The 142,270-nt window shown below is 39.3% G+C and overlaps 14 protein-coding genes and 3 pseudogenes across 19 annotated transcripts in view; 15 read left to right on the top strand and 2 right to left on the bottom strand.

The window, feature by feature from the left end:
- atrip (ATR interacting protein) overlaps positions 1 to 5,655 on the bottom strand; it is a 12,795-nt gene extending 7,140 nt beyond the window's left edge. The window contains exons 1-7 of one of the 3 annotated variants that reach the window (XM_084542124.1): positions 4,974 to 5,655; positions 3,274 to 3,620; positions 2,059 to 2,141; positions 1,424 to 1,594; positions 1,235 to 1,347; positions 526 to 671; positions 315 to 407 (exon numbers count right to left, since the gene is read on the bottom strand). In XM_084542124.1, coding sequence (XP_084398250.1) covers positions 315 to 407; positions 526 to 671; positions 1,235 to 1,347; positions 1,424 to 1,594; positions 2,059 to 2,141; positions 3,274 to 3,619 — 952 coding nt within the window. In that variant the 5' untranslated portion in view covers position 3,620; positions 4,974 to 5,655. The remainder of the gene's footprint in view (positions 1 to 314; positions 408 to 525; positions 672 to 1,234; positions 1,348 to 1,423; positions 1,595 to 2,058; positions 2,142 to 3,273; positions 3,621 to 4,973) is intronic. The other 2 variants (XM_084542123.1, XM_084542122.1) reach the window with 2 other exon arrangements.
- A 16,223-nt stretch (positions 5,656 to 21,878) lies between these two features.
- Positions 21,879 to 22,826, top strand: LOC311486513 (annotated as a pseudogene). Its single transcript has 2 exons — positions 21,879 to 22,100; positions 22,214 to 22,826. The product of its transcript is annotated as an uncharacterized misc_RNA (transcript).
- Positions 22,827 to 26,578: 3,752 nt separating this feature from the next.
- LOC311487148 (transcription factor HES-5-like) lies at positions 26,579 to 27,957 on the top strand. Its single transcript, XM_084543302.1, has 2 exons — positions 26,579 to 26,984; positions 27,098 to 27,957. Exons 1-2 carry the CDS (start codon positions 26,862 to 26,864, stop codon positions 27,515 to 27,517), a joined length of 543 nt encoding a protein of 180 aa, XP_084399428.1. The 5' UTR covers positions 26,579 to 26,861; the 3' UTR covers positions 27,518 to 27,957.
- A 3,408-nt stretch (positions 27,958 to 31,365) lies between these two features.
- Positions 31,366 to 32,613, top strand: LOC311487147 (transcription factor HES-5-like). The gene is made up of 2 exons (XM_084543301.1): positions 31,366 to 31,933; positions 32,047 to 32,613. The coding sequence occupies exons 1-2, from the start codon at positions 31,811 to 31,813 to the stop codon at positions 32,482 to 32,484; spliced, it is 561 nt and encodes a 186-aa protein (XP_084399427.1). The 5' UTR covers positions 31,366 to 31,810; the 3' UTR covers positions 32,485 to 32,613.
- An 18,793-nt stretch (positions 32,614 to 51,406) lies between these two features.
- LOC311486804 (transcription factor HES-5-like) lies at positions 51,407 to 52,343 on the top strand (annotated as a pseudogene). Its single transcript has 2 exons — positions 51,407 to 51,520; positions 51,634 to 52,343. The product of its transcript is annotated as a transcription factor HES-5-like (transcript).
- A 10,364-nt stretch (positions 52,344 to 62,707) lies between these two features.
- On the top strand, positions 62,708 to 64,059 carry LOC311486512 (transcription factor HES-5-like). The gene is made up of 2 exons (XM_084542385.1): positions 62,708 to 63,113; positions 63,227 to 64,059. The coding sequence occupies exons 1-2, from the start codon at positions 62,991 to 62,993 to the stop codon at positions 63,668 to 63,670; spliced, it is 567 nt and encodes a 188-aa protein (XP_084398511.1). The 5' UTR covers positions 62,708 to 62,990; the 3' UTR covers positions 63,671 to 64,059.
- A 3,019-nt stretch (positions 64,060 to 67,078) lies between these two features.
- Positions 67,079 to 68,804, top strand: LOC311487257 (annotated as a pseudogene). The gene is made up of 2 exons: positions 67,079 to 68,120; positions 68,234 to 68,804. The product of its transcript is annotated as an uncharacterized misc_RNA (transcript).
- Positions 68,805 to 71,219: 2,415 nt separating this feature from the next.
- Positions 71,220 to 72,509, top strand: LOC311487258 (transcription factor HES-5-like). The gene is made up of 2 exons (XM_084543461.1): positions 71,220 to 71,793; positions 71,907 to 72,509. Exons 1-2 carry the CDS (start codon positions 71,671 to 71,673, stop codon positions 72,333 to 72,335), a joined length of 552 nt encoding a protein of 183 aa, XP_084399587.1. The 5' UTR covers positions 71,220 to 71,670; the 3' UTR covers positions 72,336 to 72,509.
- Positions 72,510 to 77,337: 4,828 nt separating this feature from the next.
- On the top strand, positions 77,338 to 78,753 carry LOC311487142 (transcription factor HES-5-like). The gene is made up of 2 exons (XM_084543296.1): positions 77,338 to 77,900; positions 78,014 to 78,753. The coding sequence occupies exons 1-2, from the start codon at positions 77,778 to 77,780 to the stop codon at positions 78,440 to 78,442; spliced, it is 552 nt and encodes a 183-aa protein (XP_084399422.1). The 5' UTR covers positions 77,338 to 77,777; the 3' UTR covers positions 78,443 to 78,753.
- A 2,033-nt stretch (positions 78,754 to 80,786) lies between these two features.
- Positions 80,787 to 82,606, top strand: LOC311487143 (transcription factor HES-5-like). Its single transcript, XM_084543297.1, has 2 exons — positions 80,787 to 81,671; positions 81,785 to 82,606. Exons 1-2 carry the CDS (start codon positions 81,549 to 81,551, stop codon positions 82,208 to 82,210), a joined length of 549 nt encoding a protein of 182 aa, XP_084399423.1. The 5' UTR covers positions 80,787 to 81,548; the 3' UTR covers positions 82,211 to 82,606.
- Positions 82,607 to 87,701: 5,095 nt separating this feature from the next.
- LOC311487144 (uncharacterized protein) lies at positions 87,702 to 90,313 on the top strand. Its single transcript, XM_084543298.1, has 2 exons — positions 87,702 to 88,279; positions 88,393 to 90,313. Exons 1-2 carry the CDS (start codon positions 88,157 to 88,159, stop codon positions 88,723 to 88,725), a joined length of 456 nt encoding a protein of 151 aa, XP_084399424.1. The 5' UTR covers positions 87,702 to 88,156; the 3' UTR covers positions 88,726 to 90,313.
- A 2,491-nt stretch (positions 90,314 to 92,804) lies between these two features.
- On the top strand, positions 92,805 to 93,711 carry LOC311487145 (transcription factor HES-1-like). Its single transcript, XM_084543299.1, has 2 exons — positions 92,805 to 92,992; positions 93,106 to 93,711. Exons 1-2 carry the CDS (start codon positions 92,870 to 92,872, stop codon positions 93,436 to 93,438), a joined length of 456 nt encoding a protein of 151 aa, XP_084399425.1. The 5' UTR covers positions 92,805 to 92,869; the 3' UTR covers positions 93,439 to 93,711.
- A 3,632-nt stretch (positions 93,712 to 97,343) lies between these two features.
- LOC311487146 (transcription factor HES-1-like) lies at positions 97,344 to 98,684 on the top strand. The gene is made up of 2 exons (XM_084543300.1): positions 97,344 to 97,850; positions 97,964 to 98,684. Exons 1-2 carry the CDS (start codon positions 97,728 to 97,730, stop codon positions 98,294 to 98,296), a joined length of 456 nt encoding a protein of 151 aa, XP_084399426.1. The 5' UTR covers positions 97,344 to 97,727; the 3' UTR covers positions 98,297 to 98,684.
- A 3,620-nt stretch (positions 98,685 to 102,304) lies between these two features.
- Positions 102,305 to 103,690, top strand: LOC311487105 (transcription factor HES-4-like). The gene is made up of 2 exons (XM_084543224.1): positions 102,305 to 102,745; positions 103,076 to 103,690. The coding sequence occupies exons 1-2, from the start codon at positions 102,623 to 102,625 to the stop codon at positions 103,403 to 103,405; spliced, it is 453 nt and encodes a 150-aa protein (XP_084399350.1). The 5' UTR covers positions 102,305 to 102,622; the 3' UTR covers positions 103,406 to 103,690.
- Positions 103,691 to 108,937: 5,247 nt separating this feature from the next.
- Positions 108,938 to 110,103, bottom strand: LOC311486369 (transcription factor HES-5-like). Its single transcript, XM_084542182.1, has 2 exons — positions 109,801 to 110,103; positions 108,938 to 109,689 (listed from the first exon to the last, which is right to left on the bottom strand). The coding sequence occupies exons 1-2, from the start codon at positions 109,855 to 109,857 to the stop codon at positions 109,273 to 109,275; spliced, it is 474 nt and encodes a 157-aa protein (XP_084398308.1). The 5' UTR covers positions 109,858 to 110,103; the 3' UTR covers positions 108,938 to 109,272.
- A 2,919-nt stretch (positions 110,104 to 113,022) lies between these two features.
- On the top strand, positions 113,023 to 115,339 carry LOC311487395 (transcription factor HES-5-like). The gene is made up of 2 exons (XM_084543652.1): positions 113,023 to 113,480; positions 113,594 to 115,339. Exons 1-2 carry the CDS (start codon positions 113,358 to 113,360, stop codon positions 114,005 to 114,007), a joined length of 537 nt encoding a protein of 178 aa, XP_084399778.1. The 5' UTR covers positions 113,023 to 113,357; the 3' UTR covers positions 114,008 to 115,339.
- Positions 115,340 to 116,047: 708 nt separating this feature from the next.
- pank4 (pantothenate kinase 4 (inactive)) lies at positions 116,048 to 130,427 on the top strand. Its single transcript, XM_084542121.1, has 19 exons — positions 116,048 to 116,248; positions 116,690 to 116,772; positions 116,899 to 117,107; positions 118,036 to 118,219; positions 118,963 to 119,055; positions 119,162 to 119,315; positions 119,995 to 120,176; positions 120,326 to 120,407; positions 121,350 to 121,450; positions 122,542 to 122,697; positions 123,281 to 123,393; positions 123,855 to 123,942; positions 124,208 to 124,359; positions 124,781 to 124,836; positions 125,323 to 125,372; positions 127,195 to 127,299; positions 127,382 to 127,482; positions 127,829 to 127,897; positions 129,074 to 130,427. Exons 1-19 carry the CDS (start codon positions 116,125 to 116,127, stop codon positions 129,294 to 129,296), a joined length of 2,325 nt encoding a protein of 774 aa, XP_084398247.1. The 5' UTR covers positions 116,048 to 116,124; the 3' UTR covers positions 129,297 to 130,427.
- Positions 130,428 to 142,270: the final 11,843 nt, after the last annotated feature.

Genomic DNA, 142,270 nt, shown 5'->3' with positions numbered 1-142,270 from the left:
GTGCATGAGAAACAAAACAGAGCTACAGGAATATATATATATATATATATATATAAAAAGTTGGTTAATGAGTAATAAGAGAAGTGAGCTAGAAATTTAAAGGTGTGTTGTGTAGGTCCAAATAGTATGCTGAGGTTACAATGTCTAATGTAATATGACTAAAATCAGGACCAGGCGATCAGTACAGAATCACAGACTTTCCTTTGAGGACTCCATATGAACAATGCTTGGTTTACAAATGTACGTAAAGGTTTATGTTTCCCCATCATCTCATTATATAATTCAAAGCAGGATAAGACCCAACAGTGACTGACCTCTATGACGCAGATGACAAGGTCTGACTGACATGAATGGGTCTGGACGAGACACTTCCTGTCTGTCACCGGATGTGGATGCCCCTCTTTCTGCTGCAGCAGACATTAAAAATGTTTCACTGTGAGCAGATTTAGAGGAACTCGATGTCCTCATACACAGAATAAGGACATCTGTAGCACCACAGCCACCATCACCATTATCCTGACCCACCATCTTTCCGTGACTGCACTGGTGTTTTTGTGGATGATAACTTGGCCCCAAACATCTCCTTGGTGATGAAGCCATTTCCGACTGGTGAAGAAGAGCTGCTGCCGCTCCCATGATGCATCTGAGCGAGACAGCTCTGAACTTTAGGACTGAGAGGAGAGAGTCGAGAGAGAGAACAGTTGATCTGATTAGAGATATGAAGATGCCAATCATTCTGACAAAAACGATTGATTTTAACAAGTTGGAACATTCATGTCAATTAATTTATGTTAGTACGATCTGTGACAGTGTGACAACTACCATGTTGCTAAATGTGAACGAAAAATACAGGTAGTTGCATCATAGCTCACAAAAGTAATTTGGCTTATTTTGGAAAATGCGGATCATAACTTACCAACCATTACATGGCTTAATTACTAAAAGTCCAAATGTTTGTATGATTTCAAAGATTAGATAAATCAGTTATATATAAGTAAAGGCAAGGAAGGGATGAGAAGGATGAACAGAAGTACATTTCCTTTAGCAAATGTTTAATCAGTTAACTAGATCGTATCTGACATATCTGACAAGCTTAGGTCTAATTCTTTACAAACAAACCCAAAGATTTAGTTAATTATGGCACAATTCAATAAGGGAATGGATGGAGTATGTAGTCATACACAAAAAAACGCTTAACCGAAAATACGTCTATTGTTAGTAATGTGTGGCTGACCTGTTTCTAGGCAGCGGAGATGCTGTCTTGTTTTTGTCTGAACTGTGTAGTTTGGTCTTCATGTCATTGATCTCTGCGTCTTTAAACTGCAGCTCAGACTGAAGAGACTGAACCTGTGCACAGAAAACATGTAGGTGTTATTCTGAGGAATGTACATACCGTACATGTGTATGTTCTTTAGCTCCTCACCTTCCTGTTGAGCTCCTTTTCCCTGTCGCTCTGTTCCTTCTGTTTCTGAGTCTCCAGCAGGATCTGGTTCTGTCTCTGAGCCTCCTTCTCCTGCTGAGCTGCTTTCAGAGAGTCCCTCAGGATCCGGATCTCCCCGCTCTTCAACACAATCTCCTCCTCCATTTCCTTCAGCTAATAACACACAAGACGTCACCTAAATTTGACATTGAGTTGCACTGAAAAGAAAACCTCATCATCAACATTTGAAAAGGTTTCGGTCTCAGTGCCATCATTACCGATGTCCGTCCCTCTGTTTGTGTCTCTCTTCACATATTTGAACAAGGTGCAATGAATAACAAGAGACTTATCAATTAGACTTGACGTTAATTTTTCAGATAAAATGATATGACAAAATGATAAAATAATGATAAAAGTTATTTTTCTAGTCAATCTGTCAACAAACAATGGTGTATTTTGATCTCATGGAGGATATTAATAAAGGTCTCCCAGTCTAATTAAATGGAAACAAAAGGGGAAACGCTGTATGTGGACTTAGATAAAACACTGCCAAGCTTTATGAAATTTTGCTAATCACAAATTGCAGATGGAAAAAGTTGGTTTCTGAAACCCTAGACAGATGCTGTAGTGAGTGTCACCTTCTTCTTCAACTCTGCTTGCTGGGCCTCCAGGGAACTGTAGGAGTCTTCTTTGTTTGACTGAATCTGCTGCTGCCTGTTACCTAAACACAGAAGATAACAGAGCTTCGTCATCATATTTAAAACAAAAACTATCACTGACGATATTTTTTTTGTTGTTGTTGCAGGTTTTAACACAGTGAAGGTTGCCTCCCTTTACTGTGTTTTTCTTAGTTTCCTGAAACCCTTCAGATCCTGACTTAATGTTTTATTAACTGATTCAGGTGTCACGTTAAATGCCTCATCCACATCTCAACTGTGCTCTTTGTTACCCTTAACACTGGCGATGATTCACACTGATGTAATACAAAAGCAGAATATCAACATTGCCACACAATCCTGTTAACAATCCAATACTCCTGTAAAATTATTAATTACAGATAAGTATCTGGTTGTTAATGGACGCGAGTCAGGTGAGTTTCTGGTGGGCGCCACCCACAGATGTTCAAAATAATAACCTTAACTTCCTACCACTCATTTAGAACTGAAGAATGAGTGGTGAAGCATCTTCAAGAAAACTCAAACAAGTCCAGTTGCCTGTGTTTTAGCTTTGGTTTTTAAATATATATCATGACCATCATGAAATAACATCTACATCTGCAGCAAGTTAAGGTATTCAGTTAATTAGTGATTAGTGAATTTAGATAATGAAACACATTTTTGTTTTGTAAATCTTTTTGGAGACACTGAACATCTCTGTATTTGTCAACACTGTTATCTGCACCTACTAAATTTGGCAGATTTCAAAGCCAGTTTGGCTCTTGATCACACACAGAGGAACAAATTTTGTGCAAGGTTAACAACCAGAACACTGTGCTTTTCTTAATGTGACAAAGAGAAAAATTAACAGTAACAGATTAAACAGAAGGCGCTTTTTTTGTGCAATTTGGTAGATTAATCCGCATGTTTTTTCTAAGTGACTAATTAAATTGAGGCCTAAAGAAACAAGCAGTCTTCTCTTATATTAAAGCAGTCTCGAAAGAAGCAAATCTTTCTAAACAATGACTGTAATATCTATGCTCTGCAGACAGAAAAATCAAGTCAAACCAATAGTAGCCTACAAACATTAAATAAAATAGTCAGTAAACTGATGTAAATAAGCCAAGTTTAGGTGTTCAAATATGACCATATTTTGACATATAAAAACAGAGTTTTAGAGTTTCTTCCCTGACTCACCAAGATGCTCCCTGCTTGGCATCCCAGCATTCCCTCTGTTGCTACTGTTGAACCCAAACGTGTTCTCTCTGCTCTGATTGGTTGTGGCTCTGCTCGGAGGTTTGCTCGGCCCTGTCGACAATGGCCAGGTTGACCCACGGGCTGGCTCCATCTGTTTGTTCCCTGTTTTAGAGCCCATCCATGCCCCTGCAGCCGTCGAGGTGATGGCCTGAGAGGCGATGGTGTCAATTTCCTCCAAGTCATCCTGTGTGAAGTCTTCATCATCTCCAAAAGGGTCATCAAAGGCCACTGCCGTCACTACGTCCTGATTCAGGCCTCGGAGGCGCTTTGTGGGAGGACAGTTCATGCTGTGTGGGAAGAAGAGCAGAAAAAAAACTTTGTTCTTCTTACAAATTTAGACAACGATAGTTGCCCTTTTTAGGAGGAGGCATAAATGATTGTTATAAAGAATGTTTAGGAGAACCAGGACCCATTGCTCTGTTTTACTCTTTTTACTGTGTTTTATATATGTCCTGATAGTGTGTTTTATATATGTCTTGAAATGTTTATTTATTGTATGTATGCACCCAGTGGAGTAGCGCTCCTAATTTCGTTGTATTGCAATGTACAATGACAATAAAGGCAAAAAAAAAAGAACTTAAATCCATGTGTATCTGCATCTAGCAAGTTTCACGAGTGCAGCTTGTTCTCCACGATTTCACGTGGGGGTAGCATCTGAAGTTACCTGATTGTTTTTAACAGATAAAAACAATCAGTGATTGCTTTATGACTACAGAAGTTACTGGTTGTAACAAATCATCACAAACGCCTTTAATGTGTCAAAATTGTAGAAATTGCACAACTGTGCTTGTATTTAGAGTTATGCATAAGTGCCGTGCATGAACATTTACAAATGTTGAGACTTCCCACATACCATGGAGCATAGTCGAAGTTTCACTTACCCTTAGTTCATTTTAAAATGACTAGCAGATGCCATCCCTAATGTACTATATTAAAAAGATTAAAACCAATTCATATTATGATGCATTTAGCATGAATACCAAAACTAAATCTAAAACTCACGTTTTTGTTAAAGGACATTGAATGGGGAGATAACTAACAAAATGTTTAAGCAAATGCATAGATTGAGTCTGACGTCTGCATCAAGGTAAAACATTTTATATTACTTCAACACATGGTCACCCCCTAAATAATTTATTCATTTAAACTTGAGACAAAGAACAGGTTAATGCATAGCTCTGCAGGCCTACAGTCTGATTAATCATTTATTAAATTAAATTAAAGGACCATCCTCTTCAGACCAGTATGGACAATATCAACTTCCAGCTGATTACCGATCAGCAACAAGAAGCTAAAATATTCATTCATTCATTTATTCATCTTCTATACCCGCTTATTCCTGTTAAGGGTCGCGGGGGTCTGCTGGAGCCTATCCCAGCTGTCAAGCTAAAATATAATAAACATTTCTTTAAGGCAGGGATTTTGACTTCCTAGGGAAAACACAGGTGAAATTAATGAAGGCTCAGTTCTATTGAGCGAGTAAAAACAGGAAAACCTTAATATGGTATGCAGGGGTTGGTAATACACCGGTGTATTTACGGTTTCTTTCAAACTTTTGGCGTTGAAAACGTTTTTTAGCAGCTTATTAGGTTGCTAAATTTGAGTTCAACCGCTGCGTGGTTCCTTTATATTTGTCTTACCTTGTTTATAGTGCTGCTGCAGTCGTTCCCGATAGTCCTTAGCTAAGCTAGCGCTAACTAGCTGTGATTCCAATAGGAGTTAGCATGCTAAGCTAAAATAAAAGCTCTTCCGTCACTGCATCTTAACGTCTTGCAACATTTAATTAAAATGACGTTTTGTATGCTAACAGAGTTATTTGACATTGAGTCCCGATAATAAACAAACGGTGAAATACGTTATCAAACGGTTAACTAGTATAAAGTATAAATAACATAAAGTTTAAGATGTCAAAAGTGTGTGTTGTTCAGCCCGCTTCCACATCGCTGATAATTTGACCAATCAAAACACGACTCTCACAGTTTGACCAATCACAGACGCCTATTCGCTCAACTGGGTCCTGTACAGGTGCCGTGAGAGACAAACAGTACTAAACGCGCAACTGAAAAGAAACTAAAGGAACAGTTCCTCATTTTGAGTTGTTCTTAGGAGCATGCACTCACTTGCCCAAGCTCAATTTAAATTTTTAAATTCAAATTTTAATTTCACGACTCACTTTACATTTTATATAAACTCACGTGCCACAACATTAGGAAAACGAGTAGTGAAAACAAATGCAGTCCTGCACCAAATCCCCTTTAACGATTGGTAGAATTTTCAATATGTTGAAACAACATAACAAAGGCGGTAATGCAACGGTATGATCATCGTGGAGGATGTAGTTTGTGTTGCTGTTAAACTGGATTGAATTAAATAGAATTAAATAATAAAGTGTTTCTGTTATTTAGCCTAGCACACTGACTACAATGAGTATGTCAAAATAATGGGAACATATTTCTGTACAATTCAAAGCAATTCAATGATACTACAATCCACAGCCTCCAAAATGAAAACACAGTTGAATCAAGAGCTCTCTCGGTTATTTTAAACGAATGTTGAATATTGTAGCGCTGATGAAGATGAGATTTAGTACAAGACTATTATATTAAAATGCATTCATTTTCACTGACGCACCTAATGAACTGGCAAGTGAGTGAGTATATAACATAACTGAAATGGCTGTACCTTACAATGGTTGAAAATAATAGGACAACCTTTGGACAGAGCCCGGTCAGCAGACAAAACCTCAGTCAGCCGAAACTCTAAGGCTCAGCAGTTAACAAATTATATCTTACCCGTTTTGTCCACTCAAAAATGTAAATATGACAAGTTGCTGAACTGACCCTAGAATGCCAAGTGTAAATAATAAAATCAAGAAATATTTGAATTAAATACTGGATCATAAAACACAGTCAGGGCAACTCTAAGAACACTATTAATACCACCTGCTTCTCGATATATAAATGACAGGTTGTGATGTGGAGGCATCAAAGACACTCCTACACAGATGAACACTAACCTGGATAATGTTAGATTCAAACAGGAACACCAAGAATCGAGATCATGTTCTATATTATATCCCGAGCCTGATTAAAGCCATGTAGAAGTGCCAATGTAACTGAGAAATGACACTGGTGACATGACCCAGAATAAATGGGTTGGGTAAGTAAAGACTTATAAAATATTCTAGTGGAGGCAGGCAAGCAGGATGTACCGCTGGACGCCCTGAGGGAATCGAGGGGATGTCCATAAATGGAGCTCACTGTAATAAAATGAAATGAGTGTGTGAAGACCATCTTCTCTTGGATTTAGGCAGCTGGAGGGTCAGACTTCACTGCTAAGAGAGATTTTAACAAGAAAATCAAACTTTAATTGTAAATGTGTGGTGGCCAGACAAAAATAAACAGTGTAAATTTAAACTGATTCATAAAATCAATAAATTAAATACCCTTGTAACACATACAGTGTTTGAATGTAATTTTACACATTAGCTGCCACATCATTGTATTTGAAGTGTGCTGGATGTTAATGTGAACCCCTGCATGTACATACATTCCCTTCATATAGCAGCTTCTTGCAGCTTCACAGCAACAGCAAGTGTGCTTTCCATTTTTAGATATAGACAGGTCTATGTGTCGCAGCTGAGGCTCTACAGTGTGTGCTTGACTCTGACACATGCTCTCTCTCTCTCTCTCTCTCTCTCTCTCTCTCTCTCCGCCTCCGTACTTCTGTACTGAAATGGCAGCGACAGGCATCCAGATGCACCCGTCATTATCAACAGCAGCGGCAGCGGTGCAATCATCACGAACATCTGCACCGCCATAGTATCACCAGTAGCACTAGTATTCACCACTGATGCAGGTCTCCGCTGCACACATCCATCTCTCCGCATCTGAAAAAGATAAGCCAGGGAATTAACAAAGTAGCACACACACGTACAGTATTTGGCAAGGCAAGCTGGTTACCATGACAACCAAACAGACAATGCAGGGTCACTGAGTGTGAATCAGATGAAATGAAGCCTACATACATGTTGCTGCAGAGGAGTAATTCTGTCACGGATGACGGTTTTCTGATTCTCTGTGTATATGAGACATTTTTCATTGTCCTCTCAAGAGACACTGTAGCGGGAGCCGTGCTCACATTAAGGGGAAACAACAACACTGATATTTACTGAAAAAGACAAACCTCTCACAGCTGGAAACCATCAAGTTCAGACTTTGCAGCTTCAACTTATGGGTTCATCTTCTGAGACTGGGATAACGCAAGAAGCTTGACCATTTGCTAAGTCACACCCCCTTTACTTGCTGTTGCTAAGCTTTCGGTTCTGCCACTGCATGTATGTAGCCATGCAATATTTAGCCCTGTTAGGTCCATCCACCTGTTTTTGGCTTTTAGACATGATGGAGATAGCATTGGGCACATTAATAAAGGAAACGGTATACAGTGAGCAGCGATGAGTGCTTTCTTTCACACATCGCTGATGGATTTTACATTTCCATTGAAGACATTTTCCATTTTGCAGACATTCTGTAGGTGTAGTGTTTTGCTGGATATTAATTTATTCGTCCAACTGTCATAAAAATAAAGGAAGAGAGTCTTCTTCTTGACTTAAAAATATTGGTTTGTTAAGCAGACGACTGAGATAATACACTGTCTGGCCAAAAAAAAAAAGTCGCCACCAAAAAAAACCAAAAAAAAACCCCACACACACTGTAATATTTTGTGGGACCGCATTTAGCTTTGATTACAGCATGTATTCGCTGTGGCATCCATCCAGTGTTGCATTCATTTTTCACCAAGATCTTGTACTGATGATGGGCGAGTTTAGTCTGACCACTGCACAAAGCCTTCTCCAGCACATCCCAAAAATTCCCAAGGTCTGGACTCTGTGGTGGTCAATCCGTGTGTGACAATGATGTCTCATGCTCCCTGAACCACTCTTTCACAATTTGAGCCTCATGAATCCTGACATTGTCATCTCGGAATATGCCCGTGCCATCAGGGAAGAAAAACTCCATTGATGTAATAACCTGGTCATTCAGTATATTCAGGTAGTCAGCTGACCTCATTCTTTGGACACATAATGTTGCTGAACCTAGACCTGACCAACTGCAGCAACCCCAGATCATAGCACTGCCCCCACAGGCTTGTACAGTAGACACTAGGCATGATGGGTGCATCCCTTCATCTGCCTCTCTTCTTACCCTGATGCCCCCATCACTCTGGAACAGGGTAAATCTGGACTCATCAGACCACATGATCTTCTTCCATTGCTCCAGAGTCCAATCTTTATGCTCTCCAGCAAACTGAAGCCTTTTTTTCCAGGTTAGCCTCACTGATTAGTGGTTTTCTTAAGGCTACACAGCTGTTCAGTTTACTTTCACTATTAAACATAGCCCTGAGTTCTACTGTTGTTTTTCTTTGATTTGATTTCACCAAACGTTAAAGTGATCACTGATCACGATCAATCAGGAATTTTTTCCGACCACATTTCATCCTTGAAGACAATGGTTCCCCACTATCCTTCCAGTTTTTAATAATACGTCGGACAGTTCTTAACCCAATTTTAGTAGTTTTGTACAATCTCCTTAGATGTTTTCTCTGCTTGATGCATGCCAATGATTTGACCCTAGACTACAGACTAACGTATTTTCCACGACCACGGGATGTGTCTTTAGACATGGTTGTTTAAGAAATGAGAAGCTACTCATTACATCAGTTGGGGTTAAATAACTTGTTACCAGCTGAAAGATAATTATCCATGCAGTAATTATCCAAAAGGAGGCTTGTACCTATTTGCTTAGTTAAATCCAGGTGGCGACTTTTTGGCAAGGCAGTGTACAGTGTATTAAGATGATCTTTCAAGGTGTCTTTATTTGTCTCCCTTGGGAGAAATTTGTCTTGGGCAGAGTCGTCTGCTGTACAGACAACACATTAAACACATTCCACTCATGCATCCATATTTAATTCATTCATTCATTTTATGTGACCGCTTGTCCTCTTGAGAATTGTGGGGGGACTGGAGCCTATTCCAACTGTCCTTCGGCGAGGGGTGGGTTACAGCCTGGACAGGTCGCCAGTCTAACCCAGGGTTAACAGACAAACCTGATATATATACAGTATGTAATGGTTGACAATTTAGCATTGAACAATGGGGCCTTGACTTCCAGAGAACAGCTGATAAAATCAGGTTTATATTTATAGGCATCTGCTATATTTGTTGTCGGAAACGACAGCTGAAGTTTTGACCTGATTCCTAAAAATATATTTTAATGGATATGACTTTCTAGTAACACTACATTTTCAATTTAACGTCAACAGACACAGCTGATGCGAAGGTTATTTCTTTCAAGCATGCTATGCAATACGGAGATAGTGAATCAGTTCCAGTTAGCGTTTTAAAACAAACAGCCTCAAAGTTTCACAAGGTTTTATTTGCCCTGAACAGACCCTGATTCACTCTTTTTGAACATAAATAATTTATGTAATTTATAAATTAGTATTTGTGGGATATCCTATGTGCACAGCTGACCATGATGACACTACAAGAGTTTCCATTTTTAATCCATATCACATGTCACCAAACTTTATGACAGCTGACTTCTCAGTCCACCTTAGAGTGTTTCTAATTGGATCAGGTACACATAAACACCTTTAATTAACAGAAAATGTTAAAGACCAGTTCTGATGGAGTGTAATTTAGTCCTTTAGTTGGATCTGCCTGTACAAATAAAATTAACTTTCAGTCATGTACTAGATATGTACAACTACAAGGAATATGTTCTCTTAACCCACTGAAGTGAGCATACTTGGAGCAGTAGGCAGCCATGAAAGGCGCCCGGATAGTATTTCTCAAAAATTAAAACATGATTATTCATTCACTAATAAATGTTTGAATGAAAAATAATTGCATATTGGGTTTAGATAGATTCTGAAGTGGATCTGAAATGGGAAATCTCTAGTACATGCCTTTTCTGGACTACATCTACCAGCATGCATCTGCAAGGGGGGATCCTAGATGAGCAGCTTGAAGATGGACGACTGGATAGTGTGTTTCCACTGCGACTGTGTGTACTGCTGCAGTGGAGGCTGCCTCCTGCATGAGGCTTTGCTAAGGAGTTTCAGTCACGGAGGAAGACGTCCACCGGGAGAACACTGTGTCTGATTGGCTGATGAAACTTTAAAGGCCACCAATCAGCCAGCATCCTTACTGAGTGACTCCGTGTTTCCCTCGCCATCTCTGAATGCACTGTGTCAGCCTGCGCATATTTTTATGTTTGCAGCGCTGTATGCATGTGAGTGTGTCTGTGTGCAGGATGCTCAAATCTGGAGGCGTGAAAGAAGGGGAGGGGCAAGGATGGGGATGCTGAAGAAACAGATTTAAAAAAAAGAGAAGAGCGATTATATAGAATAGAAAAAACCTGAGGACAGTGGACAGAGAACAGATGCTCAGGAGACAGTGATAGCGAAAGGCATAGCGAGGAGAGAGAAACGGAGTGTGAGGAGGAGGTGGAGGGGGAGGAAGAGACGATCTGCTGAAGGAAGCAGCAGCGTCGTTGATTTTCACAGGAACCAAGGCAGCTGCCCTCCTCTGTTGCCGTGACGATGGGCTGCTGGCTATCTGGACCATGGATGGGAGACCAAACGGTAAGCCAACAAAAACCTGCCTCAGTCTTATGGATGTTGTTGTGTATGTATGTATGTGTGTGTTTTATGGCCTTTTCATCTGCAGAAGGTAGGAATTAGCTCTGTTCACATTTAGGTTTGTGAGTGTGTGTTCATGCGTGTGTGTGTGTGCATGTGTGTGTCTGTGTATGCAAATGCAAAATGGCATCTTGATTTCTGCAGGGCTCTGCATTTGTGTATGTGTGTGTGTGATAAACCTCATTTGTTTGCGTCTGTATCTCAAACAGTCTGTGTCTTTTATGGCGAAAATATGTCTGATTTTTGTGTTGTGTGCAAGAACGTGGTTCATATTTGTCATCTCCATCTCCTGAAGGCTTACACTCTGCTGCCATCCTCTGTCTCCACGCACAGGTGCCATTTTGTGCTTCTTGGCTCATGCTATGTATGTGTGTGTATCTGGCTGAATGTAGCGGAGGGTGACTCATGGTTGTGATGTGCTGGAGTTAACAATACTGTTGATGCGTCTAATTCGGTAGCTGCTGAGCTGCGTGTGTGCGGGTGTGTGTGTGTGTGTGTGTGTGTGTGTGTGTGCGTGTGTGAAGCAGGATGATGTTGATGTTGCTTGTAGGTGTTAACCCTTTAGTGCACCAACTATGGACACCATGTCCACATTTGTCATATTTGATTTAAATTGCCAAAATTCAACTCTCTGTGTGCCATACTGGAATAAATCCACCATCTGTCTGCAGGCAGAGCATCTTGTGACCCAGTTACGTAATAATCAACTAACTGAGTCAGTTTGCAGTCTGCATTGTGTTATACATACTAAAATTTGATTGCGGTTTTGATGTATGCTGTTTTTCCATAAATCATGGCTGGATTCAGCCAGTGCTCCAGTGACTCGATCTGTCTGTTCTATGAAGTTGTTAATATGTGCAGCAGATGCTGAGATGTTTTGACTTTTAGTTACTTTTCCAATAATGAAACTGAATAACATCCTGTTATTTGGTAAACAGATACTTCTTTAAAAATCCACACCCAAGCCGTGTAACATCATGTCCTCTCTCTGTCTACTCGTCTCAGATGAGTGGGCGGAGTCTAGCACACCTAAGCCAGCGGGATGCTCTGCGGATCCTGGCAGCCAGTCAGCGTCCAATCACCATGCAGATCAAGAGTCAGAGGGGGCGTGGCAGTGAGGCCGACAGGGGATCCTGGGAACCCCTTCCGCTCAACCTGCAGCACCTTAACCTGCCCCTCCCACTCATGGGAGCGGGGCTTAACGCATCTAGCCCCTCCTACCAAGACAGGTAGACACACATGAACAGTATACTGATAATCTGTATCATCTAGGAGCAGCCCCATTTCTGTGGAGAGCTACGTATTTATTATTAAGCAATGATTTAGTTTGATAAATGCAGACATAATGAAAAACATTCGAATGCAAAATTTGCAGATGCAAATTGCAGTGTCTTCAAAGGGTTTCACTTCCCCGTATCAGCAAATCTGCACATTTTTGCAGCACAAAAGTCATCAATGAATGGACTCTACATGCTGACTGTATATATATTTACTTCTGCTTAGTGTAAGGATGAAAATGCTGTTTTCAAAATGTCTGAATTCCATGTTCAAATTCCATGTTCTTGTCATCTGTCTCAGGCATTATTACAACCATCTGTCACTGCCGCAAGATCATTGTGATGGAGGACGCTACAGCTACTTGTCTAGCTCCCCACGGGACACTGTGGACATTAGCCACCAGGTGACACTAAGAAACACCCAAACGGTAGTCTGAATTAAAATATTCTAACGGAACAGTATCCACCAACTTGTCGAAATTAGTTTCAGGTTGCTGCAGAGTGATTACAGCCTTTGGCCTTATGTTTGTTCTGGGAATCAGCAGACTGGATACAAACATTATCCACACTGTATTTAACAAACATGACTGACAAAAAAAAACGCTACACCAAATACCAAGTAATTTTAATTTAAATTTTAATTAGAAATTAATGAATTGAGCTTCCTACTATTTCTCATTTTGTTTATTTCATATCTGAATCCCTCAGGATCTAGAAATGACTGGTCGTCGGCCAAAGGGACAGAACTGCCTGATGAGATGCTGCAATGCCAACTTAGATGAACATAACGCCTGCCACAGTCAGGTATTAAATATGGTCTTTTCTACAGAGGCCTTGATTTAGGAGGTTAAAACATGAATCTGTTCATATGCTACATGCTTTCTGTAAATGTCAGAAGACCCAATCCTCAACCATTTCCTCCTGTTTGAATAATGTTTGTTGTGATTTACCAAGGTGCCATACACATAAAATATAAAGCATGCAGTTATTCATAGTTTTCGTTGTATGTATTTGTGCAATGACCTTGAGACTAAGGAATGCCTGTCGTTTTAGACTGATGACGAGGACTTTATGATGGAGAAGCCGCTGGGCTTCCTGCCCCTTCACCATGAGCTGGACAGTGGTCTGGGATGGACTGATGGCTCCCTCCACCAAGGTGACCTTTCAGGGCTGGAGACAGAGGAGGGAGGCTTGGAGGACTGTCATTCACATGGCGCCCTTGCCCCGGGAGGATGTGGGGGTTTCGGAGGTGGCGGTTCACCGTCCTCTGAGTCCTTCATCTCCTCAGAGCTCAGCGACTCAGGCTTCTACAGCGTGAGCACCGGAGAGTTCAGACACTTCCAGAGGCTGCTGGAGAAGCGAATGCGTCTTTACAATGCCAGGCTGCAACACCAGGGTGAACCATGCGAAAGGCGCGAGCGGCGTGACAGCTGCCCCAAGAGCCACCGTGAGCTGCTGGAGGCCATACCTGAGGCACTGACAATGCAGCCTCAGTGTCAGCACCTGCAGCTCGAGATGGAGGATGGTGCTGGGCCTGCCATGGACATCCCAACCCGTGGACTTTTCAGGTAATTTCATAGTCTCTGGGGCTGGTTTCACAAAAATCTGCCAGACATGTGTACATGATTAAGGCAATTTCACACAAATACATGATCTTCATCTGACAACCTTCAAATCCAGACTCAAAACTCATACTTTTTTAAATTACCATACTCTATTTAACCTAATTTCCCTTTGATCTCATTTCTATAAACTTTTTGTTGCATTGTTTGTTTTATTCTTATGTTCTTTTATGCATTGCTATTTTTGTAAGGTGACCTTGAGTCCTCTGCAATGTATTCTTAGTTCTTAGTTCTTCAAGGTAGCCATGAGACTATAAAGCATTTTTACAGTCATTTACAAGGCATTATGTCACATCCCAACACTCACCAAACCCACATTAATATAAAATTGGAAGAGGCCTGTTACAGTAATTCCATGATAAATAAAATGGTTAGATCAGTGGGTCTCTAGTTAAAGGCTGCTGAAAATCAATATCGACTAAACCAGTTTATTATCACTGTGAACCTATAAATTAATTAATGTAATTAGAAACATAATGTGGTGATTTTAGTTGACATAACTGTTTGTATTTCAGGGTATCGTCAGTCCAGTTCCATAAAGCCGACCGGCCCTGTCTGAACCGCCACAGCTCCAGCAGTGGAGCACTCTTCAACCCCTCCCACGCTCATGCTGCAGTCTCACGAATGACTGGGCCGGTCCTTTCCACCTGCAGCACTCCATCCAGCCACCGGAGACCACTAGTATCCATGCAGCAGCAGCAGCAGCAGCAGCACCTCCAGGGCTCAAGCTCAGTGGGCATGCTGAGGAGAAGCCGAACATTGCACCATCGCCCTCCCCCACAGGAGTACCGGCGCCGGGCCAGCCACCCAGCCTCCCCCTCCTACTGTGCAGCAACCCTGCATCACTGTGGAGGTACTGTACCCTGTAATGTCCTGCCACCAGGCCTACCAGAGGAAAGTGAGCTAGTTGAAGGTGTGATGGCTCCCCATCCAGCAGGCATGACCCTCTCACCACAACAACCCCCTGCCACTCTGGGCCATGTCAGGGGTACCAACAGCCATGAGCGACGCATTGACCACTCTAATGGGCAGATCACTCACCATGACTGGTGGCACTCGCAAGAAAGAAGCTTGATGCCTGAGCCAATGATGACAGAAAGGGACAGAGAGCTGGAGATAGAACTGCAACAAAAAAGACAAATGCAAAAAGAGATGGAGAGAGAAAAGCAGATACAAGAGGAGATGGAAAGAGAGAGGCAACAGGAGCTAGAGAGGAGCCGAGCAAGAGAGCAGCAGCACCTCCACAGTTTGGTCCAACCTCCTCATGCCGGAGACGTCAATGACACCTGGCCAAAGCCTGCCAGTCGTCAGTCCCATGGAAATGGGGGAGGCCGAGGACTCTATAGCACCCTGGAAGGTCATATGGGGGCTGGGGCAGCTGTTGGACGGGATGCAAATAAAGGAGAAATGATTGCAAGTTTAAGCCCTAATCCCACTTCCGGTCTGCAGCCAAAATTTAACCCAAGCTCTAAACCCAACACAACCTCACGGATATCCAGGAACCAACTGCTTAGAGATCGTGCTTCTCAGCTAGCGGATGAACGCAGTGGAATGAGCACTGACGAGGAGACTAACACTGACATGCTGATGGGCCGATACTGGAGTCGAACGGAGAGGAGGGAACACTTCCTGTTAGCCCGTGAGCAAAGGATGCAGCAACTACAGGCCAGAGCAGGGACGGTGCGAGATGCTATCTGCAGGGGAGGACACATGGGAGGAGGAGGAGGAGGCTCTATTGGAGATGGAGGTGTACTGGACAGCAGAGGAGTCGGAGCTTTTGCAGAGGGGCGGTGCAACACGGTCCTGGAGCTTAGTCAGAGGAAGCTGAGTCGTCTGAGGAACAGAAAGCTGTTGGATGACTGGACGACAGTAGAGGAGCTACTGACTCATGGGACCAGGCTGGACAATCAGGAGGACATGCTGTGTTCCAGCTCCCTGCTGACTGTCACCACTGTCTAACTGCATGGACACTATGTCTAACTATAACTCTGTGTGAGTGAGTGTGTGACATTAAGCTAACAATACAATACTTTCGTATATTTTCTTATTCTGTCTTTTCCAGAGTCAGATGACAAACATCTTGCAAAGACAAATTTGATCCATTTTATCTATGCGCTCAGTACAGACAAAGGGCCTGGATTTAACCTAGCTTTGCACAAAGATTGGAAGCAGGTGGCCGATTTTAAGAGATTTAAAGAGAAAAAACCCAACAACTCAGAACTGCTTAATTTAAACGCTTTGGTCGATCCCTCCTGTAACCAAGGTTCTTTGAAAGAAACTAAACATACATATTTATTGTGCATAATACCATAATTAAAAGGTGCAACATGAAAATTAGACAGTTCTGGACTTCTACCAAGACATTTTTTTTTCTCTTTTAAAATGTAGATAGGTTAGTGGTTTCCCTTGCTTCCAGTCCTTGTGCAAAGCCAGTCTAAACTCGGGGAAGGCCCTGTTCTTCATAAAAGTTTTGATTAATCAGAATAACATTATTAAATAGGATGAGTCCTATTAATTCCAGCTAACTTGTGTGTGTCACAGTTGGAGCTCATTTGTTAATTCATTATTCTTTATTAGTAAAACATAAACATTATCATTAAGCTCTCTCCAGCCCAAGTTGGGCTCTGTGCATCGGCATAACCGGGTTATGAAGCCTATGAAGAACAGGTTCCATGTTTTCTCTGTACTTGAAGCACAAAGATCCAACTGTTATCCATTATATCTGGGGAAGACAGAGCAAGAGGATGCACAGAAATGTTGGATTGTTCCTTAAACCAATGCGTGCGAGAGACTCGCGAGAGAAGCTCACTGTCATTACTGTACATCACCTCAACTGATAGCTTTATGTGTGGGTGTGTGATCACTGTACAGCACTCTGGACAAAAAGTGTGTGTCAGTGCATGATGCTTGTAATGACAACTGAATAAGGTCAGTGAGCGCGTGTTTGTTTGCACCCTGTGTTTCATGCTACATCCGATGCTACATTTATTTCACAGAATCCAAAAAAGAAAAAAAAAAATTGGGCTTGGACTCAAATCCTCAAACAGAGCATGAGATGTCGGGGAGCAATACTGTTCTGCGTGATGTACCTGGCTGTGCACTAATGCTAAATCTCATACAACTGCTTTTACATCAGCGCCACAGAACACATCGACTGTAGCAATGCAGACAATGACAACTGAGATTTGATGCCAAATCCTGAGTGTTTTTTATAGAAACTGTTTACAATTAAAATATCAGTTGGTGGGAGCTTTTCTAACTAAAAGGCTGAAAGACGCTTGTGCAACACTTCTAAAACTGTGTTGATCAGTGATGGTGAATGATTGGCTATGGAGGTTTGAAAAGGTGTTTGACCACAGCGTTGATCTGTAAAATCAGCTGCTGTAGTGTCTGGGGTGGATTTTATGCTGCATTCATGCCTTATTGTTCATACGCTTATCGTTTGCAGCCGAATGGAAAACAAGTTCCCACAACAGAAAAATCCCAAAAAACAGCGGGGCAAAATAGTTGGCTTTACAGACAGTTATATCTGAATAAAATTAAGAGATAAAATTAATTCAGACAATAGAAAAAGAGCTAAGAAGTATTAATAGTCTCTATGTGTGTGTTACTAACTATTCAGATAAACTTCTGATGTTAATGTGGTAGTGTTTCTTACACTCTCAGTGTTTTCATCTGTAGCCTGTTCATATGATAGCAACAACTTGCCGTTTCTTAATGGCACCTTAATGTGTGAACGTCGTATTAGCAAGAAGCTTTCCACTTTCAAACTGTTTTCGTAACATGACGTGAATGCAGCATAAGAGCCCTTTGTGCCTCCTAGCTCTCTGTTCCTGCTGGTGTCTTCACCAATGGCAGGATGTTTACAGATCTATGTACACAGGACACGGTTTATGCATGTTTACTCAACTCTACAGAGATGCGTTGACAGTGGTGTGACAGTTTTCAAGTAAAGAAGATGCACCTTAAGTCAACTTAAAGTTAGGTGGTGCAGACGGCTGCAGCCTCTGTACGGTCAGGACAGACAGAGCTCGAGTCAGCGTTTGACATTCCACTAAAAACTTGGACGATGTGCGAACATCTGAAATCTACTGATTCCAGGTCCACAGTTCAGGAAAATGTGCAATAATACCTCAAGATAGTTTTAATATGACAATGACGGTGTTGTGTGCGCTACCTGCCAGGTTTCCATCGAATGCAGTAACTTGTTTTAAATCAAACAGATGCACAAAGTGACAAGTCACCCCAAGTGCACAGTAATCCTGGAATCCACAACGGCAAACAGCAAAAGTTATGTAGATATTTACATTATTTCTTTACCTTGTTTTCCACAAGAGGGACCTAAGAGAACAACTTTTTGCACATCATTTTTATACGCAATGTTTTCCCTATCTTTCCGTACCAGGGACCGAGGCCAGTGGAACGACTGTAGATAGAACGACAGTGTGTGTTGATGTTTTCTTTATAAATTATCATAGTGATTTATGGAGGAAAAAAAATAGTTTATTGTGACTGTGTTGGACATATTTCAATATTTTTCTTGTGCTGGTTTCAAAACCCATGTGAACACTTTTTATGATCTTTAAAATATTTTAAAGCTACTTAATTTGCTTAAAAGCTGGTGAAACTCTGATTTACCATTTTCAAAGAGTGAACAGAAAATGTGAATATTATTGTCTCTTTAAATGGCTAAATTGAATTTTACTGTTGTTTTGTGTCATTTACGACATGTATATATTGATTTTGTCAGACGGTGCAGTTGCGGATGGAGCTAGTTTCGGGACATGGTGATGCCATCAGACGCCTCCAGTGGTTTATCATGTGATTCTGTAGGTTTATAGCTGTGTTATGGAGGCTGTACATACAGCACAGAGATGAACATTGTAGTATTAGTACATTTAAAACTCACAATATTGTCAACAATCATGGGTAGTGGCTCAGTTTGAATGTTAAATGTGGCATCCATGAATTATGAGTAGGATCACTGACACCATTGCTTAAAAAGGACACCACAGCATTTTAGATATTTTGAGTGTTCTGCGTCTCCTCTTGAGTCAGACGTTTTAGATGGATATTAGTTTTATCTCTGCTTGTGTCCAATGCGGAGAGAAGTGCAGATTTAAAGTTACTTAGCATTAAGACTGGAAGCAAAAGAAAAAACAATATGTTTCAACACCTCAAAAGCTGCAGGAAAATGAAATAAAAAAGGAGAAATGTGCTAAAACACTTAAATAGTGTAGGGATGCAGAGATCTTAGAGTAAAGCATCAGTGTCATATTTAGAACAAACTTGTCTGCTGTGTGGGATAATGTAAAGAAATTAATGTGCAAGTAACATAAATGAAATAACCCGCAACACTGTTTAAAGAACAACAGAATGCAAAACATAGTATTCCAAATGGTCAAAAACAGACAAACAAGAAAAGAAAAAGAAAACAGATTATTATTTTCAAAAGCCATCAAGTCTGATTTGTAAGATCTAGCCCTGCAAATTCAGACTCCAAGTTGGCCCTAAATTTCATATTATATGTGTGTTCTGACATTAATTTATTGTAAATCTGACAGCTTCTAGCTTTAACACATTTAGCTTTAAAGCCAAAATAGTTTGACTTTCCATTCTGCTTGTTTGTTGTAAAATGCGTTTTTACCAAATTGCTTCTATTTTTTTATGTTTGTCAAATAATTAACACGAAAAACCTCAGAAAAGGTAGTATTATTCTGCCATGCTGTAGATGTAGTGTGTAAGGCTACGACCAACAATTGTTTTGTTTATTAACTGTTTGTTCAGTGTATAATGTAGATTGTCAGAAAATAGTGAAAAACACATAAAAAGGTATTCATTCAGTTTGCTTTTTTATATGACCAATACTGAAAAACCAAAAGGTGTACAAGCTGGACAAATCAGAGATGTGATTCAGAGGTGGAACCAGATTAGTTTAGACAAGGGGTAGTGACTAGATGCTAAAATTTAACAGCTGCCGAGTTACTTTCTGTTTGACTGAACCAGGCCAGCAGTTCCCCACTGCTTCCAGTCTTTGTCCAAAGCTAGGAACATCCTGGATATCTCTCTCGCTATGGATGACCGCACATAACTAACATCCATCTTTGCGTCTGACTCGAAACAATTTAGAGAACAGAAAGGTTTCAGAGAAGTGGCACACTTATTTTAAACCACATTTAGCACTCTTTAGAGGAAAGACGTGGGATCAAACCTCCACCATGTTTATTTCCACGATTTCCCTCTCTCTGTGTTGGTTGTGACTCAAACAGCCTGAATAATGGATGACGAAGAGAGAAATTTTTGTTCTCACCCACCCCCCTTTCACCCTCTTTGCTTACGTTACACAAGGACACAGAGGGCTGAAAATAGCGCTGCTGTCCTCATGTGATGTGAAATTAAAAGCACACTGGAGCGGAGATACTTGCTGCTGGGGAACTTGACACTCGTTTTACTCCATCTGACAATCCCTCCATCCAGCCTACAACACCACCTCCATCTGTCTGTGCAAGGGTACTTTTCACTACAGCAAGACTTTTGGAATATGATGATGTACATGTGATTGTAATAAAGAGATTTTAATTAGCTATGACACTGTGGTTTTGTGTTTTTATTAGGTCTGGTGGTCAGATATAAGCAACAAACTTCAGTCCTTCAGAATTAGTTTAAACAGATGATTCAAGATATTTTACCCGTATGAGCTCATCAAATGTCATACATTAACATTTACATTAAGAAATGTACGTCCATTACTTATTATCACTTTAGAAAAATAAAACCTGACTTGATCAATTACGACTATGATTTGGAAAAATTTGGGTGCTTTCAATAATCGGTTTTAAGTAATGTATGTCTTCTTTCCGAAAAAACACTTTAAATACCTGCTGGCAATATTTGGTAAAATTATATGCAGTACATGGAAGAAAACATTTACTACCACGATAGGATTTGTGTTTAATTAATCTATTTATTTACATACCTTTATGCTACATAATCCCAACATAGCCACCAAGACACGAGCCAACTCCATCTAGCCATGAAGATCAGGAAATAGTGTCAGTAACAACACAAATTGTCTCACTACGCTTTACAAAACCGGCATGAAACCCCCGGAGTAAGAACAAAGGTGACGATGGCAAGAAAAACTCCCTTTTAACAGGAAGAAATGTTATGCAGAACCCAGCCCATATGGGGGGACCCAAATGCTTGAGGCCAGCCGGGAAGAAGAAGAAAAAGTAAATGCAATAACATTATGTCATTATGCATCTAGGTTTGATTTGACATCTAATATGGACATACGGATTGGGGGATAAATAAATCTCTGACATTACCTTGATCAGAGGTTTTATATCCACAATCAGTGGAGTCAAAAATCATTTTGGTGCAGTCATCAGCTGAAGGTGTCGTAACAGAGAGGTTTTTAACATCTGTCGGCTAACACGACACACAATGAGACACACTTGCACTGATTCTTCAGCAAAGGCACAGAAAGGACGGAGTGTGTGAAACCAGGGAAAAGTGACTCACAGAGTCCCACTGGGACATAAGACCAAGACCTCTGGAGACCCTGCAGGGACAGGGGTGAAGAAGGAATCACAATGAAAACCTGCATTGCTAAAACTGCATCTGTATGGCATTAACTTACATTTCATACTCAGACGTCAAGTTAGACATGTTTTGGTTATACAGCTCTTCATAGTATGAATGAAAACATTTGTTAATTGTCTGAATGTTTATCATCACAAGAAGCTCGGATAATAGGATAACAAGACCCTCTTATATTGTAGCTTACAAGGACAAATGACTGTTTCATCAATATTCCTGATGGGTTGATGAGTGTTTGTTCAATTGAAGTTACTGACCCTGTCCTCCACCTATTCCTATGAGAATTAACAATGCATTGTCACCACTGCAATAACACTATTGAGAGTTTTACACGGTTTATGGTCTCAAAAAGCTCTCTGATTGGTTCACACTGTGGGAAACATCAACCAGACCAAGACCCACGCATTCATATGGAGATGTGGGAGTATAAATAGGAGGGATGAAGCCAGCAGAGATCAGATTCTCTCTACAGAGACCTCTACAACACACAGATCCAGACATGGCACCTACAATCACTGCAGCAATGACCAACTCTCAGGAACAACTCACTCTGACCCACAAGGTAAATTGAAGATTCATAGAGACTCAAACATCATTGATGAAGCTTTGTACTTGTTGATACCAACTCTACACTCCAGAACAAGTTGATTAATGACTTTCTTCTTCTTCCTGCAGCCCAGAAAGCCTGGAGAAGTTACGCAGAGAGCGAATCAACAGCAGTATTGAACAGCTCAAGTCTCTCCTGGGTCCAGAGATTCTCAAACAGCAGCCAGACTCCAAGCTGGAGAAAGCAGACATCCTGGAGATGACAGTCTGTCTCCTGACACAGCTGTAGCAGCAGCATCAACAACAGAGAAGACTGATGAACCACTTCAACAAGCTGCAGTCTTTCTCTGAGAAGAACCTGAGAGAGGGTGACTTCTCTCCTCTGAGCTCCACAGTCCAGACCAGCATCACCAAAGACAAGAGTCCAGTCAACAGCTCCCTCTGGAGGCCGTGGTAGACACCTACAGACTGGAGTTACTACCAGACTAAATTTAAATGACCACATTGGTCAAAGATTACTGGACTGAATGCTTTGAAATATTATGGACTTGTTCTTCTATGTACAGAAGGTTTATATTAGTGCTTTTCATCTTTCTGCAAGATGACATTTCCTGAGGAAATCACAGCAACAATATCTTTCATGTTAAGAAAGGAAACATCTTGTCATGCAACAGACGAGATGAAAAGACCATGTTGGTCCAAGATTACAGGAACTGAATTCCATGAAATTTAAGGATTTGTTCTTTTGTAGGAACAGAAGGTTGATTATTAAAAAAAAATAAAAAATAAAAACATTTCCTATGGAAACAGTGAAACAAGAAAACATTATCTTTCATATTAAGAAAGAACCTTTGTCATTTACTAGGTTTAAATGAATGTAAAGCTAATGATCATTTGCTGTGATTGTATTCCATCATCACTTTGTGGTGATACATGATGAAATGAAGTTTATTACTTCCTGAGTTTTATTATTTTGATAAAAAAAAAAAAACTAATTGTCCCTTTTCTGGACATTCTTGAAACTGACTTAATTTTAATCTCTTTGATTATTTAGCACTGATCTGTTTTAAGATCTGAATGCATTTGTTTCCTTTTCTTTAAAAGGATATCTAATAACATGAAACTGTGTGGATTATAAAGACAGTGAGCTTTTCTTTTTAGAAAATGTATTGACTTCACTTGGTTTTAACCTGCTTACATCATTTTGTGATGATTTTAATTTGATCTATTCTAAGATCAGTTTTCTCTCTGTCTTTGTTATAAAGTGCAGATTGTGTTTATTTTGAAATATGTTTTATGTCAAATTGAATGATGATTCTTCTCATGATGTTTGTGTCTTTTGTAAAGACGACTGTTCCTCCACTCATTTTGAGTACAGAGTCTTGGAGATGCCACCAAGTTATAGTTGTGATGTATCATCACGTCCATCTGACTCCAGTTGGAGTTTTCATGAACTAACACTGAGTTCATGTGAATAATAAAATCACTGAAATCTAATGAATGTCTGTGTTTACATATAATTTCTTCTAAAGCCTAGTTGTCTCACTATGATTAAGGATCATTTCTTCATGTGTCTATTTTAACATTCTTCAAACATAACTAACAGAGTGCTGCAATATCAGTCTATAATTCACTGTCCAACATCAGGATTCACATCTGGAAGATAAGTGTGTTCTCATAAATACACCTGCAGCCTCGTTTTAGTTTAAATCTAAGAATATTATGTGTTGAGATGGACTGATGGAGAAATCTGATGAAGTCTTATTATCTATGTCGCTCTATTTATATGCAGAAGGTGAATGTAAGTGATCACAGCTAGTGGAGATATTTTCATTGCACCTCTTCTTAAGAATCAAGATGAACAAATAGCTGAGTCATCATTTTAGAGCAGTCCTCAGTTCCGGGTGGTGGAATGCCTAAACTTTAAAATAACTATTGTCTCCTGATGTGATGGGTAAGGAGACACACTTCTATTGTTCCTCCAGTGAAAGCAGTCAAAAGACAGAGTGTGGGAAACCAGAGGAAACCCACTCACAGAGCCATTGGAGGACAATTGATCCAGACCTCTGCCCTGAAGAGACAAAGGTCAACAGGGAGCCTGAAGTTCCAAATGGAAACTTCCTGATATGTCCCAAATCAAATAATCAATTTTTTCTTGCTTTTATTTGCTAAAGGTAGAGATAAGTTATCTAATTACATATATATAAATTTCTGTTTGTGAGTTTCATTTTTGAAAGGATAGAGACACACTAAGGATTTCTCCAGTCATTTCAGTGACATACTTGACTCTGTTTACATTCCATCCAATTTTAACTTCACACATTGATATCAAATATTGAGGAGCTGTAAAAAGTACAAACAAACAAACTAAATCACCACCAAGTACTGTACTAAAATTAGCCTAAATCAAAATATTGGCTGTCGGAATGACAAAGTTTTCATCGTCGTTTCAAACTTTCCAGACGCTCACAGTCAGTCAGTGGTGTTCTTTCCCTCCAGATGGTTGGTGACGTCAGGCTCCTTTTCTACTACAACACACGTCCAGTTTCAAAAGCTTCATTCAAAGTCTTTTAGTGGTTCATTGGTCACAGAAATGAATGAGTCAGTGTGGGAAACTGAATTCACTTTTCTCCTCACACTGACAACAGGGCGAAAGTCTTAAGATCGTGCTACATAACAACAATTCAATACTTCATGGGGATCACAGTCTAAAGATCATATTTTATCAAATGAAATTATGATATCATGTGGGTTAGGTACTAGATATAGATTGTAGTGCGACAGAGGCACTTGAAACAAAAGTCGATTTTCAGTAACTTTTTACTTTAGTTCCATGACGTTATACAAAACATCTCATCCTGGAGGAAATCTGTTGTGATTCTGCCACATATGTGATGGGATGATGAGTGTGTGCTCAGTCAAAGTCATTGATCCCATCGTCAGGCATCGGATCTGATCTGCTCTGATCTGATCAGATATAGATATAGTTAATGATCAGTGGCTGATTAATTGGAGCACCCTTACTCATAAATGATCAAACCTTAGTCAAGACAAACTTATCATAATTTTGATGAAACCACCAGTTTGACGTGTTGGAATGACAAAAATGTAAGGTTGTTCAAGTGTTGTGTCCTAAAAGAGGACACACACTGCAGCTAATGTGATGAATAATGAGACACACTGAGACACACTTGTATTGATCCTCCAGCAAAAGCAGTAAAGTGTCAGATTGTGGGAAACCAGAGAAAACTCACTCACAGAGCCCCAGTGGGACAATAGAGGCAGACCTCTGCCCTGAAGAGACATTAGAAGACAATATGACTGAAGTGAAAGAAACTGTTATCTGTTTCATGTCAGTGTTGCAAATGTGAAACTATCTACAGAGAATCACCACTGAGACAATGTGCCAAATGACCAAGAGGACATGTTTTGGATTTAGAATATTTTGTTATCACATGTCAGTCACATTACATGTTAGGCCGAACTATAATTTAATCTGTATGCTGAAGATGATGTTTAAAAAACATTCCTTCTCACAAAGCTGACTCTTAATACCAACAGGATGATCCTGGACATATGTTATGATTCTGTATATCGTTCTAAAAATGAATTTTATTCTTGTTCAACCTTCCTTGTAACTCATTAACTTTTACATAATGAGACTCATTCCTCTGCTGGTCTCTTGTATTAACTGCTTGTGTATTTATTTCATGCACGGAAAGAGTGTGAGAAAGGTCTGAAGACCAGAGTCACAGTTCAAGTTGATTTGCATCTTTATCAACACCAGCACCCGACTTATTGTCCACAGGGATTTGGCACACTTCATGAAACAGCTGCGTCGATCACCCCTTCATGTAGAGACATATTAAACTAGTTGATGACAGAAAGGTTTCATGTTGAGCTGAAGTTAAAACTTTCTGCGACTACTAATTAAAGCAATGTCAGAGAAAATGTTACATGACTATTTTTAACTGTATATCAAGATTTGAATGAAAATGGCTGAGGTAATCAATCACGTTGTTTCCCTCCAGATGGTTGGTGACGTCAGGCTCTGTCTCTGTTACAGCACACGACCAGCAAACATCACAAAAGCTCCTTTCAAAGTCCTTTTGTAGTGCACTGACCACATCATTCAAAGACCGACTGTGGGAAACTGAGAGAAACTTTCTGCTCACACCAACGACAAACCACAAGACAGAAAACACACCTGTTACATCTGGACAACATGACTTTGTCTCAGTTAAAACACAGCACTGATAAAATACTGATTTGTTTTACTTTTTAAATAGAAGAATTTGGAAATTACACAACTGAAAGTGTATAATTCATAGACTATATACAAAAGACCGTCATGGTATTATAACTGATTCTAAATATTAGGATATCTAAACATAAAACCACCAAATGGTGGATGAATATTTTTATAGAGACAATGATAGAGATTCTCCAGAAAATCAACAGAACTCCCTCTGAAGAGTGATTTTATAGGTGTAATGAGATGATGAGCGTGTGCTCAGTCAAAGTCATTGATCCCAGCATCAGGCATCAGATCAGCTCTCTCTACAGGGTCACCACTTTCCCAGATCTACACAGACCTCCTCCACCTGTTCCCCTGAGATCTCACTATTGTCACCCACTAATATGACCACTGAGCATGTGTCAGGCCAGATTTCCTTTTTCTTTTCTCCAGCTCTCTGATTGGTTCACACTGTGGGAAACATCAACCAGACCAAGACCCACACATTCATATGGAGATGTGGGAGTATAAATAGGAGGGATGAAGCCAGCAGAGATCAGATTCTCTCTACAGAGACCTCTACAACACACAGATCCAGACATGGCACCTACAATCACTGCAGCAATGACCAACTCTCAGGAACATCTCACTCTGACCCACAAGGTAAATTGAAGATTCATAGAGACTCAAACATCATTGATGAAGCTTTGTACTTGTTGATACCAACTATACACTCCAGAACAAGTTGATTAATGACTTTCCTCTTCTTCCTGTAGCTCAGAAAGCCTCTGGTGGAGAAGTTACAAAGAGATCGAATCAACAGCAGCATTGAGCAGCTCAAGTCTCTCCTGGGTCCAGAGTTCCTCAAACAGCAGCCAGACTCCAAGATGAAGAAAGCAGACATCCTGGAGATGACAGTTTACTTCCTGAGACTACTGCAGCAGCAGCAGCATCAAACTGTGGACTCTGTTGATCAGGGCTACTCCAGGTGTGTCCAACAGGTGGTGCACTTCTTGTCCAAGGAGGAGGTGAACACTCAGTCCCAGAGAAGACTGATGAACCACTTCAACAAGCTGCAGTCTTCCTCTGAGAAGAACCTGAGAGAGGGTGACTTCTCTGCTTTGAGCTCCACAGTCCAGACCAGCATCACCAAAGACAAGAGTCCAGTCAACAGCTCCCTCTGGAGGCCGTGGTAGACACCTACAGACTGGAGTTACTACCAGACTAAATTTAAACGACCACATTGGTCAAATATTACTGGACTGAATGCTTTGAAATATTATGGACTTGTTCTTCTGTATGTACAGAAGGTTTATATTAGTGCTTTTCATCTTTCTGCAAGATGACATTTCCTGAGGAAATCACAGCAACAATATCTTTCATGTTAAGAAAGAAAACATCTTGTCATGCAACAGACGAGATGAAAAGACCATGTTGGTCCAAGATTACAGGAACTGAATTCCATGAAATTTAAAGACTTGTTCTTCTGTAGGAACAGAAGGTTCATATTAGTGCTTGAAGAAACGACAGCAACAATATCTTTCATGTTAAGAAAGAAAACATCTCGTCATTTAACAGACGAAATGAAAAGACCATGTTGGTCAAAGACGACAGGAACTGAATTCTATGAAATTTAAGGACTTGTTCTTCTGTAGAAACAGAAGGCTGATTATTTAAAAAAACAAACATTTCCTATGGAAACAGTGAAACAAGAAAACATTATCTTTCATATTAAGAAAGAACCTTTGTCATTTATTAGGTTTAAATGAAAGTAAAGCTAATGACAAAGGTTCCATCATCACTTTGTGGTGATACATGATGAAATGAAGTTTATTACTTCCTGAATTATATTATTTTGATGAAAACATTTAATTGTCCCTTTTCTGGACATTCTTGAAACTGACTTAATTTTAATCTCTTTGATTATTTAGCACTGATCTGTTTTAAGATCTAAATGTATTTGTTTCCTTTTCTTTAAAAGGATATCTAATAACATGAAACTGTGTGGATTATAAAGACAGTGAACTTTTCTTTTCAGAAAATGTATTGACTTCACTTGGTTTTAACCTGCTTACATCACTTTGTGATGATTTTAACATGATCTGTTCTAAGATCAGTTTTCTCTCTGTCTTTGTTATAAAGTGCAGATTGTGTTTATTTTGAAATATGTTTTATGTCAAACTGAATGATGATTCTTCTCATGATGTTCGCGTCTTTTATAAAGACGACTGTTCCTCCACTCATTTTGAGTACAGAGTCTTGGAGATGTCACCAAGTTATTGTTGTGATGTATCATCACGTCCATCTGACTCCAGTTGGAGTTTTCATGAACTAACACTGAGTTCATGTGAATAATAAAATCACTGAAATCTAATGAATGTCTATGTTTACACATCATTTCTTCTAAAGCCTAGTTGTCTCACTATGATTAAGGATAATTTCTTCATGTGTCTATTTTAACATTCTTCAAACATAACTAACAGAGTGCTGCAATATCAGTCTATAATTCACTGTCCAACATCAGGATTCACATCTGGAAGATAAGTGTGTTCTCATAAATACACCTGCAGCCTCGTTTTAGTTTAAATCTAAGAATATTATGTGTTGAGATGGACTGATGGAGAAATCTGATGAAGTCTTATCATCTATGTCACTCTATTTATATGCAGAAGGTGAATGTAAGTGGTCACAGCTAGTTGAGATATTTTCATTGCACCTCTTCTTAAGAATCAAGATGAACAAATAGCTGAGTCATCATTTTAGAGCAGTCCTCAGTTCCGGGTGGTGGAATGCCTAAACTTTAAAATAACTATTGTCTCCTGATGTGATTGGTAAGGAGACACACTTCTATTGTTCCTCCAGTGAAAGCAGTCAAAAGACAGAGTGTGGGAAACCAGAGGAAACCCACTCACAGAGCCATTGGAGGACAATAGATCCAGACCTCTGCCCTGAAGAAACAAAGGTCAACAGGGAGTCTGAAGTTCCAAATGGAAACTTCCTGATATGTCCCAAAACAAATATTCATTTTTTACTTGCTTTTATTTGCTAAAGATAGAGATAAGTTGTCTAATTACATATATATAAATTTCTGTTTGTGAGTTTCATTTGTGAAAGGACAGAGACACACTAAGGATTTCTCCAGTCATTTCAGTGACATACTTGACTCTGTTTACATTCCATCCAATTTTAACTTCACACATTGATATCAAATATTGAGGAGCTGTAAAAAGTACAAACAAACAAACTAAATCACCACCAAGTACTGTACTAAAATTAGCCTAAATCAAAATATTGGCTGTCAGAATGACAAAGTTTTCATCGTCGTTTCAAACTTTCCAGACGCTCACAGTCAGTCAGTAGTGTTCTTTCCCTCCAGATGGTTGGTGACGTCAGGTTCCTTTTTTACTACAACACACGTCCAGTTTCAAAAGCTTCATTCAAAGTCTTTTAGTGGTTCATTGGTCACAGAAATGAATGAGTCAGTGTGGGAAACTCAATTTACTTTTCTACTCACACTGACAACAGGGCGAAAGTCTTAAGATCGTGCTACATAACAACAACTCAATACTTCATGGGGATCACAGTCTAAAGATCATATTTTATCAAATGAAATTATGATATCATGTGGGTTAGGTACTAGATATAGATTGTAGTGCGACAGAGGCACTTGAAACAAAAGTCGATTTTCAGTAACTTTTTACTTTAGTTTCATGACGTTATACAAAATATCTCATCCTGGAGGAAATCTGTTGTGATTCTGCCACATATGTGATGGGATGATGAGTGTGTGCTCAGTCAAAGTCATTGATCCCATCGTCAGGAATCGGATCTGATCTAGGACAGTGTGTGTCCTTTTAGGACACTGCAGCTAATGTGATGAATAATGAGACACACTGAGACACACTTGTATTGATCCTCCAGCAAAAGCAGTAAAGTGTCAGATTGTGGGAAACCAGAGAAAACTCACTCACAGAGCCCCAGTGGGACAATAGAGGCAGACCTCTGCCCTGAAGAGACATTAGAAGACAATATGACTGAAGTGAAAGAAACTGTTATCTGTTTCATGTCAGTGTTGCAAATGTGAAACTATCTACAGAGAATCACCACTGAGACAATGTGCCAAATGACCAAGAGGACATGTTTTGGATTTAGAATATTTTGTTATCACATGTCAGGCCGAACTATAATTTAATCTGTATGCTGAAGATGATGTTTAAAAAACATTCCTTCTCACAAAGCTGACTCTTAATACCAACAGGATGATCCTGGACATATGTTATGATTCTGTATATCGTTCTAAAAATGAATTTCATTCTTGTTCAACCTTCCTTGTAACTCATTAACTTTTACATAATGAGACTCATTCCTCTGCTGGTCTGTTGTATTAACTGCTTGTGTATTTATTTCATGCACGGAAAGAGTGTGAGAAAGGTCTGAAGACCAGAGTCACAGTTCAAGTTGATTTGCATCTTTAACAACACCAGCACCCGACTTATTGTCCACAGGGATTTGGCACACTTCATGAAACAGCTGCGTCGATCACCCCTTCATGTAGAGACATATTAAACTAGTTGATGACAGAAAGGTTTCATGTTGAGCTGAAGTTAAAACTTTCTGCGACTACTAATTAAAGCAATGTCAGAGGAAATGTTACGTAACTGTTGATAATTGTTCTATTTTTAACTGTATCTCAAGATTTGAATGAAAATGGCCGAGGTAACCAATCACGTTGTTTCCCTCCAGATGGTTGGTGACGTCAGGCTCTGTCTCTGTTACAGCACACGACCAGCAAACATCACAAAAGCTCCTTTCAAAGTCCTTTTGTAGTGCACTGACCACATCATTCACAGACCGACTGTGGGAAACTGAGAGAAACTTTCTGCTCACACCAACGACAAACCACAAGACAGAAAACACACCTGCTACATCTGGACAACATAACTTTGTCTCAGTTAAAACACAGCACTGATAAAATACTGATTTGTTTTTCTTCTTAAATAGAAGAATTTGGAAATTACACAACTGAAAGTGTATAATTCATAGACTATATACAAAAGACGGTTTTGGTATTAAAAAATATTCTAAATATTAGGATATCTAAACATAAAAACACCAAGTGGTGGATGAATGTTTTGGTAGCGACAATGATAGAGATTCTCCAGAAAATAAACAGAACTCTCTCTAAAGAGTGATTTCATAGGTGTAATGAGATGATGAGCGTGTGCTCAGTCAAAGTCATTGATCCCAGCATCAGACATCAGATCAGCTCTCTCTACAGGGTCACCACTTTCCCAGATCTACACAGACCTCCTCCACCTGTTCCCCTGAGATCTCACTATTGTCACCCACTAATATGACCACTGAGCATGTGTCAGGCCAGATTTCCTTTTTCTTTTCTCCAGCTCTCTGATTGGTTCACACTGTGGGAAACATCAACCAGACCAAGACCCACGCATTCATATGGAGATGTGGGAGTATAAATAGGAGGGATGAAGCCAGCAGAGATCAGATTCTCTCTACAGAGACCTCTACAACACATAGATCCAGACATGGCACCTACAATCACTGCAGCAATGACCAACTATCAGGAACAACTCACTCTGACCCACAAGGTAAATTGAAGATTCATAGAGACTCAAACATCATTGATGAAGCTTTGTACTTGTTGATACCAACTCTACACTCCAGAACAAGTTGATTAATGACTTTCTACTTCTTCCTGTAGCTCAGAAAGCCTCTGGTGGAGAAGTTACGCAGAGAGCGAATCAACAGCAGCATTGAGCAGCTCAAGTCTCTCCTGGGTCCAGAGTTCCTCAAACAGCAGCCAGACTCCAAGATGGAGAAAGCAGACATCCTGAAGATGACAGTTTACTTCCTGAGACTACTGCAGCAGCAGCAGCAGCAGAAGCAGCAGCAGCATCAAACTGTGGACTCTGTTGATCAGGGCTACTCCATGTGTGTCCAACAGGTGGTGCACTTCCTGTCCAGGGAGGAAGTGAACAGTCAGTCCCAGAGAAGACTGATGAACCACATCAACAAGCTGCAGTCTTCCTCTGAGAAGAACCTGAGAGAGGCTGACTTCTCTCCTCTGAGCTCCACAGTCCAGACCAGCATCACCAAAGACAAGAGACCAGTCAACACCTCCCTCTGGAGGCCGTGGTAGACACCTACAGACTTGTTCTTCTGTATGGACAGAAGGTTTATATTAGTGCTTTTCATCTTTCTGCAAGATGGCATTTCCTGAGGAAATCACAGCAACAATATCTTTCATGTTAAGAAAGAAAAGATCGGGACAACAGATGAGATTAAAAGACCATGTTGGTCAAAGATTACAGGAACTGAAATCTATGAAATTTAAGAACTTGTTCTTCTGTAGGAACAGGAGGTTGATTACTAAAAAAACAAACATTTCCTATGGAAACAGTGAAACAAAAAAAACATTATCTTTCATATTAAGAAAGAACCTTTGTCATTTATTTGGTTTAAATGAAAGTAAAGCTAATGATCATTTGCTGTGATTGTATTCCATCATCACTTTGTGGTGATACATGATGAAATGAAGTTTATTACTTCCTGAGTTTTATTATTTTGATAAAAACATTTAATTGTCCCTTTTCTGGACATTCTTGAAACTGACTTAATTTAAGCTCTTTGATTATTTAGCACTGATCTGTTTTAAGATCTGATGTATTTGTTTCCTTTTCTTTAAAAGGATATCTAATAACATGAAACTGTGTGGATTATAAAGACAGTGAATTTTTCTTTTCAGAAAATGTATTGACTTCACTTGGTTTTAACCTGCTCACATCACTTTGTGATGATTTTAACATGATCTGTTCTAAGATCAGTTTTCTCTCTGTCTTTGTTATAAAGTGCAGATTGTGTTTATTTTGAAATATGTTTTATGTCAAACTGAATGATGATTCTTCTCATGATGTTTGTGTCTTTTGTAAAGACGACTGTTCCTCCACTCATTTTGAGTACAGAGTCTTGGAGATGCCACCAAGTTATAGTTGTGATGTATCATCACGTCCATCTGACTCCAGTTGGAGTTTTCATGAACTAACACTGAGTTCATGTGAATAATAAAATCACTGAAATCTAATGAATGTCTATGTTTACATATCATTTCTTCTAAAGCCTAGTTGTCTCACTATGATTAAGGATCATTTCTTCATGTGTCTTTTTTAACATTCTTCAAACATAACTAACAGAGTGCTGCAATATCAGTCTACAATTCACTGTCCAACATCAGGATTCACATCTGGAAGATAAGTGTGTTCTCATAAATACACCTGCAGCCTCGTTTTAGTTTAAATCTAAGAATATTATGTGTTGAGATGGACTGATGGAGAAATCTGATGAAGTCTTATTATCTATGTCACTCTATTTATATGCAGAAGGTGGATGTAAGTGATCACAGGTAGTGGAGATATTTTCATTGCACCTCTACTTGAGAATCAAGATGAACGAATAGCTCAGTCATCATTTTAGAGCAGTCCTCAGTTCCAGGTGGTGGAATGCCTTAACTTTAAAATAACTATTGTCTCCTGATGTGATGGGTAAGGAGACACACTTCTATTGTTCCTCCAGTGAAAGCAGTCAAAAGACAGAGTGTGGGAAACCAGAGGAAACTCACTCACACATCCCCAATGGGACAATAAATGCTGACCTCTGTCCTGAACAGATAGAGGGTTAGGGGGAGTATGGTGGGATCAAAAGGAAAGCCTGCTTGTTGCTAAAGTTAGTACTCTATTGAAGAAATATCAACCAACACCAACAGTTATGAAAGTAGTTAAAAGTGATCATGTACAACAGATGGGTATTGAGATACTGATAATAGGTCATGAGATTTGGTGTGATTTAAAATCTCCTGTTACCATGGAAACTAAACTAACAAGTTTCTAAAAATACAGCATTATCAGTCTGAGTCGTTCTAAATAAAGCAAAAGATTGTTCATTAGAAATATCAGAAAGAAAAGTGTGAGGTTTGTGGAAATATTGTGCCTCCTTGTTAATCTCCTGTTTTGTTTTTTTTTTTAGCCTAGATGGCGGCGCGTATGGATGCAGTGGCCCCTCTCTCTCCTCGTTTTATATTTATACAGAATGTTTACATCGTAACTGTTTCACTGCCACTTCATCCACTTCAGGTCTATTTAGGTTTTTCTTTTTTTTATTGTGTGAGAAGAGAGAGAAACGTTTTTTCGATTTTTCTGTATGTTGTGAACATATTGAAAAATTGACAATAAAGAAATTTTGAATCTTGAATCTTGAATCTCAGTGAGTCAATGCTGATGGTGTAAAAATAATGGATTATTGAAGAAGGTGAATTATTACACTTATACATATGTGTATAAGGTAAATTCTCAGTTACATTGTTTAAAGAGTCTAAAACGAAGAAGTAGAATTAAAACACAGAGTCCTGCTTTGCCAAAGACAATCCCATTTTACATTTTTTTTACAATCGCTAACAAGCGCTTACCCATACTTCAGATCTTTTTTCTAAACTCTTAACACAGACTCACACAATTGGCCAAATGGATAATTTTCTTCTCAAAAACACATTTTGTTAAATATATACTAACTCTTCATTTCAAAATAGAACACATCTTTCTCTGCACACACTAACTTTACCAAAGCACTGGAAATCTGACTCAAAATGAAATTCTGTCAAAGAATAACACTTGTTTTCACTTCACAAGGTCAATCAAAATACACCAGGTTTTAAAATACTGGCTATTGTTGACATTACAAAAACTGCATAGACTTTTATGTTTCAGTTTTACAGGTATATTTGCATGCAAAACATGCAATCCACCATTTTTACACTAAATTTCTTGGTTGGGAACTGTATGTCCACATGTAATGTTCACATTCAAAAGCATTCCAGTAAAAAGCAAATCATTTTTTTTATCCTTTACTGTTTACTACAGGAGGTACAGTAAAAATACTGTTTACAGTATGATAGAACAGAAAAAGTTTTACAGTATTACTTACAGTGAACAAACACAAGAGCATTCTGAACAAAATAACAACAGCAAAAAGCCCAGAACTGAAAAAAGGGTGAACTAAAAAAAGCACAAAATTGCTGTATCTAATCTCTGCGATCTTCAGGGTTAGGCCACATGTTTTCATCAACATCGCATCTGATATTATCCAAGGCAATGCACCTGGGATAAAACCGCTTGCTATGTCGGCTCCACCCTTGGCAATCATCAACTGTGATGTCCCTGCAGCCAGCATCCATGGCTTCAAGGAGGGACATTTGGTCATGTGGCTGATGGTCATAAACCTTCCACCTCCATGCAGAAAAGAACTCCTCTATGGGGTTGAGGAAAGGTGAATAGGGTGGAAGGAAGAGACGTACCAGTCTTGGGTGGACTTCAAACCATGTTGTTGTTGCTTGCGAATGATGGAAAGCCACACTGTCCCAGGTGATTACAAAAGTCCTCATGTTTTCACCCTCCTGACCCTGCTCTGAAACCAGGCGCTGGTGGAGATCATTGAGAAAAGCAAGGAGGTGCTCGGTATTGTAGGGTCCAACCTGACATCTGTGAAGGAGTAAGCCTGCATTTGCAATTGCTGCACACATGGTAATGTTTGCCTCTCTCTGTCCTGGCACATCAACTGTGGCCCTTTTTCCAATTACATTTCTTCCACGTCGACGCCTTTTGGCCAGATTGAATCCTGCCTCATCTACGTATATGAATTCATGAGGGTTCTGGTTGGCCTCCAATTCCATAACTGTCTGAAACAAAGTTTATGTACATCATGTCATTATCATCATACCATACTGTACTGTAACCTATTACTGTGTAGGTGCAAAGCTTATAGAACTGGACATTGAATTGAATATACACTATACCTGGACATATTGTCGTCGTAGCTCCTTGACTCTCTCACTGATCCTCTCAAAGGGAACAGTATAGAGCTGCTTCATCCGCACTCTGTGTTTGCACAATGTCCGCGTAATGGTTGTGAGGCTGATGCTATTGATATTGTCAAATATCTCATGGTCCTCCACAATTCTAGTTTGAATTTCATGCAGTTTTATTTCATTATTTGCAACAACCATTTCTATAATGGCAAGCTCTTGATCATTATTGAGGAGCTTTCCTCTTCCCCCAGAGGGAGGAAGAAGTTGCATTCTTTAGAGGGACAAAAAAATCAACATATGCATTACTGTATGGTGTTATTGACATGTCAAGTGAGAAAAGAAACAACCCATGTAAAATGCAATACTTACCTGTTGGTTTGTTGAAAGATGCGTATAATGGAGGCAACCGTTGAGCGCCTCAAATTGGGCTGCACTCTTTCACCAGCCTCTCTTACTGAAAGACCGTGGTTGATTACATGGTCAATGATAGTGGCACGAATTTCATCACTGACTACTGTTCTTGCAGCCCTTGGAATGCCACCACAATGCATTCTACACCTCTACCTTGCCCTCTCCTTGGGCCTGCTCTTCTCCCTGGCCCTGCTCTTCTCACTGCATCTCTCACTGGGCCTGCCCTTCTCCCTGGCCCTGCTCCTCTCACTGCTCCTGCACCTCTCACTGCATCTCTCACTGGGCCTGCTCTTCTCCCTGGGCCCCGTGCTCTTACTCTTCCTCGTCCAGACATTACAGTGTTTGTCTTTTTCTGTTTCCAAAAACATCACTCCTCAAAGTTCTCTATATAACCCCTGCCACTGAGTCTAAGCCAGACTGGAATCAGCTGTGGTTGGCCCAATTTACCCAACATAAATCAGCTGTGTGTCAGTTATTCAATTTTCTGTGTTAAGAGTTTAGAAAAAGTATCTGAAGTATGGGTAAGCGCTTTTTAGCGATTGAAAAAAAATGAGCTGAGATATATTGTTTTTGAACTGATATCATTGCAGAAGCAGAGGTTTTTATACTGTATCTCAGGTTTGGAATATTGTTTTTGCTATTGTGGGATGTTGTGTTTTAACATTCGTAAATACAGTTTTTTCTGATAGCTTAGATGCAATTTTTTAAACTTTTGGCTTTTTTTGCAAAACTCTACACACAAATCACAAAACCTTTCACCCAAATAGCAAAACACATTAGATTACTTGCAAAAGCACGTTTTTGCACTAATTGCATAAACACTTTTTGCTAAACTGTTCACACTCTTTCAAAAATAGTATTTTTGTATCCGATGGTGCACACAAGCCATAATATCAGTAAGCACACAAAGCAGCCACTGCACACTGGCAGTAACAATGAAAAACTCATTTGGCTTTTGCTTATCCTGTGTGCAGGGCATATCGGTTTTCAGTACCTTGTACAGTAACACACAGGGGTCAAAGTGTATGGATATTTATTTACACACATCAAAATACGTAAACATAAAGTGTGTTTTTCAAGTCAAGGCACAAAAAAAAAACATATAATGGAGAATATCACTGAGGAAAAAAAAAATCAGTCTTGTCTTCTTACGGGGTCTGGCCACAAAATTTCATCAACATCACATGCAATGTCTTCCATTGCTAGGCAGCGGGGATAATATCTCCTCGAGTGTCGTATCCAGGCCTGACATGATACCTGGTCAATGTCTACGCATGCCTCCTCCATTGCCTCTAGAAGGGCTATGCGCTGATGGGGGCGACGGTCATAGACCTTCCAGCGCCAAGAAGAGAAGAACTCTTCAATTGGATTCAGGAATGGAGAGTAAGGGGGGAGGTAGACCGCAATGAAGAGCGGGTGATCGATAAACCAGTTGCGGACCAGAACAGCGTGATGGAAACTAACATTGTCCCATATGACGACATACCTGGTCTGCTCTGGTCTCTGAATGAGAGTGAATATTTCATGCAGGGTGTCCAGGAATGTAAGAATGTGTGCAGTGTTGTATGGGCCCAGATTTGCATGATGGTGAACAACACCGTTTTGGCTGATGGCTGCACACATGGTAATGTTTCCACCACGCTGTCCTGGGACATTGATTATGGCACGTTGTCCAATAATGTTCCTTCCCCGTCTTCTTGTTTTGCTGAGGTTAAAGCCTGCCTCATCCACAAAAATCAGCTCATGACCCATGGCATCTGCCTCTAGCTCCATCACTCTCTGGAAAAGACAAAACAAATGCAGCACAGCAGGCCCATGCACAGCACACAGTATGCACTTCCAGATTCAGTACCAATGATAAGCTTACCTGCACAAATTCATACCGCAGTTGTTTTACACGTTCACTGTTTCTTTGAAATGGGACCCTATAGATCTGCTTCATCTTTATTTGGTTGCGTGCCAGTAAGCGAGATAATGCAGAGATGCTCACATTATTTATGTCCTCGAATGTTGTGTCATCCTCTAGTATGTGCTGCTGTATTTCTCGTAGCCTTATTGAGTTGTTTGCCAACACCATATTCACTATGTAGGTCTCTTGTTCAGCCGTGAATAGTCTTCTTCTGCCCCCAGCTACAGGTCGTCTAACAATTCTACAAAGTAACAATATCAGTATTTTTACAGTAAATGTACAGTATTGTTTCTCAAAAGAATATGACACTACTGTATTACAGTATACATAATGTAAAACTTAGTATGAAGAAGATACTGTACTAACCGATTCTCATTTCGAAATGTTCTTATGATGCCTGCTACAGTGTAGCGGCTCAGGTTGGGTTGAACCCGTTGGCCAGCTTCCCTTAGGCTCATGCCATGGTTTATGACATGGTCCACTATTGTAGCTCTGATGACATCAGTGATTCTATTTCTTACTCGTACTCCTTGCCCTTCCTCTCCTCTTTCTCCTTGTGCTTCTGCACCTCCTCGTCCTCTTCCTCTAAGCACACCTCGTTGTCCTCTTCCTCTAAGTGCTCCTCCGCGTCCTTGCTGTCCTCCTCTCCCTCTTGCTTCTGCACCTCCTCCTCCTCTTCCTCCAAATTCATTTCCTTGTCCACGTCCTCGTCCTCCTGCTTCTTCACCTCCACGTCCTCTTCCTCGCCCTCCTCTTACTCTCACTCCTCTTACTCTTCTTTCTCCTTCCATTGTTCTCCACACAAAAGGCTTACCTGTGGCTTATTTATAGTGCTCAGGCTGATTGCAAAGTCAAATAATTATAGATAATAGTTTTCACATGTGACAATGTGGCCTGACAGTTGGCAAAATTGCGTAAATAATAGCCATAAATATGTATAGTTTTGACAGGAGTGTGTAGATCATCTGGAAATTGAGTGTAAAGCAGTGAGCAGTGTTTACAGTTTTGCAAAAAGAGTGCTGTGCAGTAAATTGTATTTACACATACACAAAGTGTTTGTTACGAAATTGCAAACTAAGTGCAAAGCAGCGTTTGTGCTTTCAGTTTTGCAAACTCGGTGAAAGGTTTTGTGATAAATATTAATAGTTTTAGAAATTGTGCTATAAGAATCAATGTAAGTGTTTAAGCCATCAGAAAAAACTGTAATACAAAAACAATCCATAATTTTGTTGGGAGGTATAGCTTGTCTGTTACAGTTTTTTCCAGTTGCTAACACACTAAAATGACATGGATAGCACAAATATTTAAACTGACACATAGGGAGCAAAACCTCATCTCAAATCTCCAAAACTTTAAACACATTTTCTGTTTTACACACATTTTGCAATTCAAAATGGCACTTTTTACAGTTTGTTTCAATTGCTTAAACACAATTTTGCAAACTAGGTTGGTTTTATCAAAATACTAACACAATTCACCAAACCACACACCCAAACTGCAAAATACCTCATATATCCTGCAAAATGAAGCACTGCAACCAAAATCAAACTTTTGCACCTGATGGCACATACTTCATTCATATTACAGATTTTTGTCTAACCAACTACACACTGTTGGGCATAATGAAAAGCACTCTCATCTTTAGTATGCTTTGCCATAATGCTAACATAGTTCAAACTGTAGAGAATTCTTCAGATTGTTCACATACACAGAAATATTTGCAGATACACACACGTGCTAATGAAATATTTATTTTTTTATTTTTCACCAAACAAGTCAGTGCAACATATGCACAGCAGATATATTTACATTGGAATGAACTAAAATATGCTCACAAAACAGTAAGCTAAAAAATACAATTGCAGAAAAAATTTAAAAAAAGAATAAAGAGGAAAGCAAAATAATCAGACAGTTAGGTCTGGCCACAACGCCCCGTCAACATCGCACTCTCACCCTCCCTCTTCCTCTTCCTCTCTCAGCAATGTCTTCCATTGTTGTTGTAAAAGAAAAAAAGATGCTCACCTGTGGTCTTTTATTGCTTACTTCCTGATTGAAGTGTTACAGTTTTTCTCAGTTGCTAAAACACTAAAATCCATTGGCTGAAGAAAGTTCTCAGTTGCTTGAACTCATTAAGCTAACTGTTCAGTCTGTTGTCAATACCTTAAACCATTTCACATGGTTTAGCAAAACTCTAAACACATTCTCATTCTTAAAACACATTCTGCACTCTAATGCACATGTCATCCATACTGGTAAACACAAGTGGCAACAATTACATATAAAGAGAGCAGAAATGTCATTGATTGAACACAATCAGTCAAAATTGATTTCACTTCTTTCAAATGATGTGACAACCAGTATAAGCCAGTTCAGAGAGCAAACAGGTTGTTGAAGGTGGGAATGAGAAAGTGTGAGAATGGATAGAAGAATTTACAGTTTTTCTCAGTTGCTAAAACACTAAAATCCATTGGCTGAAGAAAGTTCTCAGTTGCTTGAACTCATTAAGCTAACTGTTCAGTCTGTTGTCAATACCTTAAACCATTTCACATGGTTTAGCAAAACTCTAAACACATTCTCATTCTTACAGTTTTTTACAACCGCTATGACCCGTTTGTCAGAACCTTAAACACTTTTTCAAAACTGTTAACGCACATCACACCTGAAACACACAATTCCCCAAACAGTTAATTTCATGCTCAAAATCACGCAGTGTAACTAAACACAGACACACACTTCCAAAATACAATAATACACTAACACAATTCACCAAATCTACCAAAGCACTGACAAATGTTGTCTTCCAACAGAAACATTTAGTCAGTCACAGCACAGTGTCATAAAAAACACTGACAACTGATGGAATAACACAAACTGAATCACTTTGCATGTGTCAAATCTACTTTTTTCCTTTTTATTTTACAATCAACAGATTATTGTATTGATCATACATGTAAATTAATGTTTGTGATGATGTTCTTAATTTTTCAGTTTTGGGCATGAATTTTGTTCCTTTTTTTGTACAACACTCAGTACAAAAAGTGAACGACCCATGTCCAAGCAGCTTTGCAGAATGTTTATGAAAGAAGAAGACAGTATATGACAGTATTTGCGGTAAACACTTTACTGTATTGCAAATGAAAATGACTTACAGTAAAGAGGAAAAAAATAAATCAGCATTTAGCTGTCATTCATTACTGTATTGTCAAATACACAAAAAGAAAAAGGAGCAGAAGAAATCACTGTAAAAGAAAAGCTAATCTGCTCGGTCGTCAGCATTGGGCCACATATTTTCATCGACATCACACCTGATGTCTTCTCTGGCCAGGCATCTTGGGAAGTATCTTTTTGCATGCCTTTTCCAGCCCTGGCAGTCGTCAGCTGTGATCAATGTAATCTTCAATCCATTAGTTTTGAACATGAGGTTTTCTGTTTTGACAAACCGTGTGAAAGCAATTGAAAATTCACCAGTTAACATCTACTGTTTTGGTCTTGATTGAGCTTGTGTGTAAAAGGAGTTAAAACAAATTTTAAACGTGTAAAATGTGTGTATTTTGTGTCAAAAGAATAAGAATTGTGTTAATTGTATAGCCCACACAGGCTGATGTTGTGGTAACTGTGTGAAAAGTTTTGAAAAAGCGTTAAAAGTATTGAACAACGGGTCATAGCGGTTGCAAAAAACTGTAAGACACATTCTGCACTCTAATGCACATGTCATCCATACTGGTAAACACAAGTGGCAACAATTACATATAAAGAGAGCAGAAATGTCATTGATTGAACACAATCAGTCAAAATTGATTTCACTTGTTTCAAATGATGTGACAACCGATATAAGCCAGTTCAGTGAGCAAACAGGTTGTTGAAGGTGGGAAAATATTGCATGTGATGTTGATGAAGTGCTCTGGCCTGACCCAGCCCAAAGACAAGAAGAAGCTCATTGATCACATGTTTAGTCCTTTGATTTTTGTCACTTTCATTGTATACTGTAGCACAGTGCATTGTAGGCTGTATATGGCACAATAAACAAATTGTATGGCCCTGAACATTGTGCTTTCCATTTGTTTTCAGTACTGACTGCTCAATAGATTTTGACTGGTTACAGGTTCATATCATCAAAGAACAAGAATTACAGTATCACAGAGATAAAGTTTTTGAGATGCAGGGTACAGCACTGTAAAAATAAGGGTACAAGAAGGAGGAAGAACAAAAAAAAAATGCAAAGAGCAAAACACAGTAATTTCTGATCAATTTTGAGCTTTCTGTATAATGACAGAAACATATGAAATTTGTTTTGAGATTAAAAATGTAGTTCTCCCTGAGAACTATATGTTTTGAACAATGTGTTTTCTATTTTTTGGTGTATTGTTTACTGACTGCTTGATAGTGTATGTAATTTTGAGCAATTTATTTATTATTTGAGAGCAGTGTTTGATTTTGAGCACAGGTAAAACTGTTTTGAGGCGAAAGTTTGATTTTGCAAGAGGAGTCAGAGGTTTTGTAAATCGTGCTTGAAGCTGAGGTTTTGTTTAAGGTTTTGAGAAAATGGAGCAAGGTTTCAGAAATTGTGTTTTAGCAATTGAGAAAAACTGTAACAATTACATAACACCTATTTGGCCAGGTAGCACGTATAGTGGCCAATGAGCTCATGTAGTGGGTCATTTTACAGTTTTTCTCAATTGCTAAAACACAATTTCTGAAACCTTGCTCCATTTTCTCAAAACCTTAAACACAAAACCTCAGCTTCAAGCACGATTTACAAAACCTCTGACTCCTCTTGCAAAATCAAACTTTCGCCTCAAAACAGTTTTACCTGTGCCCAAAATGAAACTTTCGCCTCAAAACAGTTTTACCTGTGCCCAAAATGAAACTTTGGCCTCAAAACAGTTTTACCTGTGCTCAAAATCTAACACTGCTCTCAAATAATAAACAAATTGCTCAAAATTACATACACTATCAAGCAGTCAGTAAACAATACACCAAAAAATTAAAAAAAAATTGTTCAAAACATATAGTTCTCAGGGAGAAGTACATTTTTAATCTCAAAACAAATTTCATATGTTTCTGTCATTATACAAAAAGCTCAAAATTGATCAGAAATTAATGTTTTGCTCTTTGCATTTTTTTTTTGTTCTTCCTCCTTCTTGTACCCTTATTTTTGCAGTGCTGTACCCTGCATCTCAAAAACTTTATCTCTGTGATACTGTAATTCTTGTTCTTTGATGATATGAACCTGTAACCAGTCAAAATCTATCGAGCAGTCAGTACTGAAAACAAATGGAAAGCACAATGTTCAGGGCCATACAATTTGTTTATTGTACCATATACAGCCTACAATGCACTGTGCTACAGTATACAATGAAAGTGACAAAAATCAAAGAACTAAACATGTGATCAATGGGCTTCTTCTTGTCTTTGGGCTGGGTCAGGCCAGAGCACTTCATCGACATCACATGCAATATTTTCCCACCTTCAACAACCTGTTTGCTCTCTGAACTGGCTTATATCGGTTGTCACATCATTTGAAAGAAGTGAAATCAGTTTTGACTGATTGTGTTCAATCAATGACATTTCTGCTCTCTTTATATGTAATTGTTGCCACTTGTGTTTACCAGTATGGATGACATGTGCATTAGAGTGCAGAATGTGTTTTAAGAATGAGAATGTGTTTAGAGTTTTGCTAAACCATGTGAAATGGTTTAAGGTATTGACAACAGACTGAACAGTTAGCTTACAGTTTTTCTCAGTTGCTAAAACACTAAAATCCATTGGCTGAAGAAAGTTCTCAGTTGCTTGAACTCATTAAGCTAACTGTTCAGTCTGTTGTCAATACCTTAAACCATTTCACATGGTTTAGCAAAACTCTAAACACATTCTCATTCTTAAAACACATTCTGCACTCTAATGCACATGTCATCCATACTGGTAAACACAAGTGGCAACAATTACATATAAAGAGAGCAGAAATGTCATTGATTGAACACAATCAGTCAAAATTGATTTCACTTGTTTCAAATGATGTGACAACCAATATAAGCCAGTTCAGAGAGCAAACAGGTTGTTGAAAGTGGGAATGAGAAAGTGTGAGAATGGACAGAAGAATTTATGTGAGAGGACAAGGACGAGTGCGTATGCGAGGTGGGGGACGAGGAGAAAGAGGAGGAGGGCAAGAAAGAGAAAGAGGAGGACGAAGAGGAAGAGGAAGAGGAAGACAAAGAGTGGAATTATCCGATGAAATTCGAGCAACAATCATAGACCATGTTGTTGGCTGTATATGGTACAATAAACAAATTGTATGGCCCTGAACATTGTGCTTTCCATTTGTTTTCAGTACTGACTGCTCAATAGATTTCGACTGGTTACAGGTTCATATCATCAAAGAACAAGAATTACAGTATCACAGAGATAAAGTTTTTGAGATGCAGGGTACAGCACTGTAAAAATAAGGGTACAAGAAGGAGGAAGAACAAAAAAAAGGCAAAGAGCAAAACAGTAATTTCTGATCAATTTTGAGCTTTTTGTATAATGACAGAAACATATGAAATTTGTTTTGAGATTAAAAATGTACTTCTCCCTGAGAACTATATGTTTTGAACAATGTGTTTTCTATTTTTTGGTGTATTGTTTACTGACTGCTTGATAGTGTATGTAATTTTGAGCAATTTGTTTATTATTTGAGAGCAGTGTTTGATTTTGAGCACAGGTAAAACTGTTTTGAGGCCAAAGTTTCATTTTGGGCACACGTAAAACTGTTTTGAGGCGAAAGTTTCATTTTGGGCACACGTAAAACTGTTTTGAGGCGAAAGTTTCATTTTGGGCACACGTAAAACTGTTTTGAGGCGAAAGTTTGATTTTGCAAGAGGAGTCAGAGGTTTTGTAAATCGTGCTTGAAGCTGAGGTTTTGTGTTTAAGGTTTTGAGAAAATGGAGCAAGGTTTCAGAAATTGTGTTTTAGCAATTGAGAAAAACTGTAATGAGTTCAAGCAACTGAGAACGTTCTTCAGCCAATGGATTTTAGTGTTTTAGCAACTGAGAAAAACTGTAAATGGCAGCGTTTTCAAATCGCACACATGTGACTTTATGTCAGATTGTTGTGTCTTATGCAGAGAACCACGTTCAGTACACTTAAAAAGTGCCATTTCGAATTGCAAAATGTGTGTAAAGCAGAAAATGTGTTTAAAGTTTTGGAGATTTGAGATGAGGTTTTGCTCCCTATGTGTCAGTTTAAATATTTGTGCTATCCATGTCATTTTACTGTGTTAGCAACTGGAAAAAACTGTAAGTGTACTGAACGTGGTTATCTGCATAAGACACAACGATCTGACATAAAGTCAGATGTTTGCGATTTCAAAACAGTGCCATTTACAGTTTTTTTCAGTCGCTAACAAGCGTTTGTCCAATCAGTGGTCACATTTTCAAAACTCTAAACACAATTAGCACAGCATCGGTCTTTTGTGGCCATACCATTCACACATTTCATGTCGTTTTCACACAATATGCAGTCAGTGAACACATTTCCACAATGCTTACATTTTCTTAACAGACCAGCTGTACCTCCCAACAAAATTATGGATTGTTTTTGTATTATTTACGAATGTTAACACACAACATCCAACAATAGCAAAAACAATATTCCAAACCTTAGATACAGTATAAAAACCTCTTCTTCCACAATGATATCAGTTCAAAAACAACATATCTCAGCTGATACAGTTTTTTTCAATCGCTAACAAGCGCTTACCCATACTTCAGATATTTTTTCTAAACTCTTAACACAGACTAACACCTACAAAACACAATTGGCCAAATGGATAATTTTCTTCTCAAAAACACATTTTGTTAAATATATACTAACTCTTCATTTCAAAATAGAACACATCTTTCTCTGCACACACCAACTTTATACCAAAACACTGGAATATGACTCAAAATTAAATTATTCTGTCAAAGAATAACACTTGTTTTCACTTCACAAGGTACATGCAGTCAATCAAAGTACACCAGGTTTCAAAATACTGACTATTGTTGACATTACAAAAACTACATAGACTTTTATGCTTCAGTTTTACAGGTATTTGCATGCAAAACATGCAATCTACCATTTTTGACACTAAATTTCTTGGTTGGGAACTGTATGTCCACATGTATTGTTCACATTCAAAAGCATTCCAGTAAAAAGCAAATCATTTTTTTTTCCTTTACTGTTTACTACAGGAGGTATAGTAGAAATACTGTTTACAGTATGATAGAACAGAAAAGGTTTTACAGTATTGCTTACAGTGCAGCAACAAAATATCCATGAAACACACAAGAGCATTCTGAACAAAAAAATACAACAGGAAAAAGCCCAAATAAAAGGGGGGGGGGGGGGGGGGGACTAAAAAAAAGCACAAAATTACTCTATCTAATCTCTGCAATCTTCAGGGTTAGGCCACATGTTTTCATCAACATCGCATCTGATATTATCCAAGGCGATGCATCTGGGATAAAACCACTTGGTATGTCGGATCCACCCTTGACAATCATCAACTGTGATGTTCCTGCAGCCAGCATCCATGGCTTCAAGGACGGACATCTGGCCATGTGGGTGATGGTCATAAACCTTCCACCTCCATGCAGAAAACAACTCCTCTATGGGGTTGAGGAACGGTGAATAGGGTGGAAGGAAGAGACGTACCAGTCTTGGGTGGTGAAGAAGTAAACTTTGAAGGGACGTTGAAATTGACACGTCTGGGGCAATTCCAGCCATATGTTGATCTCTCCTGCCTCTGCTCCCCTGCTGATCAGAGTTTCCTGATCATACTACCTGAGTATCACTCCTTTGTCCTTTTGTCCTTCTGTTCTGACCACGTATGGGAGCCATTTCTGCCCCTCCACTGAGTTCACCCTCCTGTATAAAGTTGCCCTCGACTGACCATTATGCAACCACACCTGGGGACAGGGTATATCTGTGCTCTGGCCCTACATTCAGGGTCAGTCTCCGGTCTCGGACCCACTCTGTGTCGGTAGGCTCACCATGACCTGGAACGCCAATAAACTTGCACCACTTCAGCAAACTTGGAACTAGACTTGGATTGTTTTTTTTCTTAATCAGTGGACTTCAATGTTGTTAGCGATTGAAAAAAACTGTATCAGCTGAGATATGTTGTTTTTGAACTGATATCATTGTGGAAGAAGAGGTTTTTATACTGTATCTAAGGTTTGGAATATTGTTTTTGCTATTGTTGGATGTTGTGTGTTAACATTCGTAAATAATACAAAAACAATCCATAATTTTGTTGGGAGGTACAGCTGGTCTGTTAAGAAAATGTAAGCATTGTGGAAATGTGTTCACTGACTGTATATTGTGTGAAAACGACATGAAATGTGTGAATGGTATGGCCACAAAAGACCTATGCTGTGCTAATTGTGTTTAGAGTTTTGAAAATGTGACCACTGATTGGACAAACGCTTGTTAGCGACTGAAAAAAACTGTAATACCGTTTTTTTCAATCGCTAACAACATGGTTTGAAGTCCGCTGTTGAAGAAAGAAAACAATCCAAGTCTAGTTCCAAGTTTGCTGAAGTGGTGCAAGTTTATTGGAGTTCCAGGTCATGGTGAGCCTACCGACACAGAGTGGGTCTGAGACTGGAGACTGACCCTGAATGTAGGGCCAGAGCACAGATATACCCTGTCCCCAGGTGTGGTTGCATATTGGCCAGTCGAGGGCAACTTTACACATGAGGGTGAACTCAGTAGAGGGGTAGAGATGGCTCCCATATGTGGTCAGAACAAAAGGACAAAAGGACAAAGGAGTGACACTCAGGTAGTATGATCAGGAAACTCTGATCAGCAAGGGAGCAGAGGCAGGAGAGTTCAACATATGGCTGGAATTGCCCCAGACGTGTCAATTTCAATGTCCCTTCAAAGTTTACTTCTTCACCACCCAAGACTGGTACGTCTCTTCCTTCCACCCTATTCACCTTTCCTCAACCCCATAGAGGAGTTGTTTTCTGCATGGAGGTGGAAGGTTTATGACCATCACCCACATGACCAGATGTCCCTCCTTGAAGCCATGGATGCTGGCTGCAGGGACATCACAGTTGATGATTGCCAAGGGTGGATCCGACATACCAAGCAGTTTTATCCCAGGTGCATCGCCTTGGATAATCACATTATCGATGTTGATGAAAACATGTGGCCTAACCCTGAAGATCGCAGAGATTAGATACAGTCATTTTGTGCTTTTTTTAGTCCCCCCCCCCTCCATTTTATTTGGGCTTTTTGCTGTTGTATTTTTTGTTCTGAATGCTCTTGTGTGTTTCATGGATATTTTGTTGCTGCACTGTAAGCAATACTGTAAAACTTTTTCTGGTCTATCATACAGTAAACAGTATTTCTACTGTGCCTCCTGTAGTAAACAGTAAAGGAAAAAAAATGATTTGCTTTTTACTGGAATGCTTTTGAATGTGAACATTACATGTGGACATACAGTTCCCAACCAAGATATTTAGTGTAAAAAACAGTGGATTGCATGTTTTGCATGCAAATACCTGTAAAACTGAAGCATAAAAGTCCATGCAGTTTTTGTAATGTCAACAATAGCCAGTATTTTGAAACCCGGTGTACTTTGATTCATCGCATGTACCTTGTGAAGTGAAAACAAGTGTTATTCGTTGACAGAATAATTCATTTTGAGTCATATTTCCAGTGTTTTGGTATAAAGTTGGTGTGTGCAGAGAAAGATGTGTTCTATTTTGAAATGAAGAGTTAGTATATATTTAACAAAATGTGTTTTTGAGAAGAAAATTATCCATTTGGCCAATTGTGTTTTGTAGGTGTGAATCTGTGTTAAGAGTTTAGAAAAAATATCTGAAGTATGGGTAAGCGCTTGTTAGCGATTGAAAAAAACTGTAAAATGACGCACTACATGAGCTCATTGGCCACTATATGTGCTACCTGGCCAAATAGGTGTTATGTAATTGTTAACACTTCAATCAGGAAGTAAGCAATAAAAGACCACAGGTGAGCATCTTTTTTTCTTTTACAACAACAATGGAAGACATTGCTGAGAGAGGAAGAGGAAGAGGGAGGGTGAGAGTGCGATGTTGACGGGGCGTTGTGGCCAGACCTAATTGTCTAATTATTTTGCTTTCCTCTTTATTTATTTATTTTTTTTTTTTCTGCACATTTTTTCTGCAATTGTATTTTTTAGCTTACTGTTTTGTGAGCAGATTTTAGTTCACTCCAATGTAAATATATCTGTTGTGCATATGTTGCACTGACTTGTTTGGTGAAAAATAAAAAAATAAATATTTCATGAGCACGTGTGTGTATCTGCAAATATTTCTGTGCATGTGAACAATCTGAAGAATTCTCTACAGTTTGAACTATGTTAGCATTATGGCAAAGCATACTAAAGATGAGAGTGCTTTTCATTATGCCCAACAGTGTGTAGTTGGTTAGACAAAAATCTGTAATACGAATGAAGTATGTGCCATCTGGTGCAAAAGTTTGATTTTGGTTGCAGTGCTTCATTTTGCAGGATATATGAGGTATTTTGCAGTTTGGGTGTGTGGTGAATTGTGTTAGCATTTTGATAAAACCAACCTAGTTTGCAAAATTGTGTTTAAGCAATTGGAAAAAACTGTAAGAAAATGTAAGCATTGTGGAAATGTGTTCACTGACTGCATATTGTGTGAAAACGACATGAAATGTGTGAATGGTATGGCCACAAAAGACCAATGCTGTGCTAATTGTGTTTAGAGTTTTGAAAATGTGACAACTGATTGGACAAATGCTTGTTAGCAACTGGAAAAAACTGTAACATGGCACACACTGATTATTCTCTCGGTAGACGAAGTGTGTGAAAGCTCTGGACAACTGAGTCATAGATGACTTTGATTAGCATCCTTAAACACGACAGCAGCAGACTATTGTCCTCTGGGATTTGGCACACTTCAGAACCAGCTGTCCCAACCTCTTACCCTCATTTCGGAAGCTCTAATGTTGACGTAGATTTAGAAATGTTTTAAAGCAAAACATTTATGAAGTAGATAAAAAATCAGTATGGTTGTTAATGACAGTTCTATTTTTAACTGTATTTCATGACTTAAATCAAATCTTTTAGGCAGCCAATCACGTTGTTTCCCTCCAGATGGTTGGTGACGTCAGGCTCTGTCTCTGTTAGAGCACACGACCAGCAAACACCACAAAAGCTCCTTTCAAAGTCCTTTTGTAGTGCACTGACCACATCATTCAAAGACTGAGTGTGGGAAACTGAGAGAAACTTTCGGCTCACACCAACGACAAACCACAAGACAGAAAACACACCTGTTACATCTGGACAACATGACTTTGTCTCAGTTAAAACACAGCACTGATAATACTGATTTGTTTTTCTTCTTAAATAGAAGAATTTGGAAATTACACAACTGAAAGTGTATAATTCATAGACTCCATATACAAAAGACAATTATGATATTACAACTTATTCTAAATATTAGGATATCTAAACATAAAACCACCAAGTGGTGGATGAATGTTTTGATAGAGACAATGATAGAGATTCTCCAGAAAATAAACAGAACTCCATCTAAAGAGTGATTTCATAGGTGTAATGAGATGATGAGCGTGTGTTCAGTCAAAGTCATTGATCCCAGCATCAGACATCAGGTCAGCTCTCTCTACAGGGTCACCACTTTCCCAGATCTACACAGACCTCCTCCACCTGTTCCCCTGAGATCTCACTATTGTCACCCACTAATATGACCACTGAGCATGTGTCAGGCCAGATTTCCTTTTTCTTTTCTCCAGCTCTCTGATTGGTTCACACCGTGGGAAACATCAACCAGACCAAGACCCACACATTCATATGGAGATGTGGGAGTATAAATAGGAGGGACGAAGCCAGCAGAGATCAGATTCTCTCTACAGAGACCTCTACAACACACAGATCCAGACATGGCACCTACAATCACTGCAGCAATGACCAACTATCAGGAACAACTCACTCTGACCCACAAGGTAAATTGAAGATTCATAGAGACTCAAACATCATTGATGAAGCTTTGTACTTGTTGATACCAACTCTACACTCCAGAACAAGTTGATTAATGACTTTCTTCTTCTTCCTGCAGCTCAGAAAGCCTCTGGTGGAGAAGTTACGCAGAGAGCGAATCAACAGCAGCATTGAGCAGCTCAAGTCTCTCCTGGGTCAAGAGTTCCTCAAACAGCAGCCAGACTCAAGCTGGAGAAAGCAGACATCCTGGTGATGACAGTTTACTTCCTGAGACGACTGCATCAGCAGCAGCAGCACCAAGCTGTGGACTCTGTTGATCAGGGCTACTCCAGGTGTGTCCAACAGGTGGTGCACTTCCTATCCAAGGAGGAGGTGAACACTCAGTCCCAGAGAACACTGATGAACCACTTCAACAAGCTGCAGTCTTCCTCTGAGAAGAACCTGAGAGAGGGTGACTTCTCCGCTTTGAGCTCCACAGTCCAGACCAGCATCACCAAAGACAAGAGTCCAGTCAACAGCTCCCTCTGGAGGCCGTGGTAGACACCTACACACTGGAGTTACTACCAGACTAAATTTAAACGACCACATTGGTCAAAGATTACTGGACTGAATGCTTTGAAATATTATGGACTTGTTCTTCTGTATGTACAGAAGGTTTATATCAGTGCTTTTCATCTTTCTGCAAGATGGCATTTCCTGAGGAAATCACAGAAACAATATCTTTCATGTTAAGAAAGAAAACATCTTGTCATGCAACAGACGAGATGAAAAGACCATGTTGGTCCAAGATTACAGGAACTGAATTCCATGAAATTTAAAGACATGTTCTTCTGTAGGAACAGAAGGTTGATTATTTAAAAAACAAACATTTCCTATGGAAACAGTGAAATAAGAAAACATTATCTTTCATATTAAGAAAGAACCTTTGTCATTTATTAGGTTTAAATGAAAGTAAAGCTAATGATCATTTGCTGTGATTGTATTCCATCATCACTTTGTGGTGATACATGATAAAATGAAATGTATTACTTCCTGAGTTTTTATTATTTTGACAAAAAAAACATTTACTTGCCCCTTTTCTGGACATTCTTGAAACTGACTTAATTTTAAGCTCTTTGATTATTTAGCACTGATCTGTTTTAAGATCTAAATGTATTTGTTTCCTTTTCTTTTAAAGGATATCTAATAACATGAAACTGTGTGGATAATAAAGACAGTGAACTTTTCTTTATAGAAAATGTATTGACTTCACTTGGTTTTAACCTGCTTACATCACTTTGTGATGATTTTAATTCGATCTGTTCTAAGATCAGCTTTCTCTCTGTCTTTGTTATAAAGTGCAGATTGTGTTTAATTTGAAATATGTTTTATGTCAAACTGAATGATGATTCTTCTCATGATGTTTGTGTCTTTTGTAAAGACGACTGTTCCTCCACTCATTTTGAGTACAGAGTCTTGGAGATGTCACCAAGTTATTGTTGTGATGTATCATCACGTCCATCTGACTCCAGTTGGAGTTTTCATGAACTGAGTTCATGTGAATAATAAAATCACTGAAATCTAATGCATGTCTGTGTTTATATATCATTTCTTCTAAAGCCTATTTGTTTCACTATGATTAAGGATCATTTCTTCATGTGTCTTTTTTAACATTCTTCAAACATAACTAACAGAGTGCTGCAATATCAGTCTATAATTCTCTGTCCAACATCAGGATTCACATCTGGAAGATAAGTGTGTTCTCATAAATACACCTGCAGCCTTGTTTTAGTTTAAATCTAAGAATATTATGTTTTCAGATGGACCAACAAGCCCTCCAACTTATACGACCATATAGGTCGTGTGTACATGCTGTCGAATACGACCCATGGGAGCGTTTCTTGAAATAGCGCTCCTACCGGTAACAGGAGAGTATTGCAGATTGCGGGGATTAATCCACCACGGTGTCATAGTTGGACGAATTACAGTTTTTCTCAGTTGCTAAAACACTAAAATCCATTGGCTGAAGAAAGTTCTCAGTTGCTTGAACTCATTAAGCTAACTGTTCAGTCTGTTGTCAATACCTTAAACCATTTCACATGGTTTAGCAAAACTCTAAACACATTCTCATTCTTAAAACACATTCTGCACTCTAATGCACATGTCATCCATACTGGTAAACACAAGTGGCAACAATTACATATAAAGAGAGCAGAAATGTCATTGATTGAACACAATCAGTCAAAATTGATTTCACTTCTTTCAAATGATGTGACAACCAATATAAGCCAGTTCAGAGAGCAAACAGGTTGTTGAAAGTGGGAATGAGAGAGTGTGAGAATGGACAGAAGAATTTATGTGAGAGGACGAGGACGAGTGCGTATGCGAGGTGGGGGACGAGGAGAAAGAGGAGGAGGGCGAGAAAGAGGAGGACGAAGAGGAAGAGGAAGAGGAAGACAAAGAGTGGAAATATCCGATGAAATTCGAGCAACAATCATAGACCATGTTGTTGGTTGTATATGGTACAATAAACAAATTGTATGGCCCTGAACATTGTGCTTTCCATTTGTTTTCAGTACTGACTGCTCAATAGATTTCGACTGGTTACAGGTTCATATCATCAAAGAACAAGAATTACAGTATCACAGAGATGAAGTTTTTGAGATGCAGGGTACAGCACTGTAAAAATAAGGGTACAAGAAGGAGGAAGAACAAAAAAAAATGCAAAGAGCAAAACAGTAATTTCTGATCAATTTTGAGCTTTTTGTATAATGACAGAAACATATGAAATTTGTTTTGAGATTAAAAATGTACTTCTCCCTGAGAACTATATGTTTTGAACAAGGTGTATTGTTTACTGACTGCTTGATAGTGTATGTCATTTTGAGCAATTTGTTTATTATATGAGAGCAGTGTTTCATTTTGAGCACACGTAAAACTGTTTTGAGGCCAAAGTTTCTTTTTGGGCACGGGTAAAATTTGTTTTGAGGCCAAAGTTTCATTTTGGGCACGGGTAAAACTGTTTTGAGGCGAAAGTTTCATTTTGGGCACAGGTAAAACTGTTTTGAGGCGAAAGTTTGATTTTGCAAGAGGAGTCAGAGGTTTTGTAAATCGTGCTTGAAGCTGAGGGTTTGTGTTTAAGGTTTTGAGAAAATGGAGCAAGGTTTCAGAAATTGTGTTTTAGCAATTGAGAAAAACTGTAAGGTAAGTACAGCAAATGTCACTAAGGAACAACTACTATGATTTGTGGTGGGAAACCAAATTCTGACATAAGTTTCTGCAGTACATTATATTTCTGATGTTAGAAGCATTATGAGTAATGTTATACTGCAAATTGAAAACATGACATGTTTGTACCTTGTAGGTGCCTGACTACATAGTATGTACGTTGTGTACTACATGCATACTGTGTTACATAATGCACTTTTTTATCTGACTTGGCTACACTAATTTATCGCGTCATCTTCAAATATAGGCTGTTGCATACATATACAGAATGTGGATCATTTTACCAGGTATTACAAAATGCCTGCATAACTGAGGAATCAATGTGTCATTGGAAATTGTACATTTTCCAATCATTTTCAAACAATTTAACAGTAATACTTAATGCTGTCTATCTGTCTGTCTTGCAGTGGGACAAAGTGGAAAAACTCCTGTGAGCCAAAAGACAACATTCAAAGCTAACATCCTGAAATAGACTGTTACTGTCTCATATTGATTTTGTTGTTGTTGCTGTGTTGCATTGTTTGTTATTGTTGCTGTGTTGTATGACAGTTATGGAGACTGACAGAGGATTATGCCATACTGTGGTAATCAAAAATGTTCAAGTATAGAAATGTTTATTTTTTAATAATTAGCTTTTATTGTTTGATTCAGACTGGTATTTAAAGGGGAACTCCGGAGCAAAATGAACCTGGGGTTAATAACACATGTGTACCGAGTTCTAACGTTCTCTGGTATTTGTTTTCATGTATTTGTTTTGTTAGTCAAATGTGACCAGTTTTCTTGCAAACCGCTATTTAGCGTATAACGCTAGCCTTCGGGGCACACCGACACATAAAAAGAAATCGCTATTTCTATACCACTAACAAGACTCACAATATCACCACACTTACACGGTAGCATAACTAGGGTCTCTACATGTAAACCGAAGCATTGAGAACTTTGCAAGTATACAGGCAGTTTATTAAAAAAGGAATACAGTACCGTTCGCGTCCGGCTCGCTTATCCAGGCAGGCGCCATCTTGGGGAAACTGAATTCTCTTCGTTCAGTGCTCTCAGTGCTTTCTTCCGGCAACAGACAGTTCAGTTTCCCCAAGATGGCGCCCGCCTGGATAAGCGAGCTGGATGCGAACGGTACTGTATTCCTTTTTTAATAAACTGCCTGTATACTTGCAAAGTTCTCAATGCTTCGGTTTACATGTAGAGACCCTAGTTATGCTACCGTGTAAGTGTGGTGATATTGTGAGCCTTGTTAGTGGTATAGAAATAGCGATTCTTTTTATGTGTCGGTGTGCCCCGAAGGCTAGCGTTATACGCTAAATAGCGGTTTGCAAGAAAACTGGTCACATTTGACTAACAAAACAAATGCATGAAAACAAATACCAGAGAACGGTCGAACTCGGTACACATGTGTTATTAACCCCAGGTTCATTTTGCGCCGGAGTTCCCCTTTAATTGATGACAAGAGTAAAAATCAGTTATTATATATTCTTTGATATAAATGCTTTATGATCAGTTTTGCTTGATCTTTGAGGAGGCAGGCTACATGAATGATAAATGTTAATGTCTGGTAATGTTTTAAAATAAAATACCTGCCACCTGTCTCTGTCTGTGTTCATTTCCATTCAATTCAGTTTCACGATTGTTTACAGTTTATAAATTAGCAGCCTGAATAGGTTTGTTTTCACTAAAAAAGGGTGAGGGGTTAACAGACAACTTCATCCAATCACACCCATTACAGTAGCTTAGCCAGCATAAAAGACAAGCCCATGTCATCGAGAAGTACATTCTTACCCATCAGCTGAATTTTCGTGCTTATATTGCTTGTTAATCACTCAGAATTTATTTAGTTTTGATTAACATTTATTGTTAAAGGCATAAGCCGTGAATCTGTAGTTACACTATAAGTGAGGATAGAAGTTACAATATTCTGAAATCAAGGAATGCCCCTATCGCATATCCTTATTAGTGTTTTGTTGAGATGCTGTTTTTTCATTGAAACACACAGATGTCAGAAATGACCTATTGGACAACATAACAAAGGTATGTGTAACTGATTTACTCAAAGTCCCTTGACAAATAGCTGTTGCGATGTTAGTTTTCACACAGGTTCAAGATGTCTGGTGGAATTAATTGGCAAAAACAAATGAGCAGATACAATGTAAATTACTAATTCAGTTGTAAATCTGTCAGATATGATTACCTTACATGATTTTTCTCGCTGTTATTTAAAAAAAATAAATTAAAAAAATCCTTATTTCATGGGCTGAGCCCGCAAAAGGCTCTCTGAATCTAAGCCTGTGCACAGCTGTGTCCATGAAATGTGAAAATCCATACTTTGTTGTAGGACTATAATAAAGATATCATTGGAAAGGTCTCAACCTGGGGGATAACATATGTCAGTTAGAGGATTGTAAATGGCTCCTTCTTTGAACTATTGACCTTTGAACCCTGACTTCTGAGAAGATCTGAAGGGCTGTTAATTCTGCATCAAAAGGGGCTATAGACATGGGACAAAGTGTTCTAGAAAGCTTATGAACTCAGCTGTGTGACTATACCTAGTGGATATAGAAAGAAAGTGGGGGCGCTGTTCAAAATGGTAAACATATTTTCACCCACTTGACAATTATATACTTAAATTCTGGTCAAAGAAATGTGTTTCCCACACCCTTAAACCCCCGGCTATGTATTTATTTTATTATTTATAACCTCCTATTCTAGGAAATCACTAATCGTTGTAGAAACTACAAATCCCTTGAGCTGCAACATGTAGCTTGATACCAAGTCACGTGATATTTGTAGTTTTTCCGTTTTCAAACACGTATGTTAAAATAGGGTTGTAAAATATATATATATATATATATAGATACTGATTACATCGAATATCTAGTATTGCCGAACTAGTGATGACATTGCTTTAAGTTGATATATGTTAAGAAAAAGTAAAGATAGTTTATTTAAGATGTGTTTAGAACCGCCCAATAGAGATTTACGCCAAAAAGCAATGCAGTTTGGTTCTCCGGCTTTATAGAACAGTAAATAGGGTTAGGATTGGTTTATCTGCTTAACACATGAAATATTTACTACAGCCGAACTTGTAATGGCAGTGATTATATTTGCTTTAAGTTAAGAAATGACACACAACACTGCATTTGAGTCGTTTATTTGAAAATATTATGAAGCTTTGCTGTAGCTTGGTTGAGCGGCAGAAACCGACTACGTCACTAAGCTTTCTGTCGATCTCATAAGCCTTCTTTTAATAATACAGTTTAAAATGTACCAGGTTTAACGAATGCATTGAGTAACACGGCATTAGTAGCATTCACTTTGAGGGTGTGGGTAGTATTTTCACACTAATCGGCTCGTTTTCTACCCCGGGATGACGACGGAGGTTGACAGGCCGATCACCTCAGGAGGCCGGCCGCTCGTCTCTGAGATGAACCGCTGCTCCCGGTTCCACAGGTGGCGCTTCACTTCTCCGAAAACGTCCGAGCAAACTTCCAAACAGGCGTTATTTGAATAAAATGATCACATATTCGAGATCTACACGGTTACTTTCTCGTATGAAAAAATATTAAAACTTAATTAAGTGACGTATTAACAGCTCTAGAGCTACTCACCCTCAAACGTAACAGCGAGTCGTAATTTGGGTGCATGCAAAACGACAACTGTGACCGGAGTGTCGATATTTACTCGACCGCTAGGGGTCGCTTAACTTTGAAACGTAACATGAGGTCGTAATTCGCAGTTGTACACACGACTCATGTGGTCGTTTATTCGAGGAGGACAGTCTGGATGGACTGATGGAGAAATCTAATGAATGTCTTATTATCTATGTCACTCTATTTATATGCAGAAGGTGGATGTAAGTGATCACAGCTAGTGGAGATATTTTCATTGCACCTCTACTTGAGAATCAAGATGAACAAATAGCTCAGTCATCATTTTAGAGCAGTCCTCGGTTCCAGGTGGTGGAATGCCTTAACTTTAAAATAACTATTGTCTCCTGATGTGATGGGTAAGGAGACACACTTCTATTGTTCCTCCAGTGAAAGCAGTCAAAAGACAGAGTGTGGGAAACCAGAGGAAACCCACTCACAGAGCCATTGGAGGACAATAGATCCAGACCTCTGCCCTGAAGAGACAAAGGTCAACAGGGAGTCTGAAGTTCCAAATGGAAACTTCCTGATATGTCCCAAAACAAATCATCAATTTTTTCTGGCTTTTACTTGCTAAAAATAGAGATAAGTTATCTAATTACATATATATAAATTTCTGTTTGTGAGTTTCATTTGTGAAAGGATAGAGACACACTAAGGATTTCTCCAGTCATTTCAGTGACATACTTGACTCTGTTTACATTCCATCCAATTTTAACTTCACACATTGATATCAAATATTGAGGAGCTGTAAAAAGTACAAACAAACAAACTAAATCACCACCAAGTACTGTACTAAAATTAGCCTAAATCAATTTTTATTTAGGCTAATTTTAGTACAATACTTATATTCATTTTGATTTAGGCACATGCCTTTATATCTTGGAATGGACAGAGGGTAATGATTAGCATCGTCAACCCCACCAGCAGCCGAATATTCTCCACAGGACTGGGCATGTGTCAAAGACCAGCTGCCTCAACCTCCAACCCTTGATCCACTCTCTAATTCAAACACATACTTTCTGAGTGGATAGTAAAAATGTGGCAATATAAAAACACCAAACAAGATGTCCAACCAACCTGGCTGTCGGAATGACAAAGTTTTCATCGTCGTTTCAAACTTTCCAGACACTCAGTCAGTCAGTCAGTGGTGTTCTTTCCCTCCAGATGGTTGGTGACGTCAGGCTCCTTTTCTGCTACAACAAACGTCCAGTTTCAAAAGCTTCATTCAAAGTCTTTTAGTGGTTCATTGGTCACAGAAATGAATGAGTCAGTGTGGGAAACTGAATTCACTTTTCTCCTCACACTGACAACAGGGCGAAAGCCTTAAGATCATGCTACATAACAACAATTCAATACTTCATGGGGATCACAGTCTAAAGATCATATTTTATCAAATGAAATTATGATATCATGTGGGTTAGGTACTGGATATAGATTGTAGTGTAACAGAGGCACTTGAAACAAAAGTCGATTTTCAGCAACTTTTTACTTTAGTTTCATGACGTTATACAAAACATCTCATCCTGGAGGAAATCTGTTGTGATTCTCCCACATATGAGATGGGATGATGAGTGTGTGCTCAGTCAAAGTCATTGATCCCATCGTCAGGCATCAGATCAGCTCTGATCTGATCAGATATAGATATAGTTAATGATCTGTGGCTGATTAATTGGAGCACCCTTACTCATAAATGATCAAACCTTAGTCAAGACAAACTTATCATAATTTTGATGAAACCACCAGTTTGACGTGTTGGAATGACAAAAATGTAAGGTTGTTCAAGTGTTGTGTCCTAAAAGAGGACACACACTGCAGCTAATGTGATGAATAATGAGACACACTGAGACACACTTGTATTGATCCTCCAGCAAAAGCAGTAAAGTGTCAGATTGTGGGAAACCAGAGAAAACTCACTCACAGAGCCCCAGTGGGACAATAGAGGCAGACCTCTGCCCTGAAGAGACATTAGAAGACAATATGACTGAAGTGAAAGAAACTGTTATCTGTTTCATGTCAGTGTTGCAAATGTGAAACTATCTACAGAGAATCACCACTGAGACAATGTGCCAAATGACCAAGAGGACATGTTTTGGATTTAGAATATTTTGTTATCACATGTCAGTCACATTACATGTTAGGCCGAACTTTAATTTAATCTGTATGCTGAAGATGATGTTTAAAAAACTTTCCTTCTCACAAAGCTGACTCTTAATACCAACAGGATGATCCTGGACATATGTTATGATTCTGTATATCATTCTAAAAATGAATTTTATTCTTGTTCAACCTTCCTTGTAACTCATTAACTTTTACATAATGAGACTCATTCCTCTGCTGGTCTGTTGTATTAACTGCTTGTGTATTTATTTCATGCATGGAAAGAGTGTGAGAAAGGTCTGAAGACCAGAGTCACAGTTCAAGTTGATTTGCATCTTTAACAACACCAGCACCCGACTTATTGTCCACAGGGATTTGGCACACTTCATGAAACAGCTGCATCGATCACCCCTTCATGCAGAGACATATTAAACTCGTTGATGACAGAAAGGTTTCATGTTGAGCTGAAGTTAAAACTTTCTGCAACTACTAATTAAAGCAATGTCAGAGGAAATGTTACATGACTGTTGATAATTGTTCTATTTTTAACTGTATCTCAAGATTTGAATGAAAATGGCCGAGGTAACCAATCACGTTGTTTCCCTCCAGATGGTTGGTGACGTCAGGCTCTGTCTCTGTTACAGCACACGACCAGCAAACATCACAAAAGCTTCTTTCAAAGTCCTTTTGTAGTGCACTGACCACATCATTCAAAGACCGACTGTGGGAAACTGAGAGAAACTTTCTGCTCACACCAACGACAAACCACAAGACAGAAAACACACCTGTTACATCTGGACAACATGACTTTCTCTCAGTTAAAACACAGCACTGATAAAATACTGATTTGTTTTTCTTCTTAAATAGAAGAATTTGGAAATTACACAACTGAAAGTGTATAATTCATAGACTATATACAACAGACAGTTTTGGTATTAAAAATTATTCTAAATATTAGGATATCTAAACATAAAAACACCAAGTGGTGGATGAATGTTTTGATAGAGACAATGATAGAGATTCTCCAAAAAATAAACAGAGCTCTCCAATGTTCCCTCTAAGCTGCGCGCTTGCGCAATCGCGCACTGCTCGCACGTTCTCCGCGCACAAGAAAATCTATGCAGCGCATAAAAAAATCCAACATGAACTGTAAATAAATTAAACAAGTAAATTATTTGTTTATGTACCATTTTGCAATGTAACTCAGTGAGTGACAGCTGTCCAGCCAATGGTATGATGCGGTTCACTTACGCTGCCAATCATGACAGTACGTGCCCCCCCATATCCACCGCGGCGCCGGTGTTTTGCAGGTTAGCTAACAGTGCGGCGGAGTTAAGGCAGTGGCGCATCCACTCACCAAGACAAAGTAAAAATTAAATGTGGTTCTTTTAAGATGGAATGGCTGTCGGAGTGTGTGCAAACAAAGAACCAGCGGTGACACTGGGTAAGATTTTTCTTTTTCGAGAGAGAAAGGTCTGCTCTGCAAAACTTGGGGTTGCCAACAGTCCCTTGAAAAACAGAATCGTTCCGTATTTAGAAACAAAAGTACGCGTCCCGTATTGAGCTGAAACAGGACGCACTTTGTCCCGTATTACCGTGAGAATCAAAAGTAGCGTGTAAAATGTCAATGTAATTAATGAGTAACAAGGCGCTTTATAGGAACATTTACGGTAAACTGTGACCAATAAGCTGACAGCGGGAATCCTGCTCATCTCATTGGTCGAGGTACTGTTGCTTGTGAAGAAGATACCAGAAGACAACAAAGCTACAACTTTTCCTCAAACTTTCTGTTTGAACTTTTCTTATTGCGCTATTACAAGAGGAATGTTCTGCTTTCTATTGTTTTATATTCATTTATACAGTTAGACTTAGACTTCTTTAATGTCCATAAAACTTACATAAAATGGAAAATTGTCTTTGACAGTGGCATAAAGACATACAAGCAACACACACACATCACAGACAGCACTATGCGCAATAAATAGATGAATATAATATATAGGTAAAAAATTACTGCTATAATGGGATTCTTTTGATAAACTATGTAACTTGCTATGATCTCAGGTTTTGGACAGGTGTGATACTGGTGTGTGGCCCCAGCGTGCACGTGTGATGTTGCTCACAGTGGTCCACAGTGTACTCACAGAGTTTTTGTGTATGCCCAGACACATGAAAAATTAGAGGGAACATTGGAGCTCTCTCTAAAGAGTGATTTCATAGGTGTAATGAGATGATGAGCGTGTGCTCAGTCAAAGTCACTGACCCCAGCATCAGACATCAGATCAGCTCTCTCTACAGGGTCACCACTTTCCCAGATCTACACAGACCTCCTCCACCTGTTCCCCTGAGATCTCACTATTGTCACCCACTAATATGACCACTGAGCATGTGTCAGGCCAGATTTCCTTTTTCTTTTCTCCAGCTCTCTGATTGGTTCACACTATGGTGAGAAACATCAACCAGACCAAGACCCACACATTCATATGGAGATGTGGGAGTATAAATAGGAGGGATGAAGCCAGCAGAGATCAGATTCTCTCTACAGAGACCTCTACAACACACAGATCCAGACATGGCACCTACAATCACTGCAGCAATGACCAGCTCTCAGGAACATCTCACTCTGACCCACAAGGTAAACTGAAGATTCATAGAGACTCAAACATCATTGATGAAGCTTTGTACTTGTTGATACCAACTCTACACTCCAGAACAAGTTGATTAATGACTTTCTTCTTCTTCCTGCAGCTCAGAAAGCCTCTGGTGGAGAAGTTACGCAGAGAGCGAATCAACAGCAGCATTGAGCAGCTCAAGTCTCTCCTGGGTCCAGAGTTCCTCAAACAGCAGCCAGACTCCAAGATGGAGAAAGGAGACATCCTGGAGATGACAGTTTACTTCCTGAGACGACTGCATCAGCAGCAGCAGCAGCAGCAGCAGCAGCAGCAGCATCAAACTGTGGACTCTGTTGATCAGGGCTACTCCAGGTGTGTCCAACAGGTGGTGCACTTCCTATCCAAGGAGGAGGTGAACACTCAGTCCCAGAGAAGACTGATGAACCACTTCAACAAGCTGCAGTCTTCCTCTGAGAAGAACCTGAGAGAGAGTGACTTCTCTCCTTTGAGCTCCACAGTCCAGACCAGCATCACCAAAGACAAGAGTCCAGTCAACAGCTCCCTCTGGAGGCCGTGGTAGACACCTACAGACTGGAGTTACTACCAGACTAAATTTAAATGACCACATTGGTCAAATATTACTGGACTGAATGCTTTGAAATATTATGGACTTGTTCTTCTGTATGGACAGAAGGTTTATATTAGTGCTTTTCATCTTTCTGCAAGATGGCATTTCCTGAGGAAATCACAGCAACAATATCTTTCATGTTAAGAAAGAAAACATCTTGTCATGCAACAGACGAGATGAAAAGACCATGTTGGTCCAAGATTACAGGAACTGAATTCCATGAAATTTAAGGATTTGTTCTTCTGTAGGAACAGAAGGTTGATTATTAAAAAAACAAACAAAATAAAAACATTTCCTGTGGAAACAGTGAAGCAAGAAAACATTATCTTTCATATTAATAAAGAACCTTTGTCATTTATTAGGTTTAAATGAAAGTAAAGCTAATGATCATTTGCTGTGATTGTATTCCATCATCACTTTGTGGTGATACATTATGAAATGAAGTTCATTACTTCCTGAGTTTTATTATTTTGATAAAAAAAACATTTAATTGTCCCTTTTCTGGACATTCTTGAAACTGACTTAATTTTAATCTCTTTGATTATTTAGCACTGATCTGTTTTAAAATCTGAATGTATTTGTTTCCTTTTCTTTTAAAGGATATCTAATAACATGAAACTGTGTGGATTATAAAGACAGTGAACTTTTCTTTTCAGAAAATGTATTGACTTCACTTGGTTTTAACCTGCTTACATCACTTTGTGATGATTTTAATTTGATCTGTTCTAAGATCAGTTTTCTCTCTGTCTTTGTTATAAAGTGCAGATTGTGTTTATTTTGAAATATGTTTTATGTCAAATTGAATGATGATTCTTCTCATGATGTTTGTGTCTTTTGTAAAGACGACTGTTCCTCCACTCATTTTGAGTACAGAGTCTTGGAGATGTCACCAAGTTATAGTTGTGATGTATCATCACGTCCATCTGACTCCAGTTGGAGTTTTCATGAACTAACACTGAGTTCATGTGAATAATAAAATCACTGAAATCTAATGAATGTCTGTGTTTACATATCATTTCTTCTAAAGCCTAGTTGTCTCACTATGATTAAGGATCATTTCTTCATGTGTCTATTTTAACATTATTCAAACATAACTAACAGAGTGCTGCAATATCAGTCTGTAATTAATTGTCCATCAGGATTCACATCTGGAAGATAAGTGTGTTCTCATAAATACACCTGCAGCCTCGTTTTAGTTTAAATCTAAGAATATTATGTGTTGAGATGGACTGATGGAGAAATCTGATGAAGTCTTATTATCTATGTCACTCTATTTATATGCAGAAGGTGAATGTAAGTGATCACAGCTAGTGGAGATATTTTCATTGCACCTCTTCTTAAGAATCAAGATGAACAAATAGCTCAGTCATCATTTTAGAGCAGTCCTCAGTTCCAGGTGGTGGAATGCCTAAACTTTAAAATAACTATTGTCTCCTGATGTGATTGGTAAGGAGACACACTTCTATTGTTCCTCCAGTGAAAGCAGTCAAAAGACAGAGTGTGGGAAACCAGAGGAAACCCACTCACAGAGCCATTGGAGGACAATAGATCCAGACCTCTGCCCTGAAGAGACAAAGGTCAACAGGGAGCCTGAAGTTCCAAATGGAAACTTCCTGATATGTCCCAAAACAAATAATCATTTTTTTCTTGCTTTTATTTGCTAAAGATAGAGATAAGTTGTCTAATTACATATATATAAATTTCTGTTTGTGAGTTTCATTTGTGAAAGGATAGAGACACACTAAGGATTTCTCCAGTCATTTCAGTGACATACTTGACTCTGTTTACATTCCATCCAATTTCAACTTCACACATTGATATCAAATATTGAGGAGCTGTAAAAAGTACAAACAAACAAACTAAATCACCACCAAGTACTGTACTAAAATTAGCCTAAATCAAAATATTGGCTGTCAGAATGACAAAGTTTTCATCGTCGTTTCAAACTTTCCAGACGCTCACAGTCAGTCAGTGGTGTTCTTTCCCTCCAGATGGTTGGTGACGTCAGGCTCCTTTTCTACTACAACACACGTCCAGTTTCAAAAGCTTCATTCAAAGTCTTTTAGTGGTTCATTGGTCACAGAAATGAATGAGTCAGTGTGGGAAACTGAATTCACTTTTCTCCTCACACTGACAACAGGGCGAAAGTCTTAAGATCGTGCTACATAACAACAATTCAATACTTCATGGGGATCACAGTCTAAAGATCATATTTTATCAAATGAAATTATGATATCATGTGGGTTAGGTACTAGATATAGATTGTAGTGTAACAGAGGCACTTGAAACAAAAGTCGATTTTCAGTAACTTTTTACTTTAGTTTCATGACGATATACAAAACATCTCATCCTGGAGGAAATCTGTTGTGATTCTGCCACATATGAGATGGGATGATGAGTGTGTGCTCAGTCAAAGTCATTGATCCCATCGTCAGGCATCAGATCAGCTCTGATCTGATCAGATATAGATATAGTTAATGATCTGTGGCTGATTAATTGGAGCACCCTTACTCATAAATGATCAAACCTTTGTCAAGACAAACTTATCATAATTTTGATGAAACCACCAGTTTGACGTGTTGGAATGACAAAAATGTAAGGTTGTTCAAGTGTTGTGTCCTAAAAGAGGACACACACTGCAGCTAATGTGATGAATAATGAGACACACTGAGACACACTTGTATTGATCCTCCAGCAAAAGCAGTAAAGTGTCAGATTGTGGGAATCCAGAGAAAACTCACTCACAGAGCCCCAGTGGGACAATAGAGGCAGACCTCTGCCCTGAAGAGACATTAGAAGACAATATGACTGAAGTGAAAGAAACTGTTATCTGTTTCATGTCAGTGTTGCAAATGTGAAACTATCTACAGAGAATCACCACTGAGACAATGTGCCAAATGACCAAGAGGACATGTTTTGGATTTAGAATATTTTGTTATCACATGTCAGTCACATTACATGTTAGGCCGAACTTTAATTTAATCTGTATGCTGAAGATGATGTTTAAAAAACTTTCCTTCTCACAAAGCTGACTCTTAATACCAACAGGATGATCCTGGACATATGTTATGATTCTGTATATCATTCTAAAAATGAATTTTATTCTTGTTCAACCTTCCTTGTAACTCATTAACTTTTACATGATGAGACTCATTCCTCTGCTGGTTTGTTGTATTAACTGCTTGTGTATTTATTTCATGCATGGAAAGAGTGTGAGAAAGGTCTGAAGACCAGAGTCACAGTTCAAGTTGATTTGCATCTTTAACAACACCAGCACCCGACTTATTGTCCACAGGGATTTGGCACACTTCATGAAACAGCTGCGTCGATCACCCCTTCATGTAGAGACATATTAAACTAGTTGATGACAGAAAGGTTTCATGTTGAGCTGAAGTTACAACTTTCTGCAACTACTAATTAAAGCAATGTAAGAGAAAATGTTACATGACTGTTGATAATTGTTCTATTTTTAACTGTATCTCAAGATTTGAATGAAAATGGCCGAGGTAACCAATCACGTTGTTTCCCTCCAGATGGTTGGTGACGTCAGGCTCTGTCTCTGTTACAGCACACGACCAGCAAACATCACAAAAGCTTCTTTCAAAGTCCTTTTGTAGTGCACTGACCACATAATTCAAAGACCGACTGTGGGAAACTGAGAGAAACTTTCTGCTCACACCAACGACAAACCACAAGACAGAAAACACACCTGCTACATCTGGACAACATGACTTTCTCTCAGTTAAAACACAGTACTGATAAAATACTGATTTGTTTTTCTTCTTAAATAGAAGAATTTGGAAATTACACAACTGAGAGTGTATAATTCATAGACTATATACAACAGACGGTTTTGGTATTAAAAATTATTCTAAATATTAGGATATCTAAACATAAAAACACCAAGTGGTGGGTGAATGTTTTGATAGAGACAATGATAGAGATTCTCCAAAAAATAAACAGAAATCCCTCTAAAGAGTGATTTCATAGGTGTAATGAGATGATGAGCATGTGCTCAGTCAAAGTCATTGATCCCAGCATCAGACTTCAGATCAGCTCTCTCTACAGGGTCACCACTTTCCCAGATCTACACAGACCTCCTCCACCTGTTCCCCTGAGATCTCACTATTGTCACCCACTAATATGACCACTGAGCATGTGTCAGGCCAGATTTCCGTTTTCTTTTCTCCAGCTCTCTGATTGGTTCACACTGTGGGAAACATCAACCAGACCAAGACCCACACATTCATATGGAGATGTGGGAGTATAAATAGGAGGGATGAAGCCAGCAGACATCAGATTCTCTCTACAGAGACCTCTACAACACACAGATCCAGACATGGCACCTACAATCACTGCAGCAATGACCAGCTCTCAAGAACATCTCAATCTGACCCACAAGGTAAATTGAAGATTCATAGAGTCTCAAACATCATCAATGAAGCTTTGTACTTGTTGATACCAACTCTACACTCCAGAACAAATTGATTAATGACTTTCTTCTTCTTCCTGCAGCTCAGAAAGCCTCTGGTGGAGAAGTTACGCAGAGAGCCCCAGGTGTGTACAACAGTTGGTGCACTTCCTGTCCAAGGAGGAGGTGAACACTCAGTCCCAGAGAAGACTGATGAACCACTTCAACAAGCTGCAGTCTTCCTCTGAGAAGATCCTGAGAGAGGGTGACTTTTCTCCTCTGAGCTCCACAGTCCAGACCAGCATCACCAAAGACAAGAGTCCAGTCAACACCTCCCTCTGGAGGCCGTGGTAGACACCTACAGCCTAGAGTTACTACCAGACTAAATTTAAATGACCACATTGGTCAAATATTACTGGACTGAATGCTTTGAAATATTATGGACTTGTTCTTCTGTATGGACAGAAGGTTTATATTAGTGCTTTTCATCTTTCTGCAAGATGGCATTTCCTGAGGAAATCACAGCAACAATATCTTTCATGTTAAGAAAGAAAACATCTTGTCATGCAACAGACGAGATGAAAAGACCATGTTGGTCCAAGATTACCGGAACTGAATTCCATGAAATTTAAAGACTTGTTCTTCTGTAGGAACAGAAGGCTGATTATTTAAAAAAAAAAATAATTCCTATGGAAACAGTGAAACAAGAAAACATTATCTTTCATATTAAGAAAGAACCTTTGTCATTTATTAGGTTTAAATGAATGTAAAGCTAATGATCATTTGCTGTGATTGTATTCCATCATCACTTTGTGGTGATACATGATGAAATGAAATTTATTAATTCCTGAGTTTTTATTATTTTGATAAAAACATTTAAATGCCCCTTTTCTGGACATTCTTGAAACTGACTTAATTTTAATCTCTTTGATTATTTAGCACTGATCTGTTTTAAGATCTAATGTATTTGTTTCTTTTTCTTTAAAAGGATATCTAATAAAATGAAACTGTCTGACAGTGAACTTTTCTTTTCAGAAAATGTATTGACTTCACTTGGTTTTTTAACCTGCTTACATCACTTTGTGATGATTTTAACATGGTCTGTTCTAAGATCAGTTTTCTCTCTGTCTTTGTTATAAAGTGCAGATTGTGTTTATTTTGAAATATGTTTTATGTCAAACTGAATGATGATTCTTCTCATGATGTTTGTGTCTTTTGTAAAGACGACTGTTCCTCCACTCATTTTGAGTACAAAGTCTTGGAGATGTCACCAAGTTATTGTTGTGATGTATCATCACGTCCATCTGACTCCAGTTGGAGTTTTCATGAACTAACACTGAGTTCATGTGAATAATAAAATCACTGAAATCTAATGAATGTCTATGTTTACATATCATTTCTTCTAAAGCCTAGTTGTCTCACTATGATTAAGGATCATTTCTTCATGTGTCTATTTTAACATTCTTCAAACATAACTAACAGAGTGCTGCAATATCAGTCTACAATTCACTGTCCAACATCAGGATTCACATCTGGAAGATAAGTGTGTTCTCATAAATACACCTGCAGCCTTGTTTTAGTTTAAATCTAAGAATATTATGTGTTCAGATGGACTGATGGAGAAATCTAATGAATGTCTTATTATCTATGTCACTCCATTTATATGCAGAAGGTGGATGTAAGTGATCACAGCTAGTGGAGATATTTTCATTGCACCTCTACTTGAGAATCAAGATGAACAAATAGCTCAGTCATCATTTTAGAGCAGTCCTCGGTTCCAGGTGGTGGAATGCCGAAACTTTAAAATAACTATTGTCTCCTGATGTGATGGGTAAGGAGACACACTTCTATTGTTCCTCCAGTGAAAGCAGTCAAAAGACAGAGTGTGGGAAACCAGAGGAAACTCACTCACACATCCCCAATGGGACAATACATGCTGACCTCTGTCCTGAACAGATAGAGGGTTAGGGGGAGTATGGTGGGATCAAAAGGAAAGCCTGCTTGTTGCTAAAGTTAGTACTCTGTTGTAGAAATATCAACCGACACCAACAGTTATGAAAGTAGTTAAAAGTGATCATGTACAACAGATGGGTATTGAGATACTGACAATAGGTCATGACATTTGGTGTGATTTAAAATCTCCTGTTATTATGGAAACTAAACTAACAAGTTTCTAAAAATACAGCATTATCAGTCTGAGTCGTTCTAAATAAAGCAAAAGATTGTTCATTAGAAATATCAGAAAGAAAAGTGTGAGGTTTGTGGAAATATTGTGCCTCCTTGTTAATCTCAGTGAGTCAATGTTGATGGTGTAAAAATAATGGATTATTGAAGAAGGTGAATTATTACACTTGTACATAATTTGTTGGTAAATTCTCAGTTACATTGTTTAAAGAGTCTAAAACGAAGAAGTAGAATTAAAACACAGAGTCCTGCTTTGCCAAAGACAATCCCGTTTTAACATGGCACACACTGATTATTCTCTCAGTGGACGGAGTGTGTGAAAGCTCTGGACAACTGAGTCACAGATGACTTTGATTAGCATCCTTAACCACCACAGCAGCAGACTATTGTCCTCTGGGATTTGGCACACTTTAGAACCAGCTGTCCCAACCTCTGACCCTCATTTCGGAAGCTCTAATGTTGACGTAGATTTAGAAAAGTTTTAAAGCAACACATTTATGAAGTAAATAAAAAAATCAGTATGGTTGTTAATAACAGTTCTATTTTTAACTGTATTTCATGACTTAAATCAAATCTTTCAGGCAGCCAAACACGTTGTTTCCCTCCAGATGGTTGGTGACGTCAGGCTCTGTCTCTGTTAGAGCACACGACCAGCAAACCTCACAAAAGCTCCTTTCAAAGTCCTTTTGTAGTGCACTGACCACATCATTCAAAGACCGACTGTGGGAAACTGAGAGAAACTTTCGGCTCACACCAACGACAAACCACAAGACAGAAAACACACCTGCTACATCTGGACAACATAACTTTGTCTCAGTTAAAACACAGCACTGATAAAATACTGATTTGTTTTTCTTCTTAAATAGAAGAATTTGGAAATTACACAACTGAAAGTGTATAATTCATAGACTATATACAACAGACAGTTTTGGTATTAGAAATTATTCTAAATATTAGGATATCTAAACATAAAAACACCAAGTGGTGGATGAATGTTTTGATAGAGACAATGATAGAGATTCTCCAGAAAATAAACAGAGCTCTCTCTAAAGAGTGATTTCATAGGTGTAATGAGATGATGAGTGTGTGCTCAGTCAAAGTCATTGATCCCAGCATCAGACTTCAGATCAGCTCTCTCCACAGGGTCACCACTTTCCCAGATCTACACAGACCTCCTCCACGTTTTCCCCTGAGATCTCACTATTGTCACCCACTAATATGACCACTGAGCATGTGTCAGGCCAGATTTCCTTTTTCTTTTCTCCAGCTCTCTGATTGGTTCACACTGTGGTGAGAAACATCAACCAGACCAAGACCCACACATTCATATGGAGATGTGGGAGTATAAATAGGAGGGATGAAGCCAGCAGAGATCAGATTCTCTCTACAGAGACCTCTACAACACACAGATCCAGACATGGCACCTACAATCACTGCAGCAATGACCAGCTCTCAGGAACATCTCACTCTGACCCACAAGGTAAACTGAAGATTCATAGAGACTCAAACATCATTGATGAAGCTTTGTACTTGTTGATACCAACTCTACACTCCAGAACAAGTTGATTAATGACTTTCTTCTTCTTCCTGCAGCTCAGAAAGCCTCTGGTGGAGAAGTTACGCAGAGAGCGAATCAACAGCAGCATTGAGCAGCTCAAGTCTCTCCTGGGTCCAGAGTTCCTCAAACAGCAGCCAGACTCCAAGATGGAGAAAGGAGACATCCTGGAGATGACAGTTTACTTCCTGAGACGACTGCATCAGCAGCAGCAACAGCAGCATCAAGCTGTGGACTCTGTTGATCAGGGCTACTCCAGGTGTGTCCAACAGGTGGTGCACTTCCTATCCAAGGAGGAGGTGAACACTCAGTCCCAGAGAAGACTGATGAACCACATCAACAAGCTGCAGTCTTCCTCTGAGAAGAACCTGAGAGAGAGTGACTTCTCTCCTTTGAGCTCCACAGTCCAGACCAGCATCACCAAAGACAAGAGTCCAGTCAACACCTCCCTCTGGAGGCCGTGGTAGACACCTACAGACTGGAGTTACTACCAGACTAAATTTAAATGACCACACTGGTCAAAGATTACTGGACTGAATGCTTTGAAATATTATCGACTTGTTCTTCTGTATGTACAGAAGGTTTATATTAGTGCTTTTCATCTTTCTGCAAGATGGCATTTCCTGAGGAAATCACAGCAACAATATCTTTCATATTAAGAAAGAAAACATCTTGTCATGCAACAGACGAAATGAAAAGACCATGTTGGTCCAAGATTACAGGAACTGACTTCCATGAAATTTAAGGATTTGTTCTTCTGTAGGAACAGAAGGTTGATTATTAAAAAAAACATTTCCTATGGAAACAGTGAAACAAGAAAACATTATCTTTCATATTAATAAAGAACCTTTGTCATTTATTAGGTTTAAATGAAAGTAAAGCTAATGATCATTTGCTGTGATTGTATTCCATCATCACTTTGTGGTGATACATGATGAAATGAAGTTCATTACTTCCTGAGTTTTATTATTTTGATAAAAAAAACATTTAATTGTCCCTTTTCTGGACATTCTTGAAACTGACTTAATTTTAATCTCTTTGATTATTTAGCACTGATCTGTTTTAAAATCTGAATGTATTTGTTTCCTTTTCTTTTAAAGGATATCTAATAACATGAAACTGTGTGGATTATAAAGACAGTGAACTTTTCTTTTCAGAAAATGTATTGACTTCACTTGGTTTTAACCTGCTTACATCACTTTGTGATGATTTTAATTTGATCTGTTCTAAGATCAGTTTTCTCTCTGTCTTTGTTATAAAGTGCAGATTGTGTTTATTTTGAAATATGTTTTATGTCAAATTGAATGATGATTCTTCTCATGATGTTTGTGTCTTTTGTAAAGACGACTGTTCCTCCACTCATTTTGAGTACAGAGTCTTGGAGATGTCACCAAGTTATTGTTGTGATGTATCATCACGTCCATCTGACTCCAGTTGGAGTTTTCATGAACTAACACTGAGTTCATGTGAATAATAAAATCACTGAAATCTAATGAATGTCTGTGTTTACATATAATTTCTTCTAAAGCCTAGTTGTCTCACTATGATTAAGGATCATTTCTTCACGTGTCTATTTTAACATTCTTCAAACATAACTAACAGAGTGCTGCAATATCAGTCTATAATTCACTGTCCAACATCAGGATTCACATCTGGAAGATAAGCGTGTTCTCATAAATACACCTGCAGCCTCGTTTTAGTTTAAATCTAAGAATATTATGTGTTCAGATGGACTGATGGAGAAATCTGATGAAGTCTTATTATCTATGTCACTCTATTTATATGCAGAAGGTGAATGTAAGTGATCACAGCTAGTGGAGATATTTTCATTGCACCTCTTCTTAAGAATCAAGATGAACAAATAGCTGAGTCATCATTTTAGAGCAGTCCTCAGTTCCGGGTGGTGGAATGCCTAAACTTTAAAATAACTATTGTCTCCTGATGTGATGGGTAAGGAGACACACTTCTATTGTTCCTCCAGTGAAAGCAGTCAAAAGACAGAGTGTGGGAAACCAGAGGAAACCCACTCACAGAGCCATTGGAGGACAATCGATCCAGACCTCTGCCCTGAAGAGACAAAGGTCAACAGGGAGCCTGAAGTTCCAAATGGAAACTTCCTGATATGTCCCAAAACAAATAATCATTTTTTTCTTGCTTTTATTTGCTAAAGATAGAGATAAGTTGTCTAATTACATATATATAAATTTCTGTTTGTCAGTTTCATTTGTGAAAGGATAGAGACACACTAAGGATTTCTCCAGTCATTTCAGTGACATACTTGACTCTGTTTACATTCCATCCAATTTTAACTTCACACACTGATATCAAATATTGAGGAGCTGTAAAAAGTACAAACACATAAACTAAATCACCACCAAGTACTGTACTAAAATTAGCCTAAATCAAAATATTGGCTGTCGGAATGACAAAGTTTTCATCGTCGTTTCAAACTTTCCAGACACTCAGTCAGTCAGTCAGTGGTGTTCTTTCCCTCCAGATGGTTGGTGACGTCAGGCTCCTTTTCTACTACAACACACGTCCAGTTTCAAAAGCTTCATTCAAAGTCTTTTAGTGGTTCATTGGTCACAGAAATGAATGAGTCAGTGTGGGAAACTGAATTCACTTTTCTACTCACACTGACAACAGGGCGAAAGTCTTAAGATCGTGCTACATAACAACAATTCAATACTTCATGGGGATCACAGCCTAAAGATCATATTTTATCAAATGAAATTATGATATCATGTGGGTTAGGTACTAGATATAGATTGTAGTGCGACAGAGGCACTTGAAACAAAAGTCGATATTCAGTAACTTTTTACTTTAGTTCCATGACGTTATACAAAACATCTCATCCTGGAGGAAATCTGTTGTGATTCTGCCACATATGTGATGGGATGATGAGTGTCTGCTCAGTCAAAGTCATTGATCCTATCGTCAGGAATCGGATCTGATCTAGGACAGTGTGTGTCCTAAAAGAGAGAGACAGTGTGTGTCCTAAAAGAGGACACACACTGCAGCTAATGTGATGAATAATGAGACACACTGAGACACACTTGTATTGATCCTCCAGCAAAAGCAGTAAAGTGTCAGATTGTGGGAAACCAGAGAAAACTCACTCACAGAGCCCCAGTGGGACAATAGATGCAGACTTCTGCCCTGAAGAGACATTAGAAGACAATATGACTGAAGTGAAAGAAACTGTTATCTGTTTCATGTCAGTGCTCCAAATGTGAAACTATCTACAGAGAATAACCACTGAGACAATGTGCCAAATGACCAAGAGGACATGTTTTGGATTTAGAATATTTTGTTATCACAGGTCAGTCACATGACATGTTAGGCCGAACTATAATTTAATCTGTATGCTGAAGATGATGTTTAAAAAACTTTCCTTCTCACAAAGCTGACTCTTAATACCAACAGGATGATCCTGGACATACACTATATTACCAAAAGTATTCGCTCACCTGCCTTTACTCATTCTATGAACTGAAGTGCCATCCCATTCCTAACTCATAGAATTCAATATGATGTCGGTCCACCTTTTGCAGCTATTACAGCTTCAACTCTTCTGGGAAGACTGTCCACAAGGTTGAGGAGAGTGTTTATAGGAATTTTTGACCATTCTTCCAAAAGCGCATTGGTGAGGTCACACACTGATGTTGGTCGAGAAGGCCTGGCTCTCAGTCTCCGCTCTAATTCATCCCAAAGGTGTTCTATCGGGTTCAGGTCAGGACTCTGTGCAGGCCAGTCAAGTTCATCCACACCAGACTCTGTCATCCACGTCTTTATGGACCTTGCTTTGTGCACTGGTGCACAGTCATGTTGGAAGAGGAAGGGGCCCGCTCCAAACTGTTCCCACAAGGTTGGGAGCATGGAATTGTCCAAAATGTTTTGGTATCCTGAAGCATTCAATGTTCCTTTCACTGGAACTAAGGGGCCAAGCCCAGCTCCTGAAAAACAACCCCATACCATAATTCCTCCTCCACCAAATTTCACAGTTGGCACAATGCAATCTGAAATGTACCGTTCTCCTGGCAACCTCCAAACCCAGACTCGTCCATCAGATTGCCAGATGGTAAAGCGTGATTCATCACTCCAGAGAACGCGTCTCCACTGCTCTAGAGGCCAGTGGCGGCGTGCTTTACACCATTGCATCCGACGCCTTGCATTGCACTTGGTGATGTGTGGCTTGGCTGCAGCTGCTCGGCCATGGAAACCCATTCCATGAAGCTCTCTGCGTACTGTACTTGGGCTAATCTGAAGGTCACATGAAGTTTGTAGCTCTGTAGCAATTGACTGTGCAGAAAGTCGGCGACCTCTTTGCACTATGCGCTTCAGCATCCGCTGACCCCTCTCCGTCACTTTACGTGGCCTACCACTTCGTGGCTGAGTTGCTGTTTTTCCCAAACGCTTCCATTTTGTTATAATAGAGCTGACAGTTGACTGTGGAATATTTAGGAGCGAGGAAATTTCACGACTGGATTTGTTGCACAAGTGGCATCCTATGACAGTTCCACGCTGGAATTCACTGAGCTCCTGAGAGCGGCCCATTCTTTCACAAATGTCTTGTTTCACAGTCTGCATGCCTGAGTGCTTGAATTTATACACCTGGGGCCAGGCCAAGTGATTAGAACACCTGATTCTGATCATTTGAATGGGTGAGCGAATACTTTTGGTAATATAGTGTATGTTATGATTCTGTATATCGTTCTAAAAATGAATTTTATTCTTGTTCAACCTTCCTTGTAACTCATTAACTTTTACATAATGAGACTCATTCCTCTGCTGGTCTCTTGTATTAACTGCTTGTGTATTTATTTCATGCACGGAAAGAGTGTGAGAAAGGTCTGAAGACCAGAGTCACAGTTCAAGTTGATTTGCATCTTTAACAACACCAGCACCCGACTTATTGTCCACAGGGATTTGGCACACTTCATGAAACAGCTGCGTCGATCACCCCTTCATGTAGAGACATATTAAACTAGTTGATGACAGAAAGGTTTCATGTTGAGCTGAAGTTACAACTTTCTGCAACTACGAATTAAAGCAATGTCAGAGGAAATGTTACGTGACTGTTGATAATTGTTCTATTTTTAACTGTATCTCAAGATTTGAATGAAAATGGCCGAGGTAACCAATCACGTTGTTTCCCTCCAGATGGTTGGTGACGTCAGGCTCTGTCTCTGTTACAGCACACGACCAGCAAACCTCACAAAAGCTCCTTTCAAAGTCCTTTTGTAGTGCACTGACCACATCATTCAAAGACCGACTGTGGGAAACTGAGAGAAACTTTCTGCTCACACCAACGACAAACCACAAGACAGAAAACACACCTGTTACATCTGGACAACATAACTTTGTCTCAGTTAAAACACAGCACTGATAAAATACTGATTTGTTTTTCTTCTTAAATAGAAGAATTTGGCAATTACACAACTGAGAGTGTATAATTCATAGACTATATACAACAGACGGTTTTGGTATTAAAAATTATTCTAAATATTAGGATATCTAAACATAAAAACACCAAGTGGTGGATGAATGTTTTGGTAGTGACAATGATAGAGATTCTGCAGAAAATAAACAGAGCTCTCTCTAAAGAGTGATTTCATAGGTGTAATGAGATGATGAGCGTGTGCTCAGTCAAAGTCATTGATCCCAGCATCAGACATCAGATCAGCTCTCTCTACAGGGTCACCACTTTCCCAGATCTACACAGACCTCCTCCACCTGTTCCCCTGAGATCTCACTATTGTCACCCACTAATATGACCACTGAGCATGTGTCAGGCCAGATTTCCTTTTTCTTTTCTCCAGCTCTCTGATTGGTTCACACTGTGGGAAACATCAACCAGACCAAGACCCACACATTCATATGGAGATGTGGGAGTATAAATAGGAGGGATGAAGCCAGCAGAGATCAGATTCTCTCTACAGAGACCTCTACAACACACAGATCCAGACATGGCACCTACAATCACTGCAGCAATGACCAACTCTCAGGAACATCTCACTCTGACCCACAAGGTAAATTGAAGATTCACAGAGACTCAAACATCATTGATGAAGCTTTGTACTTGTTGATACCAACTCGACACTCCAGAACAAGCTGATTAATGACTTTCTTCTTCTTCCTGTAGCTCAGAAAGCCTCTGGTGGAGAAGTTACAAAGAGAGCGAATCAACAGCAGCATTGAGCAGCTCAAGTCTCTCCTGGGTCCAGAGTTCCTCAAACAGCAGCCAGACTCCAAGCTGGAAAAAGCAGACATCCTGGAGATGACAGTTTACTTCCTGAGACTACTGCAGCAGCAGCAGCAGCAGCAGCAGCAGCAGCAGCATCAAACTGTGGACTCTGTTGATCAGGGCTACTCCAGGTGTGTCCAACAGGTAGTGCACTTCCTGTCCAACACTCAGTCCCAGAGAAGACTGATTAAACACATCAACAAGCTGCAGTCTTCCTCTGAGAAGAACCTGAGAGAGGGTGACTTCTCTCCTCTGAGCTCCACAGTCCAGACCAGCATCACCAAAGACAAGAGACCAGTCAACACCTCCCTCTGGAGGCCGTGGTAGACACCTACAGACTTGTTCTTCTGTATGGACAGAAGGTTTATATTAGTGCTTTTCATCTTTCTGCAAGATGGCATTTCCTGAGGAAATCACAGCAACAATATCTTTCATGTTAAGAAACAAAAGATCGGGACAACAGATGAGATTAAAAGACCATGTTGGTCAAAGATTACAGGAACTGAATTCTATGAAATTTAAGGACTTGTTCTTCTGTAGGAACAGAAGGTTGATTACTAAAAAAACAAACATTTCCTATGGAAACAGTGAAACAAGAAAACATTATCTTTCATATTAAGAAAGAACCTTTGTCATTTATTAGGTTTAAATGAATGTAAAGCTAATGATCATTTGCTGTGATTGTATTCCATCATCACTTTGTGGTGATACATGATGAATTGAAGTTTATTACTTCCTGAGTTTTATTATTTTGATAAAAACATTTAATTGTCCCTTTTCTGGACATTCTTGAAACTGACTTAATTTAAGCTCTTTGATTATTTAGCACTGATCTGTTTTAAGATCTAATGTATTTGTTTCTTTTTCTTTAAAAGGATATCTAATAACATGAAACTGTGTGGATTATAAAGACAGTGAACTTTTCTTTATAGAAAATGTATTGACTTCACTTGGTTTTAACCTGCTCACATCACTTTGTGATGATTTTAACATGATCTGTTCTAAGATCAGTTTTCTCTCTGTCTTTGTTATAAAGTGCAGATTGTGTTTATTTTGAAATATGTTTTTTATCAAACTGAATGATGAATCTTCTCATGATGTGTGTGTCTTTTGTAAAGAAGACTGTTCCTCCACTCATTTTGAGTACAAAGTCTTGGAGATGTCACCAAGTTATTGTTGTGATGTATCATCACGTCCATCTGACTCCAGTTGGAGTTTTCATGAACTAACACTGAGTTCATGTGAATAATAAAATCACTGAAATCTAATGAATGTCTGTGTTTACATATCATTTCTTCTAAAGCCTAGTTGTCTCACTATGATTAAGGATCATTTCTTCATGTGTCTATTTTAACATTCTTAAAACATAACTAACAGAGTGCTGCAATATCAGTCTACAATTCACTGTCCAACATCAGGATTCACATCTGGAAGATAAGTGTGTTCTCATAAATACACCTGCAGCCTCGTTTTAGTTTAAATCTAAGAATATTGTGTGTTCAGATGGACTGATGGAGAAATCTGATGAAGTCTTATTATCTATGTCACTCTATTTATATGCAGAAGGTGGATGTAAGTGATCACAGCTAGTGGAGATATTTTCATTGCACCTCTACTTGAGAATCAAGATGAACAAATAGCTCAGTCATCATTTTAGAGCAGTCCTCGGTTCCAGGTGGTGGAATGCCTTAACTTTAAAATAACTATTGTCTCCTGATGTGATGGGTAAGGAGACACACTTCTATTGTTCCTCCAGGGAAAGCAGTCAAAAGACAGAGTGTGGGAAACCAGAGGAAACTCACTCACACATCCCCAATGGGACAATAAATGCTGACCTCTGTCCTGAACAGATAGAGGGTTAGGGGGAATATGGTGGGATCAAAAGGAAAGCCTGCTTGTTGCTAAAGTTAGTACTCTGTTGTAGAAATATCAACCGACACCAACAGTTATGAAAGTAGTTAAAAGTGATCATGTACAACAGATGGGTATTGAGATACTGATAATAGGTCATGACAGTTGGTGTGATTTAAAATCTCCTGTTACCATGGAAACTAAACTAACAAGTTTCTAAAAATACAGCATTATCAGTCTGAGTCGTTCTAAATAAAGCAAAAGATTGTTCATTAGAAATATCAGAAAGAAAAGTGTGAGGTTTGTGGAAATATTGTGCCTCCTTGTTAATCTCAGTGAGTCAATGTTGATGGTGTAAAAATAATGGATTATTGAAGAAGGTGAATTATTACACTTGTACATAATTTGTTGGTAAATTCTCAGTTACATTGTTTAAAGAGTCTAAAACGAAGAAGTAGAATCAAAACACAGAGTCCTGCTTTGCCAAAGACAATCCCGTTTTAACATGGCACACACTGATTATTCTCTCAGTGGACGGAGTGTGTGAAAGCTCTGGACAACTGAGTCATAGATGACTTTGATTGGCACCCTTAACCACCACAGCAGCAGACTATTGTCCTCTGGGATTTGGCACACTTTAGAACCAGCTGTCCCAACCTCTTACCCTCATTTCGGAAGCTCTAATGTTGACGTAGATTTAGAAAAGTTTTAAAGCAACACATTTATGAAGTAAATAAAAAAATCAGTATGGTTGTTAATAACAGTTCTATTTTTAACTGTATTTCATGACTTAAATAAATCTTTTAGGCAGCCAATCACGTTGTTTCCCTCCAGATGGTTGGTGACGTCAGGCTCTGTCTCTGTTACAGCACACGACCAGCAAACATCACAAAAGCTCCTTTCAAAGTCCTTTTGTAGTGCACTGACCACATCATTCAAAGACTGAATGTGGGAAACTGAGAGGAACTTTCTGCTCACACCAATGACAAACCACAAGACAGAAAACACACCTGCTACATCTGGACAACATGACTTTGTCTCAGTTAAAACACAGCACTGATAAAATACTGATTTGTTTTTCTTTTTAAATAGAAGAATTTGGAAATTACACAACTGAAAGTGTATAATTCATAGACTCCATATACAACAGACAATTGTGATATTACAAGTTATTCTAAATATTAGGATAGCTAAACATAAAACCACCAAGTGGTGGATGAATGTTTTGGTAGATGCAATGATAGAGATTCTCCAAAAAATAAACAGAACTCCATCTAAAGAGTGATTTCATAGGTGTAATGAGATGATGAGTGTGTGCTCAGTTAAAGTCATTGATCCCAGCATCAGACTTCAGATCAGCTCTCTCCACAGGGTCACCACTTTCCCAGATCTACACAGATCTCCTCCACGTTTTCCCCTGAGATCTCACTATTGTCACCCACTAATATGACCACTGAGCATGTGTCAGGCCAGATTTCCTTTTTCTTTTCTCCAGCTCTCTGATTGGTTCACACTGTGGGAAACATCAACCAGACCAAGACCCACACATTCATATGGAGATGTGGGAGTATAAATAGGAGGGATGAAGCCAGCAGAGATCAGATTCTCTCTACAGAGACCTCTACAACACACAGATCCAGACATGGCACCTACAATCACTGCCGCAATGACCAACTCTCAGGAACATCTCACTCTGACCCACAAGGTAAATTGAAGATTAATAGAGACTCAAACATCATTGATGAAGCTTTGTACTTGTTGATACCAACTCTACACTCCAGAACAAGTTGATTAATGACTTTCTTCTTCTTCCTGCAGCTCAGAAAGCCTCTGGTGGAGAAGTTACGCAGAGAGCGAATCAACAGCAGCATTGAGCAGCTCAAGTCTCTCCTGGGTCCAGAGTTCCTCAAACAGCAGCCAGACTCCAAGATGGAGAAAGGAGACATCCTGGAGATGACAGTTTACTTCCTGAGACAACTGCAGCTGCAGCAGCAGCAGTATCAAACTGTGGACTCTGTTGATCAGGGCTACTCCAGGTGTGTCCAACAGGTGGTGCACTTCCTATCCAAGGAGGAGGTGAACACTCAGTCCCAGAGAAGACTGATGAACCACTTCAACAAGCTGCAGTCTTCCTCTGAGAAGAACCTGAGAGAGAGTGACTTCTCTCCTTTGAGCTCCACAGTCCAGACCAGCATCACCAAAGACAAGAGTCCAGTCAACAGCTCTCTCTGGAGGCCGTGGTAGACACCTACAGACTGGAGTTACTACCAGACTAAATTTAAATGACCACATTGGTCAAAGATTACTGGACTGAATGCTTTGAAATATTATGGACTTGTTCTTCTATGTACAGAAGGTTTATATTAGTGCTTTTCATCTTTCTGCAAGATGGCATTTCCTGAGGAAATCACAGCAACAATATCTTTCATGTTAAGAAACAAAAGATCGGGACAACAGATGAGATGAAAAGACCATGTTGGTCAAAGATTACAGGAACTGAATTCTATGAAATTGAAGGATTTGTTCTTCTGTAGGAACAGAAGGTTGATTACTAAAAAAACAAACATTTCCTATGGAAACAGTGAAACAAGAAAACATTATCTTTCATATTAAGAAAGAACCTTTGTCATTTATTTGGTTTAAATGAAAGTGAAGCTAATGATCATTTGCTGTGATTGTATTCCATCATCACTTTGTGGTGATACATGATGAAATGAAGTTTATTATTTCCTGAGTTTTATTATTTGATAAAAACATTGAATTGTCCCTTTTCTGGACATTCTTGAAACTGACTTAATTTTAATCTCTTTGATTATTTAGCACTGATCTGTTTTAAGATCTAAATGTATTTGTTTCCTTTTCTTTAAAAGGATATCTAATAACATGAAACTGTCTGACAGTGAACTTTTCTTTTCAGAAAATGTAACTTGGTTTTAACCTGCTTACATCACTTTGTGATGATTTTAATTTGATCTGTTCTAAGATCAGTTTTCTCTTTGTCTTTGTTATAAAGTGCAGATTGTGTTTATTTTGAAATATGTTTTATGTCAAATTGAATGATGATTCTTCTCATGATGTTTGTGTCTTTTGTAAAGACGACTGTTCCTCCACTCATTTTGAGTACAGAGTCTTGGAGATGTCACCAAGTTATAGTTGTGATGTATCATCACGTCTGTCTGACTCCAGTTGGAGTTTTCATGAACTAACACTGAGTTCATGTGAATAATAAAATCACTGAAATCTAATGAATGTCTGTGTTTACATATAATTTTTTCTAAAGCCTAATTGTCTTACTATGATTAAGGATAATTTCTTCATTTGTCTTTTTTAACCATTCTTCAAACATTAACAAGAGCTGCAATTGGTCCACTTGGTAGTAGTGTATTTCTGCTTTAGTATTTCCGGTTGCTTCTCCATCTCCACAATTTTGGAATTGATTGTTTTGGATCAATAAAGATGGAACACATCGAAGAAAGTTAATTGAGAAGGTTTGGAGATACTAACATCTGTATGACTCGTCTTCGGGGAAATTTTCGGCGAAAGTTTCGGTGACCATTGTTGAAAGTGAAACAGGAAGTGGAAAGTGAAGCCTGAAGTAGGAACAAAATGAACCTGACTGGTAAAAAAGACACCGTGCCGACTAGTTGTGTGTTTACACAGAGAGCAAGAGTGACAAGCACCCAAATATAAATGACTCGCACCGGCGTAGGCTACGTGCGTAGGTTATGGCGTCAAGGTTCCGCAGTAATATAAAACCACCTTAAGAAAGAAAACAGAAAAAAACATCTTGTCAAGCACATTTCATGAAATATATCAGACTGCATGGAAATTATTATTATGACTGACTGTACTTCAAGTACTGTTAATGCTACAATAAAATTTGTTATCTATTGATTGTTACTGATCTTTGTGATCAAAAATGTAGTCTGCTTTACAGACAAATGGCGTTAACTCTTTGATTTCTCAGAACTGATCCGTTCTAAGATCAAAATGTTCCTTTCATTCGGAAAGTTTTGCTTTATAAGACAGTCCGTATTGTTACGCTTAACTGTACATTACTCAATTGTGATATTTTTTACGTGTCCATCTATACTGAGGACTTAAATCTAATATCTACCACACTGGTCTGTTTTAAGACCAATATTTTCCTCTTTCGACTGACAACAGTTTCTTCAGTGTCACAGTTTTATTGTGACAATGCAGAGTTTACTTTCTCAAACTTAAATGAATTTAGTGATTATAAGGAAAAATATGATCTGTTTTATTGTCAGTCTTAATTGTTATTATTATTTTTTTATTAAATGCAAATTTTAATGTCAAGTACAGTGGGTACTGTGTCCTCAAATACTGTCCTTTTTTTTTTGAAGACAGTTGTTCCTTTATTCTCTCTGAGTACAGTGTGTCTTGTAGAAATCATCCTTATGTAATCATGTATCATCACCTCTTGTTGGAGTTTTTATACTTGATGTGGCTCCATGTGCCTTGATGAATAAACAAACCGCCTATTGAAAATAATGTGTTGTCATATGATTCTATGTCGTAGTCTTTATATCCTCCGCCCTACTTCATTTTCAGTTAATTAATGTCTCCCTAATTAGTGACTCGAGGCTACGCACGAGACACGACTCCCCATATAGCTCTAAGCTATATGGGGAGTCGTGTCTCGTGGCAAAGCCATGAGACACTATTGTTCTTCTGCGTGTTTCTTCTATATTATTATTCATCTTCCGTACCTTTTTTCGATTTCAAACTCGCCCCGCAATTTTGGGGCGACACCGACAAAAATTACATCAAAACGTGCGCCTTTATCGGGATCGGTGTGCTATTACTTTTATAAGGAATCCACAAATTTTTCGCGAATTTATTCGCGAAAAACTGCGAAAATCGTCCCATTGAAATGAATGGGAAACTGCGAAAAAAGCTAACTCCTCCCACAAAATTTCACCTAGAGACTTCATTTAAACTTTAAAATGTAGGTAAATTTGTCCTCTATAAAAATACCATTCAGATTTTTGATATCTTTTATACTTTTCGATCAATCACTCGTCAATCATGGTGATCAATCATGTGAAATTTCTGAGTTTATAATGGGTGTGTATTGCGTGGAATGTTCGGCCTGGAGTGGGAGACCTCAGAGGCTAGAGTGGTAGAGGCTGTCTGAAATTCACTGAAATTTTTCTCTTTCCACGCTGCTCCTGGGCACATCCTACATCGTAGACATTAGATTTTTTCCACTTTTGTAGAGGAACTTGTCCTGATTCATACAATGTGCTCGCCTAAGACGAGACATTTTCTGAATTTGAATGGCGTGCCCCAGAGTGAGGAGTGTCCCGCTCCAACTGCCAATAAACTCCCATTCAAAATTTGAAGCTGATTTTCGAGGAAAGCTGAATCCACCCTCTTCTTATACTCGCCACAGTTTCCACAATATTTACTCCAGAGACACCAAAATTACATCAGTGTGTTCGGGAACTTCTCCTGCCAATCACTGTCTGTTTTTTTTTTCTGATGTGAGCTTTGGTTTTGCCTCAGTGAGCCCAAATCCGAGGACTGTCAGAGGGCAAAAAATCAAAATTTCTTCCTTCTCCTCCCCTGTGTCTGTGAGTAGTCATGGCAACCAGCAGAGTCACCATGGCAGCCTCAGGCCAGGGCCACAGCTGCAGCCATTTTTGTAGTCCTTGGCAGTTAATTTTAGTTTATTTAAGTAAATAACAAAGAAAGAGACAGAGAGAGGGTAAAAGACAGACAGGCAGTAACAGAGAGGTAAAGCAAGACATTTTTTGAGGCGACTGTCACTCTGCTTGCTCTGTGTGTACATCTGAGCTGAATGTTTTCTATTGTGTGTGTGCGTGACTGTGCTAATCTCTAGCCTTAGCCTAGTTTAGTGCGTCAGCGCCGCGCGTTAGCGTGGCAAATGGTAATGCCAACATTAGTAATGGTAATGCTAACATCTTTTTCCTTTTCTTTTTTTAATAACCCCGGCAGCAGCCCTCGAGTCACTCTCAAAATTTCCTGCGGGAATTTTCTAGTTATATCTACATTTCATTCAGAAAATTCAGCACACAAAGTTGCAAATAATCCCAAATATACATGTTTGATGTCAAACAAGGTTGACATAATTCGCCTCTCATGAAAAGCAATTATAAATGTTACTGCATTCTGTTTTTATGAATTCAGTCAAGTTATCAAACCAGATGATAACATACACTTCTATTATGGTTTTGTAATACTGCTGGTTAGGCACAATTCTCAGTTTCAGGTGTATTAATATAAAAAGGTTTAGCGTTAACCATTTCCCTCCTTAAAGAGGCCACACACTGTGTCTAATGTGATGGATAATAAGGCACACTTCTATTGTTCCTCCAGTGAAAGCAGTCAATAGACAGAGTGTGGGAAACCAGAACGAACTCACTCACAGAGCCCCTGTGGAACAATAGATCCAGACCTTTGCCCTGAAGGGACACAGGTTTAAAAGCACTCTTGCTCTTTTAAACTGCAAACTTGTTTTGAACGCATGTTATAAATAAATTGTCAATTCAACATTTTTACCACAGTTTAGAAAATGTTGCACCCATTACAGTAAGGTCCAAAGTTATTTAATTTTTTAGCTCACTGACTGGAAAATTTATCTGCAGCTACAAACTGATCACAAGACTCTTGAGCTGGGGAGCAAGCATAGACAACCAGATGATGTAAAAATTGGGGCCAAGTTAAACATTATAAAAAACAACTGCATAGAGTTCATCTTTGGAATCTAATGCCAAACATTTGCTGTGACCTCAATCACTTCTTCAGCCACTGCATTATCTGGCCCTACCACTGCAGACGACAGTCACATGAAGTCGCAAAGGCAATCACATATTGTTAGGTGTTGAATTGTAGTAAGGGTAATATCCAGTGTCTACAACGATCTTTCAATAATTATAACCTCAAAGGACATGAATATGCTATATGTGTGACCAAGAGATGTCAGCATTTAGCTAAACAATATATTCAAAATTGTATATGTAACTAAGCTATTTAAGTTTACTTAATTGGCTTTTTCATTGCCACCGTCACCTCCAGGCTTGCTCTGGGGGTTTCAGACCAAAAAGTCAAGTGGTAGCGGGGCATATGCTTATTTTCTGCTAATGCAGGCAAGGTGGCAAAACTCTGGAGAGTTCTATTAGTAGGCAAGTAATTCTCCAAAGGGATTTGGCACACTTCAGAAAAATGATGTCATGCCAGTAAACATTCCACGGTGACACCTGAAAAATTAAGCCAGATTATCAGTAATCAGTCGTGTTTATGATGTAAAGTATGTTGAGATAATGATTGCAAACCGAATATAACACAACAAAATAATACAGTAAAACAAATTTACTGCTGTTAAAGAATACATTATTAATCATATTAGATTTTAAAAAGAGTCAGCACAAGCCAATCAGATCCTTTCCCTCCAGATGGTTGGTGATGTAATGCTCTGTTTCCACAAGGACACACCTCCGGCATCTGTCACAGACGTCTCTTTGTGGATCAGCAGCACATGGAGTCAGTGTGGGAAACTGAGATCAACTTGTTACCCACACTGACTGCAAGGCACGTGTCAAAAGACTCAACTGCATCCAGATAACAGCATGATTACTGTCTTCAGTTATTCTAAATTAAATCAATGGGGAACACACTGTTATCTCATCGTACTGTTTTGCAAATATGTGTGTTTTCATGAAAAGACATTTGAGGGAAAATGTGTAATATTAAATCATCCAAAATTATCAGTCATGACAAAATCTTTCACCTGTTACACCTCAAACACAAGTCGAAAGGAAATACTACAAACAAAAATTAAAACTCAATTCTCACAGTCTAAATGGCAATTTGTATTCTACATGTACATTATATCATACATGTTATTCCTCCATGTGTGTGATAAGATGATAAGCGTGTTCTCAGTCAATGTCATTGATCCCAGCATCAGGCAGGGTCACCACTTTCACACAGAGCTCTGTGAGTCTCTCTCTATCTGCCCTCCATCCTCCACCTGTTCCCCTGAGGTCTAACTATTGTCTCCAGGGCATTAACGGGATCATGTTGCTGCTCCACATGTCTTATTGTCTCACAGAGCTCCCTGATTTGTTCACACTGTGGGAAACATCAACCAGACCAAGACCCACACATTCATATGGAGATGTGGGAGTATAAATAGGAGGGATGAAGCCAGCAGAGATCAGATTCTCTCTACAGAGACCTCTACAACACACAGATCCAGACATGGCAACTACAATCACTGCAGCAATGACCAACTCTCAGGAACATCTCACTCTGACCCACAAGGTAAATTGAAAATCTGACAACGCTTGGAAATATTTTGTCAAGAGTTTTCTTATGTAACACTAACTTTACACTTCAGAACAAGTTTATTAATGACTTTCTTCTTCTTCCGGTAGCTCAGAAAGCCTCTGGTGGAGAAGTTACGCAGAGAGCGAATCAACAGCAGCATTGAGCAGCTCAAGTCTCTCCTGGGTCCAGAGTTCCTCAAACAGCAGCCAGACTCCAAGCTGGAGAAAGCAGACATCCTGGAGATGACAGTCTGTCTCCTGACACAGCTGCAGCAGCAGCATCAACAACAGAGAAGACTGATGAACCACTTCAACAAGCTGCAGTCTTCCTCTGAGAAGAACCTGAGAGAGTCTGACTTCTCTCCTCTGAGCTCCACAGTCCAGACCAGCATCACCAAAGACAAGAGTCCAGTCAACAGCTCCCTCTGGAGGCCGTGGTAGACACCTACAGACTGGAGTTACTACCAGACTAAATTTAAATGACCACATTGGTCAAAGATTACTGGACTGAAGTCTCTGAAATATTATGGACTTGTTCTTCTGTATGTACAGAAGGTTTATATTAGTGTTTCTTTGTGAAATGTGACATTTCCTGAGGAAATGACAGCAACAATATCTTTCATGTTAGAAAGAAAACATCTCGTCATGCACAGTGCATGAACCAAATCTGATTGCATCCGCAATTATTATTTCTGACCGTACTTCAAGTACTGGTAATACTATGATGACATTTGTTATCTATTGATTGTTATTGATCATTGTGATCAAAACTTTTAATGTTCTTTTTATGGACAAATTGTCTTTTCACACTGTCTGAATCATCAAACTGATCTGGTTTAAGATCCAAATGTTTATCCTTTCAGTCTAAAAGGTTTTATTGATATCAGAGGTCTTATTTTTACCTTCACTGTGGGTTAAACATAGTGGAAATGTAATTATAGATCATTTTGATCTAATATCTTAATTGTCCTTTATGTGGACATGTTGTCAAAATGTACTTAACTTTCAGAGATTACAAATAAATGATCTGGTTTAAGATCAATATTTTTATCCTTTACTGCAAAGGTTTTCTTTAACATCACAGTTTTGTTGTGAAGTTTGATTAAGTTTGAGTCTGATGTGATCTGTTTTAGGTCAGTCTTAAGTGTTTTCTTTTGGTCATTAAGGGTACACTGGATACTGTGTCCTTAAATACTGTCAATTATTTGTCTTTTACAAAGACTGTTGTTCCTTTACTCTCTGTGAGTACAGTGTGCCTTGCAGAAATCTACAAATTGTTGTTGTGTTGTATCATCACCTCTTATTGGAGTTTTTCATACTTGATGTGGCTCCATGTGCCTTGATGAATAAACAAACTGCCTATTGAAAACTGTGTTCTGTTGTTACTGTATGTTGTAGTTACCCTCTTTATGAAGACAGACAGATGTCCTCCATTTTCTGTCCATTTAAGTTGATTGACGGATGTCTCCACCATGTCCCTACATTTGATTGATGAATCCTTATAAAAATCAGCATGCAGGTAATCATTTATCTCCAATAGGCACACTTGTCTTCAAACAAAGCATAACTACGTAATGCAATTAAAATTATTGATGTTGAGAGTTGATCAGAGTTATAGTGTTCTATTTATGTGGATTAAGTCGGCAGACCACAAGAAAACATATGGTTAAACGACACTGTTGATGCACTATGACTGTATTTTGGGGAAATTATCAATTTTAGGTGATTTATTGTATAAAATTGTTTTAAGTTTTCCCTCCTTAAAGAGGCCACACACTGTGACTAATGTGATGCATAATAAGGCACACTTCTATTGTTCCTCCAGTGAAAGCAGTCAATAGACAAGAGTGTGGGAAACCAGAACAAACTCACTCACAGAGCCCCAGTGGAATAATAGGTCCAGACCTTTGCCCTGAAGGGACACAAGTTTAAAAGGAGCCTGGCTCCAAAAACTGAGACTCACTTTAAATCATGCTTTTAATGGTTTCTCTATTATACCAATAAGAATCATCACTTTTTGAACATATTATTACTTCATCCTGTTAATTAGAAATATAGGTTAAATATTAAGACAGATTCTCATACCTATCCCAGCTTGTATGAGAATCTTGCAGCTGTGATTTGAGATCAAACATATTAGCTGAACAAATTAGAGGGATAAACTTCTTTACAGAAAAACCCAAGTTTCTAAACAATAGTGAAAACCACCGCCAGTGCCACACTGACCATTTTTATATCACTGAACATAACGGCAGGGCGGCTGTAGCTCGGTAGGTAGTAGGTATCCCTCTGGTTGTCCATGAACCAGAGGGTTAGCGGGTCGATCCACGGAATGTGCCACATGCCGAAGTGTCCTTGAGCAAGACACTCAACCCCCACTTGCCCCCAGTGCGTGACACTGGTGTGTGAATGTGTTTCTGCTATGTGAGTGAATGGGTAGATGTGTCTGTGACTGTAAAAGCGCTTTGAGTACCAATAGGTAGAATATAAATATAAAGCATAAAGCAAGGCCATTTACCATAACACGGGAAGGTGATCTAGAAACTATTTGTTAATTCAGTCCACATCGAACAACACATGGACTTATACTACAAGTATCTTTCCAGTAAAAGCAGTCAAGTAAGACATGTCACACTGTTACATGATGTCAATTACCTGTAAGATGTACCAAGTCATGAACAGTTAAGGAATAACGTACCAGATCCAGCACCAACATACTTTGGAAAACAGGACACTGCACAGCAGAATAGCAGCACACTAGTTAGTAAGCTACATCCATTAATCAATACAGCTGACAGTCTGCAGAAATGCTACAAAATATGACAAAAATATAGGTAGTAGTAAAAAACTAAACTTTATTTAACAGTTCCTCACCAGTGTAACTTAAGCGACAGGCACATGAACCATAACAACATAACCTTTAAGTTATCTGAAAATAGTTGGAACAACATTAAGAATTATATATAATTGTGGTAGGTTTAACAAATAAAACAAATGTAGAAATTCAGCAGCAGTTATGCCAACACCAAAAAGGTTAATGGCTCGTGGCAGCTGCTAGTCAGGTGTAGCTCTTTTGTCGAGTGTTTTAATCAGTGTACATGGAATATTATTATCTAAAACTTGATGGTTTTCATTTTATTAACTGGAAGATGAACAGATACTTATGTTGTTCGAATGTTATTTATTATCTTAAATTAGCTTACTCAATTCAGCCATGGAGTGAAACCTATTCTCTATATTTTGTCACATTGTGACCTGAATTTCTAAAATCATGTAATCACACATTTCACCATTTTATACAAACTAAGGTTCTGAGCTCAGAGTCAATACACAAACAGAATAATTTGACTGTTTATAATAATTTTTTCATTTTAATTTGGAGATCATTTGGAGATCTTTAATTAATAGGGAAATATTTTAAGGGTTGCTCACAAAGTACTATTTCTTCCAAATGTGACCATCAAAATCACAAGTAGCAGAAGGCCATGTGTCTATTTTCTGTTAATGGACGGAGTGTGGGAAAACTCTGGAGGGCAGAGTTTAATGATTCCATCAGCAGCTAACTAATTCTCCAAAGGGATTTGGCACACTTCAGGAAAAGGATGCCTCCTAGGCAACCTCCCACACTCTGAGATGAAATTTCTAATCACTTCATGGTGAGTAATCAGTTATTATTATCACTAGAGGTATGATAATCCATGCAAAGTGAAAATAAATAATAAATACATAAATTAAAGGATTATCTTATCTGATCACATTAACTTTACACAAGAATAGATTATTGAGTAGAATTTCAGATTTTACAAAGTGTCAGCAGTAGCCAATCAGATCCTTTCCCTCCAGATGGTTGGTGATGTAATGCTCTGTTTCTACAAGGACACACCTCCAGCATCTGTCACAGACATCTCTTTGTGGATCATTGACTGCAGCACATGGAGTCAGTGTGGGAAACTGAGATCAACTTGTTACTCACACTGACTGCAAGGCACGTGTCAAAAGGCTCAACTGCATCCAGATAACAGCATGATTACTGTCTTCAGTTATTCTAAATTAAATCAATGGGGAACACACTGTTATCTCATAGTACTGTTTTGCAAATATTTTTTGATGGAGACATTTGAGGGAACTGAGTAATATTTAATCATCCAAAATGATCAGTCATGACAAAATCTTTCACCTGTTACACCTCAAACACATGTTGAAATATTACACACAAATATTAAAACTTAATTCTCACAGTCTAAATGGCAATTTGTATTCTACATGTACATTATATCATACATGTTATTCCTCCACGTGTGTGATAAGATGATAAGCGTGTTCTCAGTCAATGTCATTGATCCCAGCATCAGGCAGGGTCACCACTTTCACACAGAGCTCTGTGAGTCTCTCTCTATCTGCCCTCCATCCTCCACCTGTTTCCCTGAGGTCTAACTATTGTCTCCAGGGCATTAACGGGATCATGTTGCTGCTCCACATGTCTTATTGTCTCACAGAGCTCCCTGATTGGTTCACACTGTGGGAAACATCAACCAGACCAAGACCCACACATTCATATGGAGATGTGGGAGTATAAATAGGAGGGATGAAGCCAGCAGAGATCAGATTCTCTCTACAGAGACCTCTACAACACACAGATCCAGACATGGCACCTACAATCACTGCAGCAATGACCAGCTCTCAGGAACATCTCACTCCGACCCCCAAGGTAAATTGAAAATCTGACAACACTTGAAAGTATTTTGTCAAGAGTTTTCTTATGTAACACTAACTTTACACTTCAGAACAAGTTTATTAATGACTTTCTTCTTCTTCCTGCAGCTCAGAAAGCCTCTGGTGGAGAAGTTACGCAGAGAGCGAATCAACAGCAGCATTGAGCAGCTCAAGTCTCTCCTGGGTCCAGAGTTCCTCAAACAGCAGCCAGACTCCAAGCTGGAGAAAGGAGACATCCTGGAGATGACAGTCTGTCTCCTGACACAGCTGCTGCAGCAGCATCAACAACAGAGAAGACTGATGAACCACTTCAACAAGCTGCAGTCTTCCTCTGAGAAGAACCTGAGAGAGTCTGACTTCTCTCCTCTGAGCTCCACAGTCCAGACCAGCATCACCAAAGACAAGAGTCCAGTCAACAGCTCCCTCTGGAGGCCGTGGTAGACACCTACAGACTGGAGTTACTACCAGACTAAATTTAAATGACCACATTGGTCAAAGATTACTGGACTGAAGTCTCTGAAATATTATGGACTTGTTCTTCTGTATGTACAGAAGGTTTATATTAGTGTTTCTTTGTGAAATGTGACATTTCCTGAGGAAATGACAGCAACAATATCTTTCATGTTAGAAAGAAAACATCTTGTCATGCACAGTGCATGAACCAAATCTGATTGCATCCGCAATTATTATTTCTGACCGTACTTCAAGTACTGGTAATACTATGATGACATTTGTTATCTACTGATTGTTATTGATCATTGTGATCAAAATTTTAATGTTCTTTTTATGGACAAATTGTCTTTTCACACTGTCTGAATCATCAAACTGATCTGGTTTAAGATCCAAATGTTTATCCTTTCAGTCTAAAAGGTTTTATTGATATAAGAGGTCTTATTTTTACCTTCACTGTGGGTTAAACATAGTGGAAATGTAATAATAGATCATTTTGATCTAATATGTTAATTGTCCTTTATGTGGACATGTTGTCAAAATGTACTTAACTTTCAGAGATTAGAAATAAATGATCTGGTTTAAGATCAATATTTTTATCCTTTACTGCAAAGGTTATTTTAACATCAGTTTTGTTGTGAAGTTTGATTTAGTTTGACTTTGTTGAATTAACTGGTCAATGAGAATGATGTGATCTGTTTTAAGGTCAGTCTGAAGTGTTTTCTTTTGGTCATTAAGGGTACAGTGGATACTGTGTCCTTAAATACTGTCAATTATTTGTCTTTTACGAAGACTGTTGTTCCTTTACTCTCTGTGAGTACAGTGTGTCTTGTAGAAATCTACAAGTTGTTGTTGTGATGTATCATCACCTCTTGTTGGAGTTTTTCATACTTGATGTGGCTCCATGTGCCTTGATGAATAAACAAACTGCCTATTGAAAACTGTGTTCTGTTGTTACTGTATGTTGTAGTTACCCTCTTTATGAAGACAGACAGATGTCCTCCATTTTCTGTCCATTTAAGTTGATTGACGGATGTCTCCACCATGTCCCTACATTTGATTGATGAATCCTTATAAAAATCAGCATGCAGGTAATCATTTATCTCCAATAGGCACATTTGGCTTCAAACAAAGCATAACTACGTAATGCAATTAAAATTATTGATGTTGAGAGTTGATCAGAGTTATAGTGTTCTATTTATGTGGATTAAGTCGGCAGACCACAAGAAAACATATGGTTAAACGACACTGTTGATGCACTATGACTGTATTTTGGGGAAATTATCAATTTTAGGTGATTTATTGTATAAAATTGTTTTAAGTTTTCCCTCCTTAAAGAGGCCACACACTGTGACTAATGTGATGCATAATAAGGCACACTTCTATTGTTCCTCCAGTGAAAGCAGTCAATAGACAGAGTGTGGGAAACCAGAACAAACTCACTCACAGAGCCCCAGTGGAATAATAGATCCAGACCTTTGCCCTGAAGGGACCCAGGTTTGAAAGGAGCCTGGCTCCAAAAACTGAGACTCACTTTAAATCATGCTTTTAATGGTTTCTCTATTAAACCAATAAGAATCACCACTTTTTGAACATATTATTACTTCATCCTGTTAATATTTAACCTATATTTCTCCATAATTTGTTTGAGAATCTTCTTCTTCTGTAACCGCTTGTCCTGTAAAGGGTTTGGGGGGGGGGGGGGGGGGGGGGGGGCTGGAGCCTATCCCAGCTTGTATGAGAATCTTGCAGCTGTGATTTGAGATCAAACATATTAGCTGAACAAATTAGAGTGATAAACTTCTTTACAGAGAAACCCAAGTTTCTAAACAATAGTGAAAACCACCGCCAGTGCCACACTGACCATTTTTATATCACTGAACATAACGGCAGGGCGGCTGTAGCTCAGTAGGTAGTAGGTATCCCTCTGGTTGTCCATGAACCAGAGGGTTAGCGGTTCGATCCACGGAATGTGCCACATGCCGAAGTGTCCTTGAGCAAGACACTGAACCCCCACTTGCTCCCAGTGCGTGACACTGGTGTGTGAATGTGTTTCTGCTATGTGAGTGAATGGGTAGATGTGTCTGTGACTGTAAAAGCGCTCTGAGTACCAATAGGTAGAATATAAATATAAAGCATATATATAAAGCAAGGCCATTTACCATAACACGGGAAGGTGATCTAGAAACTATTTGTTAATTCAGTCCACATCGAACAACACATGGACTTATACTACAAGTATCTTTCCAGTAAAAGCAGTCAAGTAAGACATGTCACACTGTTACATGATGTCAATTACCTGTAAGATGTACCAAGTCATGAACAGTTAAGGAATAACGTATCAGATCCAGCACCAACATACTTTGGAAAACAGGACACTGCACAGCAGAATAGCAGCACACTAGTTAGTAAGCTACATCCATTAATCAATACAGCTGACAGTCTGCAGAAATGCTACAAAATATGACAAAAATATAGGTAGTAGTAAAAAACTAAACTTTATTTAACAGTTCCTCACCAGTGTAACTTAAGCGACAGGCACATGAACCATAACAACATAACCTTTAAGTTATCTGAAAATAGTTGGAACAACATTAAGAATTATATATAATTGTGGTAGGTTTAACAAATAAAACAAATGTAGAAATTCAGCAGCAGTTATGCCAACACCAAAAAGGTTAATGGCTCGTGGCAGCTGCTAGTCAGGTGTAGCTCTTTTGTCGAGTGTTTTAATCAGTGTACATGGAATATTTGGACTAACAAACAAAGCAAAGCATAGTTATTATTATCTAAAACTTGATGGTTTTTAATTTATTAACTGGAAGATGAACATAAGTTGATGTTGCTCGAATGTTGTTTGTTGTCTTAAATTAGCTTACCTTATTCAGCCATGGAGTGAAACCTATTCTCTACTTTTTGTCACATTGTGACCCGAATTGCTAAAATCATGTAATCAAATCAGAAATTTCACCATTTTATACAGACTCCTTAGGCCCTTGGCTCAGAGTCAATACACAAACAGAATAATTTGACTGTTTATAATAATTTTTTCATTTTAATTTGGAGATCATTTGGAGATCTTTAATTAATAGGGAAATATTTTAAGGGTTGCTCACAAAGTACTATTTCTTCCAAATGTGACCATCAAAATCACAAGTAGCAGAAGGCCATGTGTCTATTTTCTGTTAATGGACGGAGTGTGGGAAAACTCTGGAGGGCAGAGTTTAATGATTCCATCAGCAGCCAACTAATTCTCCGAAGGGATTTGGCACACTTCAGGAAAAGGATGCCTCCTAGGCAACCTCCCACACTCTGAGATGAAATTTCTAATCACTTCATGGTCAGTAATCAGTTATTATTATCACTAGAGGTATGATAATCCATGCAAAGTGAAAATAAATAATAAATACATAAATTAAAGGATTATCTTATCTGATCACATTTGCATTACACGAGAATAGATTATTGAGTAGAATTTCAGATTTTACAAAGTGTCAGCAGTAGCCAATCAAATCCTTTCCCTCCAGATGGTTGGTGATGTAATGCTCTGTTTCTACAAGGACACACCTCCAGCATCTGTCACAGACATCTCTTTGTGGATCATTGACTGCAGCACATGGAGTCAGTGTGGGAAACTGAGATCAACTTGTTACTCACACTGACTGCAAGGCACGTGTCAAAAGGCTCAACTGCATCCAGATAACAGCATGATTACTGTCTTCAGTTATTCTAAATTAAATCAATGGGAAACCACTCTCTGATATCTCATCGTACTGTTTTGCAAATGTGTGTTTTTGATGAAAAGATATTTAAGGGAAAATGTGTAATATTAAATCATCCAAAATGATCAGTTTTGACAAAATCTTTCACCTGTTACACCTCAAACACATGTTGAAATATTACACACAAATATTAAAACTTAATTCCCACATAGTCTGCATATCAATTTGTATTCTACACGTACATTATATCATACATGTTATTCCTCCACGTGTGTGATAAGATGATAAGCGTGTTCTCAGTCAATGTCATTGATCCCAGCATCAGGCAGGGTCACCACTTTCACACAGAGCTCTGTGAGTCTCTCTCTATCTGCCCTCCATCCTCCACCTGTTCCCCTGAGGTCTAACTATTGTCTCCAGGGCATTAACGGGATCATGTTGCTGCTCCACATGTCTTATTGTCCCACAGAGCTCTCTGATTGGTTCACACTGTGGGAAACATCAACCAGACCAAGACCCACACATTCATATGGAGATGTGGGAGTATAAATAGGAGGGATGAAGCCAGCAGAGATCAGATTCTCTCTACAGAGACCTCTACAACACACAGATCCAGACATGGCACCTACAATCACTGCAGCAATGACCAGCTCTCAGGAACATCTCACTCTGACCCACAAGGTAAATTGAAAATCTGACAACACTTGAAAGTATTTTGTCAAGAGTTTTCTTATATAACACTAACTTTACACTTCAGAACAAGTTTATTAATGACTTTCTTCTTCTTCCTGCAGCTCAGAAAGCCTCTGGTGGAGAAGTTACGCAGAGAGCGAATCAACAGCAGCATTGAGCAGCTCAAGTCTCTCCTGGGTCCAGAGTTCTTCAAACAGCAGCCAGACTCCAAGCTGGAGAAAGGAGACATCCTGGAGATGACAGTCTGTCTCCTGACACAGCTGCAGCAGCAGCATCAACAACAGAGAAAACTGATGAACCACATCAACAAGCTGCAGTCTTCCTCTGAGAAGAACCTGAGAGAGTCTGACTTCTCTCCTCTGAGCTCCACAGTCCAGACCAGCATCACCAAAGACAAGAGTCCAGTCAACAGCTCCCTCTGGAGGCCGTGGTAGACACCTACAGACTGGAGTTACTACCAGACTAAATTTAAATGACCACACTGGTCAAATATTACTGGACTGAAGTCTCTGAAATATTATGGGCTTGTTCTTCTGTATGTACAGAAGGTTTATATTAGTGTTTCTTTGTGAAATGTGACATTTCCTGAGGAAATGACAGCAACAATATCTTTCATGTTAGAAAGAAAACATCTCGTCATGCACAGTGCATGAACCACATCTGATTGCATCCGCAATTATTATTTCTGACCGTACTTCAAGTACTGGTAATACTATGATGACATTTGTTATCTATTGATTGTTATTGATCATTGTGATCAAAAATTTTAATGTTCTTTTTATGGACAAACTCTCTGAATCATCAAACTGATCTGGTTTAAGATCCAAATGTTTATCCTTTTAGTCTAAAAGGTTTTATTGATATCAGAGGTCTTATTTTTACCTTCACTGTGGGTTAAACATAGTGGAAATGTAATAATAGATCATTTTGATCTAATATGTTAATTGTCCTTTATGTGGACATGTTGTCAAAATTTACTTAACTTACAGTGATTACAAATAAATGATCTGGTTTGAGATCAATATTTTTATCCTTAACTGCAAAGGTTATTTTAACATCACAGTTTTGTTGTGAAGTTTGATTAAGTTTGAGTCTGATGTGATCTGTTTTAAGGTCAGTCTTAAGTGTTTTCTTTTGGTCATTAAGGGTACAGTGGATACTGTGTCCTTAAATACTTTCAACTATTTGTCTTTTATGAAGACTATTGTTCCTTTACTCTCTGTGAGTACAGTGTGTCTTGTAGAAATCTACAAGTTGTTGTATCATCACCTCTTGTTGGAGTTTTTCATACTTGATGTGGCTCCATGTGTCTTAATGAATAAACAAACTGCCTATTGAAAACTGTGTTCTGTTGTTACTGTATGTTGTAGTTACCCTCTTTATGAAGAAAGACAGATGTCCTCCATTTTCTGTCCATTTAAGTTGATTGACGGATGTCTCCACCATGTCCCTACATTTGATTGATGAATCCTTATAAAAATCAGCATGCAGGTAATCATTTATCTCCAATAGGCACATTTGGCTTCAAACAAAGCATAACTACGTAATGCAATTAAAATTGTTGATGTGGAGAGTTGATCAGAGTTATAGTGTTCTATTTATGTGGATTAAGTCGGCAGACCAAAGGAAAACATATGGTTCATCGACACTGTTGATGCACTATGACTGTATTTTGGGGAAATGGTCAATTTTAGGTAATTTATTGTATAAAAGTGTTTTAAGTTTTCCCTCCTTAAAGAGGCCACACACTGTGTCTAATGTGATGCATAATAAGGCACACTTCTATTGTTCCTCCAGTGAAAGCAGTCAATAGACAGAGTGTGGGAAACCAGAACAAACTCACTCACAGAGCTACCGTGGAACAATAGGTCCAGACCTTTGCCCTGAAGGGACACAGGTTTGAAAGGAGCCTGGCTCCAAAAACTGAGACTCACTTTAAATCATACCTCTGGTTGTTCCTTTATCATATATTGTCAACTCACCAGTTATTTAGTGATTTTTTGTTTCGAGAATCTTTTATCTGTTTATTGGGATCAAAAGTACTATCTGAAGAAATTTGAAGAGGATGCTTTCTGAGAGACAACAGCAATTTTCCAAAGAACAGTGGGAAACACACACTGCGTCACACAGAGTATTTTCATCTGACTGCTCATCATGTATAGTCTCTTTTTTTGCCCAATGAGAGAGAATCCACTCTGTTGAAAGCTGTCTTTTGTATTTTAGAATCAAACTGAAGGATCTTTCATGACACAGAAATGTGCTTTGGAAACTACTTGTGAATTCAGTTGAGACTGAATAACAACTGTCTTGTGTTACAAATACACCACGTCATGCAGAACATGGTCAAATCTAATTGTGGGAATCTTAATGTTTACTTACCGCATTTCTTTTCATTCATCCTCAGGTAAGTTTTCTTGATCTTTATTGTGTTTAGTGTCTTTCGAACTGCTCATCATGTTGAAATCTTCTTTGACCTCAATTCATAAAAATGCCTCTCAGTGGGACATTGTCCACATTAATCTGAAACAGAGAAACCATGCACATGTGTTAACAGGTTTCCTCAAAGCCTCTGACAGAAGAGAATATTTCCCACAAATCTGCTGCTTTTCTAACCACACTGTATAAATACGGCCGTTCTCAATTATGGATATGGCTAAATGTTACACGATGCAAGCTATTCTGTTAAATATACTTAAACACAAGAACTTAAGACAAAATAACATGTATTTAGCTGATCCCCCATCAAGACAATATGGAATTTTAACTGAAGGCCAAAAACAAAACACTGGATTAATATGCTTAGGAGATAAGTTAACTTGGACAAAAAATACAAATCAAGACCACTAGACCATCAACAAAACTGAGGAAGAAAAACTCGAATTAGCTAGTTAGAAAAACGTTATTCAACACCACCGACAGATGGAAAACAGTCTACTGTAAATAGAATACTAATTTGAAAGCACTAACAAAAAACGAAATGAATGAAAATTAAGCTAATGCTTAAAAATAAGACCTCAGATAGCAGTTGCTCACAGTGTAATTTAACTTTTGTGATGAACCATCTGGGGACAAGAAACATTTCAGTTATCCATTAATGGTACTGGTTTGAATCGAGCTCCGTTCAACTGCCTCTTGTGAACATGGACAAGACAGGGAAATTGGGAAAAACTGCTCCTGACCAACGATTGTTGTTAGCCGTTAGCCGCTAACCGCTAGCCGTTGACGTCTCTGCTTATGCTGCTGTTAAATTTCTTCACTTGTGAAAATTTCTGAATCTCCAAATGCTTCCTTAATTACTTCAAAGGTACTGCCACCCTATTACTGAGCTAAACTTTCAGTAACAATTACTTATAAACATTATTTTCAAAAGTTTTTTGTTTGTTTGTTTGTTTTTTTTTAATCACGTAGCTAGTCAATCCCGGTGTTGAGTGACGTTCAGTCTCCACTTCCTGTCTCATTAACTAAGATCTGAATTAATTAACCCAATCATGAATTCAAAGTTCCGTCCTGATATATATTTTTTGTCTGATCCAGAATTGGTACACAAACATGAGATTTTAACTTTTTATAATAATAAGTTTTTTTTATACTTAAATCTTTAGTATGAACTTTTTATATCATGGTTATTTTTTTTAAGGGGTATGTTTGTGCCAAAGAAGATATTCAGCTTAGTTACCAGAAGGCCATGTGTCTATTTTCTGCTAATGGACAAAGTGTGGGAAAACTCTGGAGGGCAGAGTTTAATGATTCCATCAGCAGCCAACTAATTCTCCAAAGGGATTTGGCACACTTCGGGAAAATGATGCCTCCCAGGCAACCTCCCACACTCTGAGATGAAATTTTTAATCACTTCATGGTCAGTAATCACTTATGAGTATCACTGGAGGTATGATGATGGCTGTAAACTGAACATATGACACCCCAAATCACATTTATGTTACTTAGATTATTGAGCATGATTTCGGATTTTGTATCAGAGTCATCCAATCAGATCCTTTCCCTCCAGATGGTTGGTGATGTAATGCTCTGTTTCTACAAGGACACACCTCCAGCATCTGTCACAGACATCTCTTTGTGGATCATTGACTGCAGCACATGGAGTCAGTGTGGGAAACTGAGATCAACTTGTTACTCACACTGACTGCAAGGCACGTGTCAAAAGACCCAACTGCATCCGGATAACAGCATGATTACTGTCTTCAGTTATTCTAAATTAAATCAATGGGGAACCACACTCTGATATCTTATACTACTGCTTCACAAATATGTGTGTTCCCGAAAAAATAAATCTTAAGGGAAATGTGTAATATTAAATCATCCAAAATGATCAGTTATGACAAAATCTTTCACCTGTTACACCTCAAACACATGTTGAAATATTACACACAAATATTAAAACTTAATTCCCACATAGTCTACATATCAATTTGTATTCTACATGTACGTTATATCATACATGTTATTCCTCCACGTGTGTGATAAGATGATAAGCGTGTTCTCAGTCAATGTCATTGATCCCAGCATCAGGCAGGGTCACCACTTTCACACAGAGCTCTGTGAGTCTCTCTCTATCTGCCCTCCATCCTCCACCTGTTCCCCTGAGGTCTAACTATTGTCTCCAGGGCATTAACAGGATCATGTTGCTGCTCTACATGTCTTATTGTCTCACAGAGCTCCCTGATTGGTTCACACTGTGGGAAACATCAACCAGACCGAGACCCACACATTCATATGGAGATGTGGGAGTATAAATAGGAGGGATGAAGCCAGCAGAGATCAGATTCTCTCTACAGAGACCTCTACAACACACAGATCCAGACATGGCACCTACAATCACTGCAGCAATGACCAACTCTCAGGAACATCTCACTCTGACCCACAAGGTAAATTGAAAATCTGACAACACTTGAAAATATTTTGTCAAGAGTTTTCGATAGATAGGTTTTATTTGTCACATGCACAGTTATACATAGTACAATGCACAGTGAAATGTATTGTTGTACCTGCAGCCAGTAGTAAAAAAAACATAAGTACTACAGTAAACAGTAGTTTGCACACAAGGTAAGCAATATAAGTGTAATGTACACCGAGAGAAATAAAATAAAATAAAAATATAGACTGTAAGACTCAAGTGTAAACTTGAGTCTTCTTATATAACACTAACTTTACACTTCAGAACAAGTTTATTAATGACTTTCTTCTTCTTCCTGCAGCTCAGAAAGCCTCTGGTGGAGAAGTTACGCAGAGAGCGAATCAACAGCAGCATTGAGCAGCTCAAGTCTCTCCTGGGTCCAGAGTTCCTCAAACAGCAGCCAGACTCCAAGCTGGAGAAAGCAGACATCCTGGAGATGACAGTCTGTCTCCTGACACAGCTGCAGCAGCATCAACAACAGAGAAAACTGACGAACCACTTCAACAAGCTGCAGTCTTCCTCTGAGAAGAACCTGAGAGAGTCTGACTTCTCTCCTCTGAGCTCCACAGTCCAGACCAGCATCGCCAAAGACAAGAGTCCAGTCAACAGCTCCCTCTGGAGGCCGTGGTAGACACCTACAGACTGGAGTTACTACCAGACTAAATTTAAATGACCACATTGGTCAAAGATTACTGGACTGAAGTCTCTGAAATATTATGGACTTGTTCTTCTGTATGTACAGAAGGTTTATATTAGTTTTTCTTTGTGAAATGTGACATTTCCTGAGGAAATGCAACAGCAACAATATCTTTCATGTTAGAAAGAAAACATCTTGTCATGCATGTTGCATGAACCAAATCTGATTGCATCCGCAGTTATTATTATTTTACACCGTACTCCATGTACTGGTAGTGTATAATGTATAATGGTATGGTAACATCTGTTATTCTTTGATTAGTATTGATCATTTTGATCAGAAAGTCTGTCATTCCTCAAATCTGATGTGTTGTAACATCTAAATGTTTTTTTTCCTTTTTTTTCTGAAGGCTGCGTTTCTATTGCTTTTGTTTATTAAGAGCAAATTTTTGACTTTTTGTCTTTTATGAAGACTGTTGTTCCTTTACTCTCTCTGAGTACAGTGTGTCTTGTAGAAATCTACAAGTTGTTGTGATGCATCATCACCTCTTGTTGGAGTTACCATACTTGATGTGGCTCCATGTGCCTCGATGAATAAACAAACTGTCTTTTGAAAATAACATGTTCTCTTCTCATTGTATTTTTATCTTGTTTCAACAATTTTTCAGTTTGGATGTATTTTCTGGTAGAAATTATATGATTGGCCCCTGTCAACCCCTGTCTTTAGAAATGACTGCTTAATAAGTATAAGCAGTTTGGATAAAATTAGATGTGTTGGTTGTTGACGTAATTTTTATATACAGCAGCAAAGCACAATATAAATGCATTTACATACCACACAGTTAATATGAACAATGACATTTTTATTTAATTCTAATTAGGTATCACAATCAGGATACCAGTAACTGGTGGATTGATGCACTAAGCAAACATCTACTTCCCAAAGTACTGGAGTTTAATATATAATGTATAACATCAATTCAACAGCTGATGTGCATATACACTGTGGACACACATACCTCCACAACTATTTGCAGACAGTATTTTTATTCTCAAGGCTAAAAGTGTGCTCTAAATATAATCATCATCAAACTTAGTTAATGTTTATAAAATATTAGCAGCTAACCTTTCTAATAAGTTTCTAAGTGAGTGAGTTAGCTATTTAGCGAGTTAGCTGGTTAGTTAGATAGACCTATCTAACCTATTTAGCAAGTTAGTTAGTTAGTTAGTTAGTTAGTTAACGTGTTAGATAGACCTAACTAACTTGATAATGAGTTAGTTATTTGTGGATAGCTGTGACACCAAAGACCTGCTGATGTCTTTGCATTTCTTACCAAACACAGAAGGTCCACTTGTGAAAAAAATTCTGTGCCCTAGGGGGGGGCTTGACAGAAAATAATTGAGAAGCACTGGGTTAGAGGGTTGCGGCTGGGCTGCAGCCTATCCCAGTGGACTGGCAGAGTACATCACAGTGAGGTCTCCGGCTAAGTAAGGAAGAACGAAACGCAACCATTCACACTCATAATGCAGCCAACTTAGAATCAACCCTGACATGCATGTCTTTGGAATGTGAGAGAAAGCTGGAGCACTCAGGAAAAACATGTAAACTCAAAAAGGCCCCAGCCGGCTGGGGGATTCAAACCCCAAACCCTCCTTGCTGTGTGCCAACAGCGCTAACCATTGCACCGTCATGCCACCCAAAACCTAGTTAGCCTGTGCAAGAATATCTTTTTAAGTTTGTTAATAATATAACACTGAATTAATATTATTTTTTTCCAAATCTTCTGCAGATTCTTTGTGTAAAGCAAAGGTCACAGTATAAAGAAGATTATTTACAGCAAGAAAACTCTCTTTCAATGCTCAGTTTTTCGATGTTATTTTAAAATAGGGTTGAAGGACTTATGCGTTATTGGATCATTAGTGCAGATGCATTCATATTGCATATCATATCCTATTGTATTCATAGTGTGCATGAGCACTTCTATCGTTGTGACCACTAACAAGACATGTTATTTTGGACTTCATATGATGCCTTTAAAGCACAATTTCATGTTAGCACCTTAAATCATGGAAACTGGTGTAACCAGGCTCAGGTGGGTTTATGTCCCTGCTTATCTGCCCTCCATCTGCCTGTATGTCTCTCTGCTGTCTGTTTAGAGGCTCAGGTTTCTCATTTCCCCTCCTCTCAGCCCCCACAGCTCCCTGCACAAGCCAGAACGTGCCCCAGTCACACGCCCTCCTCTTTCTCTGCTGCTGGGAGCCACAGCGACACACGGCTTCCCACACTTCAGTATGCAGCCTGCTCAGCCGCTCACACAATAGAAGTGTGTCTGCTCTAACAAAGCCTCAGGACCCGTTCTCAGGCAGGGAAAGGACAGAAGGCCACTTCACAGATAAACCATCTGGTTTGGCTGTAACTCACCACGAGACACACAGAGGGAGAAAATAAAACCTCAACAACCTAAATGTTAGAAAACATTATTGAAAAATTACCCAAAAGCTATAATAATAGTTTAATGTTATATTTTTATTTGTAGAATGAATTAAACAGTGAAAACAAGAGCACTAAGAGTGAATAGCTGTTTAGAGACATTCATTTTCAGGAATTAAAACTTGTTTTTCAGTGCAAGTCAGAAACCTGCCCATGCTACATATGTATAAATTCCTGTCACGTATCAGTAGTGTGGCATATTTTAAATTATTTTTAGTTTTAGATTAGTGATATATTAAATCATCTGTGCTGTGTCTCCACATGGTCAGTGTCCAGGTCTGAGCATCACAGTGGGAAATAAAATTTTCCCGTGTCCACTTCAGCAAAAACATTTTCCCAGTGACCTTTCTGATGTGTGGCACCCAGATAAAGCATCCCACCTGTTCTCCTTGACAGCCATTAAGTTCAGCCCATTGTCTGGAGCTCTGAGGCTCCTGATTGGCCAAACAGCATAAAGAACGCAGGACGAGCAGCATAAATACAGAGCAGAGACGCAGATGTAAACAGAGACATCGGCTGAACCTTTGCAAGCAACTCCAGATCTTCCCAGCAAAAGAAACCAACCTCGACATGGCTCTCTATGCGGACCTCGCTCTTCAGGACAGCGTGAAGGAGCAGCTCTTTAGGTGAGCTAAAGTTACTTCTTCCTCACTGTGAACTGTATGTCTTTGCTAAGTACTTTTTTACTGAAATGATGAACACGTTAATAAAAGTTGTGACTTTGTTTCTCTCAGGTGTAAACTTCACATGCTGGAGAGGAAATGCAGCATCGGAGTGGAGAAGCTGAAGGCTCTGATTGGGGAGCACCTGCAGAACGGGATCCCAGTTTCAGACATCCTGGAGAAAACAAAGTGCTTCCTCACCTTGAGAAAAGCCCTGCTGTCGCACAACGGCTACTCCAAGTACTCAAGGGACATTTTACGCCTTTTTCCAGACGCAGAGGAAGATTTGTCTCCATTGTGCTTTTAAGGGAGCCGGACACAAAATCACCAGAACTGGATTAAAACTACTGCAATTTTATGAGCAGTGGACTACAGGTTTTGGTGACAAGTGCGTGAAATGCATTATATGCATTAGGACAAGGAGTTCCTCAGAGACTGATGAGACTTGTTAGTCACATTTAAACATTTTACAAAGGACCTTTATTTAAAGGTTATGAGAAGGTTTCATTCTCACTTCAAGTAGCCAGATGATTCAAAAGTGAAGAAGTTATTGTCTGTGCAGACGACTATAGTGTCTTACACTGAGCTGCTATTTGTGGGATTTATGATTCCACTGGTTGTAATTTTTGCAGTCTTCAAGCACAGTCTTTTAACTATGCAATATTTGAGTTACTGATGTTCAAATATTTTTATACGTTTTAAAATGGATTTTATTCTGCCATTAGAGTTTTGACAGTTTAACTGGAGTGAACATTTAAAGCCAAACAGGGCAATGGTTACCGATCGCTCCTGTGAATATCCATTATAGGCTAACATTGTGTGATTGCACTTTGTATCTTACTGCCTTGCTTCAAGGTGTAGTGTATAATTATATCCTTAAAAGCCAACCTTTCTTCTGAAAAGGGATCCATCGTTGTTTTGTGTATGCCATGTATGCATATTTTGTTTTATTCATCAGCTTTATTTTTATTCATCCAAAGTGGATTTTAATCTGTTTTTGTGTTGTCGCATATTTCAAGAAAATAAATATCTGAAGATTAATTTTATTGGCGTGTGACTTTATTCATTATTGTGCTATTATTATTGTTAGGGTTACAGTCAGATGGGCAATCATTTTCTGCAGAAGCTATTAACCCTTTCCACTCTGGGGCATCTTCTATCAGGAACAGGCTATATTTATTATTAAAACAATCTGCAGGGATAAAAATGAATGAAGCATCTGTTGTCTTTGTGAAGATTTATCCAGGGCATGGTATATCTAAAGCAAAGGCAAACAGAGTCTGTAGCGCCTTCATGTCTGTACTGCCATTTGGTGGTGACAGGTCTTCAAGAAAACTGAAACAAGTCTAGTTGCCTTTTACTTTTGATTAGACTGTAGTCTTTTAGTTGTTTTTCAGATGTGGCCAGGTGATGGTGACATGAAGGCTACTTGTATTTCAAAATTCCCGCCAGTGTCTCTCTTGAATAGAGCTTAATATTTTTCAGTTGGGCTTGGAATGTTTTTCTCTGATGGAAGTTAGTTTTATTTAAAGGAATTGTGTTTTTATTCCAGCTCTCTTTAGATTTTAAATTCCTTGAACAGAAGCATTGCAAGCACTATATACAAGTGACAAATTAAAGGAAAAATCTGCACAATAGACAGCAATATAACACATAATCTGTAAGTGCAAGTGTAAACATGCTGCTTGTGGATGTGAAATTATCTGAATAATTAACCGCTCCATCCGCTCCGTTTTGGAGTGATGCATTAGACAGAGCTGGCCACTACCGTCATCCAGACATAAAATATGGGAATTATGTTTTGAACAAATGGCCTTCATCCCACCAGCAGAGTCTGCTGCTGCTGTTCTGCAGGCTGATCAGGCCCAGCATATTACTGAGATACAGTATGCTGTTTCTCCTGCTTATTTCTCATCCAGTTTTATGCAACACCACATTTTGCATTGATTGACACCGGACATAAGATGACAGCAGAAGGATTGAACAAGACTCTCTCTGATGCTCTGTGGCACCGTCCATCACGGTTTTGTGTCATCTAATTTATAAGTTGGCGTCAGTGAACGACTTGGATCAGTATTCTGCAAGTATATCCTGATATCGTTGCAGATATTATTCCCACATAAAAAAAACAACAACATGTAGATAAATGCAGCAGTGGAAGATAATAGACGCTAGACAAGCAAAGTATGTTGTTTTTTGTGATTGTTTTAATGCGCATCACTTGGCTTGAAGAGATACATTCATTTGGAGACATTTTAAAAATAACAAATCCTTCATTGAAGGCATAGGTGCTGTCACTCACAGAGTTATAAAGCAACACATTGGTCTTTAAATTCATCTGCTGAGAAATGCAGAGAGAAAACATCCATATCGTATGTGAATATCACATAAAAATCTTAAACATGTTCAACACGAATAAATGTGCCTCCTAGATGGAGTAAAATGTATACACACCATGTTCAGTGTTTTCACACTGGGGAACATAACGTCTACTTCACATAGTAAAACAGAATCAGAAATAAGAGGACTGTAAATATCACAGAAACACAGAATCTGACCTTTACAAAAGGCAGTCTGAATGAAGCACTATTGTAATGTAGGCAATGACTCTTCAAAATGAGGTGACCACTAACATGCATCTAAGTACAGGTACTTATATATGAGAGAGTTTTACTTCCAAGCATCACTTTTATACAAGTCCTTGGGTGTCTACCACGGCCTCCAGAGGGAACTGTTGACTGGACTCTTGTCTTTGGTGATGCTGGTCTGGACTGTGGAGCTCAGAGGAGAGAAGTCAGACTCTGTCAGGTTTTTCTCAGAGGAAGACTGCAGCTTGTTGATGTGGTTCATCAGTCTTCTCTGGGTCTGAGTGGTCACCTCCTCCTTGGACAGGAAGTGCACCACCTGTTGGACACACCTGGAGTAGCCCTGATCAACAGAGTCCACAGCTTGATGCTGCTGCTGCAGTCGTCTCAGGAAGTAAACTGTCATCTCCAGGATGTCTGCTTTCTCCAGCTTGGAGTCTGGCTGCTGTTTGAGGAACTCTGGACCCAGGAGAGACTTGAGCTGCTCAATGCTGCTGTTAATTCGCTCTCTGCGTAACTTCTCCACCAGAGGCTTTCTGAGCTGCAGGAAGAAGAAGAAAGACATTAATCAACTTGTTCTACAGTTTAGAGTTAGTGTTACATAAGCATATATAAAGAAACATTTTCAAGTGTTGTCAGATATTCAATTTACCTTGTGCGTTGGAATGAGATGAGAGTTGGTCATTGCTGCAGTGATTGTAGGAGCCATGTCTGGATCCGTGTGTTGTAGAGGTCTCTGTAGAGAGAATCTGATCTCTGCTGCTTCGTTCCTCCTATTTATACTCCCACATTACCATATGAATGTGTGGGTCTTGGTCTGGCATGAGTTTCTCACAGTCTCGACCAATCAGAGAGCTCAGGAAGACAATAAAGGATGAGAGACGCTGAATGGTGGTGTTATTGCCTTAGGGATAATAGTTAGATCTCAGGGGAACAGGTGGAGGACTGGGGTGGGTGGGATGGAGGGAGACTCACAGAGCTCTGTGTGAATCTGGGAAAGTAGTGACCCTGTAGAGAGAGCAGATCAATGACTTTGACTGAGCACACACTTAGCATCTCATCACACACGTGGGGGTAATAACATTCCTGATGTAATGTATGAGTGAAATATAGAATAAAAACTCAATGGAATGTTTTTATGTGTGTGCAAGCATATACTGAGTTAGGATATACCATATACTAGGATATGCAACAATAATAAATTAAACTGATAATTTAATTAGATGTTTCATTTGATAAAAGTTAAGTATTTTATAAAAATATAGTTTCACCAAAATCCAACAATTTTTCAAAACATTACTAAAAGTTGTTAGAGTGCGATGTTTCTTCATAGGACTTTCACTTTATATTACATTGTACATATACAACAATCACTTAAAATGACTCTGCAGAAAAGTTTTCCTCTTGCTTGGTCAGTTATTTTGTATTGAGGCGATGATAATGCTAAACTTTAAGATAGTAATATTATCCTGAATACAACAGAAACTTTTAAAAAAGACTTTTTAAAAAGACACTATTTTGTTATCAGCAGCTGGATAAAAAGGCTTGGTCATCTCTTAAATAAAGCTTGACTGCAGCTATTACAAATCATTTTTTAACTTAAAGTCCATAGATCTATAGCACAATGACCAATTCAGGAACGGGACTCCCTTTCATCCTCCCGTCAAAATAAACCGCCTGGAATGCAGGGGGACACTCTGGATCTAAAAGGGGGGAAAAGGGCTTTTTAATGTCCATTAATCCTTCGCATGTCTGCATTCCCCACAGCGGTTTTACAAAAGCCTGGTAATGCCGAGTCTTGATGACAGGAATTTCCATTGAGAGGCAGTGAGACAAAACGCGTAAACTGACTCTATAATTAATGTGATGTGCAACCAGACACACTTCTTTTGTTCTTGAAAGCAGTGAATGGACGGAGTGTGGGAAACCAGAGAAAACTCACTCACAGAGCCCCTGAGGGACAATAGAGACAGACCAGACAAAGACGGCTGTGAAGGGGGGAAGGAATTCTTTACTACTGAATTTTAAATGTTTACATTATTTACTCACTAAACTTGAGAATATTTTTTTTTTATCAGAGCTCTTAGTGATAATGTTGATTGGAATGGAATGAATGGAACGAATTCAATTGCATTTCAATTAAAAAACAATTCTAAAAGCGGATGGTTTCATTTATTTAGCACATTGTTTATACTGTAGATGCCATCTTTTTTAAAATGTGAAAAATGTTTTAAACCAAAATGTAAGGCCTTAATACCTTAAAATAACTAGGCAAACTATTGCATTTTCAACTTATCAAAGGGGCAGGAAAAAGTCATTATCAATGCATTTGTCGACAACCACAAACATAAAGGCACCCAGAACCAGACAGAGTACGCTTTAACGTTGCCTTATTGATTTTTTTTTCTTTTGGAATTGCACAAAATCTGGATCAATCACACATACATGACAATAATGCTTTGTTAAACACTGACAAATATATAAACTATGCATAAAGTGTGCGTTAAATCAATAATTGCAAATGAGAAAAAGGGGAATAATCTTTGTTTGAGCTGACAATGGAAATGAATGTAACAATTATAGTAATATAAACAATTTCTGTGGAAAGAAAAGCCAATTAAAATGTCTTCATATCAGCCCTCAGGAACCATATTGTGCTACATGAAACATACATTAATTGTATATGCACTGCATGATGCTAAACATGGGCTGGGTTTGGGGAATTTAAATTGTTCTGCACCCAAAAATTTTTTCGTTGATTGCTCGTTAAGTTGCATCCCCCAGTCAAAATATTTGTGTTTATTTGTCTTATTCTCTTAGCTTAATTGAGGAGAGGGCCTAAACAACAAAAATCACCCTCAGGGCAGAGCTGGGAGCTGCTTGTGTGTGGGGATGAATTAGCATTTAACAAGGCACATGTCCATTGTTGAGTGGGAGCTCAGTCAATGGACAGAGTGTGGGAAAGCAGCGAGAGGGAGAGTCACAGTTCAGTGTGATTAGCATCCTCAGCCCCACCAGCACCTGACTATTCTCCAAGGGGAGTTGGCACACTTCAGAGGAAGACCTTTTTTTCACTTCTTATTCTTTTTCTGCTTTTTTTTTTTCTCTCTGTCTCTGTTAGGTGCCAACTCTGTAACTCTTGCCAGCTCCATTTCCACTCCTTGTAACAGGGTCATTATTTTAGTCAAACCTTTTTTATTTATCCCACTGATGGATGCCAAACTGTCAGGGCCCTTATAAAAAGGGTTGTATAGACTTTTGTCTTGCCCAGTGTTTTAACATGCAGATACTTTAGTACGAACATTGCTGCTTTCAAGAAAAGTTATTTTTGTGAAATTTGTTGGACTAAAAAGGAATCTCGTGTTCTGAGAACAATTAACCATTCACCCAACCTTCCATTCAAATCCCTTTCACTTCTGAACATTTAAAGACACTTAACCCACTGGTGAATAACAATAATATTCAAAGAGACTTTTTTTTAGCTTCAAACCTCTTAGAAAACTCAGCCGTAGCCTTTCATTACTTCCAGATGTTTACTACCGTCAGGTTATGTCTTCTCAATGACACAGAGCCAATACTCATTCAAACTCCCATTGTGTTGCATTGATCACAGCTCACACGATTCAGTATGGGAAACCCCAACTAACTCTCAACTCACTGGAACAACCTGTCACAAGACAGAGGACACATCTGTTTCATCTAGACGACTGTCACGTGAGATGAGTGAGATTCTGTTACTCAGCCAATGTCTTATTCTTAGCACCTAACAGAGACGAAGAAATGTAAGAAAAGTTTAAATGTAAAGCTGACATTTAAATCATGAGATTTCAATATTAAAACCTCACACTTGTACTGACAGCAAAAAATGCAACACTACGCTCTTCTTGTTAGTCTTCCACGTGTGTGATAAGATGATGAACGTGTGCTCTGTCAGAGTCATTGATCCCAGATCTGCTCTCTCCACAGGGTCACCACTTTCCCAGATCCACACAGAGCTCTGTCAGTTTCTCTCCATCTCTTCCCAGTCATCCACCTGTTCCCCTGAGACCTAACTATTGTCCCTCAAGCAGCATAAAAGCATTCAGCATGCTGCCCCTCCACATGCCTCATTGTCTCGCCAAGCTCTCTGATTGGTCGAGACTGTGAGAAACTTCAGTCAGTTCAAGACCCACACATTCATATGGAGATGTGGGAGTATAAATAGGAGGGATGAAGCCAGCAGAGATCAGATTCTCTCTACAGAGACCTCTACAACACAAAGATCCAGACATGGCACCTACAATCACTGCAGCAATGACCAACTCTCAGGAACATCTCACTCTGACCCACAAGGTAAATTGAGGATTCATAGAGGCTCAAACATCATTCATGAAGCTTTGTACTTGTTGATACCAACTCTACACTTCAGAACAAGTTGATTAATGACTTTCTTTTTCTTCCTGCAGCTCAGAAAGCCTCTGGTGGAGAAGTTACGCAGAGAGCGAATTAACAGCAGCATTGAGCAGCTCAAGTCTCTCCTGGGTCCAGAGTTCCTCAAACAGCAGCCAGACTCCAAGATGGAGAAAGCAGACATCCTGGAGATGACAGTTTACTTCCTGAGACGACTGCAGCAGCATCAAGCTGTGGACTCTGTTGATCAGGGCTACTCCAGGTGTGTCCAACAGGTGGTGCACTTCCTGTCCAAGGGGGAGGTGAACACTCAGTCCCAGAGAAGACTGATGAACCACTTAAACAAGCTACAGTCTTCCTCCGAGAAGAACCTGAGAGAGCCTGACTTCTCTCCTCTGAGCTCCACAGTCCAGACCAGCATCACCAAAGACAAGAGTCCAGTCAACAGCTCTCTCTGGAGGCCGTGGTAGACACCTACAGACTGGAGTTATGACAGCAGAAACTGAAAAGACCATATTGGTCAAAAGTTATTATCAGACATATTATTCTGAATTTGAGAAATATATGCTAAAATATGTTTTCCCTTCATTTTGAAAGTTTATTTGTCATTGCAGTGAGCATATTTTATTCAATGAATAACACAGCAGGCCTTAATGATTAATCAGTATGATCAAAAATAGACCATTATTGGTTGCATGATCACACCTGCCTCAAATCCTATGAGACAGGAGTTGTCCAATGTTAACTACTTTCTGGTAGTTTTTTTTCCCCTCTATGCATATTTGTCTGATGCAGACATACTGTATGTATTGTTTTCAGTTGTGAAAGATTATTGACCCATGTTGGGTCTTACAGTCATCTGTTCTATAATCAACATGTTTTGTTGAATCAACAGTATAAATGCATGAAAGGGTGACATTATTTTCTCTCAGTGTAAGAGAGTAAGTTCACTTTGTTTAGTTTGTACTAAACGATTCTCTGTCTTTCATGAAGATGCTGAAGTGATTCACTCTACTCTGTTTGAGTACACTGTCTTGGATTACAAGATTTCTCTGTGATGTATCATCACTTCTGATGCCTCTGTGGACGAACACAAGCATCATATGTCTCATTTATTCTTTTTGAATAAAAAAATCAGCTGAATCTTTAACTCATTCATTTCATTCTTTTCAGTGACAACAATGATCAAACTTATAACTGTAGCAGGGCTGCAGAGGTGATAGTATTGATTAGGCTACTCACCTGAATTTCATTCATTTGTAAGGTGGCCTATATTGTCTTGATCTTTCAGTCTGTACTCAACATAAACTGCAGCTTTCATTGAGGACACTTTCAGGCGAGGCTGACCACTACCCTCTAGTGGTTGGTTCATACTGTTATAGACATGAGAATAGCTGCATTGTCTCTTCAATGTACAGTAGTTGTAAAACACAGACGACTATTGTTATCAGCGTCAAGGTTGGTAAAATGAGCTTTTCTCATGCCGTCTGAAAATATTTATACAGTGTATAGTATATCAGTATGCTCTACCTTCTCGTTCAAGCAACAATATTATCACTGGGTGAGTTACTCAAGACATTAGACTGCACAGTTTCATCATCAGAATCACTCTACACATATTGCGCACTATTGGATAGAAAACCTAACATGTTTTGTAATTTTTCTAAACTTTGGGATCCTCACTAGAATTTAAAAATAATAATAGGCAAAATGTGGGTGCACATCATATGCTTATTCTGACTAACCCACCTATAAATCACTTTGTTTTTAGGGTTTAACTTTTAAAAACTGATTCCACTGTTTATAATAATTATAATCTACAGTTGAGAAAAGGGTAACTGTCACTTTATTGTTGAATTATTATATTTCAGAAGACAAATAAGTGGTCCTTTGAGTTTTATTTTCTATTTCAACAAGTTTTACTTAATGTGCAACTCTGCAACACTGATAATAAATTAAGAGATTCTCTGAGAAATCTGATCCAGAAACCACTATTGTGTTATATACCTGACACTTTGTATATTCTTGCATACACCAGTTACACCTGCATAAGTTTTTTTTTTTTGTAATGTTTAAATTAATTCAGTGTTTTACAGTGCATATAACCATTACTTGTACGATGATATAAGCCTACATTCAGATGCTACACAAATGAACACAAATAAAGATTCTCTGTTTTTTTTCACCCCAGAAACTTTATTCTCAACAGATGCCAAATACAAATGTCAAAAAAGTGTCAAACATAACAATAAAATATACATACCAGGAGTCAGCTTTTACATTTTTGACTGTTCAAATAAAATCTATTACACTATAAGAATCTGTTTTGTATGGGTGCCATTTTTTGTTTAGATTGTTAATCACAAAATATAACATCGCATACATTAATAAAGCACATTTGATTCAATTTTTAACAATAAAGGTTTGCATGGTCGTCCAAAAGAAAGTGAACATGTCTGTTCCTTCTCTGGTCCTTCTTAACCGTTTACAAGTCGACGTGGGCTCCTCACACTGTGCGTGAATGCTGATTGGCTGTTGAGGTGTTACGCACGCACGTCACGCACGCAGCGTCAAATCATCGCCGACCATGGCGGAATGTGGTCGAGTTGACAGCAACACAACTGGTCACACCATGGATAAAAGCATTACTCTTCCGCCCGACGAAATATTCCGCAATTTGGAGAACGCAAAGCGCTTCGCAATAGACATAGGTACCCGTTACAAAAGTTTTCTCTGCTTCTTCGGTCGTTTTTATTTCGCACGGACGTGGCTAATCTCGTGTGCCGCAGCCTAATACTCAACAACGCATGACTTTAAGAAAAAGTAAACAACACAGCGCTACCGTTAGCCGTTTAAAAGCGTGTTTAATGTTAGTTTATGTGACTGCGAGACTGTTTACGCTGATGTCGGAAGTCTTATGAGCTTTCGGGATTATTTATTTTATCTCATTAAGCTGATGCGTGCCCGACGTAACCTGGCCAACTTTGACAAGTGCAGCAACCTTGGCGTTAGCCGCGAGCTACCTGGTGTCGAGATTCAGTTGTTTGTTTGGTCGTTTAAAGGCTCGATCTTAATCCTATCTGTGTTTGTTTAGCTTCTGCTGCCCAATGGGGCTCTTGTCGGACAACATCAATGCTGTTCTGCTTTAACAGGTGGATCTCTGACCAAGCTTGCCTACTACTCAACTGTGCAACACAAAGTGGCCAAAGTGCGATCTTTCGACCACTCTGCAAAGGTACGTGAATCCCAAGCAGCTCCTTTCAGGTGCAGACACTGAGGTTATACTCTACAGCAGCAGATGTCAACAGTTGGGCTGAATGAAGCGTTTTTCTTCTGTGTTTCCATCGCATCTGACTTCCAGGAGGCATCCAGTGACAAGCTGTATGAAATATCAGTGCAGGAGGAGGTCACTGCACGTCTGCACTTCATCAAGTTTGAAAATGCCTATATTGAAACGTGCTTGGACTTCATCAAAGACCATCTGGTCAACACAGAAACGAAAGTTATCAAAGCCACGGGTGGAGGGGCGCACAAGTTTAAAGATCTGATCGAGAGGAAACTGGGACTTAAGTGAGTATACAACCCAAATGTTCAGCCTTCAAAGACGTTAGCTATCATTCAGCTTTTTGACTGTAGAGGCTGCACGTATGAACGGAAAGGGAGATCAGATTCTGGCATTTTATGGATGACTGAACTGGATTAAACAATAGCTGTGCCCTTACTGTAAGTGATTCACACACAAAGCAATATCCTGTTCACTTCCTGTGAAACAGTACCCTGAAGCACCAGATGGTTTGTTACACAGAACCAACAGAGAAACGGTTAGGAAAAGGACACACTGTGGATCTTAAGAGTGCCCATCATCACTGCTAGTATTTCCTCACAGGGAGCTCATTGGTCAGAACCTCTGGATCAGCTACACACACCTAGCTTCAAGGACTGTTATGTGTTCTCACAAACCTTTTGGAAACTCAACAATCCAATTGCCTGACAGTGTAAGTCAAAGAGGAAATTGCAGTATAGGTTTGATGTTTATTGAAAAATAGACCCAGACCTTATGAAGACTGATTTACAAGCTTGACGGCTTTGACAGACACTTTAATGGCTAACCAAACACGTGAAGACAAAATGATTTTCCAAGTTGCAGATGATTTTGTCCCTGCGACACTGAGAACAGTATACAGTACAAGGAGGTTTTTCTTTAGGTCTTTCTGTTAATTCAGCTACGAAGAAGGGGAATTAAATCATAAGATCAGCTGTTGTTTGTTTGCATTTATATTCCCTCTGTGTAGCTCTTAACTCACATGTCTACAGACAACTAATCTGTCTTGAAAAGGGTAAATGCCTTGTGACATTGTAAAAAGGTGATTGTGCACAATTGTAGATTTATTCGATAGACTAGTGATATAGTGATAAAACTGTTATCTTTCCGCCTTGGCTGTATTTCCCATTTGGCTGACTCAACCTTACGGCCTGTCTGTGTGTTGCATTGTGGCAGAGTGGACAAAGAGGATGAGATGACCTGTCTCATCAAGGGATGTAATTTCGTGCTGAGGAACATACCCCACGAGGCCTTCGTGTATGCTAAGCATGCTGACTCAGAGTTCCGCTTTCAGACAACAAATCCAGACATCTTCCCTTACCTGCTTGTAAACATCGGCTCCGGGGTGTCAATAGTTAAGGTAATAATGGACAATCAATGCTTCTAATAGTTTAAATTACTGATTAATCAAAAGGCTTTGCAGGGCTAGGGGTTGTTTCAAATGAATTGAAACAAACTGAATTTACCTACATGCCTCATTGGTCAGGAATTCTCAGCAGCAGTTTCTTAGTTCAAAGTGGCTTTGTTGATTATTTCTCTTATATTTCTATTAGCATAAATGCATGCCACTGTATAAAGGAACATATGTGAAATTTAGGCAGAGGTATTGAAGAAAAATGTGAACACTTACGCCTTTACAAGTTCCATCCTGTACGCTTTATTTACATATTTACAGCTCGGTTGGCAGAGTAACATACCATAACATGTTAAGAGGATGTTAATGGTTTCACTTTAAAAACTCCCAGCGTCTATATCAGTGTTACAACTTGTTGACAGCCAGTAATGTAGACTAATGACACATGTTCTCACCTCTTTAAATCTATATTTTCTGTCACCAAAAAAATCTAACATTAGCTCTACAAATAGGGTTGCACTTTTGTGTGTAGCTAGGTGGTGTAAAGGCCATTCTCTTTTTATATATACAGTAATACAAGTTATGGTTTGTCTGTAATAAATGTGAAATCACTTTTTTGACTAGCAGATGTTCAGATTCAAATATATCTCATAACTGACATCTTTCACTTTCCAGATGACTTGAATTTATAGAAACTGTGCTCTTTACGTGATTCACACTCTAAGCAATATTATTTTTGTCGTCAACAGGTTGAATCAGAGGACAAATTTGAGCGAATTGGTGGAAGCTCAATAGGTGGAGGGACGTTCTGGGGACTTGGAGCCTTGCTCACCAAAACAAAGGTGTCTTAAGTGACTTTTATTGCCAGTCACTCGTTACAGACCAGCTTCTCAGTGCAGTGTTTTGTTCCCTTAAGCCCCTTGAACTTTATCCTTTTTCCTCCTCCAGAGATTTGATGAGTTGCTACAGTTGGCATCAAAAGGGCAGCACGCCAGTGTTGATATGCTCGTCAAAGATATCTACGGTGGATCTTACGGGTGTTTGGGCTTGACTGGCAATCTTATTGCGAGCAGTTTTGGGAAGTCGGCTACTGCTGACAAAGGTGACCCATGGGTACAATGATTTCATGGAGCTGACCCGTACATCCTGTCATATTTCTTGTCTGATATCAGCAGTTCATATAGTTAATTTTAAAATCTATGTATTTCTAGTATCAAACACTTGACTTGAAAAGTGGCTGTAAAACGTGAGTGGCTTGCTACTTACTTCTTTACTTGCTCTGAAGTGCTGCAGTTGAGGAAAGCTTTGATTCATAGAGGGTGAAATGTATTCCAGTGGTGACCCAGTTTTTAAAATGTAAAGGTTCAGAATTCTCAGTCCACTCAAATCCACTTTTCTGCTCAAAAATATCCTTTGAAACTGCTGCTTTCTTGATGCGTGGAAACATACACTTCCATTTTAATCATCCCACATCACATCACCAATGGAAAGTATTATGTTCTCTAACGTTTGTCAAGTTTGTATCTACTTCTGACTACAAACTTGATTCCCACAACAAAGTATAGATAAACTTAAATGATATTAGATAGTCAGATCCACATTTCTGTTGTGTTTGTGCTTTCACACAGGATTAGTATGTGCTCATGACCTTTCACCCAGTGGTGCAAGTGTAACTGTTGGGAAATAAAGTGATGGTGCTATTCCAGATGGTCTATGCAGGCGTATGGGTGCAAAGTAGTAGTTTAGGCATGTGACCTCCTTTGTTCTTTTCTGAATTGTAGAGTTTTCTAAAGAAGACATGGCCAAGAGTTTACTCCATATGATCAGCAACGACATCGGGCAGCTGGCCTGTCTGTATGCCAAACTCCACAACCTGTCCAGAGTGTACTTCGGAGGCTTCTTCATCAGAGGACACCCTGTGACCATGCACACCATTACCTACAGCATTAACTTCTTCACCAAGGCAAGCTGGCTTCCCTTACTGACAAAGAAAATAAACTCTACAAGAGTTCCTCACTGTTATTTCCTTATCTCTATCAGTATAGCCGTGAACTTGATAACGTGTCACCCACAACCCAGATTTTAATTTTTTTTTTTTTGTTGTTGTTCTAGGGTGAAGTTCAGGCTCTGTTTCTGAGACATGAAGGATATCTTGGAGCTATTGGAGCATTTCTTAAAGGAGCAGAGGAAGACAGTAAGAAACAAAAAAAATACAGCAAACACTTTCTGTTTGGCTTCTCTTTAGTCACCAAAAAAAGACACAAGATAACCTGATAATAACATAAAATTAAAAACCCAAAGGTAAATGCAGAACATAAGTGGGCAGTGAATAAGGTCAGCATTGTGTAAAATAAATGTAGCAGCTTTTTAATTAAAAGTAGAAGCTCAAGCTCACATTTTCTTTCCCTGTCCTGGGGACATGAAACCAACTCAACTGCTGAACTTTTACTACATTTAATAATGTAGTTGGAGGTGTGGATAGCAGCGCAGTCATGTGAGAAAAGTGTGAAAAACACAGGGCTCAGCACACGGCCCTATGGGTTACCTGTATTTATTTCAGGGTGGTGGAGGTCTGCCTCCCCACTCTGACATGCCGTCAGCAAGTCCATGAACCATGAGCACAGCCAGGAACGCAAGGGGTTCAGTTTGCTGTGCAATTTATGAGTGAGGACTGTATTAAATGGAGAGCTAGAGTTGACAAATAGCATCCTCATCATCTAAGTGTGAAGTGTAGAGGACTGTGCCTTCCTCTGTGGAGCAGTTCGCCCAATAGATAAATTGCTGGTTAGTCAGATCTGATGGAATAATGTGGTTTCCACACATGTAATGCATTATGTCTGACTCAAACATGAAGAGTAAACTTAAACTTGTTGTACTGCAGGACGCAGATTCCTGCATGAAGTTCTCACTGTCATCAGATATGAATAAAATCCCTGAAGTTCAGTTCTGAAACCAGTATCCCCAGTAAGACCAGAGGAATGTAAATGACAAAATGTCAAGGTATTACTAATGACAAAAAAGCTGTCTAACAAGGCAGCAGAATTTTTTAAACGGTCGCCTGGACTAGTGAAAAAATGCTCACTAATGCAAATGTTGTGTCATAAATATGTCATAACTGCATTTTCCTCTGCTCTAGATCCAAACCAGTACAGCTGGGGTGAGAATTACGCAGGAAGCTCAGGCCTGATGAGCGTTTCCCCAGATATGAATCCCATGCAACGTGCTCGTAGTGGAACGGTGAGTCTGCAGCATAGCGTGGTCAGATCTGAAGGCCTGAAGCTCCGCCATACGCCACAAGATGGCACTTTAACCCTCACGCCCTGTTTGCTCTCTTTGATTTTTATTCCTCCCATCTTCTTCCAGCAATTTTTTACATTTGAGCTTTGATTAAAGGTTTTAAGTTTTGATCTCCTAGATAGATACACCATCATTTTACTCGCTTAATCCATGCGATCATACAAAGACATCCATTACCTCTTTGCAGTCTGATAATCTTTCTTTTCATTTCCTCTCCACCCATTCATCTCTCTGCTTAACTGTGTCCTTCAGTTTCCCGTAAGTATCTGCACTTGCTTCACCCGAGTGACACATTGCCTCTGCTCACTGTGACTTGCTGTGTTAGCTCTTAACACTCGGTGTCAGTTAGGAATGATAGGCATTCACTTGTGCATTTACTTAGACAAGATAGTTTCTTTTTATCTTCGCTTTGAGTGCTGCTGTTTTCTTCCACACCAAATCATTGTGTTGGTTTAGATCATATGATGGTTGGAAATTATGTTTTTGATCAGTAGCTACATGCGGATCCATTGGTGTGATATTTTGAGGATGTAGACCTCAGTGAAATATCAGGTGCTGCTGCTAACCTGCAACTCTATATGCTCTTGAGTCACTTCCTACAACAGACAATCCTGACTCCATCACCCAGCTTTCCTTCTCTAGTTTTTAATAGTGCAATCTGGAAACTTCAGACACACAACTGCAAATGAAACATTAGCACATCTTTGCTCTTCTCTCCACACAAGCACTCTCTCTTTATAAAGATAGTATGTCCTTTGAAAGGAGCTGACTTCCTCTAATGGAGTATTGATTGTGTGACCAGTTAATGAATCCTCTGACTCCCCCTGGCTTTTACTATTAAATCCTGATTTAAACTTCATCTTTGTTTCTTCTTTACTGCGTCTCGGCTTTCTTGTTGTAGTTAAATTAAAAAAAAAACTAACATGAATGAAAACTGACACGGCGTTGCTAAAAAAAGGGAAGTATTCAGTAGAAGCTGTCTGAGTTTACAGACAAGACTGACAGCGTGAATCCTTTCTGTCTCTGTGTAGTTTGACATGTTGGAGATGGACCGTCTGGAGAGGCAGCTGGTGAATCTGCCTCTGCTGCAAGACGCTTCCTCTTACATCCCTGACACCGTGGACCTCACAGAGGACGCTCCGGCTCGTGAATACTGGCTCTACTGCTTTGAAGAGGCCCTAGACGGGGTAGGGTGGCACAGTAGCGTCAGTAGGGCAGTCGACAGTGCATTCACAAAATGTGGTAAATGTCAGTAGCTTGTTATAAGAGAAGGAAAGAAAGTGATCAGCAAGGTTTAAATTCTGAATAACTACATCCTCTTCTATAGCAATGTAATATTATAACTTTTTTTTATTTTGCATTTGCAGCACCAATAGTGAATGTGTAGCAATGTTACTCAGTTTTTGCCTTGCTTATCGTTTCGAGTAGACCTGGACTTCATTGTTAGTCCATTACACCATGTTTAGTTCTTTTTTTTTTTTTAGGCTGATGTTAAAAGTTGTTTCCATAGCTACCATTGCATCAACTTTAACCAGAGTATTTTTCAAATGCTGGTGCGGCATTCATGTGTTTGACAAATCAACATACACTGATGTCACTAAAGGTTCCTCTTGTGCTCACCTCAAGTCAGCTATGGTCCTGTTCAGACCTGGTATTAACATTTGTCTTGACTGATTTGATCGCTGAAGGCCAGCGGCCACTTGACAAATGTGTTCGCTTGCCTTACAATCTGTGATCGTGGCTGACCACGGTTCTTGTTTCCTGGAGCAGGTGGTTAAAAGAGCTGTAGCGAGCCAACCTGACATGCCGGAGGCTGTCGCGCGAGCTGAGAAGTTCCGTCAGAAATACAGACACAAGCTTCAGACCCTCCGCAACCAACCATTGTAAGGACAGCTCTTGGTTTTGCATGCATCTGTGTGGCCAACATGTTGCTTTTAGTCTAAACTAAAACTCTCCTTCTCATTGTCTGCATTAGTGTCATGTCTTCGCTTTAACTGCTTATGTGCTTTGTTAATGAAAAAGAGAAACCTCAGTGTTAATTCTGTTTCAGCTTCAACAAATGGGGTGCACTCCTTAGTCTGTGTGAGTTGTATTAGATGATAATTTAGCAGAATAATGGGCGTGTAAACCTTTTAAAATTTAAAACAATCCCACATGTCAGTTTGTCAGAAAGCTGGAAAATATTTAAAAAAAAAAATAAAAAATCTGTTTAACATTTTCTCTTTCCAAAAATCCCAAAACAAGAATTAACCGTGAAAAGAGCATTTGCGTTTTATCACCCCCATCCCTATTGTTTGTATGTGTTTCTCTCTGGCTAACGTAGAGTGCTTCTCTTCTCACCTAGTGCTTATGGATCCCTCACTGTCAGAAGTCTGTTAGACACGAGGGAACACTGTTTAAACGAGTTCAACTTTCCTGATCCCTACTCTAAGGTCTGAGTGAAATCTATCAAACCTGTTGTTTTCATTTTGTGTTCTTTTCATGTGCTACGTAGCTGGTTTGGCCATCACTGATCCATTTTGTGACAGTCTCATGGTTTGTACTCCACCTGCTAAATTTAGGCAATACATGGGTTATAGACATACTCGTGTTGTTAAATCATAGTCTCATCTTTAAAAACTTCTAAATTGGACAAGCTCCCCTGTCTTTTTTTTTTTTTTTAGTTTCAACCGGTGTCATATTTCTGTTGTGTTTCAGATTAAACAGAGGGAGAATGACGTTGCTCTTAAGTACTACCAGAAGGCAGTGCAGTCCTTGGAGGAACTGAGCTGGGAGGAGAGACAGTTTGCCCTGGTCAGGGGCGTCTTGGCTGGGAATGTCTTCGACTGGGGAGCCAAGGCCGTGTCAGAGTCAGTGAAGTCAATGGTTTTTTATTCTGTGTGAGCAGCCTGGTGAATGGGTTCCTTGGTTCTGCCTGATTGTGGGCGCTGTGAGAGAGTCTGGTTGTATACTGTATTGCTGGGAGCTTTTCACTGCCTTGTTTTGATGTATTAAACTAACCTAACTTTAGGAATTTACAACATACTAGTTGGGTAAAGAGACTGAATATGATTAATATAATTGGCCCAATTTGCACTTTATTTGTCCTGATCATGTTGTTAACTGTGCAAACACATGATTAAAGTACATTTAAGGGTTGGCAGCACCTTTTCATATTTGCAGGCTGATAAAGCCAAACATTAAAGTCAACGTTTGGAATGTCTTGTTTTTCTTTGGCATACTATGACTAATATGAACCTGTCTTGTGTGTTTTGTTCTTCACATATGCAGCGTCCTGGAATCTGACCCCGAGTTTGGGTTTGAGGAAGCTAAACGGCAGCTGGAAGGTATCCAGATATTTCTCTGTCTGTCAGCAATGCAGGCGTATTGTGAGCTGCTCATTAACAGAGCAGCAGCTTCAGTGCTCCATCTGTGTTTACTTAAGATGCATTCAGGCACGTTATAGACTGTAGGTCAACTATGTTTCGGTAACACTAAGAGCCCAACACGTAAACATAAAATAGAGGAAGACAGGCAGAATAAAAGGACATTTGGGGTCATATTTATGTCCATATAATTCACCGTTCTGTAGTGTGTTTAATCATTTTAAGACCCATATGGGATGTATGACAGAAAAATGTTACTTTAACGCTTCTTGTGAACTTTAAGCTTGTTTCCTGAGCAATATACGTATTTACTGCTGTCGTAAAAGCCCTTGATACACTGACAAATATTGGACCTGCTTGTTATTGTATATTTTGAATAATAACATGACAATCATTACGTTTTTGTGTTTTTTAATGACTTGAACTTAGTTTGTTTTTTCCTCTCAGAGCGACCATGGCTTGTAGATTCCTATGACCAGTGGCTCGAAAGAGTAAAGGTAAGACTCTTTCTGCTGCATAATAACATGGGAGGTTAGCACAGAGAAGCCTCGAAAGAAAAAGAGATAAATACCTCTTGTAAACACATCACCAAATCAGATTAAGAATCCAGTCAACAGGAAAATATTAGCTCCTAATAACCATGCAAACACTTGATCCAGTGTTTGGAATAAATACATTCACTCTGTTTGTCCCTCATGGCCCACATCATCATGAGTTTCCAAGAAGGACAGAAGCATGGAGGTAGCAAAACAAGTTGTTCCATCACGTGTTTGAAAAGATGAACTAACCCAGAATCCATGTGGACGGCAATACTGAAAACGTGTCTCCATCTTAGTCAACTTCTTCTGTTGAATTAAGTTTCTGTTCTGTTTGGTGTTTTGGGGCATGTAAACATATACAGTTGCAAGAAAAAGTATGTGAACCCTTTGGGATTACTTGGATTTCTGCATAAATAGGCCATAAAATGATCTGATCTTCAGGTCACAACAATAGACACACAGTCTGCTCAAACTAATACCGCACAAAATTATATGTTTTCATGTTTTTATTGAACACAACATGTAAACATTCACAGTGCAGGGTGGAAAAAGTATGTGAACCTTTGGATTTAATAACTGGTTGACCCTCCTTTGGCAGCAATTACCTCAGTCAAATGTTTCCTGTAGTTGCAGATCAGACCTGCACAACGGTCAGGAGGAATTTTGGACCATTCCTCTTTACAAAACTGTTTCAGTTCAGTCATATTTTTGGGATGTCTGGTGTGAATCGCTCTCTTGAGGTCATGCCACAGCATCTCAGTCGGGTTGAGGTGAGGTCTCTGAAGTAAATCTGTTGATTTACTTCTATGCTTTGGGTCGTTGTCCTGTTGCATCACCCATCCTCTGTTGAGCTTCATTTGGCGGGGAGATGGTGTTAAGTTTTCCTGCAAAATGTCTTGATAAACTTGGGAATTCATTTTTCCGTCAATGACAGCAATGCATACTAGATTTCTGTAAGTCTTTAGCTGACACTCTAGGATTCTTCTTCACCTCGTTGAGCATTCTGCGCTGTGCTCTTGCAGTCATCTTTACAGGGCGGCCGCGCCCAGGGAGTGTGGCAACAGTGCAGAACAGTCTGTCTTACCATGGACACATGAACGTCAAGGCTTCTAGAGATACTTTTATAACCCTTACCAGCTTCGTGCAAATCAACAATTCTTGATCGTAGTTCCTCTGAGAGCTCTTTTGTGCGACGTTCACATCAGGCAGTGCTTCTGAGAACAGCAAACTCAAAACCGGTGTGTGCAGCTTTAACCAACACCTCCAATCTCATCACATTGATTGGACTCCAGGTTGGCTGAATCCTGGCTCGGATTAGCTCTTGGAGAATAGCCTAGGAGTTCACATACTTTTTCCACCCTGCACTGTGAATGTTTACATGTTGTGTTCAATAAAAACATGAAAACATATAATTTTTTTGTGCGGTATTAGTTTACACAGACTGTGTTTGTCTATTATTGTGACTTAGATGAAGATCAGAACACACTTTATGACCTATTAATGCAGATATCCAAGTAATCCCAAAGGGTTCACATACTTATTCTTGCAACTGTATATCTTATCAGATCATATTATTTAGCGTCTGTGTAAACAGTTGAACTTTATTCAGAGTTGTTTTAATCATGCTGAAGAAAAATTGTGCAAACGTAGCCACTGTCGGCATCAGACACAACCGTGTTTTGTTTAGCACACAGCGTCATCTTTCGCATGTAGTGTTTCTGTGTTGTGTGCTTTTTATGATTAATGCTTCAATACAACCCATCCTGGTTTTCTCTTGCAGGGTCCTCCTCATAAGTGTGCCTTGTTTTTCGTAGATAATAGTGGAGTAGACATCATTCTAGGGGTGATGCCTTTTGTCAGAGAGCTTCTCTCTCGAGGAACAGAGGTATGGAGCTAACAACATGATCACAAAAATGCTCCTCTCAGGTAAAATGCTGGCTAAACTGTGCCGTGTGTCTAACTTTTAGGTGGTGTTGGCCAGCAACTCTGGTCCAGCTTTAAACGACGTAACGAATGGTGAGCTGCAGATATTGACAGAAAGAATCGCTGCTATGGATCCTGTGATTCAGTGAGTGGTTTTAAACGTGACTTAATATTGACAGGACAAACTGATGAAGGCTTGAAGATTGAGTTTGTTTTAGTTCAGTTTCATTGTCATTTTGATGCATGATGTTGATACAATGACGTGCTGTAGAACAGACGAGGGCAAAACAATAAAAAGGTGCAGAGACCTGAATGACTGGAGATTAAAACATTACACAATTTTAGATGGAGAAGTCTTATATTATCAGCAGCAGTAAAGCTTGTTAGCAGATCATTTGAAACTCATTTGAAAATAAGGTGCAACAGCAAGTTTTTTGTCAGTAATAATGTACAGAAATAAGTGTTCATGTGGTCTGTTTGTTGTCATGTAGGGCTGGCCTGAGTGAGGACAGGTTAACGTTGGTCCAGAGTGGTTCCAGCTCTCCTTGTCTGGACCTAAGGTTTGTTGTTGTCAATTGTAATTGCATTTATTTATTAAGTTTTCACTTTACACCCCTTCTCTTACTTGACTGTTGACTGTATAGAAAGATGTCAGTAACAGGATTACTAAAGAGCGGTTAAAGTTAGGGTTAGGGTTTATAGAAAGCTGCAGCAGGTGGGTGACCGCTGTTAGTTCACCCGACTCATTCAATGCAACCCCATCCTTCGTTATGCTTAACTTTAAGGCTTTATACAATTTAAGCAGGTGAGGTTCATAAATATTCACCTCTCCCTACACAGTAGGAGATTAGTTATAAAGACCAAGCAGAAAACATGTTTATTTCTGCTGTAGAGTTAGACATTTTAACGTGGAGGTGTATGGGAGTTGTGTTTATGTATACGCGTCCTTGTCTGTACTTGTGTTCTTGTGGACTTGAAAAAACATCATCAGTCGCTGCCTAAGTACTGTTTCAATTGAAAGTATGCATCTGACCAGGTATCGCCTAAATGCCCAGATATGTTCTTGGCCCACGCTTTTTATCGAGGATGCATCTGGAGGAAACTTGTGTGGACTTGTTTCAGCTAGATATCCCAAAATGCATTTCGCTGGTGTCATCAATTACACTACTGTTCCAATTACAGCCCTAGCGACTGTAGTTCAGACGCAAACTTGTCAAGTCAGACCTACCTCGAATGCATGCCTGAAGAATTAATACAATTGCTAATTAAAGAACTGCAGTTGTTGCCAATCCCAGCTTTAATTTTCTGCTAGGAATGCCCACACAGTGAAGGGCTGACCAGCACATGCACGACTTCATGTCCATCAATATTATTTACACATTGCACAGACCTTCACCTAAGCAAAGACTGATTGCATCCTAGTTTTGAGGAGCTGAAGTGTCTGTGTAAGTGATGAGCTTAATCAAATCTTAGGATCAGAAGTAACAATAATACAACTCTATCTTCATCATTCTTTATTCTTTGAATGCAGTGCATCCCCTAGAAAGATGGTGTTACCTTCAGGACATTAAAGGCCTGAAGGTAAAAATGAACCCCCATCTCCAAGCAAGAAACCAGCTAACACAGAGTCAAGCTATATTAATGAGTCAAAGCTAAATGTGATTATCAAGCTGAGCAGGGGTTATTTATCACTGCAGGATTGTAACGTTTTATTCTGCGACTTTGTCGTTCTCCAGCCGACTGGACAAAGTGCTGGCAGGGGTGGTGCGGGAGCGCCAAACCGACCTGGTGATCATCGAGGGAATGGGCCGAGCCATTCACACCAACTACTACGCCATGCTCAGCTGCGAGAGCCTCAAGATGGCCGTCATCAAAAACTCGTGGCTGGCCGACCGGCTGGGAGGAAAGCTCTTCAGCGTGGTGTTCAAGTACGAGGTACCACACGGGAAACCCTGCTAGGAATCTGGAGCGTTGACGCCCTCATGAGCGCGACAAAGCCGGGACAGAACGCAAGAAGTCGAGCAGCTAGGGAACGGTTAAGTTGGAGCTCCGAATGTAAAGATCGTATACTGCCACTGAGTGAATGAATGATTGTAAAGCTGACTGTTAAGTTTGGCAGTGTTGTTTTTTTTAAGGGTGATCATTAATAGGGAGACTTTTATTTCAATACATTATAGATTTTACTGTTGATTTCATGAGGGTTAGGGTGTTCGATCTGGAAAGAGGAAGAGTGGCTGGAGGTTAGACTTTTTACAGACAGTAAAGTGTATTTAATGTGCCTTAAGGCTGATGGAAGCATCATACACTCAGTTTGTTTTTAATTCCAGGCTACAAAACTACACAAATGCCATAGACTAGCAGGTATCCACAGATTTGTTGTTTTTCATTACTGCCAGCCTATGAACTGAGATTAAGAAATGAATCATTGTCACTGTCACTTGCTGTTAAAGTGGAAGTTGGGAGAAGCAGCACTTTATCACATCTATTAAACGAAAAAAAAATTAGCTCGTGTTCCTCCACAAGGTGGCAGTATTCTACTGTGATGATTTTAAAAAGTAATATTTAACTCAGATCTTTCCCAAGGTGCTTGGTGTCAGAACTAACACTGCATACTTCAGGTTAAATAAGCTTCACATGGAAACTAATGTCTCTTAGTTGGCCGTGGCATGAGTCCATGCATTCACTATAATTAACTGGCATGTACAAACACACACTGTAATCCAACCTTGACTCAAAAATGCATTTGTTTGAAGGCAATAATACTGAAGCAGCTCGTTGTAACGAACATCAAACACTGTGTTATTGTGAAGTGGCTGTATCGGTAACTTCATCATAAATATCCAAATTCAAGGCAAGATCAGATTTGCTCTGCTTTGGTTTGAAAGCATCTCCCAAAGTTACAGCTGCTTGATTGTCGACTTGCAATATTGTATTTTTCATGTGTACATATGTGTGAAATACAACTGCGTGTATATATTTACAGTATATATATCTGAAATTCAATTGCATCAGTTCAGTTAAGCACACCAAGCACAATCTTGTGTGTTATTCTCCTGACAATCAATTTTAATTAAATGGTGAAAACCTTTAGCGTTTTATGCGTGCGTGTTCCTTTGTCAGAAGAGTTTTCAGCTGAGCTGAGAAATAAGGGGAGTCGAGAGTTGCCCCATATTAAAAAACCGAACTTGCCCCCGGCGCTATAAAAGCTCGACACCCTGGTATGTGGTGGCTGATTCCTGCTGGGGAGCTGCGAGCTGATAATGCATGAGGAGGCCTGGCAGGGGGTCCTCCTGCTTTTCCTCTCGCTCGTCACTCTGACTGCCAAAACACTCACACACACACGCACCAGTTCTGCAGCCCGCCCTGGTGGATTTAGTGACATCTGTTTATACCCGAAGATCTGCTGTGGGTTTCTGACTTCATATTTTACAGTGTGCACAGATTTGATGGTGCTCTCACGGATGGATTGTGAGTCGGTGAGCTCCTCATCCCTCCCGCAAAGGACCAAGACATCCACATTAAAAGTAGGGGGATCAAACCCCAAAGCTGACTCTACTGATACAGTCTTGTCGTTGGAGTGACAATAATGATCACCTCACATAATGAACATTTATTTCCGCTGATAACTGTTTAAACATGCACGTGATTAGGTGATTAACAGAGAGAAAGAAGCGTCTTGTGGTTCGCCTTTTATTATTTGGCTGTAATCGAATTAAAATCAGGAGTAGACCATTAATAATACGTTCATTTCATAATGCAGGACATGTTTCTATCCTTTAGTACGTTTATTTACTGCTATTAACAATAAAAATGATCAGTGTCAGTACTGATACTGATTATGCTCACCATGCTATCAGATTGAAACCTACGTCCATGGTATTACCGTTCTCTAATATGAGTTTTTACCGCAGCCGTTGCTGCTGTTGGTTCAAAACCTGCATCACTAAGGAAACATTGGCATGTAGTGTGTGACAAAAAAAAAATAAATCGCAATGAGGACACCCATATTCCAAAACTCACTTGCTCCTTCTGTGTTGAGAAGGCCTGCTTTGTAATCCACACTGGAGTATATTTGGGTCAGATACAGACGTATGCAAATAACTCCCAGTTTTTGCACCAAACAAATATACTGAAGTGAAAGATTTTTTAACATCTACTATCCAGATTCTGTTTCTTTTCTCCCTCTCTACTCCGTGTTCCCTTAGACAGACGGGTCCCCGTGAGCTGCTCAAGGATTCTTCCTGTTCAAAAGAAGTTTTTCCTCACCACTGTTTGCCGCCTTTGTGGTGTCTCCTTGTGCAGTTTGGGCACTATCTAAATAGATTAAGTTGAAAACTGAATTGGATTGGCACAAAACGTTCACAAATTTTTTTTTTTAAAAATGCGACAGTGACGGATAGAGATTCTGATTTGATTTGGTTTTTACCTGCCCCTCTCCACCTGCTCTGGCTCCACAGCAGAGCAGCTGTCTTTGGCTGGTGCATAGGCTTGATAACACTGATCATCAATACCTGTGAAGGTGTGGATGAAGCTCAGACCACTCATCTGCTGCAGAAGCTGACCGCGTCTTGTTTAGTCTAGTTGCGTTTTTAGTGCAATTTCTTGAAGCAAACCATTTGATTTTGTAACTCTGATGTCTGGTCACAGCTTCGTATGCCCTCGATCTTAGGATGTAATACTCTATCTACTCTCATGCAAGACAGTATTTCGGTTTCTCAGTCGCCCACTCATCAATCACTTCTCCTTCATGGACATTTGGACCGATTTCTTGGAAACCCTTGCCCTCTGAATGCACCTAACTCTTGACGAGGCCCAAAGACACTGTCAATAGCCTCGTTTCCGCAGCTGCAGGAGAACAGACCATTCTTTTCATGTTTTTTCGCTGTCTAACTTTCTAATTATAGACAAGGCTCAAAACACACTGATACCACAGGCCCTGAGAAAACAGTGCGGCATTGACTGTAACTGTTCGCATAACACTAATTACTGTAGTTACAGTAAACAACCGTTTCAAAAGACTTTTTTCTTGAGCTTTGATTTCAGCACACTGTAGCTGAACCTTTTGTTACTTTGAGCAACAATAACATCAATTTAACTGATCGCTGACCTTAGGCATACAATAAGATACTGTGTATATCACCACTGCTTGGATACATGTAAATATATTTGTTTTGTTTTGACTCTCCGGTCATTTGTAAATACTTTTCTCTTCCAGATCTGGGAATGTCCTTGATTTATTCTGCTTTATGTTTTAGAAGGGTGGAGTTTAGTGTACGGGGATATTTAATAGGCGTCAGGAATCGGAGGCGTAAAATGCCTTAATGGGCTCGAAATAGGCCACATTCCTACTGGCTCCCAACTATTTCTGTAAAAAATGCTTGTTATATAACACAATGTAAGAAAAAATAGGTTTTGTTGGAGTTTTATGAGCCACCGTGGCCCAAGGATTGTTGTACGTTTTCTTTATGTCAGTGGGTTTAACTAAAATGACGTCCAGTATACTCGTTTCAATTTCTCAGATTAGTTATACAGTCACCATCATCAGGTGTTGGTTTTTGTTGGTTACTGTGGCATGAAATATAGATCATTAATGAGAGATCATTCGGCCGTGACAAAAAAGATTTCATGTCATGGCGAGAGCTCGTGAGAATACATGTTTTGGAGGTTCTGGGGGTTCAAGGTGAAGGATGCAGATAGAGACAGGACCCCTCTGGAGTCTAGATGCTGCTGGTGGAACAGACTTTGGCTGAGAACCCCTGGACAAACAAGATGAGATGGAGATGGGAGGAGTACGGCCGGCTTGAAGAATGCAGGCAAACGGATCTTTGGAGGGGGACCTCGACAGCTCACCTGGTTGAGCGCTCTTGTACCATGAACTGAGGCTGTGGCCTATCCTCTCTGCAGTACCGTCCTCTCTCTCACCTCTTCAAAGGGTCTTCAAAAGACCAAAAAATGACTTAAAAATACCAAATGATTCGACATAAGTTGTGATTTTGGGGAAATGGAAATTATGAAATGAGTGCAGCTGCATAAAAAGCCTTTTTTAGCTTTTACTTAAGCATCATATAAGTCGGTTGGGAATACGCCCTGAACAGTCAGCCTGCTGTAGCTGTGACACTGATTATCACAAAATAAAATATCCTCAATGACCACACCTTAATAGATGCAAGGAGGCTTAATGGTTGACACGACCTGCATGAAATAGATCTAGGAATGAGAGACGTCAAAGGCAAGATGACTGAGGTTGAACCTGGTGTTGGAAGATGGTTTTCAGAGAGGAACAGGAAGTGAGGCTCACTGTAGGAGCACAACTCAGGAAACTTTGTCTTCTTGTCATGGTTGTTGTAGTTAGAGGAGGAGCAAGGAAAAGAGACGGAGAGGGAGAGTGGAGGTGGAAAACTGAGTTGAACAGAGTGAGAGACGGGGGTTGATACACCTTTATAGGTAAGCACAGGAAGTAGAACGACATGAGATGTGGTCTTGTTATAATATAATAAAATGTAAAGGTATATTTTTAAATTACATATTTGTATTAACTTAGATGTACAAGCAACTGCAGAAGAATCCCTCGAGGGGAATCCTTGCAACACTACAACAAACGGGACCTTTCTGCATCTTACGGTGGAGAAAACTTGGATTTCCCGCAGCTACAATTCAGACTTAACGTCGCTCTAAAACTTTTCTCTTTTTTTTTTCAAAAATAGGTTTGGATTCCAGCGAGTCAGCGTGCCACCGTCTCACATCGTCATAATCATCTCCAAAAAAAACATCCTGTGTCTCACAGGAGTCGCACCGGAGCTACAGGGGTCCCATTCAAATGCCACCCTGCACTTTACAGAGCGGCTGATATCTTCCTCAAATGTTCCTGACACAGAACGTGAGCATGAAGCAATATAAGGAAATCTCAATAAGAAGCCAAAAAAAAAAAAAAAAGTTGTTTCTAAGAAGCAGGAGTACCCACGCTAGAATCTGTGTGGAAATACTTCCAGTATAGTGAAGAAACATGCTTTATATGTTGGAGACAAGTACAAATAAACCCACATTTGTCCAAGTATATACGTTTTCAGTCAGAGTACCACGTTTAAGCACTCGACACTCATTTCTAAAAGCATTTTGAGTTTTGCTCTGTTATCTTCCTCCAGCAGGCTCCGTCCCCCTGCGTTACACTCACAGTTTACTAAGTGGCTTGTCACTATTGTTTGCATTCACACCAAAAGCTTGTTCGCTGGTTTCAATAAAGCTAACAAGCATTTTTTTCAGTGCGGACACACAAAACAAAATAGCAGACTGCATCACTAAATGTCAACCAATTCCCCCGGGTGATTTAAACTCAATCATTCTGCAAATAAATGCGCCAACACACAACAGGCTCATAGTGTACATTTAGAATGAGTATATTTCCGGATGCTGTGCAGACTTTGTATGATCGGTTTAAGTGAGAACAGCCCATTGAAAATGCAGTCACAGGGTTTTGCTGCAGAGAGTGTCTGCATGTCTATAAGAAACTATTTAAATCTGGAGCAGTTATTGGAAATTTAATCACTTTGAAAACATTATGATTTATGCACGATGCAATCATCTATTTTGACACACATGAGAAATAAATGGGTCACATTTATTTTTAAATGACTAAGATCGGATTTAGAGTTGAGAAACGAAACACTTTCAGTTGAGATCTGAAATACACAGCATGGCCAAAAGTATGGGGACACACGCAACATTAAATGTGACGGTGGAACCTCAAATCAGATTACAAAACTATGGGTAATAGTCTGCAGCTACAACCACCTCTGCCCTGTTGGGAATTTTGGGACCAGACTGCAGGTTGCACCATTTCAGACACAGTAGCATTAGCGAGGTTGCCCGCTGATCTTGGTCAAGCCCTACATGCAGCAGTTTTTATCAAAAAGGTGTTGAATTTATGGGCTCTAACAAGTAGAATTTATCCCCGGTGCTGAAGGCTTTGAAACCCACATTCACACGTTATTAAATAAAGAGAACAGAACCACAGGTAAAGAAATATAACTGAATCAATGTGACCTGTGTTGGGGAGACTTATGAGCTCTCAAAAGTACAGTCCTGGATGGATGGGCTTTCTCTTGGTATCTGCCACTTATGTACTACTACTTGATCAAACTGGGAAACCCATTCCTTAAGGGGCATGTCTTTACCTACACTTGAAGCAGAAACAAAACAGCTGAAACAAAGCCACAAGCACATTTTACAGTGTAATGAACGCTGTAATGAAGGAGCCACGAGCGAGACATAGAGACCCAAATTGTTTTGTTCTTCTTGTATGAGTGAGTTATTGGACATTTGTCTGGAAAGATGATATAAAAGATCTGATTTGTCTCATCTTTATCTTCATATGTGCCTTCAGACAATTGGCATAAATGGCCGATCGATTCTGATACCTCTGCATCCACAATAAACCTATACATGCCTCCCTCCTTCTGTTCCTCTCTTACCTGCCTGGACAAGCCCCTCCGAGGTTCAGCCAGTCCTAACGCTGACGCGCGCTCGGGAGCGCGCACTCGGAGCCAGTGCCTCTCCTCCACATAAGAAACAAGGGACAGTCCGGATGCTCGGCACATCCCTGGGAGCGGAGTACAGAGGTGCAACTACTACTACTACTACTACTGCCGTTTCTGCTGCTGCTGCGCTGCGTTTCGGTCCTGAACGCTGTCATCCTGCAGCCTTATGACCGAGCTGCTCTTTAGACCTTAAACAACACCAGAGGAAAACAACGACAAACAAACAAAGTAAGGGATTCTCTTTATAGGATTTGCAAGAATTGCTTTCAGTGTTGGTGCTTAGGCTGGTTATTACAGCGATTCATAATAACAAAATGTCGTTTCTTACATGTCTCTGCGTTGTTTTATGGGATAATGAAATGAGTTTGCAGTGACTTTGTGGTCATTAATTAACCTCATTTTACTAAAACATTAGATTGTCTTCAGTTTCCTCTTATGCTGATGTAGTGGTCTAGATTCCTTATGCTACTGTATAGCAGTCCTGTTCAATGGTTCTCTCCCGTGCGTAAAAACGCATCAATGTCCATTCTTGATAAAGTTACAGATAACTTCATTCGTGTAAATATCCCCTTGCCAGATTCACTGATAAAAAGCCAATTTGGCTTCCAGAGAGTGTGTGGCTCAAATGTCTGAGAGATAGATGGTTCGCAGACCTCAAATGAGATTTGGTTTGATACCGGAAAAAACAGATTTGACGCGATAATCAGTTTAACTTTTGTCATGGCGGCGTCTCCTGCAGTCAATCTTTGAAATCAGATCAGCGTCACGGAGGAATTTATTGGATGAACGATGAGCAGAAACATAAACGATCGGAGCGATTAGATCTCAGCTCATTGTTGCACGCTGCACACCAAAGATGGTGTGTGTGTGAGAGAGAGAGAGAGAGAGAGAGAGAGAGAGGGGAGTCTGTGACACCATGCAATTAAAAGTGAAACACGCCGCAGAGGAGCATTGTTTCTGGGCTCACGTTAAGGAGTTATGTTCATTAACGCCAAGTCAATCAGCAGGGATGCATTAGACATGATCAGGAGGAGTGTGGAGGGGCCCCACAGTGAGTCGACCTCGGGGAGAAACAAAGCTCAGATCCACTAATAAGCGATTTTGAAATGAAAAAGATAACCCAAAGACACTCTTACATCAGGTAATATGGAAGTGGAATTTAATTTAGTGTCACCAGTTAAACTGTGACCTTTTTCAGATTCATTCATCTCCTCCGTGTATGGCTGACAGAAGCCACAAAAGGAAGTTCTTAAAAGAAACTAACCTGAGACCTCAAGCATCAAATACCTGACAGAGCCACAGTTTCTTTTAATCTTATTCTTTCAGTTGCTGCACAAGCAAATGTCTTCATTTCTTTTATCCTACTTGGTTTCCAGCCAAAAGGCTACGTAGCTAAACATTTATCCAGTCTCCTCCGCCGTGGTGTGAATCTCGCCCCGGACGCCACTGCCAAGCGTGGCTGCATCTGTTTGATCAAGACTTTTTCAACATTGGCAGCTAGTCAGCGGCGCTCGCTTCCACTGCCGGTGGAGGGCGGGAGAACAGAGAAACTTTGGGTTCATATAATGTGTTTTCACGCTTCACTTGATCATCTCTAAACAGGAGTGCCCCCCCACCGACCCCCCTTTCCCTCCCGCTGACCAGTCAAACTGTTCCCAGATATGGACTCAGGTGTCCAGATTTCTCAACAAGTTTATTTGTTGGTTGCAGAAGCCCAAGCTTTGTTTTGTAGGTGTTAGTAGGGACTCAGCTGGTGTTCTTATCTGCCGCAAAATGAAAGATGCCATCAACACTTCTAATTAAGGCGGGAGAATTCCTCCCTCTGTTACCGTCTCTGTATTTCCTAGCTTTGATTTCAGTTTTCTCTCTCTGTTTCTACTGTCTCACTCCTTCCTATCTCTTCTCTCTTTTGCTCGCTCTCTCTCGCCGAATTACATCTTATTTTCCCCTTTTTGCTCAGTTTCTCCCCTCCTCCTCCTCCTCCTCCTCCTCGTTGTCCTCCTCCTCCTCCTCCTCGTCCGCCTCCTCCTCCTCCTCTCCTTTTGTCTCTCTCATTCTCTCTGCTCTCTGTGGGACGCCCCTTGCTGTGCTTCTGGGGCTGTTTGTGTCTCACAGCATTTTTGGAACACGCTTCGATGTGGGTGTCTGAGGGAGGTTCCCCCGCTGTGAGTGTGTATTTGTGTGCATGCGCTGATTGCAACAGTGTGAAAGTGTGTGTGCGTGTCAGTGCACTCCAGTGGGAAATAAGGGCCACGCCGTGGGATGTTTGCTGGTATTACTTTGCATCGGCGACAATGTTCTGGTTTCGCCCCACATCTGTTGTACCTGCGACCGAATTACCACAGAATCATTTTGTGTCTCCCTGCTCCCTGCTCCGGCTCACTTGCTGACAGATGGACCTTCCTTATGGCTCTTGTTTTTTCTTTTTTCTTTTTCTTTTTTTTAACACACCATGTTGCTACCAGGGGCCTCCGCCATCCAATACACACCTAAAAACTGCAACAAAAAAAAACAAAACTCGATGTGCGAATCCCACCAACATTGTTTGTGCAGAATTTGGGAGACAGAGCGCTGTTATATTGCTAAAGTCTGTCGAATTGGCCCTCGAGGAAATGAAGTTTTATGGTGTAAACTGCAGCTTGGAAGATGTGTTTATTATGCAGAGACATTAACAGGCTCTGTAATTTGGTTTCTTGATATTGAGATGATATTTATGATAATATGGTGGCACAAAGTAGACATATTTTATCCAAGATCCGTGATCTAAAAGTAAGTGTTTATGCATCAAATTGTCTGCTTTATTACTCTGTTGTTGGATTCGGAGCGAAGTGGCTTCGTATTTGTGAAACAGCAGATTGCACATTCATATTTCTTTGCGACCATCATGTTTAATTGTGCATTTTTCCTCTCATTATCCGCCGTGTCTGTTTACAGCGTATTCTCGAGCTGCTGCTCGGTGAACCATGCTGCTGAAAGGAGATATTTAGGTTGTTCCTGTGTCAGCCACTCACTCCCAAAGTGACCCGTGGTCTCGCTTTGACAGCCTGTAATAAATTTGCAAATTGAGCATATGCTCCAAGGGCTGATTAATAGCCGGTTGATGACTTTGTGCTCCAGCAGATAGGATCTACTGAGTAATTCTGACATTAATCAACAGGAGAGTATTCCTGATTTAAACTCTCTACATGTGGCCAGGGGGGGAAAAAAAGGAGTCTTGAAGGTGGCCTCTGTCTGACATGACAGCTCTGCTTCAGCAGCCTGTTTCAGGAGCCTTTGTTTGCAGGATCCTTATGGCCCTGCTGGTTGCTATGAGAGATAAAACAACAGGAGCAGATGGCTCCTGGAGGTTTGGTGTCACAGCAGGTGAAGCTAAAAGATGAACACATGCAGCAGTTTAATACCAGTGTCGCCTCTTGTTCCGCTTCGCCGGCTCTCCTCGCTCACCTTCCCCATCTCAGCCCCCGATCCGGGTTCAGTCTGTGTTAAGTACATGTTTATAGCGAGCGTCTCACTGAAGCGTGGCCTTGCTTTCAGGACTGACCAATTGACTGCAGACTGGCGAGAGGTCTCTGATATCATCAGAGCTTAATCATCCAGCCCTCCAAAAGTTCCCCCTTAGGAGTTTCTTGCAAGATTACCCAGCGCGTTGTACTTATTACACTCTGCTGTGAGCCATGTATCTCAGGTGGCCATCGTAACACTGCACACTGTGCTTTTAAATGCTCCTGACACACATACAAAATATAATAATATAATAGTATTTATTATGTTTTCTACAAAGAAATAAACTATAATAACCCAATCACAGCTTAGCTGCTTCCTAAAATATAGCATTCATTTTAAGATTTTAATACATTTTATATTGCACTACATGATGTCCCTCCACACACTGCTGTGTGCAGAAATTCATAAACTCAACATTACAGCCTCAAGAGCTTCAGACCAAAACCTCACACTGAGGTCAAAGTGACACAAAACACAAAGCATCTGTCAGTCCTCTGTTTATTTCTTGGTTTGTACTCAGTTATTACTCCCCACAACATCATCTCATCTATGATTAAGCCACACATACAATAGAAATCCTAGTCTAAAGTGCAAAGTGTAAACTGTAATTGGTTTGTTGTTGTTTTTTTAATAACATTTGGTAAAACGGTTTGATAAATTCAGCTGCCTTTGCCTTTCACTTTGTACCGTGCACTGTAATAACAGCAGTTATTTTTAAATGTCTTGCCCACAAGCAGCTCTTGTAGGATATTGATTTTAAAGAATTAAAGAATGAGCTGCAGTGAAAGAGATCTTCATCTCTTGTTCGATGACAGTCTGTCTCAGAGTGCATTGTGTGGTCCAGTCATAGCAATTAGTCAGTTATTAAATGTCATTGAAATAAAACATTCTCCTCTAAGGACAGTCAGGGTAAAAACAACTTAGCCTTTAAATACACATGCAATTAAACCAAGATGTATACTGTGTATTGTTAAAGCCTGCGAAAGCATGGTTTGAAATCTTGAGTATTTTCAATAACAGTGAAAGTTAGTGACTAAAATAGTAATAATTAAAGGTAAACTGTAGAGTATTTTGCAGTTGCACTTGGAAGGTGTTTGTTGACGTGCAGATGTGACTCATATTCACAAGGTGGTTTCACACCATTACACAGGTGCCAGTGCACAAAGGTCGAGAAGAAGACTGCAAAGTGTGGATTTCAACAATAATGCGTTCAAAATATTTTTTGGACTTCTAAGATACTTGACTTTCGGGTTTTCTGCAAGAAAACATTGCTAACTTCCTTCTTCAACCATTTATGGGGCGAGGAACCATACTGTATATGGTAACTTCCACACACATTTTAAATTGTGTCCCCGTGTCTCTCAGTGAGGCCGAGAAGCATGTGGTTTTCACCCAGCCAGTCAGAGAAGATCAAAGCAACATTCTCAGGTCAAACGTGGTCTGCAAGGTCCACCTCTGCATGAACACTGAGCATTACTGCTTTATTAGTGATATGTTGGCATGTTCTAATGGTTTAAATGTTCTTGCCACTGAAGGGTGAGGGACCACTGGTAAAATGAAAAATTAAACATTTTGAAAAATGTCACAAATGTAAAAAAAAAGTCTTCTTATGTCCTACAATAACACCCTGGGGATAAAATTTTGAATTTCCAAGTATTTTAATTAGTGCCCTATAGAGGGTTAAGATTCCTGCTTCTTATGGACATAGTTTGACAAGTAAAAAGTAAAAACTGTTTTCTATTCAAATATTGTCCCCACTTTTAACCAGATAAAAACTTGGGTAAAATAAAAATTAAATTAAAAAAGAAAATGCTCATGTTAAGCCCCTTCACTCAGTAAGGAGTGCAATTAAGAGTGTGATCAATAGAGCCTTTTATTCTTTCAAAGCAGAGCCATTTAATGTCTTTGCAGAAGTCCAACCATAATTCGCTCCACTCTCTCACAGAGCATCGGTTACTGTTTAAATGTTTCCATACAAGTGGTAGATTATCTCATTTGGGAACGAAACTCATCAGGCCACTCGTTATTTTCCTCCCGTCTCCTCAGTAGCAGATGCTCGCCCTGCTGTGTCCCACCTTCAACACACGGCCCTCCATAACACAAGCTCTGGCAGGAGGCTGCGCTGTTCACCGAGCTTGTTTATCACGCACAAGAGACTGGGCTTAAAACCCGGAATACCACCCAGAGTGCTCCATTATCGTCCCCATCCTGTGTCTCCTCAAAGGGCCACCTGTTAGCAGCACATGAAAGTCTCGGAGTGGAAAACAAGACGCCGCTGTGTCGAGATGCTCCCTCTATCACCGGCTGCCTTCCCTTTCACATGACAGGTCTATTCAGGCCTTAGATTTGATGGGGTGCCGTCTGTTTCAATGGAGGCGTCACATCTTCCTTTTATGTTGGGAAAATTAATTTTTTGAAGGGTCGTGTCACTGGGACGTCTCTGAGCCTTTGCTTTTATCTCCAGTTGTGGTTTTTATTTCTGCCAACAATCTGAGTGTTAATCCTAAATTAGATATACGGGTAGAAGAGGGAAACGGATGGATTTATCTATGCTTTCATAAAAAACAGTGAGGGAAATTCCACCTAAAATCTCTGTGGGGCATGCTTAAATGGAAATGAGAAAAATTCATTCCATATACAAAGTGTAAAGTAAATGTGAAGCTGGTGCCAGTTAGCTTAGCACAAAGCTAGAACACACATACTGCTAGTCTGGCTCGGTCCAAGGATTCATTGTCTCTTAGTGGCTCAGACGCTTGTTGCTGTGTCATTTGTTTTAAAATGAGCTGGTGACAAAAACATGTGATTGGTTGATGTTGCACCACATCATTAGGAGCACTGAAATAGGAGACAACTCGGCATTGATTGGCTGCCATTGGCTGCGTATAAAAATGGAAA

This window comes from Chelon labrosus (genome assembly GCF_963514085.1).
Source record: "Chelon labrosus genome assembly, chromosome: 4".
Taxonomy (NCBI): Eukaryota; Metazoa; Chordata; class Actinopteri; order Mugiliformes; family Mugilidae; genus Chelon; species Chelon labrosus.
This window is presented reverse-complemented; position numbering and strand designations above follow the sequence as displayed.

Bases quoted from the DNA above. Each gene is read 5' to 3' on its own strand.
- LOC311487148 (XM_084543302.1), top strand. From the start codon at position 26,862: ATGAAGCCAGCAGAGATCAGATTCTCTCTACAGAGACCTCTACAACAC. The intron at 26,985-27,097 runs GTAAATTGAAGA...TTCTTCCTGTAG, and splicing joins ATCTCACTCTGACCCACAAG to CTCAGAAAGCCTCTGGTGGA.
- LOC311487147 (XM_084543301.1), top strand. From the start codon at position 31,811: ATGAAGCCAGCAGAGATCAGATTCTCTCTACAGAGACCTCTACAACAC. The intron at 31,934-32,046 runs GTAAATTGAAGA...TTCTTCCTGTAG, and splicing joins AACTCACTCTGACCCACAAG to CTCAGAAAGCCTCTGGTGGA.
- LOC311486512 (XM_084542385.1), top strand. From the start codon at position 62,991: ATGAAGCCAGCAGAGATCAGATTCTCTCTACAGAGACCTCTACAACAC. The intron at 63,114-63,226 runs GTAAACTGAAGA...TTCTTCCTGCAG, and splicing joins ATCTCACTCTGACCCACAAG to CTCAGAAAGCCTCTGGTGGA.
- LOC311487258 (XM_084543461.1), top strand. From the start codon at position 71,671: ATGAAGCCAGCAGAGATCAGATTCTCTCTACAGAGACCTCTACAACAC. The intron at 71,794-71,906 runs GTAAACTGAAGA...TTCTTCCTGCAG, and splicing joins ATCTCACTCTGACCCACAAG to CTCAGAAAGCCTCTGGTGGA.
- LOC311487142 (XM_084543296.1), top strand. From the start codon at position 77,778: ATGAAGCCAGCAGAGATCAGATTCTCTCTACAGAGACCTCTACAACAC. The intron at 77,901-78,013 runs GTAAATTGAAGA...TTCTTCCTGTAG, and splicing joins ATCTCACTCTGACCCACAAG to CTCAGAAAGCCTCTGGTGGA.
- LOC311487143 (XM_084543297.1), top strand. From the start codon at position 81,549: ATGAAGCCAGCAGAGATCAGATTCTCTCTACAGAGACCTCTACAACAC. The intron at 81,672-81,784 runs GTAAATTGAAGA...TTCTTCCTGCAG, and splicing joins ATCTCACTCTGACCCACAAG to CTCAGAAAGCCTCTGGTGGA.
- LOC311487144 (XM_084543298.1), top strand. From the start codon at position 88,157: ATGAAGCCAGCAGAGATCAGATTCTCTCTACAGAGACCTCTACAACAC. The intron at 88,280-88,392 runs GTAAATTGAAAA...TTCTTCCGGTAG, and splicing joins ATCTCACTCTGACCCACAAG to CTCAGAAAGCCTCTGGTGGA.
- LOC311487145 (XM_084543299.1), top strand. From the start codon at position 92,870: ATGAAGCCAGCAGAGATCAGATTCTCTCTACAGAGACCTCTACAACAC. The intron at 92,993-93,105 runs GTAAATTGAAAA...TTCTTCCTGCAG, and splicing joins ATCTCACTCCGACCCCCAAG to CTCAGAAAGCCTCTGGTGGA.
- LOC311487146 (XM_084543300.1), top strand. From the start codon at position 97,728: ATGAAGCCAGCAGAGATCAGATTCTCTCTACAGAGACCTCTACAACAC. The intron at 97,851-97,963 runs GTAAATTGAAAA...TTCTTCCTGCAG, and splicing joins ATCTCACTCTGACCCACAAG to CTCAGAAAGCCTCTGGTGGA.
- LOC311487105 (XM_084543224.1), top strand. From the start codon at position 102,623: ATGAAGCCAGCAGAGATCAGATTCTCTCTACAGAGACCTCTACAACAC. The intron at 102,746-103,075 runs GTAAATTGAAAA...TTCTTCCTGCAG, and splicing joins ATCTCACTCTGACCCACAAG to CTCAGAAAGCCTCTGGTGGA.
- LOC311486369 (XM_084542182.1), bottom strand. From the start codon at position 109,857: ATGGCTCCTACAATCACTGCAGCAATGACCAACTCTCATCTCATTCCA. The intron at 109,690-109,800 runs GTAAATTGAATA...TTCTTCCTGCAG, and splicing joins ATCTCATTCCAACGCACAAG to CTCAGAAAGCCTCTGGTGGA.
- LOC311487395 (XM_084543652.1), top strand. From the start codon at position 113,358: ATGAAGCCAGCAGAGATCAGATTCTCTCTACAGAGACCTCTACAACAC. The intron at 113,481-113,593 runs GTAAATTGAGGA...TTCTTCCTGCAG, and splicing joins ATCTCACTCTGACCCACAAG to CTCAGAAAGCCTCTGGTGGA.
- pank4 (XM_084542121.1), top strand. From the start codon at position 116,125: ATGGCGGAATGTGGTCGAGTTGACAGCAACACAACTGGTCACACCATG. The intron at 127,483-127,828 runs GTGAGTGGTTTT...GTTGTCATGTAG, and splicing joins GCTATGGATCCTGTGATTCA to GGCTGGCCTGAGTGAGGACA. The intron at 127,898-129,073 runs GTTTGTTGTTGT...GTCGTTCTCCAG, and splicing joins TCTCCTTGTCTGGACCTAAG to CCGACTGGACAAAGTGCTGG.